This window comes from Aphis gossypii, chromosome 1 (assembly GCF_020184175.1).
Source record: "Aphis gossypii isolate Hap1 chromosome 1, ASM2018417v2, whole genome shotgun sequence".
Classification (NCBI taxonomy): Eukaryota; Metazoa; Arthropoda; class Insecta; order Hemiptera; family Aphididae; genus Aphis; species Aphis gossypii.
Genome location: NC_065530.1, coordinates 87177293 through 87321471, shown reverse-complemented (window position 1 = coordinate 87321471; position 144179 = coordinate 87177293). Strand labels below are relative to the sequence as shown.

Genomic DNA, 144179 nt, shown 5'->3' with positions numbered 1-144179 from the left:
CTAGGCACCTAACTATAATTAACTTTAAATGATAATAGGTAAATTTATTCTATAGTATTAAAGCTAATAACACAAAATGTGTTCTTTTACCATGATGTACACTAGTAAGACAAAAACAACATAATATGCGGATTGCGGGTACAACGTCCTCTTAGATAAGACGTTTTGTCATGGAGACTGGAGAGTTATTTGTTATAGGACGTTTGATCCTCGGCATTTAGGCATACTTCGATAATCTAAATATGATTTAATGTTTAAATGACAATACTATAAAATACACAAATACATAATGTTGTAAAAATGAATAAATTGTATATTTATTTTTAGGTCTACTGAATTAATATGTTTTTAAATAGGTAGTATAAAATGTCATTATCGTCATTATATTTAAATCCTCACAATATAAAATAAAAGTAGGTAACGGAAAAACTGGAATTTTGATGCTAAACCAGTTATCGATAAAATCGATTTTTTCGTGCAGTTGAAACTCAAAAACTAATCATTGTAAATAATACTTGAAATTTTCAACAAATGTTTGTATTAGTGTTGTCTATATACAGTTAATTTTTCAAAATATTTTGATAAATCTTAAAAATTTAATATAAGGTTTCTTATAAGTTGTTCTAATTGTAATTAAAAAAAAAAATCAAAAATCGTTAGTCACAATTTTTTTTACAAGCGTTTAATGTTCAATTTTTTACAATATACCTATAATGTATCCAAATCGCAAAAATTCGCAAGTAACTTTGTAGTTGAAAATTCATAAACATTTTTGTATTCATATCTAAGGTTGAAAAATTTGACTTAGTTTCCATGAGTTTTCTTTCAAATTTAGAGCCACACGCTCTATATGTTTCTTAATAATTATAGTTATTCAATAATAAAAAAAAAATGTATGGAAGTCGATCCTCAAAGGTGAAGTATATTTTTACTAGATAGCGACCAAAAAAAAATTTGGCCACCCCAGGTATATATTATCTGAGTACTTATAATAAATAGATACTATATTAAATCTTATATGTATTTTAAATAAATATTTAAAAACCATTTCTAATACATTCTTAAATTAGAATTTTAATCAATTCAATATGAAAGAAAAAACAAGTGGGCGCATGCTTGGTGAATTAAACTGTATTTCTACATATTAACTAATATTAATTTTTAAACAGTAATGCTAAAAAAAATTCTTTTATTTTTTACCATTTTTGTAACATTGAATAAGTTATTCAAGAATTATTGAAAAATTTATAAAAATATATTATTTTTTCAGAATATATAGATTTTTCGTTAGATCCAACTGAATGTCCAAATAGGTGTGGCAGATCATATAAAGGCAAATTTCGAAAATCTAGTCTCAGGAGGCATCTTATTTATGAATGTGGAGTTGATCCTCAATTTGAGTGTCCTGTATGTCAAAAACGATTTACTGATAAGGGCAGTATGAAAAGACATGCATTAAACATTCACTTTATTAATATAAATTAATATTAAATCTATATTTTAGTACAAACAGATCTTTTCAACAAATATATGTATGTTTACATTTTTAGATACCTAGGTAATGCATTTTTTAGCCTTATAATTGTACTGTTGCGTTTGAAAAATGTATACTTAATTAATATACACTTTTTATAAAATGTAATTATTTATAATATGATAATTTCCCTGATAATTTTTTATTAAATTGTTCCTTATTCTATATTGATTTAATTTTTAATATATAATTTAAATCTGATTAGTTTCAAAATCATTACATAGATAGATTTTTTATAATTTTTCAATTGTTAAAATTAATTTTTTTTTTGTTAAATTTTAAGTTTTACTTTTCTAAAATTCTAAATGTTTGTATTGTAATATTTTTCAAAAATGGTACAGCTTACAGTATTATACAATTTTTTTAGTGTTTAGACCTAAATAATAAGATAAAATACTGATAAATTGATTGGATTAAATGAACTAAACTGGTATTTTATTCTTTTATAGAATGAAATAAAAGAGAGACTTATATAAATTCAGATATTCACCGGAAATGCCAAGCAAATTCTGATAAACCTATAATCTTATAGTATTTTAGAATTGTATTTGCCTGCTATATTCTGTAATATTATGTCAGTATTCAGTAATAATATATATCACAGTATTTACAAAAATATTTATTTTATTATTTTTGTAACAATTTTCATAATTTGTGTTACAAATAAATGTATATGTATGTGTTTGCTTAAAATTAAAAATATATCCATTGTTTGTTTATTGCATCTAATTTTTCAATTATAATTTCAGAACCTAATATGTTACCGGATCCTTTATACTGTCAGAACAATTGTGGTCGATATTATACTGGGAAAAAACGTAAATCAAGTTTAAAGAGACATATAACATATGAATGTGGTATTGATCCTCAGTTCAAATGTATATATTGTCCAAGACGTTTTACAGTAAAAACAAACATGAAAAGACATGTTCTTTTAATTCATAAAATCATTGAATATGTTTAAGTATTTGATACAATGGAAACATTTAATATAAAAATATTTAAAATTCATATATTATATTGAAATTTAAAAATATGAATATAAATTAATTTTATAACTTGATACTTTGGAAATGAATGATAATGTTTAGACTTATAAAGTCGTAGATTCAAAATTATATTTTAATTTAGAAAGAACCTTACATACAATTTATGATGACAATATAATACAGTATAATATTAATTATAAAATATATATTTCTTAAATTTTAAGTTTGTCATTAATGTACTATGACTAATCAATTGTTATTTTTCAACATTTCATAATTTTTTTATTTACTTAGATTAACTGATTATATTTTAATTGTTAAATAGTACATAGATTTCCACTTTTTGATGCTAAAATATACAAGTTATCTTAAACTAGGGAATTTAAAAAAGTCAAAGATATTAAGTAGAACATTATTTTTATTATTCTTGAAAAATGTTTATTTTATCTTAAACTGTAATTATTATTTTAAAAAATTAAAATATATATAGTTATAATGAGCTAAAAGCAGTATTAATACATGTATACTAAATCATATGGAACTCTTATACTTTTTTATATAAATTTTGTATTATATTAATCTGCGATATATTATAAAATACAAGATTTAAATAAAACATTGAATTCATTAATTTTACTTTATTGAATATTTTAAATCTCTAATATACTGTTAAAAAAGAGTAAGAAATATTTTGAGATTGTTATATTGTTAGATTTTATAATTTTTTAATAAGTATAAGTGGCCCATGTTATTTATTTATTTGCTAATAATAAACTTAATTATACAGTGCCATAGAAATGTAACTTAAAATACTATTTAAAGATAAGATGAAACAATTTAACCAATATTTATTATTACATTTATCAGTGTTTTCTTTGATCCTACAATTACTTAAAGTAATTTATTAAAAAATGAATTGTTTTAATAAATTCTTATAGTTATATATTTATCCTTAATAACTTGGATTTAGATTTAAAAACAAATTAAAATGTATTATGGAAAGAATTGTTACATATAACTTGACTTTATTTTCTATTTTAGATGAATAAAATAAAATTTTGCATTTTTTTTCTTATAAATGCTTTTTTGTTGCTCTATTCACATTTGAAGTGCTTTTTATTTTTTTTATTGTCTCAAAATCTTAACTCTATTTATACATATACCGTGGCGTAGCTATTCTAGGGCAAAGTGGGGCAGTAGAACTTAGGGATCTTGTCGTCTTGAGGACCATTGTCTAATTTTAAAATGTATACCCCATATACGCGGTATATATATTTTTGTACATTATTATTTCAACGAAAGTATTATTAGGACTCACTCAGATTTATATAAAGTCCATCTTAATTTCCCCAAACATTTTATACCTACCATTTTTTAATAATCATTAGACTATTTTTAATAATTCCGTCCATGTATTTCATTACGATTGTCGTTAATCACTTCAACCGCCGTTATTGTAAATAATTATTTTTTGAACAAATGTGATCAGTTTCAACTTAAATATTCTAATGTGATAGGAACACATTTTTCGCTTCAGTTTCTTAATGTTTATCAAACATTTTTAATGTTTATGTTTTTACATAAACTGTATTTTATTAACTACAATTATACATGGAAAATAGAAATCATAACCAAATTTGGAGTGATTGAATGTAATATTACAGAAGTGTATACTGCAATGTTATTACTTCAAATCATTCCTGCATCTTCTGAAAGAGCTGAAAGATCCTTAAGTTAACTTAAAATAACTAAAAACTTATCTAAGAAATTATATAGGACAAGATCGACTCTAACATTTATCATTCATTGCAATTGAAAATAATATTTCTTTAAAATTAGACCAACAGTTTTGTATTTATTAATTATCTCATTATTTTTATTCATGGCTACAAGTTACAATATGTATAATATTTTAAATTTTTAAATTATATCGACTATGTGATCTAAATTAATATCTACCCTGTGGCCCTTCACCATCTAGGTACGCCACTGTATATAGCATTATTTTTTTTTTTTTTTTTGTATTTAGTCTAGATTTAAATATGATTTATGTAAATATTTATTAATATACAGACTAATAATTTAATCACTAACCTATTCTTTGCAGATTCGTATGCTGGTCTAAGATTTATATGCCCAAATGAATGTGGTAAATCATACAAGAATAAATACACTCTTAACCGGCATATATTTTATGAATGTGGTGGTAAAAAAACATTTTATTGTAACCTGTGCAGTAAAAAATTTTCACAGAACACTAATCTGAAGTCACACTTAGCATTAATACATCAAGTTATATCTTAACTGTTATTTAAAAAATGTATTTTTTTTTAAATATAGTTGAATACAAAACACTATAATTTATCTATATACTATAAAAATCATTGTATTTAAGAATATGTTAGCATACTGTAAACTGTTTGTGTTCCTATTGAACATGCGCACCAAAAACAAAATGCATTTGCATAAATATTTTTTTTTTCATCTTAGAGTTAAATTACCCATTTTAAATTAGGCAAAGAGAATAATAAAACATACATTTGTACAAATATTACCTATCTTAAAACAATTTAATATACATTAAAATGTACAAATAATTGTTTAATTTTTAATGTTAAATAAAAAGTTGAATAATAATAAAATATTAAACTGTTATGTCAAACCTTCAAAACATAAAAAAAAATATTATCATTTACCTGTATTATTTGAAATAGGTGAGTTGAATCTGAAATAACTCAAAAACTATGAAAAATAAAATTTAACTAAAATAAAAGCTATAGTAATTAGTTGGTTTTTGTTGTTTCATACAGAAGTTGCACTTATTGAACTCATAATTAATTGATTTATTTATCTACTGTACTAAAATAAATTGGTTTCAGTTTTCTCATACATTATTACAGAATTAAAAAAAAAATGTCTATTAAGTTTACTATACCTAATTAATAGGGTTCCTTATTATGTATAATAAGATGAATTATCTTTGTATAATTATTTATTAGATAGTTTTTTTGAATTTTGCTTCTGATTTTAAAATACTTAATACTATGTACAATTTACTCGACAAACTTTTATATCTCTTAACTGTTCATTGAGTTGTTGATAGATATGTGGACTGTGTTTTTATTTTTTTCAATACATACCTGTATGAATAATTATAATATACGAGTTCGTAAATCTCACCAAATGGTCAAGAGTTATGGTATTGCAAATGTTCATTTTAATTAATAATAATAATAAAAAAATAAAATATATACAATTTCATAAATATTATAATGAAACACATAACGAATATTTATAAATGCATAGTAGTAGTGCATTATTAGTTTCATTTTATATCTTTTTATATTTACATACATATATATTAAATTCTTGGCCTATAACTTATCGACTCACATAAATGGACTAAAATGCTTGGGTTCCAAATTGGTTCAAATAAGTGACATCTGTACTTGCAAATAATATTCATATTTCTAAGAAACTCATGATGATACGATATACTTTATGTAATAAACAAAATGGCAAAATCTTATCAACTCATATGTATAACGTGTATTATATACATTTTATAAATATTATACCTACATACTATTATTAATTTAATAAAATTCAAAATATGGTTTTTTTTTTTAATATACCATAATACATAAATAATATTATGTATTTGTTAATAATTATTATTTTTAAGTAGTTCCTACCTGCTAAGAAATTGATAATACTGTTTATATCTATTAATATTATAATTGCTTATTGCTTAAAATTTTTATCTTTAAGTTTAATTAATAACTTATAGAATAGTTTTTAGTAATTTTTACTTACAATAAAGGTTCAATAAAAACAAAACCTTTTCATTGAATTTTAACGAAAGTAAAATTATTATTACATTTAAACCTATTTACATTATATATATATATATATATATATAATGGACAGTTATGGGACTATCAAAATTTTTTATTAAAGATAAGCTTAGTATTTTTTCTGTCAAACGCACATATGTAACTATATAAAAATTAATTGTATTTTTATAAAAAAAAGCTGATAATAAATATTACCCAAAGGTACACATATAAACATACATCATACATAATTATAAATGTACAGAATTAAAGTTATTTTGTTCTTTGTTCTTTTGGCTGACATTTATAGTATATTTTGTATATCTGTCCACACCTCCTAATCTATCCGTATCTGTTATAGACAGGTTAAAAGACATTAGAATATCTATCTTTTTTCAGGACTTAATTATTTTGTCCATTGAAATAAGTGAATGTTAAATTAGGTTTTACTCTATGAGAATAATTTATCAAGTAGGTTTTGCTTAAATAATTTCTAATAATGCAAATACAACTGTAAATAATTTATGAAATTATGAAATTGTATATTAGTAAAAACTGTTCATAACATTGAAAATCCATCTATTATGTTATAAATATATAACTTAAGTTTAATTCAAATTTTGATTTCAGGGTATGATTATGATCAACCAAAGAAAACTCGTTACTTTTGTCCTAATAATTGTGGTAAAAGTTATAAATTTTCTAACACTTTAAACCGACATGTAAAATACGAATGTGGCGATTTGCGTAAATTCAATTGTCCATGCTGTACAAAAGCTTTTAAACAGAAATCAGCTATGCAAGGACACGCAGCTACCATTCATAAATGTCTTATTAAATAAATAAATATTTAAGTATACATAAACTTAACTAAATATTATCAATGCATTTGCTATACTGTAATCATTTTTTTTTTTTGTATATTTCTAAAATATAATCATAAGATTTTGATCAGATTAAACTGTAATATATTAATTTATATAAGCCGCAAATGATTAAGAATAATTTCATTGTATCACAATATTATAAAAAAATATATTATGTTATAAACTTATAATTGAGTTGTAAACTGATTGATCTTAAATCAATTAATGAATAGGTACACATTTACTAATCTATGTATGTAAAATGTATAACTACTAATTTGTGCTTTGTAAAAAACCCTGTTTCCATATTTTTCAAAAATTATTTTCAAAATTACTCTTAAAATGAATAAATTACTTATATTTTGAATCGATATTATGAATAATATTACTTAAAGTTAGTTAGTTTTTGTGATTGAATAATTTGTTATAAAAAATGGATTTAATTTTAAGTTAGGAATTATTATTTATTTTTTAATATTCTATCTAAATATGTAATATTTAATCTAAATTAATAAAAATTTAAAGGGTTAATTGATTGAATTTATTGTTTTATAAGAGTTATAATTACTGTGTATTATTTTTTTAATGTTATTTTAATTGTCAAGAAAAAATGTAACTGCTAGTTATTAAATAAGTATTTTAATCAAAGTACTTCAAATCTATCTCAAGTTATTATAATAAATTTATTTTACTATGCTTTGATTTATTTAGTTTTTATATTCTATGTATCTTATTCTTAAATATATATATATTATAGCATACTGTACCCTATTAGTAGTGACTATTTATAAAATAATAAAATAAAGCGCTGTAAAAGTATTAACGAAATTCTTTTTTTTTAGGAGTAAGATTTTATTATTGTCCTTCCATATCATGCAACCGTGCTTATAAATTTAAGAGGAGCTTAAATAAACATCTAAAATTTGAGTGTGGAGGACAAAAACAATTTCAATGTCATTTATGTTACAAACATTTTGCACAAAAAGCCACTATGAAAACTCATTTAGCTATAATCCATAAAGTTATTGGATGAAATTCAATTATTTAATTATTAATTGTATAGAAACAAAAATATTTTATTAATTTATTTTATGTAAATATTTATAATAATTGTATATATCGGTTTAATACAGATACTATTGTTTTTATATCTATAGTTGTGAATAAAAATGTGTAATATTATAAGAATGAATAATAATAAAATAGGAACATTTAATTTCTGGCCACATCCATTGATTGGAACTGAGTTATTATTTGTCATTAATGGCTCTTAAATGGGTGACCACTAGAGTATAGAATTTTTAACAAAGAAGATATACAAACAAAAATACACAAAAATATGAGTTCCACACATCTATAATACCATAACGAAAAAATTGCATAGCTAATGGCTATAGTTTCTGAACTATGTAAAAAAAAATAATAATTTGTCTTCTTAATTAAAATTGAGAAAACCACTAACAAATATTATACAGAATGATAGAAACTTATGTTATGCTTGTATAATAAAATCTATTATTTATAATCAATGTTTTTATTATTTTTTGATATTTGTATGTATGTAAATAGTATTTAACATAACATATACACATAACAAATGAACAATGATTTTATATTATCACACACGCTTTGTATTTATAAAACTTACTTGTTAATAATTATAACATACACTTTATAATTATATTTTATTAAATAATACTTAAAAATAGTTAATATCCAAATCAAATAACTATAATTTTTATATTGTTAACATATAATTAAATTAAAACTAATATCATTAATTGTATAATATAATAATATTATGAAAGTAATACATTCAGATTAAAACTGTTGACAATATGTTTATGTTTATTACATTCACAGACTATTTACTTATTTTTTTTTAATGATTTCTGCAAATAAAATCAATATGTGAAAATAAATCATTATTTATCCAATTGTTTATAATAAATGAACAAATTATAAAATAATTAAGGGACTGTCACACCATAATTTATTTTCTCCTTAGTTTAGTTTAGGTCAAAGGCACCTATTATATATTTTATAAAGAAGAACATTTTCTGTGCATTGATAGCATAGATTATTAATTATGGTTAAATATAATCAAAATTATTTTTAATTAAAACATGCTTATATTTATAAAAAAATAAATATTAAAAATCTATCCAGCCAATGCACTATTTCAGGAAATATTTTTCTCTATGAAATATATAATAGGTGCCTTTACCCTAAACTAAACTAGTGAGTCATCATCTTGAAAATATGAAATATCTTTGTTCCTATATTATGTGGGAGATGAACAGAGAAAATAAATATTGGTATGGTGGCCCCTGAAGTCCAAATTATATATAATAATAATTTATATGTGAGTTATTTATGTAATTAAATATATTATATGTTATTACTTATTTTCAGTATTCTGCTTTTATAACTATATAGTATGTATATTGTATATTAATCAGTTTATATGCATAGATAAAGTCTAATTTGTTTATAAAACTAATATTTATTAATTATCAAGTAATAAAATAACATAATAATATGATTTTTTTTTTTTTTTCAGAAACTATTCAATATTATAATTGTCCCACTGTATCATGCAATCGTATATATAAATTAAAGACAAGCTTAAATAATCATCTAAAATTTGAGTGTGGAGGACAAAGACGATTTCAATGTCATTTATGTTATAAAAATTTTGCACAAAAAGTCACTTTGAAAAATCATTTAGCTATAATTCATAAAGTTATTGGATGAAATTCAATTATTTTATTATCTTATGTCTAGAAACAAAAATGTTTTTAATGTTTCCAACATTGCAATTATATTTTAATCTTATTTTTTCCTGTTATGTAAATTGTATAAACTATATACTATTACTTGGTTTAAGTTTTAAGTATTATATTATTGTTAAGAATAGGTAGTGTTATAGAACATAATGAAACAACATCTACCTACTTTAGAATACAGACAAATAATTTGATTTTTTTATATTTAAATTTTAAATTTATTTTACAAAGAATATAAAAATTATAAGATAATTCCGAATTTGTCTTATTCTGCCAGGCAAGGGGAATAGAAAAATAGTTAAGGCATATCTTGCCGTCCATATTTTTATTTATTTTTTATATTTAAGTTATCTTTATTAATTCTTTAATTATAATAGCCTTGAACTGCGGTTATATTTTGATGTTAACAATTACATATGCACATTATGTAAGTGTTATAATTTTTTTTTTTATGTATTTCATGTGAATTTAAATGTTTAATATTATAAAAATAATTAATAAAATAATTTGCTTTTATCTCTATATATACATGTATCCCTGTATTATAAAATCTATTATTTCTTTTTAATTTTAGATTTCTATATGTAATTATATTTTGTTTAACATAACATAAATATTTGAATGAAATATAATTTTATATTATTATGCTCGCTTGTTATTTATAACTACCTAATATTAAAATATTTAAGTAAACAAATATATCTATTTTTACTAATTCTGAAATATTTTTTAGGATCTAAATCAAAAAAAAAAAATTGCAATTACACATGTCCTAATAAATCATGTAACAAAATCTACAAGTCCAAAGGTAGTTACTTCAATCATGTGAATTATGAATGTGGTGGTCGCAAACAATTTGAATGTTGGCTATGCAATAAGAAGTTTAGCCAAAAGGGTAATTTAAAAAGTCATCTTATTATAATTCATAGTTATTTGTGTGATACAATTTAATTGAGAATTTTACAATCTATCATATTTTTACTATATTTATAATTTTATATAATCATAACTACCTATAAATACATTAATAACCACAAAACATCTAACCAATTTATTTTACCTTAATTTTTCAAATGTATGTATTATTTTCAATAAATAAACAATAACTTATGTGTACAATTTGCTTGTGTTATGTTTATTCTCATTAATATTCCTTACTGTGTTTCATTAAGTATCAATTTTTCTTGGATAATATTACATGTATTTATAATTTATTAAATTATTAAAAATATCATATATTTACTCTTTGTTACCTAAATATTTACAAATTACAGAATACAGTTCATTTTAATATCATCATATTGACTCTATTCTTTTATTACATTTTTTAGATTCTAATTGGAATCATGAAATCATTGTAGAATAGTGTTATTCTTGTTAGTGTATGTATTTTGTAATGATAGTAATAATTATATATTTATATGGTGTTAAATAGAAAAAAGTCTATTAGAAATTATATTCAACTATTTAATGTTAAATATTCGATGAAATACACAACATTATTAGTAGGTAGTGGCTTATCTAGGATTCATTTTACGGGGGTGTTTTTGTTTTGACATTTTTATAGAGTCATGGTAGGTTGAAGCGGAACCTCCATACCCCCTGTAATACATTAAAAACCATATGTTGATATAAATAATTATGTTAATGAAAATTATTATTATAAGAAGTATATGTAAATTGTTGATAGGGGTGTTCTTACACCCACATAAGCCCCCTAAATACTCTACTCTTAGTAGGTATAAGATTATATTAGCTAATGAGTATAAGATTCTGTTATAGTGTTTTCTATTATTTTTATTATTCTTATTTCAATTTATTTATGTAATCCTAATAGTTATCTATATTTTTATCCCTAATATTTTTAATTTATTTAAAGGTGGCTCATATATAATGTATCAATAATTATTTTATGCCTGTTATTTTTAAAAGGTAACCTATTTTTATTTTTTATCAGCACGTTATGTACACAGAATAGATATAATTTAAACATATGTTTATATACATACAACATATTTACATATCTATGTAGGTATAATTTCCTTTTTATCATAATATCATATTAATAATTATAATATTAGCTTTCCAATGCCTTATGAACACGGTCAGCTCACTATTATTATTCAGTATAATTTTATTCTTATGTGTAAATTTTTAATCAATTGTTTAACATTTAGATCTCCTATCTGAATACAGAAGGCAATCAAATCTATCCATTTCATATAAGTTTACATGTCCAAATTGTTGCCGAAGATATTCACACAAGCCCAGATTAGTGCATCATTTGAAACATGAATGTGGTTACAAGAGATTTATATGTAATATTTGCTATCGAACATTTGGAAGAAAAGACCACTTGAAAAATCATGTAATATGTGTTCACAAAATGATTGCAAATACATGAAAAATAATTTTGGACTTAAGTTAAATAATGCAAGATAATTTATTAAATATATTTTTTTATTTAATTATACAACTATAGTAGGTCTTGTCCCAAAACTGTTCACCAACCGACCTAGATTTTACCATAAAAAAACTTTATAGTTAATACCTATACTTAAAATTTTGTTTTTTAAAACACCAATTATGTTCACTTTTTAAAAAACGCCTATACTGTTTGTATATTAGATATATATTTAACAATGTAAACTTATTTAGCAAAAATAATTTGAGCTATAGACTAAAGAATGTATTTATGTGTTAAAATATTTGTTATATCTAGACATGTAATATAATGTATTCAATTAACAATATTTATGAAAAATATATTTTTAATCAATACTTATTTAAAAAAATATATATCAAATATACCAAGAAACCCATATACTTATAAGTGGATTATATAATATGCACATATTATAGGCTTGCCATTCGTCCCAGTTAATAGAAGCCAGGCGAAAATCACTTTAATACCTATTGTATTATTTAATAACGAAACATAGAATAATATTAAGAATAATATAATATAAAAATAATATAGCTGTATTGGAAAAAATCCATTTGATAGAAAAATATCAAAATTAGCTTATGACTAATAAATGTAAATGAAATATATGTAGTTTATGTAAAAAAAAATGTATAATATGATGTCTCAGTTTGGTGATTTTAAAATCTGGCAACCCTAACATATTATACTGTAATATGTATATTGTACACAAAATATTTTATGTAAAAATATGTTATTAAAGACAATTTAAGTAAAGAAGGTCAACATATTGGTATCCTAATATACTAACATTTATAAATATTAAATAAATCTTAATATTTAAATAATACCCATATCATCTTCTGGTGAGATAATAGTATGTATTCATTTGTTTAATATTGGAATCATTGCATTTTCATTTACAATAAATGATAGTTTTAGTTAACATTTTTATTACATTTATATATATTTTTTTTATTAAAAAATTGTAGAATCTTAAATTTATATGCTTTCTTTTCTTTGGCTCATATTTATTATTAAATATCTGTACTTAATGTTTGTGATACTTGGCAAATCTGATTTGTATTTGTTGTTTATACTGTTTAGTATTTATCATTAAACTTTACATGTGAATTTTGGATAGGTACCTACCTAGGTAGAATTTTAATAACATATCATCTACATTTTTATTAGATTTAATGTTTCCACCAAACTCCTATGTTAATCTTTAACATTTTAACACATTCACACAATAAGAAGGCATTTTTAAATTAAAATATAATGCATATTTAATGAATGAAATTCGGTTAAATTAGTTTATGTAAATTTATTATGTTATGTATATCTGCAGAGAACTAGATACTACATGAAATAATGTTGTGTTGTTTTTGTGGTCTATTTATGTATTTTTAAACAACTTGAACTAAGGTATGCTGTATGATCTTACTATCTTAGTTATGTATTTTAAGGAAGAATATACAAAGTATGATTTTATGAAAAGATGTATACATAAATACATTCAATGATAATAATTCAGAAAAAAATAACTGGTGCGTGTTGCAAGTACGCGCGTATGAAGTGAAACTACTTTAATATTTTACTAAGGGTACGAGAAAAAAAATAGTGACGTGACTAACAGGTTGGAATAACAATTCTGGTTCATTACAGCTGACGACATGTTGAAATCAAGGCTTATTGCTGGTAGACTTTTTTCGATATATTGATAGAATTCTCTGGGATACACCACGTGAAGGCCATATATCTAGTATCCCATACATTTATAAGAATGTATGTTTATTTTTTGAAAATAATTATGATATATGACAATCTGTATCATTTATATATAAATATTATTACCGAGATTCGAAACATAATCGTTTAATAGCGATATGTGGGGTGTACATCCTTAAGACTTTTTTTCTAGAAAATAATAATAATAATAATAATTTTGTTTCTAACAATAACAATAACAAACGTGTCGGTCACGGGACTAAATATTTTTGTCATACCCTCAGTAAAGAAGTTTCACTTCAAAAATATATTTTTACAGTTCATCTTACTCAAAATATATGCGAGTCCTAAGAGGACGTTTCACTATATGACAAATCGTCTTCAGCTTATAAACGTGCAACATAGAAAATCAAAAATTTGTTTTCAGCAGAACCAATTTTATAATGTTAGCTAGATGCTAGAATAAATTTACCTATTTTCAATTTTAAAAATAAAAACATTATCTCTGTTTGCATATTAATTTTTTATGGCATTTCAATTTTTAATCGAGTTATTCGGATATTAAATATTAAAATTTAATATGTTCATGAGTTCATGGCTCTCTAACAAATTAAAAAATAACCAGTTAAACCTTGTAACTTCAATGATAATAAGACCATTTATCCTAATATTAAAGCTTTAACAACAGGCACGTAGCTAGGATTAGATAATTAGGGTGGCCTAATTATGGCCAACATTTTAGCTAAAATTTCTAAACCCTCCCCCCAGCACGAATAGAATTATGTTAATATTGTTAATAATATAATTATAGATTCTAAATATAACACTTAGTATAATGTGTAGGATTCTAAATTTTAATAAACAAACAAATTAGATCATATTCATCTGTATATTATATTATAAACCTTATCTATAATATATATGAGTTACCTATAAATATATTCATCAAATTTATGTTAAAATAAATACAATTTAAAAAATAATCTATACTATAATAATTTTACGATTATTATGATTTATGATAAACAGCAAATTTATCTACTACTTCTTCCAAGTCCAAAGATTTTGCTATCATTGTAATGAAAAATATGCATAGCATTATTTGTTAAATAGTTGATTATAGTAGGAAATCGGCGATCGGTTTTATATTTATAAAATATAGATTATAAATAGATATCTACTATAATATTATTATGCATAATAAATTTTCGTGGCACCCACACTAATCAATGATGCCGTGGTGGGAAATACCAAATTATTATTGAAATAGGAAAACAAGTTCATGCTAGTATGCGACTTTATAATAATTAATTTAGATGCATTGTATCCTATGACGAGTATCTGTGAACGATTTCTATTCCGAGTCCTGATAATCTTACCATGCTGTTCAAAAATCGAATTGTTTCTTATGCTATAAATTAAAGGCTGTTATGTTCATATTTGTAATCATTGTGAGAACATAGCGTAATTATGTAATAATAAGTAAAAACAAATATAATAGAAATTATAAAATATGTTACAATTTTTTCCACTTAATTATTTAAGCCTTTGGTATTTCAGCAATATAATGGGGTGGTCATCAGGGTGGCCTGTAAATATTTTGGGTGGCCGAGCCACCCCAGGTCACCCCTTAGCTACGTGCCTGTCTATTGTCTAACAATAAAAAATGACTTTCTTGTACTTTTATAAAAGATATCTACGCAGTTATGACGTCTTTTTAAAATAGAATTTAAATCATGAAACAAATATCATAAGTTCTGCTTACCCTGAACTAAATTTGGTAATGATGTATTTTTATTATTATAATTCATTAGAGTGTTTCAAAAGTCTTCACCCGATTACGAACTGATAATATTGTTCGGCAACGGTTTATCGCAGGTTAATGACCAATGTATTAATGGAAAGGTTAGATAATCAAGTTTATTTTAAGTTAGGCAACTGTTAATTTTAACTTTCCAACGTCTTGTTTTTACTAAGATATTGTGAATTCTTCCTATCAATTAAACAAAATAAAATGAGTAATTACAAGAATACATTTACTGGTCGGGCCTTATAGAACTACCTCTGACACGACCTTAAAATAAATAATATATATGTAATAATTTAGCCATGTTTCATAAGCTAGAAATAAATTATAATAGTTCATTTTAGGTTATTGAAAATATTTATGAAATTAAAAATAATGCATTACTATAACTTTACTTATGTTATAAAATATAATAATACTATCTACAACTCATAAATGTTAATAATAATTATTGTATACATTTTATTTGGTAAACATTTTATAATTTTTTTTTTTTATGTAATGGTGTAGGAGGTATGTATAAGTATATACCTTACGTTCTAACCAGTGGCGGATTTACGCATAGGCAACTTAGGCACGTGCCTAGGGCTCAACATTTTTCGAGGGCGCTGCAATTTTTCAGTACATTTCTACTTTTATTTGTATAATAAAATATATTAAAATAAAACTAAAATAAAGAATATTGAACAAATTGTATGTGTTTACAGAGTATTTACATTATAAATTATAATAATTAATAGAAGTTATTGGAATAATAATATTGCGAACATATTATATGTAATATAAATATAAAAAAATATTTCAAATATAAAAATAGAATTATAGAAATGTTTTGATAAAAGAAATTAATAAGATTAATAATAGAAAAAATCAAGACGTAAAATGACGTACCTATTTATTATTACATCAGTCATTATACTATTATTTATTGATTCATTATTATATATCTATTTTAATTTGTATGTGTACATTGTACTTATATACAACATAAATATTTGTATTTTCATTTGATTCTTTATTAAAATTATTAAACAAAAAAAAAAATTAAGGTTGAGTTTTTGAGTATGGATATGTTAATGTGTATTTTTTTGTCGATTACTGGGGCAACAGTGTTATAATGCCTTGGGGAGGAAAAATGGTAAGTCTGTCCCTGATTCTAACTACCTATATATCTTTTTGACGGAAATCGTGTCCAAATTATAGATTTCAAAATATACGTTTGGATCAGTAATAACAACCTCTCTATTGTAAATAATGCTGTATATTATATTATTATATTTTGTCTTACAAAATAGGTTACCAGAAATAAGATCGCGATTTTTTCAAAAAAAATACTATACCTAGGACCTATACTATATAGGTATTCGACCATGTTATTATTTTTTTCTCCAACCTTGAAACCCTTTTTTTCGAATTCTTACTTTTACTAGCCACCCTAGTAATAGTGTGAATCGTATATAAAAACGATGCGTCCTTTTATTTTACAAATTAAATTTAAATACAATTCATATTTTATATTTATACATTTACAAATGTATGATACATTACTACAATACATTATGCTAGTTACTAGTACAGTTTGCTATGCCAATAAATTATTTGTATTTAAACATTAATAAATGTTTTTTTTTTTTCAGATCAACAAAAAACAAAATTTTCTTGCCCAAATGATTGTGGAAGATCATATAAAAATAAATCCTCGATTGGTCGACATCTTAAATTTGAGTGTGGAGTACAACCACAATTTATATGTTATATTTGCCACAAAAGATTTGCTGATAAACAATCAATGAAAAGACATGTATACCTGGTTCATAGACAGTTATCGTATGATAAAATATAGTAACATATCTACTGGCTAAAACAGCGTCTTATGTTTTTGTATTGTATAAAATATACTTAAATACTACATATAACTTTTGTATAAGAATTAATGCTATTTTAATAATATTAATAAAAATGTATGTTATTATCAATTATTAAAAACCTTTGTACAATTATACACCTATGACCTCAGCTTTTCACAGTCAGTACGCTTTTAGTGCTTGAATAGATGAAGATGAGGGACAAAGATCTTCTAATTTTTTTTTTTTTATGTTTTAATGTGTTAATTTTAATGTGTTTTAATTATATTTCAATCAAATATAATTACGCTTTGTACTTTAATATATTCTACAAACTTAATATTTTAACCATTAGTTTTTTTGTAATAGGTTTTACATATAATGTAATACTCATGTTATTCACCATTCAGTATACCTTACAAATTATTTTATTTATTTTTTATTCTATAATATCGTAGAATATAGATACAAACATAATTTCTCACAAAAAGTTCATAGTAGTCATATTTATAGTTATTTATCAAGCGTATTTATGAATTAATTATTCAAAGTTTTTGTTTATTCTGAAGAAAAATTAAAATCATACTATAATAAAAATGTGTAGATCCATTGTAGAAACCTTTTATAAGTTGCGTGTATACTTAAATATTTTTATGAGATTCTGATTGTTTTTATCAGAATTCCATTTAAGAATAAAATAAAATAAAAACGTTAGGTAGGTACTAGAATGTCGAAAATAACAATTTAATCAGTTATTCTTAAAATTCACTTCATCTTCATGGTAAGACGTAAGAATACATATTCTTCATACTTACTCTAAATCCTATAGTAATGCATGACCTTCATTTTGTAATTAGTTTATTTATAAAAAATAATGTTTTATAAATATTATTAATTTTATGGCGCATACTTATACATGATATTATATTAATAAATTATTATCATTTTAAAAATAAGTTGCACGACTTGCACTATAGAATATATAGATTTATTAGTATTCTCATCATCGCCTTTTGAACAGTAAAAAGTTTCTATCTTTAACTTCAATATATCATTTTTAGTATCCATGCAGTTGATACATTAAAACCTGAGGAGGTACATAAATGCTTACAAATACTTGCAAATTTTTTTCTATAACCTAATGTTATTGTAATTAACAACAAATAAGTAATAACTGTATAGATATATCATATATAAAATATTTTTCAAGTAAATATAGACATTGATATTTACCATTTCAAAAAACCCAATTACAGATTTTTATCCTCTTCTTTCCGAGTTCTTCTTCCTTACGTTGCAAAAATTAAAAAGAACAATTGAGCATTTGAGCGTAATTCCGCAAATAATTTATAATATCATTTGAAGTTTAAATATTAATGAAATCGGCAGCATCGGGTACTCACATATAAAATATAACGATTTCTTATTAAATCATTTTATTATTTTATTACCATTTACCTATATACTTAATTCGAAAATTATTTATTACGAAAACTTTTTTATTTTCTATAAACATTGCAGTGTAATTTTTAAAGTATTTAGATTACATTATTATAACTATTTATACCATAAACTTTTCTACCTAGGTACACCATTTAAAAGTGCACCGGTAAAGTAAATAACATCTATACATAATATTATTATAATGCTACCATTATTTTGCAAAACTGCAATTTGTTTTTAGCAAAAATTAGTTCAACCTACCGTTAAATCCTAATTAAAAAATTATATACTAATAGGCAATAGCAATATAATTATAATATAGGTAATATTGTCTCCGTTCTGATAGCCTCCACATATCGTATTTTGTACACAACGATTTCTCATTAATTAATATATTCATATAATTCAAATTAACTCATAAATAATATTTTATTTTGTTTTGTTTCTATTGGTGATAAGTTCTGAATTGACAGATTATATTTTATTTTAATGATTAAATTTAGAAATATACACAAAGAAATTATTTATGTTTAGTATTTTATTGTATAGGTAATAAAAACAAATATATATATATATAAGGCCGTAGCCATTTTCCTCCAATAAATAAAATATTTAAATCGTCATTCGTTATCTGAATGTTAAATTAAAAATAAAAGAACAAATTAAATATTTAAAGTATAATTATAATATAATAAAAAAGTCACGTCGATAAAAATGCATCAATCAATAAATAAAATAATAATAATACCTAAATCAGTTAATAATAAGGGATTGGTGATAAATGATAATGTAACTAGACTATATGAAAAATATAAAATATAGCAAAAAGAGAATAAATATAATAAAAATGTATGCACGTCGATAAAAATGCATCAATCAATAAATAAAATAATAAATTAGTTGATGTGATCCTAGCCATAGGTACTCTATTTTTATAATGCGGAACGCAAAACTACAACATTGATTAAAACATTGGAGGAAAATAGACATAATTTTAGTCAAAAATAATGTGGAGGAAAGTGCAGGGAATCAACCCTTTTTTTGGAGGAAAATGGTCCCGCCCATATATTTGATAGGTGTACGGTGTACCTATTCGAAAGATTATAATATATAGTAATTGCAGATAACAAATATATATTAAATAGTTAAAATAAAATTATAAAATTTCAAATTAAAGAAAAATTATTCATAAGTTATGTATTACCAGTTATCAACTATAACTCAACTTTAACCTGATTGCTTTACTCAGTAAAGTTATTCGCTCAGTTTTGATTTTTTAGAAATCAGTTCACTATACTTTATTACAGTACGTTATATGATGTTCTACTTCTGTCTCCCTATTTGTTTACTATACCAATATCATTTTAATAAAAAATTTTCTCAATGTCCATAAAAGGCAAAAAATAATATAAATACCTACCAAATAGTTTTATTTTCGATGATTTAATAAATTGATAATAAATATATCATAGAATGTACCTATGTAGATTTAGTTTTGAAAAATATTAACATTAAATTTCTTGATTGACAAAACAATTTTTACTATCTGTTAATATATTGTTCAATTAAATTATCGGTTTTCATATTAATTATTGCTTATATGTTATCATATTATATTATAATAGTATTTATTTAATATTTTTTTTTCAGGCAAAGTGGAATCGAGATATTTTTGCCCTCACAACTGCGGAAGATCTTATAAAAATAAATGCTCAGTAAATCAACATCTTAAATTTGAATGTGGAGTAGAACCACAATTTATATGTAACATATGTCACAAAAGATTTGCATATAATAAAACAAAGAAGAAACATTTAATTTTAGTACACAATATTTTCGATTAATTTATTAACTAATTAATTACATTTTTTATTATTAAAGATAACAATTAAATTTAAAAAAAAATGCTCAATACATTGGTCTTCGTATAGATCGTATATAGATTATTTTCCTGAAAATAATTAATTCCTATGAATATTAATTACCTATCTAAACAAATATTAAAATATAATATTAGGATTTAAGAAAATGTTTACAGAGTTACTTTTTTAATGTTGCACGATACCAATCTGTTACTTAAAATACTTAATTAAACTCAAACGACAATCTTAAATCTTAATTTTTGACTAATTACTAATTAGTCGGAAACTTAACTTAAGTGTATAAGATGTTTGTTCTAGCTTTAGCTTATGAGGTTAATAAATTATTGCTGGAAACATTTAATAAAAATAGTATAAGAAATTTAGCAATAAAGATTAAAGTTTATCCCACACTCCCACACGGATCATGTTAGGTTAGGCCTAACCTAACAGCATGTTTTTTTTTTTGCTTAGTCCAAATGGAATTTAAGTGAGTTATGTCGTCGATTTATATTGTTGTAATGAAAATGGTACTATTTTTATTTTGCATGTTTTTGCATATTATATTGAGCTTAATGCATAATTAAACTAATCAAAGTTTATAACTTAGTTTTTTGGTCAAACATAAATTTTATTTTTATAAATTCAAGCCTATGGTAAATATATACTATGTACGTTCCCTAATCTAAATGATCTATTCGAACAATTAAAAAATATGTGGTCGTGGCCGTAGCACATAATAAACATATTTCTACTATTGAATGAGAACTATACATTTTATTACTAAAATAAATAATTTAATTTTTAATCTCAATTATACGTATTATATGACAATCAGATAATCACTGATGTATTTCAATAAATAAATATATTTTTTTGTGTACTTATATTTAAAAAATTAAAATGCATATTATTTATTATTTGTATAGATTTTTATTAGATTATAGCATGCACTATGCCGTCTATGCATGATTAATGACATAATTGATCAAAGCTTTTCCAATTTTCCAGTTATTATTTTAGATTCTGAACGAAATGATAAATGTGTTGATTTTACAATGATGTGTGTGTGTGTTTTTTTTTGGTCTGTGTACAGCATAACTTGTCGAAATCATGATTCAAATAAAAACCTGCAGGCTACGGCCTACGTCCCTGCAGTAAGGTACGCACAAATTGTTTTTACATGGTTTCATCCCTTTCCAGTTTATTTTCTCTTCAAACTCTGATGTTAATAAAATATAAATTTATAACATACGATTAATTTCTAATATTATATAACCTACGAAGTACGTACCTATACATGATAATATATACATACATATTATACATATATATTATATACCTACATGTATTATGTAGGTTTACTCTCAATAGAATAATATTATATTCTTATTATGAAGTGAATATTAAATTTATATTTGAAATGTTACCTATAATAGATAAAATCAGTGAAGTACTTACAAATTTAAATATATAATGTTGTAGGTACCTATATGGCTATATAACTACATTTTACGTTTTTATAAAGCAAAAAAACCATGTGATTATGAAGAACACCCCTTTACGTGCATATTTATGTAATTATGTTTCTGCATGCATAAAATATATTTTGTAAATTGATAGGTATACAAACTAATATGTATGTAGGTATTAATAATATTAAAGTAGTGTATAAATATAATATGATTTAATGAAAATAACCAGTTACTTTGGTCTGTTTAAAATCCTAACATTTAATAGGTAAAATATAATTTTTCAATGGTAGAGAGAATAATAGATAGTACCTTCGTAAATAGTATACATCGTGAATATAATTTAAGTATGTAACATGATTGTATTGTTCTTAATTATATTTTTCAAAAATATATATTTTTATTTTATTCTATTTACTACGAGTATATTAAAATATTTAATTTTACACTAATTTATTTTTCTTAAAGATGATAATATATGAGTATTAAAACAGAATAATCTGTTCAGTCCTATATTTATCTCTATACGACTATACTTATTCTAAACCATATTTATTCTATTATTATATTTTTAAGTACTGCTTCCTCAGCACAAGCTTTAGTTTCTTACTGGTGGTTCTGTAATATTGTACACATAGGTAAAAGACATTTTGATGTTAAAAATTTTTGATATTACAATAATGAATAAACTTATTATTATTATATTAATTATACAGGTAACTCAAACTTAACAAATCATCTACAGTGATGACGCTTAATTTCAATAACCTAGGTACACTTATAATAGATTAGAAATACATGAAGGCAACTTTTGTAGGTTTTTAATATTATTATTACATATATTTAGTACCTAAATAAAATAAAATAATAAAAAAAGCCCGAGTGCAGTAACCGGGTATGAGTGCAGTAACTGGTTTAAGTGAGAAGTCAGGAAGGTGGGATACATAAGGTTATTTTTTTATCTGTATAAAATCGTGAAAATCGAAAAATGACCACTCTAAAATACCAGAATAAGAAAAAAGAAAAGGAAATAAATATCATTGTAAAACCAATATATTCCTTGCTTCACTTAGAATCTAAAACAATATAATATATTAATAATATTAGTAGGTAACAAAAAAATGTTGTGCCAACCAGAATTAATTTCCATGTTGAATCTGTCTATTTTATTATCAGTTATTTACAGGTAAGTCTTCACACCTTCCTTAATTCTTATTATAATGCATTCTTACCTATTTTTTAAACTTGTCAATTTATATTTTATACCTATAGGTATATAGGTATAATGTATAATATACAAGTACAATTATTATACTTATAAAATAAAATAATTATATTTGTGATGCACATTGTGCTTACTTTGTAATCCTTACATTATTAATAAACTATTTTCATTTTAAAAGTAAGAACCTAGTATTAAATTACACATTTTCAGACAAAATGGAATCAAGACTTTTATGTCCCAACAACTGTGGGAGATCATACAAAAATAAATGCTCTATTGACCGACATCTTAAATTTTAATGTAGAGTACAACCAAAATGTATATGTTATATTTGCCACTGAAGATTACTGATAAACAATCAATGAAAAAACAGTTACATTTGCGAAAACGTTTAGTTTTAATTCATAAAATGTTTGATTTTAACTAGTGTTCAAATACATTTACACAATAGGTACTTTCAACGACATCTGTTGAAATAATTAAGAACCACAATAAAAGCAATTAATTATTCGAAGTAATGGTCACTAGGTGGCTCCACTAGGTATAGTAATGGTACATAGATAATTATTATAGATAGGTACGTTATACTGATATCTGGAAGCCTGGAATGACTGCAATGTCTACGGCGACCATTGAATTAGCTCCCAATATTAGGTTAGGTACCTAATCAAGAAATTAATTGGCTCCCAATATAATTTTCAACAAGTTGTTCTCAAAATATAAAAGTTCAAAAGTACACGACTTTTATTAAAATAATTTAAAATACAAATAATCCATCAAAATTGTTAACAAAAATAAAAAGAGTGGTCAAGTGATGCTCTGCTGTATAATAGGTCACTATTATTGATGTATTAAATTTGAATTCAATGATGGGTATCACTGTACACGAAAAACGATTTAGAACGGAGATGATTTATTAGCCTAAAATATAATTTCTAGTGGTTAAAAAGGTAAAAAGGTGGTTTGTATTTTAATGACCTGAAAATTAAAGTTCTTTTATAACTATTGTAAGCCTAACTTATAGAAAAATCTTGTATTGAAATATTGAATTTGTAACTATTAGCTACTTATAGAAAAATTTTTATAGATTTTAACTACAAAATAATTTGTAAATATTCATGATTTTGATGAATTTTTGTCAATATTTGAACTTCAAAGTCAAAAGCTAATAAAAATAAAAAAATTTTTTATTAATATGATATTATTATAACTTAACATAAAAAATCCTAACCTTATGTAAATGAATTAAGTAATAATATAATATTAAGATTCATTGCGATATTTATAGAGAATGTGAACAATATAGGTAGTATTTCGACGATGTAACTCTAATGACACCTAAAATACTAATAGACAATAGTACTAATACAAAATAAATGAATCACCTAATTAATAAGTTAATAGTGTAACTTGCAATCTTTACATCCTATTATACTAAATCGGTGTTTTTCTTTTTTCCTTAAATCTTTTATCAATAAAAAAAACTCTATTATAGGTAGGTATTGTCATGATAAAATAGATAGGTATGATCACATCGGTACGTGTTCTCGTCTGATCCAGCGCATCACGCCTACTTCTGTTCTCGTGAACAAATTTCAATAATCTGGTAATATGAACGACCAATGAGATGCAGAAAACTAAGAAATAAGATGGGGTCAGGTGAAGGGAATGCGTATCAGTAAATATGTGATCATACCTATTACCTATCTATTTTGTCATGTGTATTGTAATATTTTTTGTTAGTGATAATCGAACAGAATCTGCCTTTAGTAGGTATAGAATGCCAAATAACCAAATTGTGAATAATTATTTTACTTGTCTATAAACTACTTAAATGATGCGTCCACATCCCTAATTATCTTGTAATTATAGTAAGAAAGTAAAATATAATTAGGTAGGTACGTAACTAAATAAATCAATTCTTTAAATTTATTTTCAGTTCTTTATAAAGATAAAATAATATACAATTATTCAGTGTCATGGACCATCGTCCATGGACTTCAATCACGTAGTGACTCGTTCTTTCTTTTTACAATACAAATTATCTCTACATTATAGCTATATATTATGTAATAAATATGTAAAATACGGGTTGTAAATATTTTATATTTTCAATAAAATTAATCTATAAAACATGGTAAAATTAATTAATGTTTTAACCATAATATTGTCATTTATTAAGTAGATATTTACCTACCTAATTCTTTAAACTTTTAACTGGCCTTAATCCGTATCGATAATCTTAGATATATTGTTAACAAACCGTTAAAATCATCAAAAATAATTAATGTAAAAATACGCACCGCTTCACTTCACCGATTACTATCTAGGAATGTCTCATCACTTAACGTACGTTTTTTTTCAAAAACATAATAATTATGATAGCCGTTAGCTATCGTACCAAATGTATAAAATATTATCTAACTGTGACAAAGGCCATTTAATACAATATGTAGCTAGTAAGTGTAGGTACTATAAGTCATAAGATATAATTAAACACCTACCAAATTGATAGCTTTTCGTCTCTTTATAATAATCAAATTGAAGTCCACAGTAGCATACTCGATTCGTTGGCCCTCGTAATATTATACAGTGTGCTCACTGCAGATCACGCTAAGAGGTTCCATTAAATATTTCAGTACCGACAGTACGATGACCTTGTATTAAAATGGAGTTTTCACTTAATGAAAGATAGTACTTAAATACATATTTATTTATTATTTTCAAATTTTTAACGCTTTTTTAAGATTTTTGCATGCGCAATACAAATTACATTTTGTTAAATGGAAACACTACTTTTTCCTACATGTTCGGATAGATTATTTTTTTTTAACGTTTTTTGTATAAAAAGTTTTTTTCTATTTACAAAACTGACAAAGTAAGAGAATTCAACATTTAAGCTTGTGCTTAATTTGTGTGTAACGAAATCTTCACTTATAACTACTGAAAATAAAAAAAATAGTGCCAAAGTTATACTGAATTTACCTTATCTGTTTATAAGTAATAATTTAATAATAGCGTACGTCGTCCTGATGTACATCTCGAGTATGTGATATAATTTTTGTTTAGTTAACTGCTATAATACGATTACAATTTTAACTATTTTTATAGTAGAATTGTATTTATTTTTCAATAGGTAGTTCTAGAGAGCCTATATAATATATATAGGTTACCTAACCTATCTAGGTAGTTCTAATAACGATAAGATTATCAGATATAGGTTAGGTTATGATTAATTATTATAATTAATATATACAATACTATTTTTAATTATTGGGTATAGTTATATCATATTTTGCGTTTACGGATGTATCGTGTATCTATGTTTTAGTATTTATGTATGTATAAAAAAATGTGTTGTATAAGACTAACCACTATAGTCATTTGCTACATAAACCAATAAATATTTCAATTATTTTAAATATATTATTTACTTTCCATTATAATTTTTACCATTAGAAAGATAGTAGGAATCTAGCTACGTAACTACATTTATTATTTCATTTTTAGATGCTGGTTGAAACTTGCAAGCAACCTATGTTACATGTTACATTAATTAACTGTTACCCTTGTGGCTTGTACGAATGTATATTTTTAATATAGTTATTGAAAATTTCCCCATTATTATAAAAACACTTAATATTTCTTCACTGGTGGTTTTTTCTATGTTGTTTTATACTTACTAGGTACCTACTATAAATTATTATATTACACAAACTATCGTGAAAGTATAATGCGAGATACCCTCTCAATGTAAACAAATTTTGGAGTACCTACAATATAATATACATTATACATATACGAGTACCTATACGACATTTTTACCTACAAATATATGTGTTTCAATAGCTAGTAATATACAATTACAACTTACATATTTATTGATAAGGTTATTTAGGTACGTGTTTAAAGAAAAAACGAATTAACCTACAATAAATTAGTAATATGTAAAAATGATTTAACAAAAACTACTGACTGCAGTAGTAGGGGAGACCGGGGCTAGCTGATACACTTTATACAGTTTTTTTCCACGAACAGAATTTCCATTTTAAATACACAAATTTTTTTGTATCCCTTCAGTAATGTGTAAGCTATGAAACCGTACCATTATATCGTCTAAATATTTAACCCTTTTTTATACAAAATTTAAAATTTAAAATAAAATTTTTGTGTCAACTATCCCCGATTCCAGGGTTGTTGACACAGGTATTGGGACAAAAAACTTAACAAACTAATTAATATATTATGATAAATATTAAATATTTTTGATTGATAATATAATTAAAAATATTAGAAACTATAATAAACTATTATCAGATTGTTAGAACAAAATTATTTGGTTCCTCTATTCAATATTTCAATACATGACATTAATTAACAAGATTTTACATTTTTACATTTAAACCTCTACTGAAACAACTCACTGTGAGATCGGGAATAAGTCCGAACTTCTTTATTATATAATATGACGATACAAACACGTTTTATAATATCAATTTATAATAAATTTTTCAACTGCAGTTATATGTTTATGTATGCATAAATAATTTATAATTCTTTTAACCATATTAATCATAAAAACATTTAAAAGAACCCATACTTATGTTGTCCCCGACTTATAAAAGTACGGTATACATTTATTTTTCATCAGAATCTATAAGTACTGTGTGATGTTAGTTTTTAGAGTAAATTGACCTATTGCCTATTATCGAAGTTAAAAGTAAGACTATATTAACTGTTTAACTGTTTAAGTGTTAAATTTTTAATTTTTTTATAAGATGAGGGTTATAACTTATTAGATATTAGAATGTAGGTACAATATTATAAATTAAAGATGTTCATATTTAACTTAAAAAATATATATATCTATAATTTCATTGAAAAAACTGACGTTTAAAAATGTCGTTTTATACGTTTAATAATCTTATATTTATCGATAATAGCCAATAGGTCAATTTACTGCTATAACAATACACAATAGATTCTGATGAACAAGTATTTGCAATGTTCTACGTTTGTAAGATGGACATCATATTACAATGCAAGAGTACAGTTACATAAAATATATTTTTAAATAAATTAAATAGAAAAAAAAATATAATACTAGTATGTACCTATTATAATAGTCAATAGGTACCTAACCTAACCTAACCTAGGTACTATAGAATTGTTCAAATCTTTTTGTGGGTTATCAAACAATAATTTAGCATTACGCTATACGTAGGTATAGTTTACCTTATTATTTATACTGATTTGTCACCAGTGTCACCGTTAATTTAACTTTCCAACATCTTGTTTATATGACTACCTATATATAATGATATTGCAAATTGTTTTTGTTAAAAATAAAATAAAATTAATATTTACAACATACAAGATAATAAAAATGTTGAGACTAAAAATGAAATCTACTATCTTTACACCCTATTTCTTAGTCCTTATAGGTATTCTTATACTAACCGGGGTACTTTTCGGTTATCCCGACTACCGGCCGATGCCGCGACTACCATTGGTCTAACCACCGTCTTCAAGTAATCGCGACTATCTAACCAAATAACTAATATTTAATAATTATTACCAACCGCTGAACCACTGTTAGTAATATGATGGGCATTGTTTTTAATCATGAGACCACGAATTAACCCATGCCTGTGACCTACCTTATAGGTGATGTTGCTGTTGCATAGCAAATCGAGGGATATTTAAATATTTTCATTTTGAATGTCCAAGCGAGCGCAGCGAGTGGCAATGCTGGCTCCTAATTCTCACTTTCTCAGATAGTTATTTCGTTAAATCCATGCGTGGTGTCAAAAGCATGATAATCTATTTATAAGTGTTTTAAATTGAATGGCTGAACATTTTTCTACTCAAGTTATTAAATTTTAATTTTATTTTTGGTTTTTGTATACCTACTAGTTTTAATAATTTTTAATTCATTTTTTAATTTATGTCGTATAAAGAAAGTAGTCACGATTATGTGATGATACCTAATAAAAGTTATAATATACATTATATTAATTATATAAATGACAAATTCATGTTGGTTGAGACTTTGAGGATATAGCGAGAATCGAAATAATGGAATTGAAACTTGTGGTAGGTAGTCGGAATAACCGATAAGTATCTTATAATGTATCCTTGTAACGTTGTAACCTTGTTTCGTAAATTTAAATACATATACAATTGTACAAATATACAATATATACCTACTTATTTAAAATAGAAGTATCAGTATGCTTAGTATACATTAGTGCTATGCTATAATTATGCTAATAAACTATTTTAATATTAAAAATAGTACCTATATATGATATTTTTTTCAGACCAAAACGATTTAAGATTTTATTGCTCTAACTACTGTGGAAGATCATACAAAGATAAACGCTCGCTTTGGCGACATCTTAAATTTAGATGTGGAATACAACCAAAATTTAATTGTTATATTTGTAACAAAAAATTTAATGATAATCAATCAATGAAGAGACATACTATATTAGTTCATAAATATTTGTTTTGATAAATATTTACTACAGGGCGCAGGCTACCATAAAGTTTAACATCTTTATATTGAATAATGCTTATTAGGTAGAGACCTACGTATTAAAAATATTTAAATGGAATAATTTTAATACTTATAAATTAATGTAATTACTAATTAACGATACCTATCAATAAAGTTTTATATTGTTGTCAATAATAATTAAAATTGTTTTACTTTTAATTACATAAATGCCTATAAAATTAATTATATTATTATATTAAAATATAATCAATACAATTATTATGCTTTTTTTAAAGATTGTGAAAAGTTGAATTGAAAATGTTATGGTAAGCGGTAACGCTCATAAAATCTTGACTACTACTAATTTTAAGTAGGTATATATTATATTTTAATACACTTATAATAATAATAATACTTATTGCTACAATAAATATACAATAGTTGATATTTTTTATAAATTTCCAATCAGATTCGTATGTAAGGGGGCTGAACCCTCCATTGTCTTTTAGATTCATAACCTAATCTAACAGAGTTATGAATGTATTGATTTTATAATAGATGTGTGTGTTTATTTTGTTTGTCTGTAACCTCCTGTGTACACCATAACTTGTTGAAATAAGATTTCAAGGGTAGTTTTTGGTGGAAAATTGAATATCCTTAGTGCATTATAGTCAATCAGTGGCGAATAAATATAGTGTCAATAGTCATAGAGGTCAAAAGTAAGAATTTTCCAACACACGAAAAAAAATAGTAGTTAATACAACCACATAAATGATTAACCCAACCTTAATTTCAGGTTAATATAATGACACAATAAATGTATAGTTGGGACTTGGGAGTACTGAATTGAATTAGTTGAATTTATATAGTTGGAATAACTATAAAGCAAGTTGGTTTAACTATAACTGTTCAACTATGTAATTCATTTTAGTATTTTTAACTTACATTGTTTGACTCAACTAAAATATTTATTACAATTACACTTACTAGAAACTATCCAAGTAACCAACTATTTACTATATTACTATACCAAATATTTTTCCGTGCAGTTTTCAAAAAATCGATATTTTTATATCAGCGTTATCTATATACACTGTTCAATTTTCAAAATATACTGGCTTTTTTTGAGCTATTCATACAGACAGCAACTGAAATTTTTGATTTTTCTAAGAATTTTTGTTTTTGATGTTTTGCTAAAAAAAATGTTAAATGACCGAAAAAATTTGAAAATTTAATACAAGGTTACATCTAGGTACCCATTATACTCATTATAGGACTTCAAAAATGTTTAACACAAATAATGAGGCAGGTGCTTCGCTAATTACATTTTATAATTAAGGTTTTTTTTATAAAATATAATTTATAGGTAAATAAAATAAAATAATTTTACAGTATATACTTACATGTTACTATACTATCGTGTTTTTTTAGAATCACGGAAGGTTCGCCTGCCGCCAAGAAAACCAGCCGATAGCGACGGACGTTTCATCCGCGACAATTATTTAGACGTTTGAACGTTTCGTCATGGAGAGTTATTTGCCATAGGACGTTTGATCCTCGACATATTTCGATAATTCAAATATAATTTAATGTTTAAATGACAATACTACGAAATATACAAATACATAATCAATAATCATACAATATATTAAGTCAACACATAATGTCGTAAAAATTAATAAATTATATATTTATTTTTACGTCAACTGACTTCATATCTTTCTTTTTTATTTATAGGTAGGTAGTATAAAATGTCTATATCGTCATTATATTTAAATTCTGTACCTACATTTTATAAATAATAAAGTGTAAACATAATATGCCTGATTACTGATGAGCTGAGATCTTATACCATGAAGTTAATTAAAAAAATTACGAAGCGAATATTAAATACTTGTTTAAAAAATAGTAAATTCATTATGTTTTATAATTACATTTTCATCTTATCATGTAGGTAGGTACCTAATAGAAAAGATACGAGTGGATAAATACTACTCTTACTCTTTCGTGTGTATACATCACTGTTCACTGTATAAAATAAATTAATTTTATTGTCAATCTTTTATCTTGATAGTAATGCTTAGAACATTATTTAGAAATTTTAGTTTTTATAATTCAGTATCCGTAGACCGTAAATGTAAAAGGTATATTTTAAAAACTAATAATATTAGTACGTAGGTATGACGTGTTAAAATTGGCATTTAACTAAATAAACTGTAATTACAAATAATTTATTTTTTGTTATCATAATAATACCTACTTAAAATGAATATAAAATATATTTTTCAAGCAAAAACAAATTTTAAATTTATCTTCTAATTTAATTAAAGAAACATCCTCTCTTACGCTCTCGTAAAATCCTCTCCACTGCTTAAAAAATACATGGTGTAAGAACTTATTCCAACACCATTAACAAAAAAAAAATGATAATAATATTCAAACATAAAAATTTAATTAAAAATTAAAAATGAGTGCTTCCGAAGGTTAGTATCTCTTTAAATCAATTTTTTTCCAGTTAATTATATATTATATTATGTTATCAAAATGCCGTATTGAAAATTTCCAACAAAAAAAAATGTTTTAAATCCGAGCTCTACAACTGGCTATTGCCTCAGCGCAGTCATAGTCCTGCCTACTCGATGGATAACTACCTATTAATTATTATAAGGAACTGAATGGTCGAGGTAGACGCGCGTTTTCTTTCGTTCTTTGCCGTTTCACAAATCGTTTATCGTATGGTTAGATGGATTATGAGTGTCAAGATATTAAAATATCTTTCATCGAGGTATTCACATTAAACTAAACGTTGCGAACAATGCGAACACCGAACGCTCTAAAAACGTAATAAGGTGCCTTGGGAAACCGTTGCCAACGTCGGGACAGACACCGTCGCTTACGCGCGCGCGCTCGCGCCCGACCCCAACATCCGTTCGGTCGCACGAATCCATTATGGCGTATTACGCACACACGACGGGCTGCCGCCGATTTCCGCGTGCATGGTGAAACAGCGAACCTGGCTCGCGTAAAGCCGTAAAGCAGCGAACCTGGTGTGGTCGAGATCGCGCGCGCGCTTGTGTGTCGAGTTCGGTGCTCGTTTTGTGTTTTTTCCACACATTTCCCTCTCCCGTCCTGTCCCCTCTTCAAACCATCACCGCGTTACGCACACGCACACGCACACAACACACGCGCTCGCGCGTATTTTCATCGTACGGGTTCCGAATCGGTTTAAGGTGTGCGTGTTGCGAGTGCGCGCGCGCCGCGCGTGTGTGTGTGTACGTGTGCGTGAGCTGGTGCCCGTGTGAGAGTAGTCCGCGTGCGTGCGCGTGTGTACGTGTTGTGTTGCCCAAACGGACGAAAATAATAATATCGCCGTGTAGATCTGCCGCTGTGGTGGTGTCGTAGTAGTCGAAAAAGAAACGCGTCCGTCTCGCCGTCCGCGCACCACACCGGGCGTTTTCGAAAACGGGTCCGGGCATCGCAACACCGACGATAACACCACCGACGTTTAATAACTAAACATTGATATTATTATTATTATTATTACTTTTATATATATTAATACTTTAATCGAGCCGACCAGCAGCAGTGCAGTGTATACACGTCGTGTGTGATAATAACAATATCATTGTGTGTTTGTGTGTGTGTATATATATATATATATATATACATATATATAATAATAATATATACCGTAGGATAATAATAATAGTGTTAATAATCACAATAATAATATTAAATTATCATCTTGTTTGTATATTATGCCGCCTCCGTCGTACGCGCAATAATTAAATATCCGATTTAATATAATTTTGTCGTCTTGATATTAGATTTTTTTGATAATATTCTTTGCTGTTCGTGAACAACGACCGCGACCGACCGACCGAGAACCGTTGTGTGTACGTCGCTATCGGCGCCGTCGTCGAATTTTTCCACTCGTCGCGATGCCGCGGATCCAGTAGAACGGCGCATCGGACGCACAGATCCACCGCAGTACAACAGTATCCGGCGTACCGAGTTTCGCGTTTTGGACAGATCGTCGTCACTCGTCACTCCCCGGCGCGGTGCACCCGTACCTATATCATTATCAGTATCACCGTCGTCATCGTCATCATCATCACTACCTCCGCCGACGACGTCCGATCCCGGCGCCCCGCCGCCCGTCCGTGAAAACGTGTGAAAGACCAAAGGCCGCGGCGCGCACCAACCGCCGCCACTACACGTCGTCATGTCCGTCAGCCAACAGTTTTGCCTGCGATGGAACAACCACCAAAGGACGCTGATTTCGGTGTTCGACAGTCTCCTAGAAAGCGGTACGCTCGTGGATTGCACGCTGGCCGCCGAGGGACGATATCTAAAAGCTCACAAAGTCGTCTTGTCCGCCTGCAGTCCGTACTTGGGGGTAAGTGTTGTACTTGCAATAATGGACAATAATAATGGCAACAACAATGGCCAGCCCCCCAGTGGTGTCTACATAATATAATGTTTTATATGCTAGGTATAGTTAATATTTAGGCTGCATATAAGATATGGACGTGTTATTATTATTGATTATATTCATCAATATAAAATAATGAGATTTTTGCGGCGTTTTCCCTCGATTTTTTCATGATATTTTAGTCTATGACGCTATGAAATAAAATTCCGTCTTTAATAGGTACTCTATTTTCTTATATTATTATAATAATATTTTATTGATTAGTAATCGCGACCAGGATCTTACGACGTTCGGGTTTTAATTATTTTGTGTATATATATTTATATATTTTTTTTTTAGGGCATTTCCGTTTTGTTTTGGCCTACTTACGCGCGTGTATTTGTAGTACGGTGTCTGCACATGATTTTCACCAGGCGGTATGAAAACCAGTTCCACACCCCTTCACTTTTTTTTTCATTCCTTTTTCCTGTCCCGTTATTCGCGCACACAATGCAATGACAAAGGAAATTTCTCTTTTTTTCTCTTCTTTCGCGTATAGATCGAATTCTCTACAATTGGCAAATATATTATTGCCAACGGACGACGATGATAATAATAATAATAATAATAATATTAACAAATTAATATACACGCACACATATAAACGTACACGCACGCATGTTTATATATAATATCCTTTATAATATTATTAATTTAAAATCTAATTAATCAAGTAGACATGCTTAAATAAAATTTTTCCAGTAGGTAGGTAGGATACTTATATTTTCATTATTATCCATTAATAATGGATAATATTATAATAATATATATGTATACATATTTTTTCCATTGACACCTTAGAATTCAATGTGAATAGACACATTTATCGATGGTTTAGTTTATAGATATTATGAAATATTATGTTTTTACTTTGAGTGGATATTATTGTAGAATTGATAGAAAGTCGGTAACTGAATACTCGCTTGAAATTTAATTTTACAAAATGTCAACTGTATTAAATGTTGTGTATAAATGTTCATTATGTATGTAACATTATTCACATTATACACATTTTCGATGCCTTAACATATTATGTAGGCAGCTAGGTAATAATTTAAAATGTATTATAAGCCTTGGTATAGTTCCTATGTATTAAGTAATATATGTAGTTTTAAAACTAAGTAATTATATCAGTTTAATTAACTTATTTTTCTATGCAAATGAGTTGATTTAACCTATTTGATACAGTTTAATTATTACATATTAACAATTATAAAATAATTAGGTACACAATTTTTTTAATGTAAATGTATACAATATCGTTTAATATGAAACATAGTTAATCAGATTAAAATAGTTAAATTACATTTTAGCATAAATTTTGGACAAGATGACCAGATAAAATGATTCAAAAATAAAAATTTATCATTATTGATCTTTCTTTTTTAAATTCTTCCATAAATTTCCTTTCTCCTTTTTTTTTAAACTTGCTTCCTAAAATATTTTTAGCAGAGCCCTACCTTTTAGACATACCTTTCTGATTTCACTTTCTTGAAAGCCCTCCACTATTTCTGCTTTCATATTCATACCAGTACATTCTCTTTGAATAGTTTTATTAAGCGCCTAGTTAAATTTTCCATATGAACCTTCTAATGTGGTAGTTTATCTATTATTTAAGTAAGATTTTACATTTTTACGAGTAGTAAGATTTAGTTAGAGGTTTTAAATTATTATAAACCATTAAATGGTTGGTACTTAGATTGTTTAAACTACCATAATATTGATACCTATAATATCAAAAATCAGTGCAACCATCATTTTTATAATTTATTAATATACCTACTTAATGTTTTATATATACAATATCTCGGTTTAAAAGAATTAAGTTGATATCAAAATAAATGATAAATTTAATATTAAAAGTAAAATATTTAAAATTGCAATCATATTATGGTGATTACCAGTAATTCATACGTCATTGATAATACCTACCTGTAACATAAAATGTAATTTAAAAAATAATATAATATTTAATTCAAACGATTAGTATCTAATCTTATGGATAAATAAATAAACATAACCTACCTTAAACTTAAGGTTAAAATAGTATTGATTTTAAAGAATGACATCAGATATTATGGCACCTAATCGGTAACATAACCTAAAATATAGTTATGGTACCTAGGTCTGATATTGCAGTAGCCACAATAATCTGGATGATTATCATGCAAAAAATAGAAATTAAAATAGTTGTACTAAGGCCAACCTTGAAATATTCAATAAATCGATCAACATTTAGAATTACACTTGACTGGTTAATTTAAGATATAGATAAATATATTTACTTTGTATTAATTAAATAAATACATATATATACAATAATTTAAGACAGATGCCTACATTGTAACAAATGTTATTCATTATCTAATTTGACTATATTGTTATTTTAATATATGTAGGTACTTAATTCTATATAAATACGCAAAGTGAAAGTTATTCCGAAATAATTAATGATGTACAATTTTTAGCATTAGAAATTTCTTAAACACTTAAACTACCTAACTAAAGAATAGTAATGAATTTTATTTTCTAATTTCTTTACCACCACAATAAATTGGAAAACTCTTCAAAATACTCTTTATTTCGGTCAGCGTAGTTCAGTCTAATATTAGGTACTTTATAAGTAGCCATTAGTAGTATTTATTATTATTATTATTAAAGAAATAATAACATAATATTATTATATTTATTAAACATTGTTTAGATAACACTTGTACCTATATTAAGATTATAATATTTTTGATTCAAAAGTATTATTTCTAAATTTTTATTTTTTTCTAACTTAATTGCATTTTCATTATTTGTTTAAAAACATTTTGAGCTATCTTATAGTACCTTTTTTTCTTGATTAACGACAGCAGAAGAAGAGGCTCTGTGTGAACTAAACTATTCATCTGTTGACATTGTTTATTGCTTATACTACCTATATGTTGTGATAAATTTATCCTAAATAATTTCGATGACTATCACTTGTTTGAATATTATATTTTCTGATGCATTTGGTTTCTTATTTTTGTTTTTTATAAAGAAACTAATTGATCAAATATACTTCATAATACATTTATGACAATAAATTCTATGAGCGTGATAAAAACTTCTATTTTCATTATTTTTATAATAAAATATTTTGATTTACTAAGATTTTTTAAATATATTATTATATATTTAAATTTAGAAGACTTTATAGATTAAACAAACCTGTACCTACATATTATAGACAAAAACTTGAATAATAAAAAATACCTATATTAAAATAAAAGTTAACATTATTCTTACATTTTTTTTAAGGTGTTATTAAGTCAACATCAAGAGAAACATCCAATCTTAATTTTGAAAGATATCAAGTTTCAAGAATTAAAGTCAATGTTAGATTATATGTACCGAGGTGAAGTTAATATTTCTCAAGAAGAACTTGGTACTTTTTTGAAAGCTGCTGAATCTCTTCAAATCAAAGGTTTGACAGAAAGTGCTGGTATTGGAGTTAGAGATAATACTGATTTTGAAGACCAAGTATCTAAACGTTTTGACCATAGAAAACAACCACCTTCTTTATCGTCAGTTAGTTCTAACTCACCTACCATTTGGAGCCAAAATGACACTGTACGTACATATTCAAGACCAAGAGAGGGTAGTTTATCTCCAACCAGCAAGAAGCGAAAATTACAACGAACAAATGGATCAGATGATCATCATCCTGATAATGGTGATGATAGTATGACTGAATCTGAACCTCAGGGGGTAGAAAAATCGCCTACTAATAATAATAACATCCCTTCTTCAGTCAATAAGGTTATCAAAGCAGAACCTTACCGTAAATCATGTTCACCAGACAAAGAAGTGTTAAAGACAACTGAAAATCAGATAATTAAACCAAAAGTAGAATCAATTTCTGGTGACCAACAAGAATGCTTAACAGAAATGTCATATGACGATAGTGTAGAAGATATGGCTTTAGAAGAGGAAGAAGAAGAATTTGACGAAAATGAATTATCACAGCCCGGAACTTCACAAGGGGACACCAATCACACCGGTAAATAACTAAAAATTAATATTATTTAAATAAACTAAAGCACATGTTAAAAATATTGAAGACTTTTCATTTAATTTGTATGGGTAGCTTCTATTAAAATGTATCCAAAGGATAAATTCAGATTATATTATTTTGTCTGAGGATGTACTTGTAGATATTTAAATAATAACCTTGAAAGTTTTATTTTATATTTTACTTATCTTTTGGTGTTTTTATTTTTATTTCAGCAGTGCCTCAAACAAATTCATGGCAATTAGATACAACTAATCAAGATAGCACCAGTACTGTTAATACACCAATGGACTGTAAAGGTAAGATTTGTATTTATATTATTTGTAAAAATAAGTATACCATAAATAAATAAATTTTAAATGGATAAAATGAAATAATTAATTTTAGAATTAAATGTGTATCCATTATGCATGAATAAGGGACAAAGAAAAAATTATTTTTATTATATGGATGAGGTACATGTAAATTTGTATTTTTTTCAAAAGTACCCATTAACAAAAAAAAAAAAAAATATTTTTTAATTTAATGACAAAACATTTTTCTGCATTATTAAAATATATTGATTTTAAATTAAATATAATAAACACTAAACACCTACTTTAAAAAAAAAGTATTAATAATACATTTTAATAGTTATATTATTAAGTTAAAATATTTTTTCAAATCAAAATTTTAATAAATTAAAATTACTTTTCTCATATAAAATATACCTACATTAATTTAAATATTTTCTTAGTAAATTTACTTAATATTAAATACATTTTTGTTTAGTTTTTATATACCCATATTGAAGTAATATTTCATAATCAAACTATACTTTTATGTATTTTTGAGAATTTTACATTATACTTTCCAAGTTGGTTAACAAAAATTTTTCTACTAATACATTGTACTACAATTTGCATGATTTTTTGAGTACCTATGGTTTATTTTATTTGCATGCATCAAAGCTTGGTTTTGAGGTTGCTTTTTTGTATTGAAATGTATATATTTGCTTCAATTTATTTATTATTTCTTAGATCATTGTATTTTAGCGAAAAATGAAATAACAGGTAAACATAAGTAAGTTTTTTTTTTATAATAATTATATTATATCTTGCGCTCTTCACCATTATATGATAAATGAAGGTTATCTAGCGCGATTATGTATATTACATTAAAATCTGACAATTTATTTTAATAACGATGTGAAGATTTCCTCTGAGAATTTGACCAGATTACTAGCATTTCTTATCTTATACACTATTTAAATATAGACAAGATTATGATTTAAATTGTATTACAAACAGATCTACTATGTGTGATTAAAGTCCAACTAAATATTAACGACCGATGGATAATAGGAAATAATATCTACTAATGTGTTTTATTTGTTTTATTATTATATAAGATTTAATTTTAGTCACGTGGACTACAAGTTATAAGATATAATATATTATAAATTGTATTGTAAAATGTTACTGTGAGTTATAATGTGAACTTAAAAATTCAATAAAAAAACAATATTATTAACTAAATAGCTTTTAATGTATTGGAGCATTTTTTTTATTCACAACAAACAAACTTATGGCATAATGGAATAATCTTATTCTTTGTAAATTCTATCTAGTTAAAATACAAAAAAAGTCATAGGAATCAATATATAATAATTCAAGATAAAAATTTATTTAATAGAATTCTTTGTTTTTGTTTGTTTTTTTTTTAATGAGCGACTTCATTTTTTCTGACACCACTTGCTATACAGGATATAATAAAACACTTCTTATCTTTGGCCTTTCTTAGATATCTTATTACAGGTTTATCATTGACCATTTGACTAGCACAAAGTTTGTTTCTTATGAACAGTATAAATGTTAAGTAGTAAAATATATTTTACTGCTATTTATTTCTTGTAGTTTTAATATATATATATATATATATGCAGACATCTATGATGAATTATCAATTTTAATATTTGGAAAGATAATAATATAACACATGTTCAATGTAATTAATTATTAATTTTACTTATTTTTTTATTTGATAAATTTTTCTTGTTTTTCCAAAAGATTAAAAATGTCTATTATGTAAACATATTATATGTAGGTTGTTTTCGTTAAATCTAGATAGTTAACAAAAATAATTTTTATTATTCCATTTAATATTTAAATAGTTTCTTAAAAAAAAACTATCAACCAGAATATTTAAATAAATATCAATTAGTATTATTTATATTTAATATATTACTATGAGTTATTAGTTTATTGGTTTATCAAAAGCCTATAGACTACGCCAAACTCTGTTGTGCTTTGGCTCAATTGATTCAATTCTTCAGCTGGAATGTTTGCTACTTGATCTTCAATATTTCTTTTAAGCTCGTTTAGTTTTTAAGATTTACAGACTTGTATTTTCTTTTTTGAGGATTTTTTATGGATTTCTGCTTTTCGATTAAAGAATTTTTTAAATAAACACTTTATTATATACCAAATATTTTTTATATGTTTAATAATAATTTATAAAGAAAAAGAAAAAGTATTTGAACAAAAAGCAATTGGCTAATGATTATTTTTACCTCACTGCAAAACTTGAACTAATTAATATAAAACATTGAATAAATTTATGACATGAATGAACTAGTAATAGTAATTGAAAAATTAGAAAAATGTTTTATCTAAAGAATAATATTAAAAGACTTGCTAATTGTATTATTTTTTTTTTTTAATTATAATAAAAATATTTTTATTAAATTTAGTTTTTCTTGGTATGAGACATTATTTGGCATAACATATTGTAAACTTTATTATTTATTATTATGTTATCTTTACTATTATTAAAATGTATTAATGATTAATATTTAATTTCTTTCATTATACATACAAAGATGATATTATGATTAATAACAACCAAATGATATATTTTTCCTAAACTACATACATAATTCAAAATAATTAAATAAAATTAATATTTCTTTTTTAAATGTTTAATTCATTTTAGAGGGTGTAATAGTAAAAAAAAATAATAATTCACTTATTGTGATATTATTATTGAAAAAAGGTAGTATCATAACAATTATAAAAGATAACATCATCTGTCTTTTTTTCTGAAAATGTCTAGTTATTTATAAACAATAATAAGAACATCTCTTCAAAAATAAATAAACCTAAAAAAGCTTCTTACTAAAAAATAAATTGTTATAATAGATTATAATATTTTAATCTAGTAAAAACATTATACTAATGTGCCATCTAGAGTATTTATTTATTTTTACTTATTGATAGTGGATATTTGTATGTAGGTATATTTCTTTTCAACCTGTTACAAGCAAAACTATTTTTAGTAAGTGTACTTAAATTAGATGGGTTGATGGTATGTTGTAGAACAATAGAATGGATTAGCAATAGGCTAGATCCAAGATTGGATCTTCCCAATACTTTGGTGTTGGAGCTGACTATGCAACATGGGCCACTTGATATATAATTAATTTTAAAGCTTACATTATTAATGTTATTTATTTATACAAATACCTGAATAGTTCAAATCTGATATTATTAATTAACAATATTATTGTGATCAATTCAATCATATAAATGAGGTAATATAATATAAAAACTAACTTTTATTATGTTATTTTCGTTTTGTATTACAATTTACAAATATAAATATTCATGTCTTAAATTTGGATGTAATAGCATTGATTTATTATCCTTTCACGAATTATGATATTTTCTGTATGAGTTAAAAGTTAAGCAATTTAAAGATACATACACATCTGTAGTCTGTCTTATGAAAGAAAGGTACTATTTCACACAAGTAGACTGAGTTTAGTACTGTACCGGTATCAAATCAAATATGTTGGAAGTACTAGGCATGGTTTGATATTACAAGTGCAAGAATATCCGGTTTTTTTCAACATTCTGTCCTTTATTTCATGACTATAGGTTTAAATTATATAAAAAAAAATATATTTGTATTATTTATTTATTTTTAAAGTTCTAAATCACGGTTAACAATATTTAAATTTTGTTAAGAAAAAGCTTCAACTTATCAAGTCTAAAAATTGATTTAACATTTTTATACTATTTCATGATCGAGTATTTTATAAATATTTAATTAACTTATTACTTATTTATGGAATTAATTTTATTTAATATATATATTACTTTTATAACTTAATTTATTTTAATTAAATTACATTTTGATAAGATTAAATTATTTATTTTAAAGATATTAGATATTGTCAAAACAAATTATACAATTTTATAAAGGAAAATATGAAATATACTATTATTAAAATATTCATTATCAGTTTGCAATTATTATAAAATTGTGTCTCATATAGGTATTATAGATAGTATTATAAATATAATAGTTTTAAATGGAGATAAATGTATAAAATATCCTAATTACGGAAGTATAATAATACAAAAGCATAAAATGTTGATACAATTTTGAGAAACGACTAAAGACTTACTGGTAAATTCAACTCTGGATTCCCTCTCTGATGATAAAGTTGAAGAGTTTGCTGGAAACTCTATTTCACATTTCCCATAATCATTTCTAAGTTTTGTAACTGGGCATATTGCTCTGAGCTTAGAAAATTTCAAATATTATCTTTTAACCAAACCAAAAGTTATTTTTGACTTATTAATAAATAAAGTTCAGGTTAATATTAAATTATACTTAAATTGTTAATAAACAAATTAAATATATATATATATATATATATATATATATTATATATTTGGTACTCATTAACTAAACTAAACTCCAAACTACTTTATTCTATATTAACTTAACTTAAAAAATTGTAAAATTGCCCATTCTTGCTATTTGTTTATATCTTATGTTATATAATTATTTCGGTGGTTTGTATTTTAATATATAGGCTTTGTTTATTAATTTTATTCTATTTTTTTTTCTTATTTGATAAAGGGAGCAAGCACTAATTTCCTTAATGATATGTGAAAAAAATTATAGGTATTTAAATGTTAATGTATACATAGTAATTTTAAAATATCATCACAGTAATCATTAGCATGTTACTTCTTAAGAATAAATACACTAAATAAACCAAAAAAACTTATAATAAATGTTCATTTTTTCTTAAACCTCTGTTAAGAAATATATTTTGTATTACCTACGCTATTATTGATTTGTATGAAGTCATTCATTTTGTATTATTCATTTATATGTGTAAAAAAAAAATTCAGAAATACTGTATATATCCTAAATTATTTTCCTAACTAATAATGGGCATGGATGTACTAACTGGGTCCGGTTAGATTACAAACCAATTTTTTTTTTATTATTATTATGATTATTATTATTCTGGAAACTCTATGTGGTATGTGTGTTGTGTGTGCTTTCCTTAGCAATAAGCTGTACAAGGTGCGGCCGTCATTACAAATTGAAGAGCTCATTGTTGAACCATCAGCGCTGGGAGTGCGGTAAAGAGCCGCAATTCAAATGCTACATGTGCTCGTATAAAGCAAAACAGAAAGCTCACTTGTTGACGCACATGAAGTACAGGCATAAAACTGATAACATCAAAACTGAATATTTTTACTAGCATTATATTATATAAAAAAAATTTATATTTTCTGTATTCAGTAAAAAATGCTCCAATATTTTTTTTTTTTTTTTTTTGATGGGAGTAGGATATAAACTATATTAATATTTATCATCATTTCTGTGTTTATTAAAATAGACTGAATTTTCAACAAATAGCAATAAACATAAATGTACAAATTCAAGAAAAGTCTCATGTATATATTATATAAATGTTAAGTTAACATTTTGTGGAATAGACAATAGTCTATTGAATAGGCAATGTAAATTAAAAATTTATAATTATATTTTATTCCTTCTATGTTTTATAATTAAAGGGCTGTGTTGTAATTTTATTTATACAATAGTTATGTTAATTATTTTTTATCTTAATTCTAACAATATGTATATTTACTTTAAATAGTACATTAAACATAAAATAGTTGAAATAATTTTAAAATTAAAAAAAAAAAAATTTTACTTAATTATTGTTAATTATTTGTATGTTTTGAATGTCAATTTGCTAAGTCTTATGGTACTTTTTGATTAAATGTTATTACTTTCTTTTTAATTGTCCGTTTATTAAACAAAAATAGTATTATTCTGCTATACCTAATAATTGATTGCAATTTGAAGGAAAATTTGTAATTATTAGCCATTACTTATTAGTTTTATTACATATAACCTACATTTATTTCTAATGTTCTGTATTTGTCTGTACATGTTACTAAACCATAAAAGGTTAAAATACCATAACATTGTAATTAACAATTCAAAAAGTTATTGTAGGACCACAAGAGAAAGCCTATTCATACCTTATGAATTTCAATTAGATTTAAGACTTTCATTGGAAAATATCCACTCTTGATAGATACTAAATATTACCATCAAGCATTTTCAATATCATATTATTTCTATTATGATTTCCTGTGTTTTAACTAATTGTTAGGTAAAAAAAAAAAGAAAATGTTCTATTTTCTTTAATTATCTACATATTTGGTAATTAGCATATTATTAACATATATAATTGTTATTTAAACTCACTTCAACAATTTTCAACCTGTTGAATAATAATTTTGTACATAATACTCTTTTACAAAGTGTAACTAAGATAAACCTTATCTTAAACAAACATCATTAACACTTATCCTCATGAGTGTTGAGTGTGTACGTTTCACTATGTTCATTTAGTTAAATTATTTTTTATTTAAAACTACAATAAGATCCAAAATGTCATCTTTTGAAATATTTTTAGATCTACGTAAATTAACATTTTATGTATTCATTGTTTTTATATTGGTCTATCACTATTTCATCGTGAAATTTGTGTCCGAAGTATGATAGTGCGTAAGTCATGAAAAATAATATATAATAACTAATATTAATGTTGCTGCGCTTGGATTGGTTTAACATATCTTCTATACTGTCTTCTATTATACTTTCATATATGCATATATATATTTTATTTATATGTACATAATAATTGTTATATATAAATGTATTAATATATATATATATGCATACATTATATTATAATTATTAATATTTAATGAATGTTCTATTAGGCTATTGGCTTTTTAAAAAATAAATATCATTGCTGTTAGAATGTTTAACGCCACGCCAAAATACTCATATATTAACACATACAAGTAATTAGCATCATGTTAAAACAAATTAATTGTTTTATATGTAAGTTAATGTTTCTGGTGTCAGTTAATTTATAAACTATTAGGTACGTAATTTTAACTCTTGCAAATATAAGAATTACTTGGACTTTTTATACTGTTATTCTATTGACTACACCAAATTGGTTAAGAAATATAAAAATTTTTACTACATTGAATTTGATTGAAAATATAACTATCTAAATGTATTTAAATAAATAAAAACATAAAAAAATTTCCATTTTCCATGTATTTCAATCAAGAAGGGACATGTCATAAAAAAAAAATTAAAGTCATCGGAAGTTATTTTTCCCTCCTTTTGATTTATTGTCTAAATTTTTCTGTCATGTTTGTTATTCGGATCCTTTACAGAAATAATAAAAAGATGGCAGGATGGAGGTGAAAACTGGGATGGATATCCTCCTACTCAACGTTCTCTTGTGCCGCTTTTCAATTCATTTGGCCCAAATGGCCCAATGTCTGCCATAAATTTCAAATTCACTAACTACTACAACAACTGTAAGTTTGATCCAACTTCACCTAATGACACGCTACAAATCAGTAATGCAAGTTCTCCAAGCACAAGTGGTGGAGTAGAATGCCCACGTTGTGGAAGACATTACAAACTAAAAAGCTCATTACGTAATCATCAAAAATGGGAATGTGGCAAAGACCCTCAATTCCAATGTCCATTTTGCAATTACCGAGCTAAACAAAAGATGCATGTTGCTCGGCATATTGAACGTATGCATAGAGAAAAATGCTCAGAAGAATTTCAAAATATAACTGGACAAACAACGACAGCTGCCACAACGGCAGCAGCTGTAGGAGATATTAACTCATAAGTACAAACTTTATAATCAAACTAAAGTGCCGTAATGTTCACATATTGACTGGTCATATTGTTCAAGTCCGTGTAAATGAAAATGGTTTTTTATACATGCAAATATCAAAATATATGTTTTTTAATATTTTTTCTAGACCTTAGTATTAAGTGTTAAACGTGCCAATGAAGTATACAATTGTTTACATTGTGTACAAAAATTATTTATTGTATCGTAGTAAATTAAGTTAAGAGTTAGACGTATAACATCTGGCGATTTTAATTAGTCCAATTGACTTCAATAAGTAATAATTACTATTTACATTTCACTTTTGATTTACACTAGATATCTCATTCCCAAATAATCTTTTTACTACTTCCTGATTTTATGTATAGAGTACATACAAACAGTTATATTTATGTATAATATGTGCCTTTGTTTTTAAATATAAATACACAATGTGTGTGTTCCGTATAATATATATAAGTATATATATATATTATATATTTAATTTTATATTTTGAAAAATTAAAAATACTTATTTCCACTTTAGCCCATTATGGGAATATCATTTTTAAATTATTTAATAATAGTACTCCAACTGTGATATGATTCATTTTGTTTGTTGGCCTAGTCGATTTGTATGTTAGCTTGTTGGATTGTTAAAATCGCCATTAATTATGCTATTTATTTGAAATAAGTCATGTTTTGCAACGAATCGTTATTATTTACATAATTATATGTTATCCTAATTAGTGTCCTCGACCAATCTCCACCAATGTATTAAAAACATTCTATATGATAATGCTTACCGTAATATGTATATTAGTGTTAATATATACTTTTATAATATTAGTTGGACATAATTATGCCAAAAAATGAAACTGAAAACAATTTATAATCAAAAAATTTTGTATTGCCCAATCAAATTATTTTTAAACCAACTTTAAAGTCTGATTTTAAAAATTTTTAAAAAATGTTAAAAATATATTTTTGTATTGATCAATGTTGATTGCCAGTCGGCAGAAACCATGTGATAATCGTGCCTTTTTGTCTGTACTGTTTTATTTGCATTTATTTTGTTTGTTTTACAAAAACATTTTTATTTTAATTTAAGATGCTTAAAAAATCTATTTATTTATATAATCTTCTATTTTCCCCACCAAAAAGTGCCATTTAAAAAAAAAAAATTCTTCTTGTAGATTATTTAATATTTATTTTCAACTTCCATTTACTTGTTTTGCCATATTATATTAAAAATATTTTTTTTTATTCTAATGGAAATATTTTTATTACAAACTTGTATAAAACTATTGTTAGTGTATAAATGGATTATTATATATTTATTGTGTTAATACTACAAATTTAAAATCTTAGTCGATGCACATAAAATCAAATATTCGTAATGTGTCATACTAATTTGTTAATAAGTATTATTTATTAAGTTAAGCACTTCGTTTTTTTTTTTATTTAGTTATTAATTGAATTTATATTTATTTCATTATTATCCTCATTAGATTATATAATTTCATTTTGTTTCGTATTATTAATTCTTTTATTGTTTCCCATTAAGCCCCATATATTATCATGTATTACTTCATTAATTATCACATGAGTATTTATGTTTACATCCATTGCTTTTTATTGTATTATTTTTATTAAAACAAAAAAAAACATGAAATTTTTTAACGAATTTATAAGTTTTTTTTTTAGCGTTGATATTAATATTGTGTATATATATATGTATCTATATATATATTTAAGCTACCTTTCTTCGCCCTTATGAACATATATAATGGTGTATCATTCATTGTTGCTTGCTCTTGCTACGGGGTGTTTCAAAAGTTTGGTTTTGTCATGTCCAAAGGGCGATATGTTTATTATCATATTTTTGTAAGTGTCAATGTACTAACTTGGGAACCAATTTATATAAATTTAAATTTCATTTTTGCTTTGGATTATATACATAATATAAACATATGAACATGCGCTTAGTTACCTGTAAGTACTGCCATCAAGTAAGTATTAATTTTGTTTTATTACCCGTGAAATTAATGAAAAACTATTTATTTAATTATGTATACTCAAACATACATAACATATAATAGCATAAGACTATGGGTTGTTCGCGCATGCTTTTGTGGTTGCTCATAATTAAATTTTTTATATATATTCATTCGAGTTGTGCCTGCACTCTGGGTCACATTGGACTAACTAATCAAGGGGTATAATATATATATTTTTTTTTAATTGTCCTTGTACGTACGCGTATTTGCGTATGTTTATTATAGTTTTTGGATTTTCGATTAGACGAAAAACGATTTTTCGTATTAATCATTCCTCCCGTTATGCGAAATTTTTTTTCCTAATTAGATTAAAATTACAGCACGTTTTTAAAGTTAAACGGCATCGGTGTGAAGCACAGCTCGATCTATATTGTAGGCGTAATTGCAATTTATTATTTCCTACAGACTTCATGTTTGCCATCACCGGCACCACTCTCGATAACTCGACGACTGTGCGTTACGAATGTCCGAAATGTAGCCGAACGTACAAATGGAGAAGCTCGCTTAAGAGTCATCTACAAAATGAATGCGGCAAAGAACCCCGATGCTTGTGTCCTCATTGTCCATACAGGTGCAAGGTTCGGTCCAATCTGTTAAAGCACGTACGCAATTATCACAAACCTCCGACGTCTGTAGTACAAAACTCGGTGTTTGAAGACCCGAAAGTTACACACCCATAATAGAAGAATGCTCAATTATTATTATTATATTACTATGATAAATATAAATATATATTTTTTTATCGTTTACGATCTTTTAGTGCCAAATTTTACTATTATATTTTAAGTTTGTCTGATACTAAGATAATTTGATATTTTGTATGTATAATGTTTATTTTTGTTATAGTCAACAAATATTACAAATTATCTACTTAATGAATAATCTATATTTTTTGGGACTGAACTTAATGATTACGTGTCGACAGATCTTACTTTTTTTATTGCGTGTTATTATGATTTTTAGACTATAGAATTTTAGTGTTTTTTTTTTTTTAAATCTAAAACTGGGTTGTACAAACTATTTGACCATATTATATTATATTGGAGTCTTACTTAAGCTTTATACTCATTTATGTTTTGATACTTAAGCATTGTTCAAAATATATATTGTATTCAAATAATATGCTACGCACCTATTTAATAACAGGTATAATATCTATAAAATTGTATTCTTTATAGAATACTCTATCCTTTATTTGCTCCATAAATATTAAAAACACAAAATTATAAGGTAAGTATTAGTGTTACTAGATGTTTTGTTTTAGATATTTTTGTGTTTTACTGTTTTACTAGATGAGAAGTTTTTGTGTTCATTTTTAGTTGCGTTTTATTTATGATTATTATTATTTTTTCGTATACTTTTATTTTAGTCTAACCATCCGTAGTAAGTACGATTTTATTCCGACTGAATTATCCCGAGATTCAATACTCCAGCACGTAAGTAATATACCGTATTATGACTACATACTTTAGTCTTCAGTGAAGATTTTAATTGTTAAAATTGAAATCGAAAATAATAAGTAATAGTATTTTATTCAAGCATGTTATGAAAATATAAAATTATAAAAATCAAATAAAGTATATTATACTCTTGTTAGATAAGGTACCTAATAATCGCCATTTATATGTTTTAAAGTGGTTATTAATTTTAGTTCTATTACTAATAAAATGATACCGTGATGTGATTATAGAGCATAGACAACTATTATTAATGGTAAATTTATATTAAATGTTTCTGTATTTAGTCGTATTTACATTACTAAAACGTCTAAAATTATAAATGCCAATATAATCAAATTATTTCTTAGGTTTTATTCTTATCGAAGCTCTAGAAAAAAATTAATTTATTCTCTTACATTTTTAAGAACTTATAGAATGTATACCTCTATACATACTTGGTTGTTTCACAAATGGACAACTTATCAAATTTGTGTTCAGCAGTTCCAATTTTATGTGGTTAGCTTTAATAATAGAAAGTCATAACACTATTTGTGTTCTTTCTATGGATTTTAACGTTATTTTATTTTTTAAGCTAGTAAAATATTAAAATTTTACATTTTATCTAACATAAGTATCAATATACAAAATTATAGCTGCTAAACATAATAGGGTACGCGTTAGTAAGATGGAAACAACATATTATGCAAATAGTAAATACGATGTCATATTAGAGTTTTACAAAAAAAATTTAAATTTTTGATTTGAATGGTTAAAATTAACTGACTCGAGAACTTTTTACCCACCACTCACTAATTATATTAATTATAACCTCAAAAAACAACATAATATTTAGAAGGCATATAATTTATTTATTAAATGTGAGCCTACTTAGCCTCTTCTAATGATCAAACCTCTTCATATAATTGTACCTATCTATACCTATTAATATAATAGACAGTAAAACAAAGTTATAAGTTGATAGTTAAAACTATAAAAACTTAAAACTATTTTAATATATAATTATAAAACCAAAAATTAGTGTAGGTAGTAGGTAAATATACATAGTATCTGAAGTAGATTGAATATCTATTTATGTTAAAATATAAATATATTTAAATCCTGTATGATTTTCATTAAATAATAATACTACAATTCATAAACTTATTTTATTCTAAAAAATTGAACCTTGTGGATAAATTTAGTTTAGATTTATCTAAAGACAATACAACCAATCTGACGAAAAAATAATGATGTATATAAGGCAAAATAAATAATTACTCATCATCAATTTATTTATATTTACATAGTTTGAACTCAATGAAATATGGACTCGATAATTCATTAATTATATTTATTTAGTATCCTATCGATGTTTATTAAAAATAATTAATTTAATAAGTTGTTTTTTGCGATACTTTCAGATGTAAAATATTTATATTCGTGTGATACAATGACAGCATAGTGCATAGGTACTAAAAAAATAAAATCTAATAAATTTATTTTGTTTCTGGTGAATAATGCAAAATTGCAGTATGTATCTATATTTAAATACATTATTAAAAATAAGTTCAATTTACTATCTTTGAATAATGATATTAATTAAATTATTTCATATATTTATATATCATTTCAAATCAGAGTCCAATGTTGATTTATAAATTTAATTTCATATGATATCTCTTATACTTACAGTTTAAAGACATTTTACTTAACACACAATACACATCTACTAATGATATATCTACCTACTAGTCTACAGTCTACCTAAAATAATTTTAACTTAAATAGAAATATTTAATAATTACCTACTTAAAATTTTCTATCATAGGTAGACCATCTACTTATCATTATAATCCACCGTAAATGTATATAGAATTAAAACAAATGTTTCAATTAAATTAGATTAATGTTTAGAAATTTGATGTCATACATGCAGATAGTAAACAGGCAGAAAAATTTAAATATAGTTTACTTAATATTAGAATATTTCACTCAAGTGTTCGTCTTTGTCGAATATTTAACTTGTGAGTATTATTTGCCATATTGCTTCCGAAAAATTGTCCATGTTTGAATGACTGGGTTGGATGCATGAATAAAACAATGTTTTCGTATTCGAAAATCATGTTTTATTAGGCGCCGGAAACGGCAAAGCTCCATTTCTGGAATATTATTGGTGTAGGTACTTGCGAAAAGTTGTAATCCATTTTTTTTTCATAAAAAATTTAAAATCTAACTCCAATCCACAGAAGTTGCAGTTATGATGCTCATTTTTTCGTTGTCTTGATTAAATATTTATGCCGTATATATTAATAAATTGTTTATAAATAACTATGTACTTAAAATGCCTATATCATAATCATGTATGTCCTCGATATTATGATGTGTGAGATTTACCTGGTATTATTATTTACCATTATACCAATGGTTTCAGATCCGGACCTTCTGGCCGAGAAGTTTGAGTGCAAGCTCTGTGGCAAAGTGTATCAATGGAAGCAGAGCTTGAAAAGACACATTCGGGAGGACCGTTGTGACAAGGGTCCGCAACACGCGTGTCCCCGCTGCGGGATGAGCTTCAAGCACACAAGCCGTCTGAACAAACACGTCATACTATGTCCGCATATCGTATTCGACGACAGTCCGTCGTCCTCGGCGTCCACGTCTGCGGCCACGTCCACCGTTCAACGCATACTCAAACTGCCACCGCCGTGTCCGGACGCCTTGCCCATTACCGCCGTCACCACATCCACCACCCCGACGTCGTCACCGTCCCAGACGATATTGGTGTTGCACTTGAAAAACCAGAGTTTGGCCCAAAATTGGAATTCTAAAATCCAGAAACTAGGAAACTAAAAATTAAAACATATTTCATGTTTAAAGTTATTCATTCATGTGTGCGCGCGTGTGTGTGTGACCCAAATTTGTGTATTTAATTCGAGAGGGTTTTTTTGACCTTTTAATCATATATTAGTATTATTATTATATTAGGTATATTATTGATCACTCTGGTTATTATAATATTGAAAGTCTTACTTACATCTTTAAAGTCCCATTTATTATTATGAATAATATGATATATGAAGAGCGAACTCGCTTAAAGATAAAAAAACTATTTATATCATACACAGCATAATTATTACATAATTCAATTTTATTATTATATATCATATGTATTATTTTACTAGTCAAATATGGAACAACGCAATCTAGTCTATTTTTTGTTTTTCGTGCAATTTATATTCGTGCAAATCATATTTTATTTTTTATTATTCGTAGTGTGTGTGTGTTTAACGAATATCGGTTTTTATTTTTTATTTTATTTAGTTTTATTTTATAGGTACTCGGGTTATTGTACCGCGGAATGTTTCTATACATCGAATACATTAGTCATTAGTTAGTAAGGTTGAATGTAAGACTAAAGTTCTCTCCTATCAACAAAATAATATACGGTAAAGAGCGATATCTTTCTATTTATATCAATATTTTTATTATATTTGTCTAATTTGAAATGTGTCTAGTCAAAAATAGTTGTTTATTTTAATTTTACATTAATATTATTCGTGTACATAATATGATATTTTTTTTTTCAAAAAATACAAAAAAACATTTGCCAAACGTATATAAACCTATTTTATTGATAGTTGAAACTTTTAACTATTACAATAGGTATAGTCGACAGTTGAACAATATTGTATTAGACATAATTTAAGTGCGGTGAAACACAATTGCGTCCATCCTACCTTTTTACATGTGAAAAACGCAACACTATTACACTCTGGTTAATTTGTACGATTGAGTCCGTTTTTATCTTTTTACTAGTGAAAATATACCACGATTGCTCTTGAGCCTATAATATAGGCATTGCAGCCCTTCTAACAATTTTCCAATACAAAATATACTATTTAAAAATCGTTATATTTATTATAGGCTCGAGTGCAATCGTGGTGTCTTTTTACAGGTAAAACGGGCTCAATCGTACTAATTACTAGAGCACAATCGTTTTGTGTTTTTTGTATGTAAAAAAGTAGCACCTCAATCGTGTTATAGCCATTAAGTGACGATATTTTGTTGAAAGGTTCGTACAGCACAATATTAAATATAGTGGGTTCGATTAAATGCTTTCAATTGCATTTTATGTTACCAAACATGCCGATTGAAATTGGATCACAATATTTTTATTGGATCTAATAGGTATATACCAAAATCCGATACGAATTTACTTTTTAAGATAATTGTCACATAATTGTAAATTGTATTTTAATTTTTGTTTTTCTATTCTAATTTTCAAAAACGCACAAAACACAAATATATACTGTGGAAAAAAATAATTTTAAGTTTATAAACAATACTTTGTGGCCGTGTGTAAATATACGATCAATATACGTAATTTAACAACGATCCTTAAAAATGTTTTGATAAAAGAAGTCTTAGGTTATTTGGGTATTGCAAATAAAATTGTTCGTGTATATCATCGTGATATACTGTAATTTAACCTATAGGTACCTATTACCGCGTGTTCTTAAGTACCTAGATAATATGATATGATTTAGCAGTAAGAAACCTATATAGCCTATAATATCGTTATATTTCCAACTAATTCGAGACAAAAATGTTCGACGTCGATCATAAATCAAAATTCATAATATATACTCAAAACTTGACTCAATATTCTTTAAATAGTAATGTATGCTTGATTTCAAAAATCAAAACATTGTGAGTGTGACAAATATTTAGATATTATATGCATACCACAATTCAGTACCTAACGCTTTTCGGATCGATTGTCGGAAGTGGGACCACCCACCTGTATTGGGCAAATACCTTCCGCGCGCGTTGGTAAAAAATAAAATGAATCGTTTACTTTTGGGCCATCTAATTCACTTATAAATCTGTTAATCTGTTTTAACGCCTCGATTTTCGCCACTGATTTTGTTACAAGTCTTGACACGAACAAACGCATTTCCAAACTTAATCATGCACTTGTCACATCGACTAGTCGTCATTTTTGATTTTGATGGCAAATAAAATACCCTCTCATATTTTTCACATTTCTTTTTTTACTATTAAAAACAACCACAACATAATACTACACAGTAATAAAATTAATACTTAATAGTTTTATACGTATATGTGACACTGGCACACAACTGTTGTAATGAAAAATTTGTATGTAAAGGATATTTTTTTGTTTTTACAACTAACCCATATTGTGGATAAAGTATAGTCATTTATTTATATTTGTATTATTATTATTATTATTTTTTTTTTAATTTTAATTATTATTTAGTGCAATGAAATTGAGTTCCTTGATTAGTCATGACCTTTATATAGAAATCTTAAAAAAAATACTACTTATATAATTATGTAAGTGTAATACCTCTACTTAACGTGGTGGTCTATGAATCTAGTCAGGTACGAGCACAAAAAATATTAATATTACTACTCGTGTATTATTACAATGTATATGATGTGTATTTATAAAAATTATATATGAATGATTAACAAGTTTCCTTGTTCATTTTGTTTTCTAGTCCATTTTGTCGCTTAATAATAATTGTCATCGATACCTTTATAATATCAATTAAATTATAAAAATATTATTATATCATATGCAATATATTTTTGGTGTGCTGTTCATGTTCCGTTGGACATGTCAATATTATTATTATATTTATATTATGTCCATGTGTACATATATATTCCTTAATTATTAATTTTATACAATCGTATAATGCGCATAATATATGTATATGTATGTGTGTGTGTGTGTGTGTGTGTGTGTAAAAACCAAACTACATAATACATATATTATATACCTACCTACGTGTAATATATGTAATTATATTTAAGTTCGCATGTTCCACCTAATTTAATTTTGCGTCAATATTGGTCAGTATTGATTTTAAACGCAGGTATACTTACCGCTTATACTAAAAATATAACTATCAATATTATTAATATTTAATATTAATGATATTATGTTTTGAAAAGTGAAATCGATGGTTACGAATTATTCTGTATGCCGAGCTGGTTTATATTTTAAAAAATATACAGATTAAAGAAACGATTGAATGTTCATCTACGGCAAAAAAAAATGTGTAACATGTATTCACTACCTATTATAATAATTATGTGTCGGTAGTAGCGGTACCTATCTGATCTGATGAATTAGAATTATATATTTAGTTTTGGTTCGCGAATTGTATCATCACGACGTTCAGCCAACCTTTTACATTTATACCTTATCTTGCATATTATAACCTAATCATTTAATACTTATATAGTACCTATTAAATCATTCACTTACCTATATTATATGACACTACCGGGACAAGTGATGGACACAAAACTAAACCGGTATAAATACAAACATGAAATACATTTTCAGCCGTTTTGGTTTTTGAAAATATATTTTTTTAATTTTATTTCCATTCAAAAAACATTTTTTTTTAGTTATAGTTATAAGTTTTTTACTTTTTTGAATAACTGCATGTTTTCATACATTTTTAATTTCATATTCTAAAGCAAAGTATTTTTCCGAAGTATTTCAATAGGTACATTAAAATCGAAATTCAGACAATTATATTAGCATTATTATACTATTATAATATTATGGTACCTATTATACATATTTAAGTTTAGGTGAGCGGAGTAGCAGTTTAATATTTTAAGGAGCATCTCCACTCCATTCTGCTCATCGAAACTTTAATACTTTTAACTCATAAACTACTCGTCCGGATTTCGATTTTTTTGTATAAAAATACTCCTAAAAATGTTGTGCTTCAGAATATGAAATTAAAAATGTACATTTTTATTTAAAAAAGCAAATAAAAAAATATTAAAGGTTAATTTTTTTTAAAAATGTTATATTTCATTAGAAAATTGAGTAGGTAAGACAATTTTTTAAACGTTAATAAATTTTGAAACCGCGAGTGTTGGATAAATTAATCACCCATGAAAAAAATAATATTAAATCTTATAATTAAACTACTCTTCAACGGAGCAAATAATACGCCACAGAAAGTTACGGAAAACGCTGTAGGTAGCAGTTTTAAATCGAACCGGGTTTGTTCTGTCTCTTATACCTTTATATTTTAATACTAACGCTTCTTTTCGATTATAATCATTATTACAATGAAATATTTATATTACTTCGACGGACTCTACATCTATACACTGAACTAAATCATGTTTACCTAACGCTAATCGGTACTGTGTTTTGTTTCAGGGCGTTTGCAACACATTTGGATTGCCAAATGTCCGTATTGCCGAATGATTATCTGTACAGAGTTAGAAAACCATTTGGGTTCTTGTGGTGTATTCGGCACGCTTAAGACGTACGTGAAGGGCAGGAGAACACAACCCTAAATTACGTCTGACACTACAATCTTCTATGTACATTGAAATCTCCCCTAACGGACGTCTCCAAATAGCCGACATCCTTTTTTTTTAGAAATAAACTTCAAACTGAACTCTTTGATTTGTGGACAGCGACCGACGAGTGTCCGATATTTAAATGTTTTACTGTATGATAGCAATCAACATAATATACAGTTGTTTTCTTAATATCTACCTATATAATAATAGACTTGCTGCAGGGTTGAGGGTTGCATTAAAATGTACGAATGTATATTCTAAGTATTATTCTAGGTATCTAGGTATTTGTCTGTTGTTTGATTTTACTGCTATGCGATGATGTCATTGAGTAGGTAGAAAGGTACCAATATTATATTATATAATATAATGTCGTTATCCGCTACAATATTTTTTGTGACATATGGGTATCTGTCCTACATATACCTATTTATTTATTTATTTTTAATGGATATAATATGTTGTTTGTAACAATTATTATAATATTATATTCATTAAATTATAAATTAAATATTACATTACATATAACTCTGTATAATAATTGGTGCAGTATATGGTGTCACAGTTGCAGTACTTGAATAATTTCGCAGCGGTTTGCTGCAGCTAACTGGTGCAGGTGGGTAATATTATATATTATATAATATAATATATATATATATATATTATTATTATTATTACGTTGTCTTGTGTATTTTGTCGCTTTTTTTTAACAATACCGTTGTAGGTATACATATTATTGTTCGGTGTTATTTAAATTATTATATTGCTGTTGTTGAGACCATATAATGACACATTTGCTTGATCCTTGATTTCTGTTTTCTGGTTAGTTTAAGTCACCATCACTATATTTTATAACTACCTACCTATCTTTTTTTCTTATACATTATTTTCTCCACTCTTCACCTTTAGTCTGTACCGCATAAATATAGATGTATAATATTATGAAATACTATAAAATAGTGGCCAACTGGTGTGGTACGCATATTATATTTTCATTTTGGTCTATTTTTTTAGATGACAAGTGTTGGTCGTGCAAGACATGCAGTAAATGGTACAAGCACAGAGATTCCTTGCGTCGGCACATCAGAGACGAGTGCGGAAAGATGCCGCGCCACCAGTGCCACATTTGTCAGGCGTACTTTTACCACAGGCACAACTTAAAGACCCATTCTATGAGCAAACATCACATTTTGATTTAAAAGCGTTTAGTGATTACCTATATTATAATTTATATTATTATGCTCATTACTCAAACTTATATATGATATGTATTACATTTATTATAAATATTATATGTACTTACAATAATACCTACTTTAAGTGCTTACTACTCCAAGTACCTACTCATATATAATATTATTTTCAAACCGTGTAATAAACTTACCATTTACGTATTATATTAATATTAATTATCTATGCCTGCTTGATACATCAGGTATGGTGAAACTGATGCAGCTTACGCCCTGCAGCAATGTATTTTTTATATAATATCGCATTCCCTCATAATTTCCTATATATTTATAGGTATATCTATTCCAATTATTATACTATAAATAGTTCCCCACTTCCACAGTAAACGTAACTCTTTATAACATACCTATTGTCAAATGGTACCTATTCTATAAAAATTTAAAAATGTACTAATATAATATTATACATCGTAATATACGCAGGGGCGGAATTCAGTCGTGTTTGTGATGGAGGGGGATGGATTTTTTGTAAATTTTCTTATTACTCACCAAAAAATGTTGCTATCTAGATATTATTGTTACACGTAGGTATATACCTATTAGAGACTATAGTCCATATTCTATAATAATATAGGTAATTTATCATAATATTATTATATTTTGTTATCTCTATTGTTGCTTTATTTATTTACGTGACTATAGTGTGCAGTCGCCGCTATTATTATATTAAGAAAATAGTTAGCGTTGCATGTGAGCTGCTGCGAACACACACATATACACACACACTTACATATTAATAGATCCAAACTGCGCGGTCCTGGTGCTAATTTGTATATTTTCGTTTTTTTCTTTTTTTTATTGTTTTTTGTCTTCCCGCCGTCCGTCTTCAGGTGACCCATTCACTGACCACGGAATCACACTGTCCCTGCATCCGACTACCAGAATCCAGCACCACCTGCCCGCCAATCACCAGCGCCCGATGTACGCCTGCGCCCGGTGCGGTAACTCATACGCTCGACTCCACAGCCTCAGCCGGCACGTCCGATTCGAGTGCGGCGTCGATCCGAAGTTCGAGTGTCCCATATGCCACAAAAAGTCCAAGCACAAACACAACCTGTTGTTGCACATGAAAACCCACCTCAAATAATACAATTCATGAAAAAACTATTCACCTGTGTCATACCTTCCATCATATTATCCCAACCCAGCACCATACTTATATAGGTACTCATAAATCATAATATATATATACGATATACCGTCGTCTGCGGTAGTACATATTACGTATGTACTAACGTCATGCAAAGGTTTTATATTATTGTCTCTAGTCAATGTTATATAAAATAATATATCATGTACCTATGTAATCGTAACTTACTGTAAGAACTTAAATATACCTTTATATTATATTTGTTAGTGCATTAATTGTGTTTACTTTAATGTTAACTTTTGGTTACTTGGTTACCTTTTAATAAGTACTGTTTATTAACTTTTGTAACTAGATTTTTATTTTACACAAAATCAATATTTGTGGTTTTATTTTTTATTTTTATAATAATTTTATATATTATTTGTCATCTAATTATTTAATTATCATATTCTTAAAAAACTGCAACATACTTGGTTAAAACTGTGATACAATAATGTTAAGCTTTATATCTTATATGAATATGTTTCATGTTTGTAATATGGGGTTTATATATTATGTACTGTATAGTGTATACATTATACTATTATCAAATTTCTAATGTTAGAAAAGTTTAGTTCCTCATTCTTTTGAGAATATAAATTTGTTTCATATTCATTAAAAATTTTTTTCCTATTTCTCTATAAAAATTTAATTAGTCCTAGAAATCAGTTCCTTCTCAACTTTATGCTGCTATTATAATATTGCTTTTAACCACACCATATATTACAACATCTATTATAATAAAAATATAATATAGTAATGTTGACAACCATTGTTGCAATCATCTAGGCATATCGGATGATTTGGATGAAAAACTGTTCATGAATCTCAGGTTGGATGAAATGTATACATGCCCAGACTGTTTGGATATGTTTGGAGATAGACTCACCCTTGTGCACCACAGAAAAGAGGTATGCGGTCTAGACCTCATGCATGAATGCATTAAATGTCATCGTCGATTCAAATACAACCACAATCTCAAAGCTCATAGTGCTACATGTTTGAAACAGAAAAAACATACACCAGAAAAACCTACATGATACAAGAGATCTTTAATTTTACAGTTGTATATTATTAAATAATCACATACATTTTTTTACAGATTTAATTTTTTTTCAAATTGTTTAACATGTAAAGCCAAAAAAAAAAAAATACTAATATTACATTATCATGTATTGCAATAAGTATCAAAACAAAATGTGATCCTACGAGAATGTTGTAAATTATAAATCTGGTCGTACTTTAAATCCAGGGCCATAGGGTTCTTCTTTCAATGATGTTAATCCATCCATTGGCTCTGATGCATATCGACTAGATCTATATAAAATATGTAATATGATTAATAAGTGCTTTGATAAAAAGAGAGATTAAGATATTTACCTGGGTCCTGGAGTAGGAATTTTTCCATTTTTCAGGTCATCAATTATAGATTCAACATCTTTTGTTGTTAAATCTTCCTGCAAATTCATACATATAAATTACTAATTAAATACTGCACCATTAATATAGGTATAGATAAAACATTTATATAAAGAATAATACTTAAAATTGTCTTTAAAAACAAATAAAATATTATTTTATTATTTAGTTATTGATTTATGCAATATTTAAAAACGTTTGAAATTGAAAAATAATTATTTACATTTTTATAATGTAGGTAAGACATCACAATACAGTAGTATACAGATTAACTTACATAATAATCATCGTTGACTTGCATCATAGGAGCATTAACACAAGCACCCAAACATTCAACTTCAGACAATGTCCATTGGCCATCTTTGCTAGTTTCTCCAACACCAATATTTAATTTTTTCTTTAAACATGACATAACGTCATCTGAACCTCGTAACCAGCAAGGAGTTGTTGTGCATACTTGTAAGTGATACTTGCCAGTTGGCTTTCGCATAAACATAGTGTAAAAAGTGGCGACTTCATAAACCCTCATTTTAGGTAAGTCTAATACATCAGCTACCTTGTGCATAGCTGATATAGGTAACCAACCATGTTGTCTTTGAGCTAAATCCAACAGTGGAATCATGGCTGCTCGCTTATGACCTTCTGGGTATATTGCTAAAATGGCTTCAATTCTCTATGAAACACATTAAACAAATAAATTAGATCCACATGAAAAATGAATATATGTATTGAGTATATAGAACGAAAATGATAGATAAACGTGATTACCTTTTTATTTTCATCGCTGAACTCAAATTTGATATCCAAATTATCTTCTTTTGTATCCCTATGCTGAAAATATGAAAACATTGGTAATTAAATATATTTAACTATATTAGTATCAGTATTGAATAATATCAGTGGCAGATACAGGGGGGTAATAGGGTAAATACTAAATACCCCCCTTGAGCTTATTGTATAAAAATTTATTACATTGTGACTTGTGAGAAATACTAGTTATATTCACTTGTAAGAGTTTGTTAAAAACATATTTATTAAAATAACCATTATAATTAGGCATGTGGTTATAGGTACAATATTCAACAGTAGGTAAGTAATATGTTTTAAGGAGTTAAATGTGGGCAATTTCAACAGAAATTAATAATAAATTAATGACTTTTAAGTGAGTATATTTCAAGCAAAATTTAATTCTAAGGTTCAATATATTATCTTTAAATATTATGAAACCATAGTTTACGTTTACAAAATAATATACTTTAGTATTTCCAACATTATGAAATGGCCTCTACGGTCGTAGATATAAAACAGAAGTTGTATAATTCAATACATTAAACAGACAGATATAGTAGTAATACGAAGAAATTCTAAAAGACTGCATTTTAAAATATACAACAAATGATAAACTTTAAGTTATAACTGTTATAAGAATTGCATTAAATTATCATACTTATAATACCTAATTTTAATCAAAATATTGTTCACGTGGACATTACAAAAGTGAAAAATGAGTGTGCCATAACTATTTATACTAGTATTAGAAAACAACTATTTTGGATCTTCTGTTTAGTACAGATCTTTACGTCTAAATGCCATTACTTATTAGTAATAGAAATAAGAAGCAGTTACCGACCAACTTTTAAGCACCTTAACAGTTTCATAAAAACCAGGTGTGCAGTGTGCACCGCACACGGACCACAAGCCTCATACTATTTTGCAGGGCCTCAAATAGAGATTATAATACGGCCACATAGGTACCCTAGATTTTCGTCTCCACACACGCCTCGAGTAATCTAGTTATGGCATTGCACCTTAATGATTAGATAAACAATAATATAAAATTCTACTCACATTGAACATTGTGTCATGTTTGACGACCGCAGACGTCTGGAATGTTCTTGAATTTGACAACTACAAATAAACAAATACAAGAACAATTAACAAAAGGTTAAATGTTGCTAACGAAATAAATAAATGTAAATAAATAGGTACTTACGAGACATTTTACAATTCTGTTCAAGGATAACATTTTTGGTGAATTAACAAATAAATCAGTTTTAATGATCGGAAAATTTTTTCTGAATGATAGTCGATAGAGCCAATAGAGGTAATCAAGTAAAGGACTATGGTACTATACAGTATACACTAATATCATTGAACGACAAAAAAAAAAAAAAAATGTCTTATCAAATACAATTTGTTTCCTTTTCATCTCAGCTGTTTATTTTGGTTTGATAAAAGATTACCGTTATCGTGAATCGTGATTAGTGTAATGTAAAAAACTAAAAACAATTATTAGTAGCCCACAGAAAACAGAACTACCAAGTTCGTGCTAAGTAACTAAGTAGGTAGTTGTTTTTTAATTTTTGTAATTTAATTCTTTTGATTTTTTTCTGAATTAAGTTTATTTTCAAATTATTATTTTTTGTACCATGTAGACAGTATAAAATAATTAACATTTAATTAACATTTTTGACGATCGCATAGAATTATGGATTCCAGTGGAAAATTAGAAAAGGTAGGTACCTAGTTAAAGTTAAAAAATTTACATAATAATAACAAAATAAATTATAATAAATACATACTTTAATCATAATTTAATAGTGAAACAGCATATTATATCCTTTGAGCCATTCCATTATATTGAATTGTCTGAGGAAACTTTAAAATATATATATGCATAGACTATAAACTACCTATTAGTAATTTTATAACTTTTGGAATGTATTAAATTATAAATATAGATATTAAAAAAAAAAATTAACTGGCACAATATAGTATTCATTTATTATGCTTCTGTTTTATGTTTATACCTATAATTTTACTTGAAAATTCAGAAATCATTAAATAGATTTTCAATTTGTTATTAGGAGCGTCAGAATTTAGATGCATTAAAAGAACAGGTACAACGTAATAATCAACTATCAGAAAAAATGGTTGATATCCTTACGTCTTTTGAAAGCAGACTTGGTAGACTCCAACAAACTATACTGCCAATTTATAATGAAATGGAAAATCTACAGTTAAAAAAGACTAGTATGATCAGAGTTTAGTAATTTCTTGTGAAATTATTTAATAATTTCTAAACATTTGTTTTTATTTTAGACATTGAAAAAACAATGTTCGCATTGGATAGAGTGATAATGTTTCATGATGTTTGTCCAAGAGTTGAATCAATTATTTTAGGAAGACCGAATGGGTCAGATGGTTTGAACGAGTTCTTGGATGCCATGGAAAAACTACGTGAGGCACAAAACTATTTTGAAAAAAATAATCCTCAAAGTGTTGAACTAGAAAATGTGGTATGTAGTATGTTAAATTCTTTATTTTATTTATTTTTAAAATTTGTTTTATTTGATTTATTTTAGTCATCACTGTTTAAGACTGGAGGTGATAGTATTCAGAGAGAGTTTAAAGAGATACTTTTAAAACATAGTAGACATGTTCAACCAGCAATTTTAGTTGACATTTCCACAAATGATGATGGTTGGTAAATTTGCTTCTAATAAATTATTTAAATTCAATTATTTATTTAATTTATAATTCCATAGAGTTGATAACTGATGATTCATCTTCTGTGAGTTCTATTAGTCATTTCTCTGAAGTTGTATCCTCAGATCTAATTCGTTTAGCAGATTGGTTAATTAGTCAATCCCGTGATGAATACATGAATGTTTATGCTAGAGTACGAGCTAACACTCTCACTAAATCCATGACTACTCTAAAGGAATACCAGAAAACTGGAGTGCTGGTAGCACTAACATGGCCATTGGGCAGACTATGGGTTCACCTTCAGTAGTATGTTTCAAACTAATCATTTTTAAATATGATTATTTATTAATGAATGAAAATATTTTTTCTATTCTAGAAATCCAAATTTCCTCACAGATCTGAAATTACTGTCACTAGAAAGACTTCTAAACGTATCCAGCATGTGTAAGTTAAAATGTGTACAAAATTTTTTTTAGGTTGATTAGTTTTATTGTTTTAGATTTGAGAAAAAAGCTAATCGCATGTTTTTGAAAGCATCTCAAACATTAGGACAGTCAACTGGTTTGAATTTAGGGACTAGAAGACCTACACTTATAGGTAATAATCAATTATTAAGTTACGATTTTGTTTAATAATGTTAATATTGATATTAAATGAAATCTTTTCAGAAAACCGCGAAGATATTGTTGATGAACAAGAAATGGAAAATTATCTTATTTCGGTAATTGCTCTGCAGAAACTCATGCAAGCAGAACTATCGCTGATGGTTGGCATAATACCAATCAAACATCATCATCAAGTATTCCAAATCATTATTCAAGAGAGTCTTGCTAATATTGTTCACGAAGGAGAGGTATTGATATTATATTTTATATTTTACTATTAGCATATTAGAAAGCAGTCTTACTAATATACTGTACTGTTGTAACAATATTGTACAAAGATTTTATTTTCTTCCAAATATTAAATTTAAATTATTAATAATGTTCATAAAATGATAATACTATGTATTAATTGCAGAGTATAGCTACTAGAGCAAAAAGGTGTATTCATAGAAAAGAATTTGCCAATTTGTTTGTCATGTTTCCAATTTTAAAACATTTGGCTGCCATGAAATCTGAATTTGAACGTACAATGGAAGGCTGTGATCCCACCATTAGAGGTCAATATTCAATTATACTCAATACACTTCACTCCACAGTTAGTAATCTTTTTTCCTTTATTTATCTTATTTTATAATGAGTTACAATAATATTATTTTTCCTAATTAGGGAGTTAGAACTCTAGAAGAAATAGTTGAAAGTGTGAGGACTGATAATTCTATGGGGTTGCCGCGAGATGGTACAGTTTATCAATTAACTAGCGATGTACTTGTGTTGATGGAACAACTTCTTGACTATATAGACAGCGTGGGTCCTCTTTTAGCTCAAGTACCATTATATAATAATATGGTATCACATCATATCACTCCACCAGAAAAATACAAGTATCTTTTAGGGCTTTATATCAGTAAGTAAATATAAGCGATGTATTTAAGAAATCTTTAGTTTTTAAAACTGTTACATTTTTCAGAAAAAGTATTATCTCAGTTAAACCTGATGCTTGTAAATCGTAGTGACTCCTACAGCGAACCAGGTGTTAAATATTTGTTTCGTTTGAATAACTGTCACTATGTAGTTAAATCATTACAAAGGTCAGCTCTATTGGACATAGTTTCTTTGACTGAACCTGAATGTGAAAATACCTACGATGAGATGATTGCATCACATAAAAAGTCTTATCAACAATGGTAATTATATTTATTAATTTATACTTATATTTAAAATTTTTTTATTTAATTAATAATTGTATTCTCAATTTCAGTTGGAATAGAATATTAGGATTCATAGTTAATGTAGATGATGTTCAAGTCATAAATGGCAAACTCAAAGATAAAGATCGTAATATAATCAAAGAGAGATTTTCTGTAAGTTCTTCGGTCTTTCCTTAAAATTTGTGTATTGCTTTCACTTAGAAATCTTATTAATTTTAATAAATTATCAACATCAAATAAAAACTAGTACAAACAGTATTAGATTTGTTTTTCTTCACTTTGTTTTGTTTATATTATATATTAATTTTTGTATAAATTAAAAAAACAAAAATGTTACATGAGTTTTATGAAATAAAATTTTTAAGAACATTGTGGTATTTTTCACCCTATAAAACAATTATTATTAATATTAAATTTATATTGTTCAATGTTCTCTTAATTTCTTATGATTTGTTTAGGGTTTTAACAAAGAAATTGAAGAAATATTAAAGCTTCAAAGAGGTTACACAATACCTGATGTTGAATTACGAGAAGGATTAAAACGTGATAACAAGGAATTTGTTTTACCCAAATACAGTGCATTCTATGACAAGTAATATATTTTTATTCAAATATTATGTGCAATTATATTTAACTTTAAAATGTATTAAAAAAAATGTTGATTGAAACAATACAGTTATTGAGTTATTACTCAAATTAAACAAAATTCATTGAGTAACTAATTAATATAAAAACATATTTTTATAGATTTTCACAGTCGTCATTTACCAAAAACCCAGAAAAATATGTCAAGTACACTCCAGCTCAAGTATCTGCTATGCTTGATCGATTTTTTGATGTTGCTGCTTAAACATCAATGTCTATTATAGTATTATTTTAAATACTTGTTCTTTATCATGTTCTAATCATTCTATACTATTATTTTTGTTATTTATTTATTGAGACATATTCATTACAAAATTAATAACTGAATTATTTAATCATTATCTTTTTTATTCAACTGTAATATCAAGTAATAATTAGTATTAACCATATATTTATTTAAATAGCTTGAACAATTTTATTTATTTAGAAATATTTAATAGCAGACTGATCAAATTATCAAAATGTTAATTTACAGCAATACTTTCCAAAGGATTAATTTATTATATATTTTATATATTAATGAAAATGATGTATCTTTATCCTTATTAAATTGTAATTGTTATTTATATAATTAAAATTTATATTTTTTTATAATAATTAAAAAAAAAAATACAAATCGTTATTTATAGATATCTAATGTGAACTACATTTCTATTAAAAATATATTTAACCAAGATCCCAGTTTTACATTTTAATTATACATAAACCTTAGACATATTATGTACAAATCTTATAGAAGTGTATAATCTACAGTTTGAACATGGAGCTACATTTTAAAGCATTGAAAAATAAACTTACATTACTTTAAACTACTATTTATTTATTTTCTTATTTTTTTTTTTTAAAATGAAAATATCTCTTAAACATAGAAAAATTAATATCAAAATCAAATTTTTTGCCACTTAACAGTTACTGTGTGATTAATTCCAGCTCCTGAATTATTTTTTCTTTATAATTTTATAATTTACTATAAATGTTTAATTCACAGAATATACTTTTTAATAGAATATTTCAATACAAATTTATAACAGCATCAACAAAAATAGAAGTAATTTCTAATAGTTAACTTTCAAGTAATTTTATGAAATGTATAGAATTAACTCAAAGTATAATGAATTTATTACATCCATAGACCACAGTAGAAAATGAAAATAATGTAATAGAATAAGAAAAAATGTAATACCTACTTCAGGTTTCAGATTTATTTCATTTCATTTCACAGACAATTAAAATTATAAAAAAAAATTTTGAAATGATGATGTCTCCAAAAAGCAAAGCCTGTAAATGGGGACACAAGGTTCTATATTTAATGTATACCATGCAAATTATAACTAGAGCCTAGAACCTGTTCAAGTATATGAATATACAATTAAATGTGCAAAAAGAACTAAAAAAAAAAATTATTATAAAAATTTAACTTTAGACACTAATATGTATTAAAATTATTGATGTTGATGCCTAATTAAATATACATTCCAATCTCTTTTTTTCAAATATTGTATTACATATACTTAATCTAAAAATATTTTTAACTTATTGGATATCATAAGGTATAATAAATATAGTTATATAATCAAACACTGTAATAAAATTAAGTAAGTACTAAATATATTAAAAGAAAAATATTTATTAAATCATATAGTATAATTATAAATTAATATTAATCATTAATATCATATAGCAGTATTCCTAAAGCAATCAGAGATAGAAATTTAAATTTGACTATGTTCAAGTTTATAATAAGATTCGAACTAGATATGAAAATCCCAAACCAAATTGTATGTGTAATGTTGTAAATGTTTTATAGAATCAAAATGACCTGCACCAACATGATCACAAAAAGCGAAACACATTAAAACAATAAAATTAACATAGAATAAAATGGATTTACTAGCACATCTGGTGTAGATACTAATTTAATACAACCATGAATGTGCTGTTTTATGAACACAAGTGAAGGATAAGTAACCATCATTATTATTCTAATTATTATGATTTGCAGTTGAAAACAGTTCAGGCTTCACGTATTGTATAAAAATATAATTATCTTCAACTCACAGTTGTAAAGTTAGATGTTAAATTACATTCTATTATCATATAAAAATAAAAATATTAACAATTTAAAAATGAGGATCTGATAACATTAATATAAAATTTGTATAATACATAATAATGTGTTTAAATTTAATATTAATTATACAATTATTTTCTTTTGAAATTATTTATTAATTTTACAAAAAAAAATAATGCAATAATAACTGAACATAGATATTTTAGAACAATAAAGGTAACTATACCAGCATAAAAGTACACAATTCCTTAAATAACATAAATTTGTTAACCCTGGATAATTACTATATTTGAACACATTAAATTGTACTTGATAACGTATAGTTTATTCTGGTTTTTTACCAACACCGTCAGCTATATCATAAACAGCAGTTGCAACTTCAACAGCGAGTTTATCTGCGTTGATTTGAGTGTCTGCTTCAGCATAAATTCTCACCACATCTTCTGTACCAGAAGGCCTACAATGTAAAAATTAAAACACAATATGTATTACATGTATTGCAAATGTCTCCCAGAAGTTTAATAGTTGGTTACTATTTAATACTATTCCCCCCCCCCCCCAACAAACCATAAATGTTAATTAAAAATTTTTTTTATCTATTTGTATTAAACAAGGTTGTTCAATACAATTTTCAATTTTAGAACATATATCTATTAAATACTACAACTTTTACCTGACAAACGATCTTCCCATAGAATACTTCAACACAATAGAATCTATTTTTTCTTGAAGGCCTAATGGTTTCAAACAAATTCTCTCAGCGTCACCAGTCTCAAATGTATTTCTGTCCTGATAATATACATATTATACAATTATTAATTGTTAAACAAATTAATTCATATGGATTACCTTAACAGTAACTTGTTTCAGACGATTTGGCAAATCAGAATATGTTTTATACCAATCACTTATGCTCCACCCTCGTTCACAAAGAACAGATTCGACAATTAACATGTCGGAATAAGCATCACCTACGGTCTCATTAGTCATATCCATGATGCAAATCAATTTCTTCAGTGCCAGTGACTTTGCCCTTAAAATAATAACAAACAATTCAATATTTTAAATCTGATAATGCAAACAAAAAATGTAGGTTTCTTAAATCTAAGTCAAAATATAAATCTGTATATGTCGAATATTTTTTATTCTTAGGTAAAACATCTTATGTTAGAATAAATATAATATGATTTTAAGTAAAATATATTGGGCGACATACTCATCTACTTCAATAGAACATTGGTTTCGAATAAGTTCACGTATAGCATCTTTAAACAATATAGTGCCATGACCATTTGCTTCAAAATAAATACCAACATCGTAATCGTTGGCTTTATGATGAAGATATTTCACCCCAGTTGGAACACATGCAACAGGTACTTTCTGTAATACATAAACAATAGGTAAGTATTCTATAGTATGTTAACTGTTTACATATAATTAATGATAAATTGCTAGACACGGTATAAATAATTAAGTATAAGAATATTATTATTTTTTAATGTCATTACCTACATATTAATTATGATAACTATAAAATACATTTTTAATGAAACATTAGGGTAAATACATACCAATTTATCAGTTACATATTTTGTAGAATTTCCATTTGAATAAGCAGTTTGCACTAACCCTACGTTGACATCAAGACCAGATGCAATGAATAAATCTTTTATATAACCAGCCACTATGATAAAATGAAATTAACAAATAACAAAATAAATTGAATAAGATTTTAATTAAGTTTTAATGTAATACCAAGTGTAGCAATTCGATCACCATCTAATAAATAAAATTTGTTGTTTTCATCAACAAAAGAATAAACTATCCTATCTGCGTCTCCGTCCACAGATACATATTTAGAGTGTGGTTTAATAGTCATTCCGGTAGGAGGGCATTGGTTTGATTTCACAAAGTCTGCACCACACTTTAATAAAAATAAGGGAAAATTATATATTTTGTTTTACTCAAAATAAAAAGTATAATCATACTTTGTAATTTAGTTTTTCTGTATTCATTATGTCATCATTATGCATATTAATCACCAATGTTTCTTCTAAATGTATGATTGCATCTTTCATTTTTAAAGCACCAACTCCATTAGCACCATCGAATTCTATTACAGGACTATAATTTTTCAAATCTAAACACTAAGGCACATATATAATAATAATAAAATAATATTAAAACAGCAAATATATTTCTATTAATTAAGTAAGTATGTAATTTACTTGCCATTTTACGCAAAGTTTTAAAACTGTTTGTCAATTTGGTATAATAAGAATGTTCACTTGGCTGGCCGTATAGGCCATTAGTGTTATAACATCTCACAAAAAAGTGTAACATTGGTGTTGTTATTATACCAAAATCCTCAACATTACTATTAAAAGCGTTAACACCACAAAGTACAGCATCCAATAATCTTTTACCAGAATTTCTAAAAAGATATTAAACATAATAATTAAAAAAAAAAAAAATGAGAAGGTAAACAAGAATATTAAAGGAAGCAACTTACCTGGTATCACGACCAATATACACACGAGGTATATACTTTTTGTCAATATTATTTTCATAAGCAATATTTATGAGCATGGCACATACATCCTGATTGTTAGGGGCATTTGCTAATTTGGTGGCATACACTTCCCATGAGCTGTCCAACATTTCCCCAAGAGGGTCAATGAGTTTAATGCCGTTATCATCTTGAGGATTGTGTGACGCTGTTATCATTAGCCCGACTGCTGCCGATTTCAAATGTATTGAGCGCAGAGCGACCAGTAAGCCCATTCGATGCAGGACATGGTCCAAGTGTTCAGAACTGGAAACAGTTAATAATTAGTTCTCATTAAAAGGTACGTTAAATAACCATTACTCACTTATAACGAATACCCGATGTGCCATACTGAAACACTTTGATTCCTGGATTTGGATAAGACTCTATATTTGATTCAAGTTCTACAATATTCTCGATCCACTCGTCCATGTTGACCCAGTAAAGCTTGATAAATCAATAAAATCAAAAAAAAAATTGTATAGACGTTCGACAATATTATTGCAGTAAGAATAAAGCTTTGAAAAGATACCTCTGTACAGACTACAGATTGCTAACTATCTTATAGTGTAGATCCAATACTGATGACGTGTTACTTTCATTCGACTCATTTCAATGTTGCGTCCACGATAAAAATTCGATCAACCACGGACTCAGGACTGGGTGAATTTCATTACATAATAATTGTACCTATTATTAAATGTTATACATATTTGAAGTTGAACATTTCTCTATTTTCATTTCATTTTAGTTCGTATACTGATAACCGTACAATCTTGTGTGTACTGTGTAAATATAAAACACGTGTTGCGGGCCATCTGATATCATCAGTGCAGCGTGATAATGAGTAAGTAGGTGTATATATTCTGTTGCACTTGTCACTCGGATAGATTCAATAAATATATTATTATTTATTATCGTTCACAGTTTTACGTTTAGAATGTTTATATAATTAGATATATTAGTAGTTAGTGCATATATGGTATAGCTACAGATAAATAAATAAAATAAAATTTATAATTTTAACTAAAATTAACTGACTTCAAAAATAAAATAATTAAATCAATAATCAAATTTTCTGATGAATCTATCTTGTGATGGTTATTGCCCATCACGTAGGTACACTAAGTTCCTTTTGCACATTTAAGAAATAATTGTGATTTATAAGACTTAAACTTCGTGGATTTCTACAGAAGATCATACAAAATTTTAAATTAAGGTTACTTTAAAATAATTATATAGCACTTTATTCATTAGTGAAGCCAGTGAAGGGCATTCTTAAGTATAAGTCCGTCTTATGCATATTCCATGGGATCCAACGATTTCATGCAATCACCAAATGATTGAGTGGATTTTAAAAAAATCCTTACATTTTCTTGCTTTTCTTCTTATGAACACACGAAAATTGATTCTATAGATCTTATATTTCTAAGGATATTTTATAGTATACTTACATAATGTATATGTACGACTGTACGAGTAATACTTAGGTTGAACTTATTTTTGACATAAATAAATAAAAATCGTATATACCTATTATGTAGTAATTACAAATAATATTAATTGAGATTTGATATAGCCATATAGGTATCATTATTATTATAAAACTACTTAACTACCTATTAAAACTTATACGTCTATTGCTTCGTTTAGAATCAAACAAATAATAGGTACAAGTAAATCGTAAATATATTCATAATTTATTCGTAATTAAACTAAATTGTTTACATAATATTAAGTACATAATATTAAATAAAAGTTAAAACATTATACCCAAAATATGATCGTTTTATATAGTATATATATATATTACCAATTAAAACTACGCCTTTAATTGTTATGCATTTTAGATTGAACTAATTCAATACAGTGATCTACTGATCTATATATTTTTCTGCGCCATACATTTCGATTTAAAAGTTGTAACATGTTTAATTCGACTAAGGTCAAAATAGTTAGAGAGGGCATATTAATATGGTTTTGTGTAACAGCCAATAGTCAAGACATTTCAAAGGAACTATACAGCAATACTATACTAAAGCTAAATCGTATGGTAAGTATTCTGGATTGTATAAAGTTATTATAGGTATATATAAATTGTATTTTTATTTTTTTTATCATATTCATATAGACGAATATGATTAATTGTCATTTAGCTATTTTTTTCACTTCATTGTTTATAGTTTATATTCATTTAATAAAAAAATTAAAGTAATAAAATACAGTAGTAATTTGTCAAAAAGTTAATTACTACACCATACATAATGGTAAAGGAAGAATTTTCTTTTAAACGGACGTTTATTACACATACTCGAAGGCAAATTTTACACAGATTAACAAGGTCTATACCAAATTTGAGAGTTTTACCCAGAGGATGGCATAAAAAAATATTTATCAAAGTAAGTCCTGAATTAGTACAAAGAAGTGTAAGTACTTTCTATTAACTAAACGTACACTTAAAATTTACAAACGTATAGATATATTTAACTACTATACCTATAAATAATATTATTGTATTCAATAATAAATTTAAAGTTTTATATCACTCAATAAAATGATAAAAATCTAGTTTTTATATTGATTGGAATAGATTTTTTGTTAATAAATAATAATTAATTAAGATGAAAAAATGATTCGAATATATAAATGAAGAAAACTGCGTCAAACGTTTTTTTTCCTAAAATATATTAATTATTAACTCACTCAGAAATAACTAAATTGATTTATGCTTTTTTATGGTTTTACTTTTTATTCATTGTACTTACAACTTTTTAATTTGAAATTACAAATTCCTTATTTTGTTTAGCTTATAATAGTTATTTATCTTATATAGTTATATAAGCAATTAAAAATATTTTTGAAGTTATTCATTAAATAAATTTAAGAATTTGTATTATATTTACCGTTTCAGGCAACTAATAAATTGAGAAAAGTGCATATGATTTGGAAAAATAAAAGATACAAAATCTCACAAGATTTAAAACGCAAAAAACAAATAGAACTAAAAATGCTCGCTGAGTATCTTTTTAAAGGTAGTTAATAAAATGTATTCTGTTATTTCAGTAATCAAACGCATATTCTTATAAATATTAAATAATAATTTCAGACAAAAAATGCAGCTATGAATGTAATACACGTAGTTTATTTTTGAACGAACGGTTGAATTCATTAGAAAAGTATTTGAAAATGACATTTATGCGAACTTTAAATGAAAAATACGTTGTAAGAATTACATCCAATTATTTATTTAACTTGATAATGAGCATTAGCGATTAATCTAAATATTATGTACTTATAGGCGCAAAATAAAAAGTAAAAATTTACAATTTTGTATTCACAGATATCGTTGAATACCAACCTATTTAATATTAACCTATTTGAGACGGTTGGATTATTTATAGTTGGAAATGAGTGCTAGACGATCTAAATACTTAATTGCGCCTGTACCTTTATACTTGCACGTTTGCAAATGTTTATAAATTATTTTGATAATTTCTGTAGTATGGTGTCAAAGTGGTAAAATTCGACCGAAAAGGATACAAACGAAGAACTAGACTGTTGATATTGACCAACAAATCTTTTTGTTTAAACAAAATTCTTAAAAATAAATTAAGACCTAAAGAAAAGATACCTTTGGATTTTATAAAAAAGTTAGAAGTAACCTCAGGAATGGATAACTTTCTACTCATCAAAATTTCACCACAATATAAACACAATAAGGTATATAGTATACATATATATATATATTATAATAGTAGTCTTACTATACCAATGTATCAGTATCAATACTTATACATTTTTATTTTTTATTATATATTAACGCTTCTATACTAGTACTAATAACCTAGTGCATGTTTGTGATTTGCATAATATATTAATATTATAATAAGTTTATAAATATGTATATTGTATGTATAGATTATTATTAAAAATTATAATTAATGATAGACTTAACCAAAGTTGTTTGACAGTATGGGAGGGAGGGGTGCTCCTTTAAATAATTACCAAATTTCTATAAAAAATATTATGAATTATTATTTTAATGTTATTTATAAATTTGATTATGTTAAGAGAACAACAATAATATATATATATGTATTGTATACATTATTGGAGTGAGCGGTTATGATTGTGTAAATTTATTTCTTTCTTGAAATGTAAGTGTTGCTAAAACAATATAAGCTCCGTGTTTACAATAATTCAACTAAATCTTTGTTTATGGGACTACCTATGCGGCTATGCATTTTAGCATTTACCTATATTTATTACTATTATCTATGCAAATTATTTCCTTTACAGGGTGATATAATTCTTGAAGTGCCATATTTGATAGAATTTGTGACCAAATTCATTAACATCTCGGGAAACTATAAGTTATTAAATATAAACAAACTAGGTGTCAATAAAAAGTAAGTATATTTTAATTCTAATAAAAAGCATAAAAGCCTAATTATTTTTTGTAATCCAACTTAACTGTTTACACTTATTGTTATTCTATAATATTGTTAATTGTCAAGTACATATACCTTATAAAGACTTTAGTCAGTGGCGGATACAAGGGGGGCGATGGAGCGATCGGCTCCCTCCTTGGGCTGTATTTTTTAATTTTTATATTTTAAATTATAATATTGAGCTGGAACTCACTGAAAGCCGATATTTAATTTATGTACCTCCTCCCCCCCCTTGGGTGACTTCTGGATCCGCTACTTACTTTATTGGTTTAGTAAATATTGGAGTACCGAATACCTAATCATAAATATAATATTTTTATGGTATTACAGGTTATTGCACGACATAAAAGGTTCTAAAAGTGGCGTTATAGAGTTAAAAGAACACAATTCCACGCCCAGTATTACTAAAGATAAATACAAAAATTTGATTGTTTGTGGATAAAAATGTTAACACATTGGACATTAGTAAAATTTACATTAAAATCATTGAATACTGTATCATTTGTATCCTACTATCATTTCATATTTGTTATATTTACATATTGTTCTAATTACAATATTTACATGTAGATAATAGAATTAACATACAAGATACAACAATATTATTTACAATCAATTTAATATTGTACATAAAATATATTTATTTTTACATAATAATATTAATATGACGTTATAGTGTTACACACTTAAATAAATTATAGGTTATTAATTTTTGTTTTTTATTTCTACGATTTATGTATTTTGTTAAATAGGTACGAAGGAGCTGAGGCCTCTAAAATATCAGAATTGAAACCTTTGCGTTTTGTATACTCTCTACACTTCTGCTAAATCTAAATCCAACTCTGCTCAAAAACATATTATAGACTATAAACTAATATTGTATACCTATTAGACATTTTACATTAATTATACTTTGCCACATAAGGTACATCTTAATTCTTAAGACTCATAAAACGTAGATATAAGCGGCGACGCGACATTGTGGAGCTGAAGATATAAATTATATACCTATTATTACATAAAAAATGAAATGAAATAAAATAAAATTTATTCTGTGATATTACCTAATCAGTTGACCTAACTGGATTTTAAATTTTCACCACGATTTAAAATATAACAATATATACTTAAAGGTATATCTTAAATCGTGATTTTCACTGGAATAGTGGAATGCAAAATATATCATATCGGCCCGAACGTCATGGTACTGATAACAAGTAAACATAAGCAATGTTATCAAAACATTATAAACTATTATCAAAATAAACTATTAAGTTATTGTGTGCTGCAGGTCGTGATAAATGCAATGAATGCGATATGCGATATCATTATTCATTACTCAGTACCACGATTTAAGATAGAATCTTAAAGATATCTTAAACCGTGCTCAGTACTCAGCAGTCAGCAGTCAGTACTCAACAGTCAGCGCAGCAGTCGCCACTCCGCTCGCTAGTCGGCAGTTCAGACTTCAGGCGTTCAGCTACATGGTTCATAGCCCGTTCACAACTACCTATACGACTATAATACACGGTTTAAAACTTAAATCATAAATTGAATTAGGTATTATAATATGAATTTATCGTAAATCATGTTACAAAATTGAAAACGCAGGCACCTCGGACTTCAGAAGGATTTAAAATTATCTTGTGGCGATGGACGCCGACGAACCCAGCTATGAATTTTCAACGTTAAAGTGTCAATGGTCGTTAACCGACTCTCCCACCGTGAAGGTACACCTGAAAGTGGCGTTTTGCGATGGGGCGGCTGACGATGAGACACGGGTGGCGATGCAGGTAACTGCTATTGTGAACACGTCGTTCGATGATTATGTAGTGTACACGGGATTCGTGATCGGCGAAAAGGCAGCTAATCAGAGCCTACATTCGGGGGTCCAACACGACTTAGATAAATCGACAGCTACTCGCGTCTGGTTACGGGACGCCCGAGCCGCATTAGTTTGTAGTAGCAACAATTCAACAGCGGAATACGAATACCATTTACGACGGGAAGACGATAACGACCGACTGCTTACGTTAGCGTGGAAGATTAAACTCCGCCCGTTTGGCTTGGCGACACTAGGCGTGGTTCAGATGAAAGAGGTGACGCCCTCGATGTCAGTGGCGTGCACTTCGTTCATCACGCCGCTGATTCGTTTACTGTCTGCTGAACGGAAGCATCGGGAATTATCCGATTTGGCGGCCTCGAACCGCGAGCGATGCCAGTTGGAAGACAACCGTCGACTGCTGAACGAGATGCAGTCGATGGTTGACGGCCGACGGTTAGATGACCAGCGGCTAATGGCTCGGTTTGTGGAAGTGTTGAACTCGAAGAAACGGCGGATAGCCGATTTGCGACAGGAGTTGGCTGAGCTGAAAATTGAGTCGAATGTGCCACAGTCAGTGGTCGTTACCGTCGAACGAGATAAATTGATAGGTCAACGACGACGGGGACGTGGTACATGTCGTGGTCGACCTAGATTGATTAAAAAGATTAAACAGTCCAGAAGTAGTGGTGTGGACATAAAATGGTGTTCTTCCTCGTCCGAAGATGAGAACACCACTTTACGACATATCAGTGACAATAGCCAGTTGCCTGAGTCTATAGAAATGGGTGGATTAAATAGTATCAATATTTCTGATAATGTAGTTTCAGATGCTAAGGAGCCCCTGATGTCCACTTCAGTATCAGCGTCTCCTACGGTACCAGTTTTTCCTATTGTACCAGCATCTATTTTAGCTGAAAACATACCAATCGATCCCAGGTACTTAGCTGATACTCTAATAGATTCACCTAACAGTTCGCCAACATGGTTGCAACAACCATTAACAGTTTCACTATCGCCTCAGCTACAGCCATCAATAAATCAACACTGTGAACACGAACTACCAAAAAAAAAGTCTGTGCTCGATGACCTATGGTCTGGTATTTTATAACTAGTAATGTTGTATTTAAACAAACAACCACATTACCATACCTATTTTTTTTTACTTGTATTTTTTTTAACATTTTCATTTTTGTAATATTATATTATACCTACCTATTTTTTAGATATAGGTAACTGGTACAGATATTATTCTATTACAATATATAAAAAATTTATAAATGATTAAACATTAATGTACTTTTAACAAAATAATGATATTTTTGAAATATAATAGTATAGTTGAATTATTCACGGGAAAAGCGTAACAATTACCCTATATAATTATTTTTATAATTTGATTAGTATGTTGCGTTTATGATTCATTTTTGTGTAAGTAAATTAGTTTATGTTTTAATCATTGTTACTGTTAAACAACTTAAATGTTTATTTTACTATTAATTTTGAACAATTTTTGATATTGTTTTTAAGATGTTAAATAAATTATTTAAAATATATTTTGTAAATGTTATAGTTACACTAAAAAAACAACTTTTTTATGAACATTTAAATTAATACCAAATATATTATCATGTCTATTAAGTTATATTGTATAATATAGTATATTATAAAATTGTAGTACAGGTACCTATACCTACTAGCTACTACATTTATACATTTATACCACAGTTAATTATTATAATATATTTATATTGGCTGTGATACCTTAATTTTGTGTTACATTCTTAATTGTATTGTTGAACTTATTTATTTTAGAACTTGTAATTGGTATTGTCCATTTAAAATACAATAAACACATAAATATGATAATTTTCAGATATTTATTCACATTCATTATGTTACACACATTGACAGGTTTCTTACATGGCATTTAGTACAGCTGAATTAAAAATTCTACATGAAAATATGTTCAATAACATTCTTGACAGTAAGAGATGGCTATCTCACAAACATAAACTTGCATATCAACAAGGAAACATGGGGTTCTTCTGTATAATTCAATAAAAATTATAACCTATTGAAGTACCTATTACTTTTAACATATTTAACATTTTAAATTCCTTGATAATATTATGTAATGCAAAAAATCCTATACTGCTAGTTTATATACAATATAAACATTTATTTACTGTGGAATTTAAGACTACTATTTGAATTACTTTTGTAAATAAGAAGTTCAAAAACATATTTGAGTAATTCAAATTTTCAAATAAGTTACATCAAATGTCTATAAATTGTTTACTAAGCTCCTTTAAAATCTTAGTTTGTGTATAGAATAAATATACAATATATAACTATAGTTTTATGTTATTATAGGTACCATATACTGTCCACTATTCAGATTGACAATAATTAATGCTTTGGGATGAAAACTCAACTTATATACTATTTGCTAGAGGTGAAAATTAATTATTTTATAATATATGTTATATATAACATTAAAACCATCCACAAAAATATGTACCTAGGTATGTTAATTCTTATTCATTTCTTGTATATATTATATATGTACACATATAAATAGATTATATTTATGTAATAGGTGTATTATACTATAGGTAGTTATTATGGCCACTAAAAAAAGAGCTAATGTAAGTCTCTACACAAAATCTATCAGGTCAAAAATACAATATAAGTAGGTATGTAAGTTCTTACTAGGGGAATACATTTTTGTATAAATATTCATAATTTTAAAACAATAAATAACATTTATAGGTAGTAAGACTAGTAAGTACTGTATCATCAATTTGATAACTTATAATATATTAAATATTTATAAAAAATATAATATCATTTTTTTTACATATGTACTTTTTTTCACCGTGTAGGAATAATACTATAACTATTATTATATGTAACCTAGGTAGGTACCTGTATACTTTACGTCTTTACATACCTTAATTACATATTTTATTTTAGATTCTGAACGAATTACTGAATGTATTGATTTTACAATGATGTGTGTTTTTTTTGTGGTGTACAGCATAACTTGTCATAATAATGGTTCAATTTAAAACTTCAGGGATGGTTTCCGATGGCAAAGTGAATATCCTCGGTGCATTATAGAGAATAAAAGTAAAAATTGTCCAACAATTTTACAGTTATCAAAAAAAGTGACGGAAAACGGTAATTTTTACGCAAAACCAGTTTTTGACAAATTCAATTTATTTTTATATTTACAAGTACATTTGTGGTTGAAAATTCATAAAAATTGTTGTATTTATATCTCAGGTTAAAAAAATTAACACTTAGTTTTCCATAAGTTTTTTTTCAAATAGCTATAAAGAAAACTCGAAGCGTCATTACTCATTATAGGAAAAAATGTTATCGTTATGAGGTCTAGATTTTAAATTTTTACGTAATCGCGTTACGATTTATCCTTAAATAATTTTCAATTTTTGTTATTAGGTATTCATTTTTAAATTTCACCAATTATTTAAATTGGCATTTTCTTTACATGATTTAATTTTCAAATTATTTCGCTTATTTTAAGTGTTTTTATAGGTATTTGAAATATTCGTTTTTATTTGGTTTTTTTAGATTCTGAACGGAGTGATGAATGTATTGATTTTACAATGATGTATGTTTTTTTTTTTTTTGTTATTTTATATATTTTATAATTTTTATTTTATTCCAAGACAAATGCAATTCAAATATCATCATATAAATAGGTATAGTATATATTATAAGATAGGTACTTAAATACTTTTGTAAAAAAACAATCGAATGTTATTAAGATTTACGATGATAAGTCTTCTTTACTCTTCTTCACTCTGGATATGTGCTCGCCTGACAGAAAAGGTATGGCCAATCGTTGATGTATAAATTTCTAGAATGTATATTATAGAGCATCTACCCAGTCAATAAATAATATTATTATGTGAAAAATTTGTAAAAATCAAACGACCACGTATATGTCGTTATTCGCCATAAATTATGATAAATTTATAAATTATTATTAAATATATGTGTATAATATTATTTTCTAGTAGCCAGTGGTTGTCAGAGGTTTTCAAAATATTCATGTTTGTTGTCGGCAGGTACCAATTCGAAAACGCCGTCGTCGTAGCCCTGTATCCCGTGATGTCGAAGTGTGCTTTTGAAATGTTTACACAATTCGTTGTACTTCTGCGTTACAATCACCAGGTCGTTCCATATCTGTTCGATCAATCGGTTTTTCTTATCCAGTAAAGCCTGAAAAGTAATACCTAATGCATTATTCAACAATTATGAGTTCTAATAACTAATCGTTTTGTATATATTCTTATGATATAATTAAAAATGTACACAAACGTTGTTCTGAATGCAAATTAACCATTTAGAAAAGATAACATAACAATGGAACCTATGAGTTATGATAGTTTGTAAATTACAATTTACAATAAATTGAGAAATCTTGTTTATTGTTTCAGTACGTTTTGACAACTATGGAACGCGTGAAACTCTATTTTATTTCAATATACAGAGCTTTAGAGTTAAGAATAATATACATTAATAGGTAGGTACCTAAATATTATACAACATTCTTTTTAAGTTGGTATTGCTTGAAGTGTGTACAAATATCTGCCTTAGCGAGAGAGGTTAGTAAGTGTACACTAATATCATGTCTATAATATTATAGCGTAAACTCACTGCAGAAATTAGGTTCATTGAAGGACTATTAATATTTAATCTTTTGTACTAGGTAGCGAATCTGTTTAAGAGTACCTACCTCAGTGTTCAATTTAAACCACTGCTCTTTTGTACACCTACTACTAGCACGCCACTGCCAATGCTAGTCACTACTAAATATTATCTATTTAGTAAATGAGCTATTAAGATAATTATTGCCAGTAGTATGAACTTAAATTTTTGTTTTTGTTTATATTATTATGATTATTTAAATGTTGTTAAGTTTACTTATATATTTGTATAGTTTACAATATATTTGACAATGTTAATTTAGTCGTATACCATATGAAGGCTTACTTTGGTTGTTTAATTAATTATACATAGTAAAAAAAAGGTCTAGCTCGTATAATATATTATATTATGCATATATACCTAGATAGTAGATACGTAGCTAATTAATCAAACTTTTTTGTATAACGCTTAAATAATCTTATGAGTTATGACCTTATATTTTATGATTATGACATAATGTCTTATTATACCAGCAAAACAAAATGTGAATTTTAAGTATCAGAATTCAGTATTCACAGTCATTAAATTTTTCGACTATATTATGATTGTAGTAAAATATCAACTGTTAGCATTAGTATTTTTTTTTCCAAAGGAAACATTATTTTTAAAATCTATCAATCTATAAACCAATTTGTATTAGTTGTTTTTTAAATGTTTAATCTATAATTGCACTTTTCTTTTTTTTTTTTATTAGGTATAAAGGCTTCAACAACATTGTCATTGCCTACATTAGTATATTTGTATTTACATTACTTATTGAATATAATGTACGGTTGTTTGCTTAGTTTAATTAAAGTGACTAATTTTTTTTTTTTTTTGGAGTTTTTTACATGTTATTTTAACTTAATTTATTTAAAATGATATTTAAATTGTATTTTATTGGTATATTGAGTATACACTTTTCTTTTTGTTAAGATAAAACCTATCTGATAAAATATATCATTATTTTTAAAATGTATATTATTATGTAGGTAATATTATTTAGTAATACATAATATTAATTATTGTACGTACCTATATTTAGTATTAAGTTTTATACACTCAGGGTAGATTTTGTCCTGTGAGAGTACTTTTTAGATCAATTTATTATTAGTTACTTATTACCATTGTCCTAGACACAACATAATTTGGTATGTACAGACGGCCAGACGCGTTTACCTCTGTTTTTGCATTCATCGCCATCGCAATTGAAGTGTCCGCCGACGTAGCTCCTGTTAAACGCGCTATTTGCGCCTCTTTTTCTTCGACTGTTTCTCCCGATCGTTTCAACCTTCGTTCGATCGCCAATAACTTTTTCCCGTGCTCCATCTGTAGATTCATTAATTTGTTTGAATATTCATCCTTCACATTATCTAAATCAGCTTGCATCTAAACGTTGTCAAATATTATGTAATTATAAATGTAGGTCCTAAATAGCTGATATTAGTACATATATCGCGAACTCAGCAATCTACTTACTTTCTCCGAAATCATTTTCAGTTCATCGTAATCTACTTGGAGGTCCTTATACTTATCATTTGAATGTTTTAACCGTTTAGTAAGAACCTGCAGCAATAATATGACATGGACAAAAATTAATTGTTGCTCCATAACTAAAATAATACTTTTTCAAGCATTAAAAATAATGGTATACCATGGCTTAAATATTTGATATTTAAAATATTAACACATTTTTAGTATGTCATAGATGAGTATATAATAATGATCAATTAATCATTACTTATAATAGTATAACTAAAGCGACTATAGCTTAAAAATAGAGTTCTGAAGAATAGTAATCATGTAAACATTTGAACATAATAATATATCTATTATATAATTTTTTAGTATAACACATTAACTATGTTACATATGATATATTATTAGGTATATATACTATATTATAGGTACATGCAACCTCCTATTAATTATATTAATCAGTACTTATTATTATGTGTATCAAAGCAAATCCCTACTCAAATAAAATCTTTACCAAGAGTAAGTACTTATTAAATAAATATAATTTTTGTTTTATACTTTTGAAATTAAACACAATAAAAATTATTAAAAAAAATATATATATATATTTACATTATGAATCTGTGTAATTGCATTAGAATTTTTTATAGATAATATAAATATGAACGAAAAGATTTGCTGTTTTCAATAGAAAATGTTGGAGAATACTATGATTCTGTCATGTAATATTTTATACATGTAGATAGGTATACTTATTTTTCTTCCACTCCTCATTATGCTTAATTAATATAATTCCCAAAAAATTAGGATTGAAACTATGACGAGTGTTTTCTATACATAAAAAGTATACAATATTTCAGAACTCAATTCGTATTAAAGTATATTAAAAATGTAAAAAATGCAATTAACTGTTTTTTTGAAAACAGTCTTCTTTGAAATGTATTATAGCTAAGAGTAGGTAAACCAATTCGTTGTTCAACTCACACACACATACACATATTAGTATAGAAATATAGAATAACAATGCATTGAGAATATTTTTTCTTTAATTTAATAATAAAACGGGTAATGTACTAATATCATTAATTATAATTTATAATAAGCATTTAAAACCAATGATAAAATACACATATTTTAATTTGGTTTTAGTCATATCATATTATACAGAGTAGATATTCGTAAACTGTAGACAATACATATACTATTAAATCTTTATTTACAGTGGCACTATACTGGCGGTTTATTTTGCTAATGTAAATTCTTAGTCAACAAAATTACTTATTGCGCATAAGATTGTGTAGTTTTTAATTATTTTAAAAAATAGATATCTATAATACTGTTGTCCAAATATTTATTACATTTTACTATAGAATAATTAATAACTATACAATAAAGATAAAGTAATCAAATAATATAAAATATTGTAATAAAGCACTTTTGTAAGATTACTGTACTTATTATAATATGCATAATGCAATATTGCAATTTAATAATATATATGATTATTATAGTTATGTTTAATATTTAGAAAACGTGTAGGTATACTTTTATGTTTAGTATTTCGATTTTAGATAATACTATAATAAAAGACACTGCAGTTAACACCACTATAAACTTACCATTAATCGTTGTTTGTCTTTTAAATAATTAGACATTTTTTGCGTCAATTCTTCAACAGTAGTTTGTGCTTCTTTCAATGGTCCTTTTAACGATTCATTTTCTTTCGCCACTTCTTTCAGATCCATTTCTGCTCTTTGCTGGTCTTCTTTCAATTCCAATAACTTTTCCTGCAAGTTCAAAGTCATAAATACTTGTTGTATTTTTGATATAATATGAATTATAATAAATTATATTATATATAGGTGTATGAATCTATCGAACCTTCAAACTGCCGATTAACGTCAAATTATTAACAGTTATATCATTGTAATGTTCTTTTAAGTTGTTGAATGCGTTGTTATGGTCTTCTATAATTTCCGCTATGCGCTTGTTTTTTCTAGCCTCAGTCTCAGCCACTTCCACTTTGTTCTTTAAATCCATTCGATTTCTCAAATCTTCCATACGTTTCTGATACTTGCCTTCAATCACTTGACAATCAGATATAAATCTGTCTTTTAGTTCACGCATAACTCTGGCATGCTCCTAATATACACATTATTTATACATCAATTTTTTGAAATATTTTAAGTAGAATGATAGTAAAGTATATGGTTAACATATTATTATTATTCTATACCAATCGAATGTTATTTATTTCCTCTATATGCCGTAAATTTATCTCGACAATTTCTTGTTTGAGAGCGTCATTTTCTTTTGTTAATTCTTCTTCTTCGTTTAAATGTTTGTCATTGGCAATTTTCAACGAAACCATATTTTCAGCCTATTTAACTATAATCTTAGTATATATTATTAAAATGAAATAAGATAAAATAAAAACAACTCACTTGTACTTCTGATAAATGCACATGCTGTTCGTACATTAAAAGTTTCAACTTTTGTTTGTAAACTTTGATTTCGTCCTGATGCTTTTCCTCTATATCTTCAATTTCCCTGTCTTTGTTTCTATTTCAAGTAAAATATAAATGATTATTTAAGTTTTTTTTTATGGTTATCACTTATCATTATTATTATAGGTAACTATATATTACTATTTATAACTTAAAAATGTTTTACTTGCCTCAATGATGCTCTATTTTCTTCCAACTCGTGTCTCGTGATTTCCCAAAACGTTAATACTTTATCTCTTTCAAGTTGAAAAAAGTTTCTTTCTTCTCTTTCGCGTTCCAACTCTTTTTTCATTCTAGCTGCAAACCCTTCAAGTTGTTCTCTGGACATTTCAGCCATAGAAACGCCATCTACGATTCCGGCACTCGTACGTCCGCCTTTACTTCCTTTTGATTTCTTTTTTGGTGCCTTAAAATTAATATGTTAAAAATAAACATAGTTAAATAAGAATAAAGTAATTTTTATAAGAAAATGACTATATACTTACCATTTTTTTAAAAAAAAAAAAAAGTTTATTAAATATGTATTATTTTAGAAAACGAACCAACTGGATCCGTATACAAATCCTGTATATATTTAAATATTGTTCATACATAGACACCGTTCAAGAATAGGCCCCTTGGCTACTATAAGATTATAATATGTTTTATCGTTAGATCTTTGTAATACGTAACTACGACAACAATGGACAGCAGTAAATACGCTGTACGTATAAGTTCTTTATAGTTAGTTAACATTTAAAATAATGTAATACATATAAAAGAAAGTATACTTTAATAGTAATCAACGCAGAGCCAAACATATTTGAGTTATCAAATTGAAATTTTGAGGATAGATTAATATTATAATTTCACCGTGCACTAAGAAAGGATTTTTCAAAATTTTGATTTTGAAGGGTTGAAATCGGTAAAAATAAGTTTTTTTTTATTTATAAACTGTTGCTATCTACTGGTTTTAATAAAAATTAATTGTAATAATAAAGTGACGAATGTGTCAACACATAATTCAGTTATTGTTATAACAACTATTAAAAACCACGAAATGGCACATCTATTGTATTTTATCTACCGTAGTAAAAAAAAAAAATTATATAACTTTGAAACTTAAGGGTTAGAAATGATAAACTTCCATACACAACTCGCAGGGTTCGCAATCCATCACAGGTGGATTGCTTACCTGATACTATAGTTAAACTATACTGCAGCTCGCAATAATCATAAGAGTCTCACGGCAACGCCAAGCTTAATGGCTATAATATTATAACCTGACTAACTCACTGACTGATAAACGTAGAGCCTGAATAATGATAGGTGTGCAATAAGAAAGCATTTTACAAAATTTGCATTGTAAAGTGGTACTTGCATAAGTTTTTTGTGATTCAAAATAGTCAATGAAAATTTCTAAGTTTTGAACATCGTTAAACCGAATATTAAATAACAATTAACTAGACAAAGTTTGAATCATATTATAGAATTGGAATTTTTAACGGAAAACGAAGTACACGGGGTTAGTATATATAGGTATATAAATAAACTATAATTTTTAAATAATAACAGTTTATTCATTTAGTAATTATTGTTACAAGTACATAAAATTAATACTTGTCTTATACTACTACTTGTAAAAAAAAAGAAATATTAAAAATCAACAAACATTTTAAAAAACATCATAAATAACATTAACTTAAGTTAAAACAATAATTAATACTAATAAGTAGGGCTCGGATTTATATGTAAATACATATTTTTAGTGTGACTTGATAAATTAATTTAGGTAAGTGATAAATTCATTTCAAGAGATTTCCAATGAAATGAACTATAGTTTATTTTACATATTTTTACATATTTTGCCATAAGTACATATTTTTACATATTTCTCAATAATTCCATTTTTTCCTACATATTTCGACAATTTGTTCATTTACAATTAATAATTATTAATTATATAGGAACGATTGTATTTTTAAATATAGAAAATTTCCCATGTTTCTAAAAGTACAAAATTTAAAATATAGTAACAAAATAATACCAATTATTAAACTTAATCTACGGTCGATAAATGTTCGATATTTATGACCTCGATAAACGATAGATAACGATTTATTAACACGTGTTTTTCGATTAAAGTACTGACAGCTTGTTAGTATGTACATAACCATGCCGAAAGTACGATCATCTAATACATCCAAAGCTGCAAAATATGTTCTGAATTTCCGGACGAACATTTACAAAGTGACGGTAAAATTTTATACTGTTCTGCTTGTGAAAAATCCATAGCGACTGAACAGCGGTTTCAGGTAGTACAACATTTAAAAACTAATAAGCACAATGTAAATAAAAATAAAAAAACAAAATTTAAACAAAATTTTTTTCATCTACATCTTTCGCAATTTCTAATACATTCAATAGCGATTTATGTCAAGCTTTTATTAAGGCTGATATTCCGCTAGCAAAACTTCAAAATTCTTATTTAAAATCATTCTTGGAAAAATATACAGCACACTTAGTTCCTGATGAAAGCACATTAAGAAAAAATTATATTCAACCAATCTACAATGAAACTCTTACGTCTATTAGAAATTCAATCGGCGATGGACCCATATGGGTATCGATTGATGAAACAATCGATGTAGATGGTAGATTTATTGCAAATATCATTATTGGCAAATTAGATGACAATAAATCTAAACCTTTTTTGTTAAATTGTGAACAATTAGATAAATGTAACCACCAAACTATTGCACAATTTTTTAATAATTCTATGAATATACTATGGCCTGATGTAGTTTTGCATGATAATGTATTATTATTTGTATCTGATGCCGCGCCTTACATGGTAAAAGCCGGTAAAGCATTAAATGCTTTTTTCCCCAAAATGATCCACATAACGTGTTTAGCACACGCATTTCACCGTATAGCAGAAACCATCCGATCAAAATTTATAAAAGTAGACGAATTAATATCTACAGTTAAAAAGATATTTTTAAAAGCGCCTAGCCGTATCGAAACATTTAAAAATATGTACCCGGATTTAAGCCTCCCTCCACAACCAATTGTAACTAGATGGGGGACTTGGTTAAATGCAGCTAATTATTATTGCCAAAACTTTAAAGAAATCAAAAATATTGTTGACAAACTCGATCCGACTACTTCAATGTTTATAGAAAAAGCTGAAATTCTTTTAAAAAATAATGATTTGAAAAATGAATTAGTGTACATTTCTGTTAATTATTTTTTTTTGGTGGATGTCATTACAAAATTAGAAACTCGTGACTTAACTTTAGTTGACAGTTTGAATATTGTAGAGGAAACAGTAAAAAAACTTGAAAAAGTACAAGGAAAAATTGGCGAAATTATAAATACCAAAATAAAAAATATTCTACAAAAAAATTCTGGTTTTGCACAAATTAAAGCTATCAAAAATATTCTTACTGGTTGTTCTTCTGAAGTTTCATTGGATGTAGAACTTACTCCTTCAGACATAGCCAAAATGCAATACTGCCCAATAACATCAGTGGAAGTCGAAAGATCATTTAGTCGGTATAAGGCAATTTTACGACCAAATCGAAGATCTTTTGAATTCGAAAATTTAAAAATGCATGTAATTATAAATTGTAATTGTGATTAATAATTGTATACCTTTTTTTAATAATTCTGCTATTTAAATATAATTTGTTTCATTAGAAACTCATATTGATGTATTATATAATTAAATATTAATAAAAAAATCATATAAGTAAAATACATATTTTTAGTTTTTTAGCACATATTTATGTACATATTTTGGTAACATTAATACATATTTTGGTTTCATAAATACATATAAATCCGAGCCCTACTAATAAGTTATATGTCATGCGAGTTTCATATAAGTGTTTTGTATATTTTCACTGTAATATTATAACATTGACGTTAATTAAGTATTATTAAGCTCATAAACAGATAGGTAACCAGATAGAAATTTTTCTATTCTCATCCTTTGAACAAAATCCAATAGTAACATCTAAAAATTAAAAAAATAAATTCATGTTCTAGGTTTTTATTCAACAATAATTTAATTATAATTTACTTTTTTTTCTTCTGTATTCACATTCAGACACTCAGCGAGTACAATATATGTAAACGAGTTCAAAGAATTCGGAGCCACTTTTTTCAAAAGCGAGATTCTCTGGAGACCTAGGTCATACGGAATGTGGAGATATATGTGTCTAGCACCTGTCCAGTCCTTCCAGGATTCAATCATTACCTAAACATGCAAAACAATCATAATACACTTTAAAAAATCACCGTATATAACACAACATATTATAAAAAAACGTTTCCAATTTTAATCAATAAAATGTTTCTATATATAGCACAGTAAGATAGAGGACATCATTCCAATTTTTGTTAAAACTGTAGTTTTAGAGAATGTGTTAAATTAAGGGTAGGCCGATTTTTCTCCTTCTTAGATCCTATAAATAATGTTTCATATCGCTATGCTCAAGTTTAATTCATTTTAACATTTCCAAATAGTGTACTGTGTATACAATACTTAAAAATAGTTTTTTTTTTTTTTATATAACTGTTTTATAAATACGTATAATGCATTAATGATGACATAATTGCATATTTAACCAAAAAGTGTTGGAGAAAAAGCCCCCCTACTTTCAATTAGCACCTTTGTCATGAAATAAAAATATATTGAATCTAATTTTTATACTTATAACGATACAATGAAACCGCATGCTGTATCTTTAAAATGTTATTGTAAAACGTTTATGATATTTAAAGGCCATGAACCTATTTAAAAAAAAAAAATAATACTATTTTAATGACTTGTGTAATGTATATTGGATGACTGTAATAATCCAGACGCCTTTTGTATAGAATTTGGCATTGATTTTCAAACAAATCATATAAGTAATTTAAGCGTTAGTGCATGTAAAAACGCGCATGATGGATGTTCACAATTAAAAAGTGTTTCGATAGTTATTGTCCAGTTTTTATACATATTTCATCATTACAACATTCACAACGACTATCTACCTATAACCTACCTACTATTAAATACAATCTATGCATTGCAATATTTACCTCCACTAGACTGGTGTCGAGAAGTTTGAATCCGGATACTATGTAAGAGATGCTTGTTGACGTCGTTACGAATGGTCCGTTTCCATCTTCACACTCGATACTTTTGATTTCTCGATAAACACCTTCAATAAATATATAATTATAAATGTTATATTAATTACTAGCGAATTTAATTCGCCGAAAAGCGCGTCCATCGAAAGAATGTCGCAGTGAGGTTTATACTTTTAATAATATATACTTTGTGTGAAATTCGTTTATGTAAAAACATCTCTTCTAAGATAAGATTATGGTCGTTTGGTACTTATTCTATGTAATAAAAATAAATATATGCAAGCTGTATAATTGACTTGCTTCAAAATATTTACTTTTTTATCGTACAAACGATACAAAGAATAAAAATGACAAAACCGTGAGAATGTGTGAATATAGGTATTGAATACGTTTTTTTACATCGGAGATCTAAAGATATATTAATAGCGGTTAAGTTAAAATAAACTATACATACTCAACAATACGCTAGTCAAAATCGACTGTTTATATATACATATAAACATTAAATTCAATTGACGATACAAAATTAACCAAAGTCCAAAAAGTAATTTTTGCCTTAACACGATCATATAATATATTATGTTATAAGGTTGTACATAAAAATGTATAATAATATAATATACATTAATGTAAAAACAAATAAAATTTAAGTTTTGTTATTTTTTTTAATTAAATTTCTAGTAGAAAGTTTTTTGTAGTTTTATTTAATAAAATATTTGATGTTTGTTTTAAATGTTATCTTGAATTTTTTGTGAATTGTGAAAAATCAATTCAGAAATGAAACGAATTTCTGTTTTTTTTTTTTTATTATTAGAAATTTTTGCTTATTATCTTTTATCTGTATATTACTCGCATTAATTTTACAGTTAAATATTTTAATTTAGTTATCGGTAGAGTTTGATACTTAAATGTTAATTTTAATTAGTTATTTTCTTAATAGTTTATTAAAACTTTATTTGAAATATTGTACTAGTTGAATTTAATTTTAATATAAACATCATAAATATCTTAAATAAAATAGGTATATATTTACTATTTAGTACCTACACTATCGTGGCACTTTAATACAACTTATTTAATGTCATAAACAAAGTATAATGAAATTATATCATACACTTATAATGCATTGATAAACCAGTTTAATAAAGAAGTGATTAAACTACTAGAAATATATAAGTAGGTACTAACATCGTTTATGTTAATCGATTATTGGCCAGGTAACTACCCAAAAATGAATATTTTATTATAATAACAAATCACTTTAACCAATTTGATGTGGTTAATTTAGTTTCTAACATTTATACTTATTTTCGTTAATTATATTTAATTATCTTATATTATAATAAATATACCTAGGTACCTAACATAATTTATATAATTGTCTCATCTTAAATATTACTGGTGTCTGGTATACATTTTTATATCAACTATTTACCTTGATGTAATTTGAAATGCTCGTTTACTTCGTTCTGATCTTGGAGTACCGACATCAACGAATTTCGATCCTCAGTAAAGTGAATGATGGGATAGACGACTGAAAATAGAATAAAATGTTTATAAAACTTTTATATCGAAAATATATTATGTTTTTTTTTATATATTTATATATTACATTACTACAATAGTATACAATATACTAACCATTTTTTTCCTTGCATTTCAACGTAGTTCCTTTCGTCAAATTGTCTTTTAATACTTTAGATACGTCTTGTAGACGTTTTTCCGTAACTTGGGAACCATCTCTGGCTGTAGCCGTAATGAATGAAAATAGAGTTAATGGTCTTCGGAAGTTTTGATTTTTTGATTCTATAACAATATAAACAAAATACTATTAAAATAATAAATACAGATTTCTTCATATTATAAGAAACTAATGATTATAAATTAATAATGGATATGTACATTTATTATTAGAAATAGTCAGTATTTTAAAGGCAGTATTTTTTATCTAATGAATCTTCTATTGTTTATCACTTAATTGATTGAATAATATACATTTAAAAGTTTAAAGTACTTTCCAGTATACATTGCAAAGGTATAATATTGTGATCTTTTGTTTTTTTTTTTACTTCTACTTTATTTAAGTTATTCCCGATTTAAATTAATAATTATGTTATTACAATATTATACTATGTATTGACAAACATATCAATATAACCTGCAGCATCGGTAATAAACTAATATTAAATTCGTATACTTTTTTTTACATATATTCCCAACTGCAGTATATAGGATAAATTAATTGAACTAATAAAAATTAATCACTTATTGACATGAAATTGGTTCTGTTTTGGTTATTGTCTTAATAGTGCGTGGTAACAAATAATTTACTGTACCAATAAAGTTAATTAATTTTGTGAAACTCCTTTTAATTTTTATTGATAAATTTATTTATAGTGACCCAATTAGTATTTATTATATATTTATTGAATCAATAAACGTTGTGCAACACATTTGAAGTATATTTACTTATTCAGTACCTACTCTAGTTATTTAATTTATTATTTATAATTTTTCAATTTTATTTTATAAATTATATTGGATAATATTTTTGATAACCAAGTGGTAATACACAGGACTGTGTTCATACCATTATTGCATTATACCATCTAGGTATCTACCTAATATGTAAAAATGTCGTTAGAATTATATTATAATTATGTTATATATTATTTTTTTAATATTTTACTAGTTTATTACTATCATAATAATTTGTCAGTTGCCATAAATAGATTAAATGTTGCAATTTATGTAAACTGTTCTCAATATAAAAATTAACTAAAAACAATATAATTTATTTGCAAAAAAGAAAAAGAAAATAAAGTCGTATAACTCATCGCAGAAATAAAATCTCAATGATTTAAATTGAACTATAAGAAGTTGAATTATTAGAATAATAGAAACATTAGAATTTTGATTTTGATTTTTAATGTACTTTTATTTATAATTTTTACAATTGTATTATTATGATAATGATAAGGTTTCATAATGTTATAAGTTATTACGTATACATTAAAAAAAACTTAAAAATTACTTGTTTATAATTATTAGTTTTAAAATTGTATGCTAATGATAGATTGATAGGTATCATTTCAAGATTTTATAATAGTGCAATTTTCTCTCGCGCCCATTTTATTATATACCTACCAAATATTTAGTATATTATATTTATTTTTATACGATTCATAATTCTTGATTTTAATACTTGACATTTAAAAACAATATGATTACTCAATATTCCTGATACGAGCATATATCATATTTGTACAAATAATTTTGAATAGGTACATTATCTAAATTATTATGTTTACTTACAAGTTAAAACTATATAAATTTAGATATTTTAATAAAGCACTTAGTACCTAGTAAGTATATAGTATATCATAGACTAAACTGAGTTCTATTTTAAATCATTTTCGACTATGTCGATTGATTTGATTATTATACTAGCATTCTGTGCCGAAATACTAAACAATCGATATTTGAGAATTTAACTTTATTTTGATTTAAACAAATTTAACTCAAAGTCTATAATTAAAATAAACAAAGTCAGCTAGAAATGATTACTTGTTACTTGTTTTTTGTGACATAGACGTAAGTTATCTTCCAGCAGTATACCTAAATCGCTGTTATATGAATTATTTATTATAATATACTAGATACTAGCAGATATAACTTAAAATAAATTATAACTGTTATTGATATCTTGATAGTCACCTATACGTCCTTTCGTTCAAACTTGCGTATGCTGTTTAGATATAATATGTACACTTAAAATGTTCATAAATATTAAATATATTGAATTTTTTTTCTTATACGCGCACTACATTCGGTTTTATCGTAGCAATGAGTAAATAGTATAATTGTATTATATATATTATACAGCGTAATCGAAACATAAATATATATACGTATGTATATTCGAATAGCAAACGTCGCGAGTAAATAATAGAAAGTCTAATGATGCGAATTGTAAGCCGCGAATCCGGATTATTTGAATTCCGATTTTAAACGCGCATTCACCGGTAAAATAAATACCGTCGATTATTTTCTATTACGTTTCACTGAAAAAAAAAAAAAATAAAAAAAATATAACACACTGACGGTAATTAGGGTAGGTGCTCGTCCGACCACAGTAAGTTGCGTGTCGGCCAGCAGATCACGAACAGCCCGTAAATACACGAACCAGTCAAATATTAAAATAGGTATGCCGTATTTTACGTGTCTATGATGGGGTCTTTATTGCCAACGGAACTCCGCAGAGTCTATAGTATATTATTTATTATATACACATTACATATTGACTTGAAACTATATGCGTATTGCCTTAAAACACACGGCCTTCGACTTGACCTCTCTGCAGATGTGAATATTTAACACGCTTTATTGGTACCTAAAATATAATATAGCCATATAGTGTTTTCCGATACCACCGTCATAGTATATTTTGTCAGCTACCCCGTGTTTTAATAATAACCCTCTGTAAAATATAATGTATTGCATACCTAACTATGCATAATATATTATATACGAGCATGTTGTGAAATTACGATTCAGATTCACCGTTTATCGGTTTAATATTGAAAAGTTATACACGTGACTGCATGCCATAGATCAATGCAGTTTATGTATTGTTATTATACGGTATTGTAAATAATATAAATTACATAAATATTAAATATATTATATCATATTAAATATTTATCCCCGATTTTATATTACTATACTAACATATATAAATCATTGTGGTATAGAAATGAATAATGATACACCTACGCCGTGGTTTTAAATTAGATTACCTATATACTCGTACGTATACAGTGTCTATGTATTTATAATATAAACCTATATGAGTAGTTGTATATTAGTAAGTTGTATACTTGTAGGACATAGGTTATTATTAGGGCTCGGATTTATATGTATTTATGAAACCAAAATATGTATTAATGTTACCAAAATATGTACATAAATATGTGCTAAAAAACTAAAAATATGTATTTTACTTATATGATTTTTTTATTAATATTTAATTATATAATACATCAATATGAGTTTCTAATGAAACAAATTATATTTAAATAGCAGAATTATTAAAAAAAGGTATACAATTATTAATCACAATTACAATTTATAATTACATGCATTTTTAAATTTTCGAATTCAAAAGATCTTCGATTTGGTCGTAAAATTGCCTTATACCGACTAAATGATCTTTCGACTTCCACTGATGTTATTGGGCAGTATTGCATTTTGGCTATGTCTGAAGGAGTAAGTTCTACATCCAATGAAACTTCAGAAGAACAACCAGTAAGAATATTTTTGATAGCTTTAATTTGTGCAAAACCAGAATTTTTTTGTAGAATATTTTTTATTTTGGTATTTATAATTTCGCCAATTTTTCCTTGTACTTTTTCAAGTTTTTTTACTGTTTCCTCTACAATATTCAAACTGTCAACTAAAGTTAAGTCACGAGTTTCTAATTTTGTAATGACATCCACCAAAAAAAAATAATTAACAGAAATGTACACTAATTCATTTTTCAAATCATTATTTTTTAAAAGAATTTCAGCTTTTTCTATAAACATTGAAGTAGTCGGATCGAGTTTGTCAACAATATTTTTGATTTCTTTAAAGTTTTGGCAATAATAATTAGCTGCATTTAACCAAGTCCCCCATCTAGTTACAATTGGTTGTGGAGGGAGGCTTAAATCCGGGTACATATTTTTAAATGTTTCGATACGGCTAGGCGCTTTTAAAAATATCTTTTTAACTGTAGATATTAATTCGTCTACTTTTATAAATTTTGATCGGATGGTTTCTGCTATACGGTGAAATGCGTGTGCTAAACACGTTATGTGGATCATTTTGGGGAAAAAAGCATTTAATGCTTTACCGGCTTTTACCATGTAAGGCGCGGCATCAGATACAAATAATAATACATTATCATGCAAAACTACATCAGGCCATAGTATATTCATAGAATTATTAAAAAATTGTGCAATAGTTTGGTGGTTACATTTATCTAATTGTTCACAATTTAACAAAAAGGTTTAGATTTATTGTCATCTAATTTGCCAATAATGATATTTGCAATAAATCTACCATCTACATCGATTGTTTCATCAATCGATACCCATATGGGTCCATCGCCGATTGAATTTCTAATAGACGTAAGAGTTTCATTGTAGATTGGTTGAATATAATTTTTTCTTAATGTGCTTTCATCAGGAACTAAGTGTGCTGTATATTTTTCCAAGAATGATTTTAAATAAGAATTTTGAAGTTTTGCTAGCGGAATATCAGCCTTAATAAAAGCTTGACATAAATCGCTATTGAATGTATTAGAAATTGCGAAAGATGTAGATGAAAAAAAATTTTGTTTAAATTTTGTTTTTTTATTTTTATTTACATTGTGCTTATTAGTTTTTAAATGTTGTACTACCTGAAACCGCTGTTCAGTCGCTATGGATTTTTCACAAGCAGAACAGTATAAAATTTTACCGTCACTTTGTAAATGTTCGTCCGGAAATTCAGAAACATATTTTGCAGCTTTGGATGTATTAGATGATCGTACTTTCGGCATGGTTATGTACATACTAACAAGCTGTCAGTACTTTAATCGAAAAACACGTGTTAATAAATCGTTATCTATCGTTTATCGAGGTCATAAATATCGAACATTTATCGACCGTAGATTAAGTTTAATAATTGGTATTATTTTGTTACTATATTTTAAATTTTGTACTTTTAGAAACATGGGAAATTTTCTATATTTAAAAATACAATCGTTCCTATATAATTAATAATTATTAATTGTAAATGAACAAATTGTCGAAATATGTAGGAAAAAATGGAATTATTGAGAAATATGTAAAAATATGTACTTATGGCAAAATATGTAAAAATATGTAAAATAAACTATAGTTCATTTCATTGGAAATCTCTTGAAATGAATTTATCACTTACCTAAATTAATTTATCAAGTCACACTAAAAATATGTATTTACATATAAATCCGAGCCCTAGTTATTATTGTACAACACTATACGATAATTGTGGATAATAGCTATATGGTGTTATTAAAATATATCAAAAGCGTTAACATTTACGAAAGATAATATATGATTTGAAGTTTGAACTTATCAACTTAAATAATTTAAAATGTAACATTATATTATATTATACATATTATTATTAACGATCTAATGCAGCTACATACAACAAAGTAAAATATCATAATATAAATTATGTCATTACTCATTACCAACAAATATAACAAATAATAATTTTAATGTTTAACTGCTTAGAATAATTGATGTAATAACTTATATAGATACCAATTTGAAACACTATTATATTAATAAATAATAAATACAGTTGAAATCACTATTACCTTGAATCTGGTTAAAATGAAATATTGGTTAATATTCTCAGAAATCTCCCTATGACTTACGTATATTTATTTACTGTAAATATAGTTCTATTGAAAAATCGGATATATTGATTAATGAACACATTTTTAACAGGATTTATAATTTATATATATTTAGAGGCAGTGCATTTTACGATCAGATACAGTCAGATAATAATAATAAATTATAATATTATATAGGAATTTGAATAATAAAGGTAAGTACCTATATTGAAAAATAAATAGATAAATAGCATTTTCAACTGTAACTATTACCCATAGTATATTATAATTACAGTATGTACAATTTTAAACCTAAAATCATTCATTTTAATGTGAATATAATTTTATATAGTCTATACCAGAGGTAGCTAATTTTTATGGACTTCTTGACTTCTGAGTTTTTTTAGTTTGCCACAATCGACCAATAAAAAAAAAGTTATTAATAATTAAAAATAAATATAAAAAAATTAGATAAAATTACAAAAAGGGGTCACGATCGACTATTGTTGGCCACCCCTGGTCTATATAATAAGTATAAACGTTAAGTTAAGCTATGTTTTTTTTTTTATTGAAATACCCGTATTTATTAATTGTATATGAATAAAACAATTATCGAGTGATCTCTCAAATTTAAATTTAACCGATTTTTATACTGAAAAAAATTTAAGATATATTATAATTGACGAATTATTGGATAAAGTATACTGCAGTATAGGAATAATCGATTTATTTAATTATATTAGGTATTTGTATAATTTATATATAGATAGAAAGGTATAAGGTAATCTTATATTATAATGATGTTAACAATAATGGTTAAAGTTTTTATATTGTTTAAGCATAAAGCATTCATAAGCTATCATCTATAAAATGATAACAAACATCAGTTAGATGTACCTAGATGAAATTTGTATGTTATTTTAAAATATGTAGTTTTTTTGTTTAATGTATTTGACGATTAACGAGCATCGAAAGTCGAAACATATATAATATAATGTATAGTACACACTTGATGTACAAAACTATAACAAGCTATACTTTTTTAATAATATTGTTTATTGTGTTCGAGCAATCATGCGTGTTTCAATAAAGAAAGAGATAAAATAAATCGTTTGTTTTATGGAGAGTTTTAAGAAGATTGTTTTTATTTTTGAAGGTAAACGCGTTATTTAATTTTTTTAGTTTCTTAAGCTTTAGGCATATTGTAAATTTTTCATAATATTAATATATTAAATATATGTAGGTATTATTATAAAATATATTACCATACTCACTGGAGATAATGTTTAGTTTGAAAGTAGAATGAGATCCGTTCTCCATTTATCATACAGCACACACCACGCGTTTCCGCCGGTTGCGCCGTAGTTTCAATATTGTGCACTATTTAATAATATCTTGTACGATTAACTTTTGCAGCTTCGACAAGCAAGCATCAAACGCAGTTGTGAAACAAAAAAATAAACGATCTCTAAAAGCTCAGTAAGATATTATATTTTATTGTATTTATAATGAACGTATAAGCTGTGGTGTTAAAGATCATCGTCGGTCCCGATAAAAACATCCATGACGGGATAACAATACGTTATTGGCACGTAACTGTGTATACAAATAATAATATTATTACCGTCAGGTAATATTTACACGCTGTAGTTCTTCGCCGGCGATCGAACGGCGAAGGAATGATTTTCGTCGGATACGCGCGGGCCGAGTACCGCCGCGTGGTACCCGCCCACATCTATCAGGTGCGCCGCTCAATGAAACGACTGTTGTTATTATTATTATCATTGAGGTGGGAATCCGTTTGTGGCCGAAAATCCGCAGACCAAAGTAATCGATAGGATTCGGCACTGACGACGAACCGCCGTCGCATAATCTCTCGATCGATTGTTTATAATATTTATTATCCGCGTTGTAATACGTCCGTTGGGACGTCGAGTACACAAATCTATCGATTATCTGCGGTTTATAGGTACTATATACACTTCTATTAAGATAATATTATTATAATACTATAACAGTGTGCAGAATCTATGTTTTATTGTTCTTACTTTTTTCTTATCCGCTTTTGGACAATCTTTATACCTAATATACATAATATGAAATGTGTAATAAAGATATATATGTCATTAGTATTGTCACCTCGCAGCATTACAATCGGTTCTTATATAGATTTAAAACCGATGCATCAATATTAAAGTATAATTTAAATAATATTCTACATAGGAAGAAGCATAAAATTAAGCTATAAATCGGTTATACTCTGTGGTATACATATGTACCTAATATGTATATTGTATATATTATAGTTCTACACTGTAGTATTAATATGTTATGGTATATTGGTATTTAATATCTATAATTATTATATAATCCATGACACGATCACTTCTATATAAGGTAATACAGTGTAAAAAATATACATATTACTTAAGTTTTTAGATTTTAACATGAAACAATAATGAAACAGTTCTGTTTTAACCTGTAATTTTAGTCACAAGACACAAATCATCTATATACGAGTATAGACGGGAACTTAAACGGTATTCCAGCCACTAAACCATTGATCATAAGGTACACTGTTTCAGTATGCTGTATCATACAGTCTGTATGTCATAGTTGTTTTAATATAAATATTTTATCATATGTTTATAATTATAACGAAAAACCGTTCGGCCGCGGCGGTAAATACGAGTTAAATAAATAAATAAAATCTCGCGTGAATGCATTATGTTGACTCGTCAGAATATAATATTTACGAGTGTGTACGAATGATGAAGCACATTATATATTATTGTATTGTACGTAGTATACGTTTGAACGTTTTATAAAACAAATCGTATCTAACTATATGTTTTTACCGCTTCTTTTCGGCGCACGCCTACGTCGACACGTGCGATAGTATATTTTCTCGCAGTGTTACTGAGAGTTCACAAAGAGAGTGTTTATGCTTAACTATATATGAATATAAGTATTTAGTATATATTTGTATATTGGTACAACAGCCGTATACTGAAATACGTACAACGAACGACAATGGAGAATTATTAAAACGAAATGCACGGACAGAACAAATAAACGTAAATACTAACAATCATGGTGTTTCAGATTTTCTTATCACCGTCGAATTAGAATAATGAAGTTTATGAAATACGTAAAATATTTCCTCGAAGACTTTTAGCGCTTAATATAAAGAGACAATATTATTCTATTGATATGTAAGTATGTAACAACTTAATTGCATAGTCGCGGATATTGATATTCTAATATAGTAGTATAGAACTATTACATTAATACATATATATGATATACTACATAGATAGTTACCTACTCGGCTACCCACTCGATGTACGCGTTCAATAATCGTGATCCGATCCTATAATACTGTAGTATGAAATCCTTTGTAGAGCCGTTCGCCGGCAGCGGAAAACGAGTTTCGGTATTTTTTTTTTTTTTTATGTTTATAGTTATAAAACAACCCAACTTTATTATACCGAAGTTTAAACGCACACTCGAGACGATTGTACCCACACGTTGCAGAAGCTAGCCGCTGCTGTGCAATTATATTATGTATACCTATGTATAATATTATAATTTATAATTATACATTTATACATATATTGGCGTATTTATTATACCATTTTGCTAACCAGTGTCATATTGGCAATCATTTAATATAGTGAATGGCGCCTGAGGGAATATTCAGGGTTTCAAAAACCTTGATTATTTTTTTGGGTGTATTGAACTACAGCCCTCAGATTTCTTTTCCAAATGCAGTAAAAGTAAGTTTGAATTAAAACACTATTGTCCGCTGATAAAGTGAGCAAAGTGAGTACTTAAATTCAGGAAGCAGGTTAGATTTTTAACTAAAATATAATTTTGGTTTAGAAAATAAAAACAATTAAATTATTATCATCAATGAATTATTTTACACGTTATATAAGTGTATTAATATATTATGCCCCTGACTGAATATTTGGATATTATATACATGATATTATTATGATAACTATAACTGTAGACTATAACTGTGTAGTATTTTGTAATTATAGATTTCAAAAAAATTCTTTGAAAAATAATTAGTCATTATTATGTATGCGTCTATACGACCATACAGTATGTCTAGAAAGTTTGAAAACCATGAATTTGTTTGGGATATTTTTTATTATATTACATTATCATGTGCATACAAAAATTGTACAGAATATATGTAGTAATAAAATTCTAAGAATTAAGATTACACTAGGCCTTCAAAAGTCCCATGTTTATATGATCATCACGTAAAATTTAGGATTTCATGACTATACTTTTTAGACATACTATATTATGATGTAAGTATATATAATTATAAAAATACAATATTATAATATAGTTGTATTACAATTTACAATATCGTGATATTTTTAAATTATTCATAAATTAGACCTTGTTAAATTATGTTTACAATATTATTATTATATTGATAATTTATAAATGACCACAAGGAAAGTATGAATCATTTTTAAGTTTTAACACTATTTTACTTTATTATTACAATAACCAATGAACCAACCATTTTATATAATCTAGAAATTACTTTGATAAAATATTATATATACTATATGATGCCTATATTATAGTTTTGAAATAATTTTAGTAAATACAGATATCGAAGAATATACGCTGGCAAGCTGTACTGTAATATGTAATTATGATGGAGGTATTATATAGGGATTGATCTTCTATGATAAAGTAAATTTATAGTTATTATAAAAAAATAAAAATAAAAATAAAAAATAGTAAAAAAAACTAACATTTTACCAACGTCCAACGACGAATACGTTTTGTTTATGTTTATTATTTTATAATAATTATTAATTATATCTTTGAGATCTTTATAATCTTTAAGTTGTTACAATAATTTTTTTAACATTCTTTTTAGGTACAAAAAAAAAGAAAATGTGTTTATTATAAGACTTATATTATCAACAAAATAAGCTAACAAAACATAATTAAAACAATTTAATTTTAAAAAAAGTTTGATTATTATTTTAATTTTTAAATCTCAATTATTATGAATTCTATATAGTTAAATTCTTTAATAAAGTGTCGCAATATAGGGTGGCTGCTTTTTTCACGCGTATCCAAATATTAGTGATATTACTATATTAGTCATGAATCATAATGTACCTGTAGTTTCATGTTTATTTTAGATTAAATCACATTTGCTAACTAACTTTGTGATTTCTTCGTGAACCGATATTATATTTATGCGGAGAAACGGAGTAGGTTTAAAACCATATGCAAATAATTATTAGACAGGACATGTTTCACCTTACTAATCCTTACAATAACTTTTACTTTTTAGGAACCTATAACATCCAGACTTTACTGGATAAAAGAATACCATCTTCACAAGAAACCTCTCTTACGGGAGTGAATTCCATGCACATAGGTAATTAGGTAAATGTATATAATATTATATCATGTTATATGTATACGTACGTATCAGATAATCATTAATCTTGGGAAGAGCATTGATAATGTATTTCAATTTAAAAATAAAACAAAATGTTACATGCATGATTGATTGCAGTTGTGATAAAAAAAAATATAATATATATAGGTACAGTCTAAACAAAATGTACATAATGTATAATTATTATAATTATTATATCGTGAGGTCTTATTGCAACAATATATTATATTAATACCTATGATGCCATATCAAGAAATGTATCAGCGAACCTTATAGCACAATTGCAATCGAAGCTTATATTATAGCGACGACAATAATATTCAGTACATAATATGATGCGTGAGTGTTGCTGTGCGTGAATATTAAAAACTGGTAATCTTGCCGACCGCCCAAAAGGGCGAAGTCGCGATGTGTTTATTATAATTATTGATAATGATTTCCGATTAGATTCGCATTGAAATACGTTCTAGGGATTTAAAATAAAAAACTATATCTTATACTCACACATTTTTTTTTACATCGATAATAATTATAATATAAGGCGTAATATGTAATGTACGTAATAATACAAGCGTGCTATTGTTTCTAGATGTGTATATGAGAGCGTACACAAACGTTTAGAAAACACGATTCTGCGTTCACACTATACAAACAGACACGCTGACATGTGTTAAGTAAATTCTATATAGGTGGGCCCAGCCACTTGTAAAATATATCGGCCGACTCGTAAAGTCGTAACACATAGAATAATAATATGCGGTTCGACTCGGTGTATTGAAATTCTATAATATAATAATATATACTTACAAGTTACAAGTTACGATGGTATACATAACGTTGTGAAATTGCGACGTATCCCCTAAGTCATGCAATGTATTACATTATATGAAGTCTCAGTGCTGATATTTTACAATACCAAATGATCATTCGAATATTATTATAGACGAATGCACTCCGATTTCTATCGATCACTGCTATGAGTTCTACATAATATTTACAAGGTGACTAAAGACACGAAGTCCATAAAATGTTGAATTTATGAGTTTTAACTATTCATGTAAACTATAATTAAATTAGTCAATAAAATATAGATTTTTTATGCATATTTGCATATATTTAATATTTCTATTTGATTATGTATATTTATAACTATACTTTTTTAGGTCATTGAAACAAAATAAATACCTATAATGAAAATGTACTTACCTATACGGTAGTTATGACTTATGAGATTTCTCTAAGGGCTTAAAAATACGTTGTAGGTACTTGTCTAGAGTCTATACATTGAAAACTGAATACGTAATCGTTTCAGGGGTTTGAAAAAACGGTTAAATTTACTATTTATTGCGTTATTAAAATAAATATAAATGTTTATAGTTTCCGGCTATAGTATAAAAAAAAATCGTGTACGTGAAACCCTCCCCCATCCAAAGTATATAAATATACTGTTTGGTCAATAGCTACCAACATTATAAATTCAATTCGTACCTATTATATAATATAGTTATAAATTGTATAATATATGTGCATTATGCTGGTGATACCTATATTGAATACAAATCTTTGGACGAACGATTTTCGGTACAAGTTCAATCGGCATGTGTGTCAGTGTCGAAGTCTGAGCGTGTGTGTAATTTTCCTCTTTACATAGTACGTACACGTGATGTATACATCGTTTACGGTGTATTCACTGCAGTAATATTTTTTGAATAAACGTTTTGGACTTATCCCTCCCGAAATTAAATGGACAAACCGCAGTGGCGCATACAAATTACAACAAACGTACATCGACTGGAATACAAAATTCAATAGCTGTAGTTGTAGTATATGTTTAGTACTTAGTAACTACACAGTATAATATTATAAATATATTTCCGATATTCATGTATTATGATCGAGGTGTATAGTGTATACCTTCGCTATAAGTAAACATTCAAATAATATCTTATCGTCGTATTGTTATAGCCCAAACACTATAATTATATACATTAATAATGTATGTATAAACAAGTAATTCCGTCGTTTTTAATGTATTCTTTTTTTTCATGTTCATTACAAATCGTTTGTATACCTAGGTACATTGTTTTATTTCGTTTGTCGTACATCACTTACATAATATTAACTGGTATTATTTATATAGTTGTACCTATCCGATTTTATGGTTGGTCGATCTATAACAAAATATTATATTTGAGATTCAACCAATAGGTTGACGTCTAAAGGTGATAACCTTCTCAATAATATATCGCCAATGCGTATGTATAATATGTAAACATGCGATAATACGCACACGGGTATTTTTTGCTTATTTATTTTGCTTATGTTGTACAATGTAGGACAGATATTATATTTTGTGTATGCTATCAATATCGTAAGGCTTCGGATTAACCCGTGTTTGTAGTAGGCCTAATTTTTGTTTTAAAAAAATCTTTATAATCAGCATAGTTTTTATCAAACTTTGCGTAAAATTTGTCATAACTAGTTAAAATAGCACAAAATAATTATATGGGTATTTCCATGTTTCGTAAGTTGACGACAGGGTTAATTTAATGGGTTATTGCTGTTATTATTTATTATAGGGTAATTATTTTCCATGAAAATTATAATATTAGAACTAAGGTGGAAAGTATCTTTTTTATGGTATGAGACTACACTTCTGCAGTACATTTATATATACGTACTAGCTGACCCCGTGCACTTCGTTGCCCGTTAAAAATGCAAATTCTATATAATATGATTCGAATTTTGATTAATTTGTTATTTACTATTTGGTTTAACGGTGTTCAAAACTTAGACATTTTCATTAACTGTTTTGATTTTCAAAAATCTTGTGAAAGCACCACTTTAATATGCGAATTTTGTAAAATGCTTTCTTATTACACACTAAATTTGTGATACGATTTTACGAATGTACCGTGTAAATTGGAAACATCGATCTATCATTGTTCAGGCTGTACGGTTATCAGTCAGTGAGTTACTCAAGTCATAATATTATAGTCATTCTGCTTACCGTTGCCGTTTGACTCTCTTATGATTATGAGAGCAGTATATTATCATGTAGGCAATCCACACGTGGTGGATTGCGGACCCCGCGAGATGTGTATAAGAAGTTTATAATTTCTAATACTTAAGTTTCAAAGTCATATCATTTTTTTTTTTTACTACAGTGGCTAAAATACAATAATGTGCCATCTCGTGGTTTTTGTATTGTTGCCTGTTGGTAAAACAATAAAACTTAGTATAACTTGTTATGTTAGTCTATTGCTGTGAATTTGAAATTTACTGTGGACATTGACTTATTTCGCTAATTCTTTTTTTGTTGATATGGTTTTAACAAAATATAACAACAGATCTGTAACTATTATATTCAATCATAATCAATAGGGACATTATATAGTTTATTTTCTTGCTGAACTGTAGTGACAGTTATACATTGTCTTATACATTTTTGTCTCCATTTATATATATATATAGCTGATCCCGTGCACTTCGTTGCTCGTTAAATATACTAACTCAAACTTTGTTCAATTCGTTATTTAATATTCGGTGGATAATGTTCTAGCTTTATCTTAAGTTTTCTGTTGCCCGGAATAAAAATTCTGATTCGCAGCAATATATTATCAGGTAGGCAATCTACCTGCGGTAGATCGCGGACCTAGTGGTATTTGTATGTAAGTGTATGATTTAACTCTAATAAAGTATCAAAGTTATACTAAGTTTGACATAATACGGTAGATTAATTTAATCAATTAATACATAATCCTAACCTAGGTTTTGATTCTCAAAAATCTTGAATAACCCGGCTTTGCCCTTGTACATTTTTTTGTGTTACCTACTATAACTTTTATTTTATCAGTTTTTATAATTATTACAGACTGGTTTTAGATGTTATGTTGATCCTTGGTTGCCTATGTATTGTAATATTGTAATTTGTCGGCAAAAAATACTTAACATTATGGTGTTATAAAAACCAAAAAAAAATATATTTATATTTAAATATTTTATTCATCTCAATAACTCTTTATAAACAGTATTTTAAGTACTGCCTTTTGGGGCTAAAATAACCAAACTACTGGCAGAGCTTACTCTAGAATATGTGATATAGAACTGATATAGAACTAAAACATTCTTCTCTCAAGTCAATCCCTGTCATGCTCAATGATTGTCCTTGAGACTTATTAATAGTTATAACAAAGCAAACTTTGAGTGGGAATTGTATTCTTTTTAATTCAAAGGGATAATCAGTTGGAATTTTTTAATTCTCGGGATTAAAACTATATCTCCTCTAGCGCTCCCAGTGATAACTATAGCGTTTATTACATTTTTGTCCAGAGCTTTAACTTGCAATCTTGGTTACTTTCTGATCCAAATTTTTCATACAGTTCATCATTGAGGTACACCTCAATAAATACCAACAATAATTATCCTGCTGCCACCAGCTAACATTCGACAACCATATTAATTAGTTTTTATTAATTTGTAAGAATTTAAACAATTTTAGATAAGAATTAAAAATAACCGTACATAAACTGGGGTGCGCATATGAAGACGCATTAATAATAAATATTCGAAAATAATAAGTAAAACACCTTGTCCTCGTGTATGCGTAAATGCGTAGGGTATTTTTAATTATGCGAGCAGTATATTATCATATTGTGAACTATAAAAAAATTCACTCAACAAATTTCAAATTTTCAAACTAAAATAACTATAGAAACCATAGATTATATTGATTGTACATCGAGCTGATGTTTAGATGTCTACGTCTACCATGGAGTAAATAAAGACAATGGTATCGATTTCAAATCCCAGACATCAATGAATAGATTTTGCACTTTTTCTACTTATTCGGTTGACTTATTAAAAATTTTCTTTCGTAAAAACCTTCTCCAGACAATAACAAATACTACTAAAAAATAATTAGCGAAATCGGTTCAGCTGTTCTCAATTAATAAAAATAGGGACATTAATATAGTTTATTTTCTTGCTGAACTGTAGTGACAGTTATACATTGTCTTATACATTTTTGTCTCCATTTATATAATATATATATATATATATATAGATTTTTAATTTCTTTTTTACTATGACAACGATTTTAGTTTGTATGTCTATTTGCTTGCATTATTAAAAACAACCTTGCTATAACATTTTAAATAAATTATTTATTTTATTTAAATGGTTGCCATTGACTACCAAAAATAATTTAGTTTACTATTATTTATTTTATTTAAATGGTTGCCATTGACTACCAAAAATAATTTAGTTTACTATTTGCTGGACAGATGGCGCTGTATGTGAAAAACGATTTCCCCACTTTTCTGTTGAATTTTTCCTGAATTTTCCAGAATTTTCTTTGCTATAAACCTCACGGAGCCCAAGACCTTTCCAACGAATGCAAAACCGTGGAAATCGGTTCGTGCGTTCTGGAGTTATAGCGTCAGGGAGGAAAACCGGACTTATTTTTATATAATAGATTAAGTACCTCATTTGAAAATATTAGAGACACAAGTTTCTATATCTTGTGTTTGTGTAACAATAATATATAGATTATAGCTGCTCTGAAAATACATATTATAATATTATATAGGTATTATATTTGTACAGTACCTACTTACCTATATAGTGTAGATTTTTCACTTTTCACTTTTTCAGACATTTTTCTAGTGAATAAATATCGACGTTAGTTGTCTCACCATCGTTATTTTAACGGAGCTACCAAACTATACATAATATATTGCATAAACATTTTACGTAAACATTACAATAAAGGTAATATAGGTAACCGCGGTACTTAACCATACGATTGAAGTCCCAACGTTCTTCGAATGTAATTTATTTTAATTCATTCTGGATCGTTTGTTGAATTGCGTCGTGTTCAATGTCGTCGTACACTCGTACTTCTAATACATAATACTATTTTACACAACAACAAATACACCGACTTGCAGTGGCACTTCAGTGCAGTGTGCGTGCTTTGGAACCGTAAATATATTTTAATGTTTTGAGTATAATAAAATATACCTACAAAAAAAATATCTATACCTACTAACAATATTTTATTATAATAAGTACTGAAGTTCAATTTTATCTTATCGTTAAATGTTACTTGTTACAGACTACAAGTATATATAGTAAACATTCCGTAACAGATACTCCAATGCAACTTGTAGAAAATAAGAGGACATCACACTATCACAGTATCACATCATATAATATATGAATCTATCAACTCCCAGTCTTTAGAAATATGAGTATTATTTAAGACTTCTGTAAACAAAATAATTTTAAAATTTTTCATAATAATTATAAGAAATATGTTAAAGTAATAAAACTACTAAGAAACAAGAATCTTTGAATATGTCCAAAACCAATAAGCTTGTAACAGCGAGTTGGACAAAATATTATTGATAAAATACTGGCTTTTGTTATATTTGTTATATTTAGCATACTCTTTTATAGTTTAAAACTAAAATTAGGTATCTACAAAAACCTATATAAATATTATTTAACAGATTTATAAATATGTATAATAAATATATTATATTCAAATTAATAAATAAATACAATCATATATTTAGGTTATATATTATTATTTATATTTATTGCACTTAATAAGTTTAACATATTATAACATAACTATAAAATATAAATACATAATATATTCATGTGATTAGGTTGAGTATAAATAATAATTAATATAATTATCATTCATCGATTACTATTGAAAGGAAAATATAGTTTTGACACATTTATAGGAAATGCTATTATATTTGCAAGTCGATAACCATTTTAATGACTTATTTTCATTAGAGATTATTGGCGTTGCACTGATGCATATATTTTATATCATACTCATACAGCTGCATGGTAGTTAATAATGAATCTTAATTTTTTTTATCACTATATAGTTTTCAATTATATTTCAGACCATTGTGCATTGTAAGCAAACCTTACAGCTTAGCAAGGTGTATCTCATCATGGATAACTGAGATTGCAATATCGATTTCAAGTGATGCTTCGTACGAAATTTTTGGCGTGAAATTTGAAAACTATAAGGAAAAACAATCAACGTCATTGTCCGTGGTCCAGCGATGTGTGGTTTACAATAGCCATTTACATTGTATGGTGGCGTGTCTTTGAGTAGTAAGTACGTTCAATAACACATCATACATGTATCAATAAGTTACCTACCAACTACACATAATGCTCATGAATTGTAAATATTTGTAAACTATTGGTAAACTGTGAAAAAGACTCAAGAGGTCAACAGTCAAAGTATAATAAATTAAAACTAAATACTCTTATTATTATATATTAAAAACTTCTGAACATCAAAATATATAATATAAAAATTCAAAATATTAATTCATAACGAATTATAATATACCTAATTATTTTTTTTATATTTTTTGAACTGTTTGATACTTAATAAATAATTATATAGGTACATCGAGTGACTGGTAGTTGAAATCAACAATAAATTGTACACCAAAGCAGTACACATTTGCTCAATTTTTTTTCGGTTTTTGTACGGAATTTTTTCTTCAGACTTTTTTCCACCGACTTTTTTTGTAACGTCGAAAAGAAAGTAACTTGGATTGCAAAGGTCAGTTTTAGCGTATTGTTTTGAATCGATTTCTGGTATTATATCACGTGTATTTCATTAAGACACATGTGTTTTATTGCAATAAACGTCGCTCATGCGCCAACATATCACATCATGTAAAAAGTTCAATACTATAAAAATTCTGAGAGCCACACCTCGCAGTCTATGATGGGCCACATTTCAATCGTCATTTATTGTTAATATTACATGACGCTCCCTACAGCTGATTACACTGAGGTCTGAAGCTATAATTTATCATACTTACCGTACAACGTAATGCTTTGTTAAATTAACGGAAATATGAACATAAAATGTTGTTCGTGCAGAATGTTAGAAAAAATTACTTTACGGAAATTTCACTTCATTTTGGAAACCATGCTCTATAATATATTGACATTACAAATGTGTTCAGAATTTTAGTCACTGGATAATTGTGTACTACACATCTTACGATTATCACGTGAGTACACTGCAGTACACATTATAATATGTAAAATGTTTTTTGTACTAACACAAATATATTTATTATATATAGAGCATTTAATCATTTAATATGATCAACGTATAAGGTAGTAATGATCACATACATTTTTTTCATTTTCCTGTAAAAATGGATTTAGAATTCACTTGGTTTATTTTGGTATAATTGCAATAGGTATACCGTACACTACCATCGTACAAAATAAGTAACAGATTCTTGGAATTATGAATTGATGCAAATTACTAATTAGTTTTTCAAAATTTTACCAATTTTGAATAAATTTGATAAATGCAGTGTCAATTGCATGTATCTATATTAGATTTTAAGCGGAACAATTAATGTATTGATTTTACAATAATCTGTGCTTTGTTTGTAAAAAAAATAATTAGCTATATACAATTAAATTGGCTACCTTTTTCCTGCACTATTACAGTAAAATATTTGTATAGGTAATACTAATATAATTTTTAATTTTTTATAAATTATTATTATATTAAATTTAAAACTAATATAATAATTTATGTTAATCGTTAATTAACGATGATTAACTATATCGTCAATGAATTTTGGTTTTCAATAAACGCTGCCGCGGCTATTTTTGCATTTGTAAATTATATCGATCACTGATATCATGAATAAAAAAAAGATATAATACAGTATGCACCTATAATAGGGTTACAGAGTGTTCGTTCATAATTTATTTTATTTTTATTAAACGTAAATTAAACACACAGGATCTCTACAGACAGTACATACATTAATTATATTGTGTAGGTAAGTGCTTACATCGTAATTATACTATACCTATGTAGTGAACCGTGCTGAATAAAATATTTTGTATAAATATAATAGTATATAATGAGAAAGAGACGATTGAAATAGTTGAATTGGAAAAAAAATATACAAACAATTTTCACATCGAGTTGCGGATGTGCATAGAGGTATGTAAAATGCGAGACAAACCATACGATTTGGTTATACGTTCGTCTGATAGTGAAATCTAAATCGTAAATTCTAACGTACATCGCTATAATAAGTACATAATATATTATTACATACCTACGAGACAATTAATTTCGATCAATACCTAATCGGATTTTCAAATCAATTTGCGACCACAGTGCTTTTTGCAGAACTACACTTTCTTTTCGTACCCCATTTATTCACTTTATAATATATATTAAAGAATAAAAGGTAAGTATACGTTCGTTTATTTATTTTTATGCGTACAGTAGTTCAAATAAATGAAATAATACATTTCAAAACCAATAAGTTGTTTTTAAAATTATAAAATATAATATACCTATGTCATTATAATTATTCACAAACAGACAACGGTTTTTGTGCATTATATCTATTACAGATTAATTATTATTACACTTAAATAATTAAATATTATGATGATAATAATTACATGTCGAAAGTAATTGTAAGTATTATTGGAATCATCAGTTATAATCATGAGATATTCGGTTACTTAAATATTGGTGATAATATACACCTAAATAATATTATATAGGTACCTATAGTGGCTATACTTACTATAATCAATTCCAAAGTGAATACGCCCGTGTTTAGATTTTATCTAAGTTATAAAAATATTTTTTATTAATTTTATTATACTTGCGAATACAATTTAGTAGATTAGTTTTAGGTTACTATTAGGTACCTATATAAAACCAACTATTAGCTGTACTACCCGACTTAGCAGAGTTAAAAATAATTAATTTCTTTATTGTTTTCCGTTTTGTTTTAGTTGAAATAGATACATAATACAAACACTGATTACAATAAATATAATTTTATGATTTTGTACTTCTTAATTTTGGGCATATTTTTTAAATTAAAAACTGAAGACAGATCCAACGCATGGTTAAAAGATGAAGTAAACCCTGCAATATCGTGAAGATGGGTATTTGTCATAACATAATAATTTTTTCACCTTAAAAAATTCTTTAAAATTAAGAAAGTAATTTTTGTAATTGCTAATAAACCTATAATTATAACAGGTAATGATTTAAGAATAGCTAAATCTGGCTTTGTTTCTGAATACTTATCTATCGGTTATTGATATTACGGGATTAGGTATATTTTATTAATTATAATTAATAAACTGTATAATAATATATTTTATTGATGAGTCAGTATGTATTAGCATTGATTATATAATATACTGTCGACGCGTTCTCTCGCTGGACAGGGTATAGTAAAATATTACTATATACTAATATACTATATTACTTTATATTTATATACCTATATAAATACATTATAATCAATGGTATTAGGTTATTTGTATTATTTATTATTTTTGATCCATGACATGACGTATAAAATTCTTATTAATTTTATTATATTATGTTATTTTATTTTTGAGTAATGTATTATTTTTTTTTTTTTTGTTATAGGTCAGCTACTTTGAAATAAATAATATATGGAATATCGACATAATTTATTGAGTATGAAGTGAACTAAAGTAACAGAAATATTAAAATGGACGAAAATGTATTGCATGTCGCATATTACATTTTTGTACACTTATTTTCAATAACACTTATTTTCCTAAAACTATTTAGTTTTTATTTTTAACTATTTTTTTACTTTTAGGAAATAAAAGAACTTAAATTACATATCATATTATCATGAAAGTAGTTAAAATTTTTTCTTAAAAGCACTACCGACATCCGATTTGTTATCTCCGTCTTACCAGTGCGAACATAGCAAATCTACTCTCAGTAATTCACATTTAACTAGGTTCCTTATGAGTTAATCTTATTGTAGTTAAAAAAAATCAAAAATCGTTAGTTACAATTTTTTTTATAAACATTTTTAGTTTAAATTTTTACGAAACATGTCAAAATCACGAAAATTTGCAAGTAATTTTGTAGTTGAAAAATCATAATAGTTTTTGTGTTTATATCTAAGATTAAAAAATTTATCACTAAGTTTTTCATAAGTATTATGATAACGTATCACGATAACGATTTATAATCAAACGATTTTAAATATTTGTTATTATTCAAAAAGTATAAGTCTTAGATTCTTGATAATTTCACCATTTATTTAGATTGGCATTTTTTTGCATAATATAATTTTCAAAATATTTCACTTATTTCAATGCTATTTATAGGCATTTGAAATATTCGTTTGTGTTAATTTTTTTTAATAAATATCGATAAAAAAGTTTTAGCTGAGTCAAATACTTGATAATTTAATACAAAATTCCGCATAAGTTAGTCTTATAGTGATTCAAAAACTATAAAAATACATAGTCACAATTGTTTTTTATCAGCGTTTGAAGTTAACTACCAAATAAATGAATTTTAAAAAAAGCAAAACATTAATTAACGTTATAAAAAACAAAAATTACTAACAAACCCAAGATTTTTCCCAAGAGTCTTTCTTATAAGATACGTATATAAAATCGACGAGTCGAAAGAGGCTTAAGTGTATTATAAAATATCCGGTGTTACCTCCATTGTATCCTAACTTGCGGCGAAAGTATCAAAATATGTAATTAATGTTTTTAATTGTTATTAAACAAAATAGGTACCCATCGAAATTTACTTCTATGATTATCAAAATCATCTCTAGTCTACCAGTGGCGTCATTTCAATTTTTTTTTAATACGCATGTCATATAGAGCAGGCCACTTAAGTGCAAGCCACTATCAATTATTCAGGCCAATAATTTATAAAATGGGCAAAATGACTACAATATTGGATTTTAAGTACCTACGCAAATGTATACCCTACATGGTCCAAATGACGCCACTGGTCTCTACTATTTGTATGGTTTTGAACAGTAACAAATAAAAATAGTATATTATACATTTAAATACAACTTACTCTTATATTCAATCGAATCTTGGAAATTGTTATGATCGATCGAAATTTTGTCTTATATAGGTATAAGATTCCAAATGACATACTTGTCATAACGACATAACTATAAGAACAATAGAGTATAAAATCGTTTTGTAATTTTACTGTAATTCAAATACAAATAATCGTGGATATTTCAATATTTGAAATTGGTTTACTGTTTATAATAGTATTTTCTATATTACAAAGTATAATTTAAAAATATTTTGTATCTATTAGAGATGTTTATAGAAATTTTTTATTTAATTTTTGTCGATAAGTAAAAAACTTTTAACATTTAATTTAAAGTTCTTTGTAAGCTGTTTTTATACTGAATTAAAAAAAAAAAATGACTGTAAATATTATAAAATAATTTTTTATGACCATTAATAAATTATTTTGCAGTTATATAATATGGGGTACTTAAACAAAAAATAACAATTTTGCTTATTTTGATGTAATTCAAAAATATTGAATATAATGAAAGACACTTATGTATATTAAAATGTCATCACTCATCATATTCAGATATTCTTACTTTACCTACTCAATAATATTTTCAAACTATTAAGAATAATTTTAAACTATCATCTTTTTATAAAGAAATACCGTGTTACTAATAGTAAAATAAATTATCATTAGCATTACAAATAATAATATATAAAATATACTCAACTTAGAATCTTTTATTGTATGCAATGAATTATCATAGAATTTCAATTTTACACATCATTACAGTAATTTACTTGACCGCTTTTTAAAAATAATTTTATAACAAAAGTACAGTTTGATTAAATGAAATAAACAACAATATTACAATAATAATAAAAATAATTAAAACTAAAGCTGAATGATTTACTAAATACTATATTGCTATACTATTATCACTATGGAATACAAATATCTTGAAATAATATTATTAAATTCAGCTTGTAAGTCATTATCATTATTTAATTATGATTAATACTTAATACAAGTTACAAATGCAGTATACAGCACAATTTAATAAAATTATATTATAATATAATACATAAAAAACTAAAAAAATATAAATATATATAATTGCAATAACAATTTAATAGAATTGGTATAAGTGGTATTCTTAATATTTCCAACATATAATTTTAGTCTTTTTATTCAAAAATTTAAAATATTAATATATTATTCCATTACACTTCAACCAATAACTTCAATTAACTAATAACAAAAATAACACTTATATGTATGTTAAATTATTTATTTAACAATAGTAAACATATTAATTTAGTTTATAAATAATAATAATAAATTTAATCTGAAAAATAAATTATTTAAGTTTTCATAATATTTAATTGTCTATCATATATAATAAATAAATAATCTACATTAACTAATATTTAATATTACATTAATAAATTATAAATGGAAAAGATATAAAATAAACAATCACAAAATACTTCAAAATTATTAATAAAAAGGACAACACACCAATATATGATATCCTTACCTTACAAACATACAACATACAACATTTTTTATCTACAAAATCTACTTTACTTTGTACTAGTTCGTAGTTTTTAATGTCAGAGTGAATTAACCTATCATAAAATTTCAAAGTATGATAATTATCTAAGTAATTTTGAATGTTTGTATTGATATTTTATGAAGTAAGTTATAAATATTTTAAAATTGAACTTTTTGAAAATTATCTTAACTTGCTTCAAAATAAAGATTGTGAAGGTAAAATTGTATATGTAGTACATTAGTAAGACAAAACTAACAAACCTAATAAGTAATAACACATGCGAGTATGGCATTTCTTGATACATAAAGATTATACTATGTTAGACTATCGGACATTCCATATTCTTATCTTAATGTTTAAGATTGAAAGATTGGTGGAATGATATATGTTATTAAACAGTTAGTTTGTTAAACAGAATAATTTGAGGAAATTAATGAAATTAAAAAAAAAATTATAATAAAATATGTTAATATTTTAAAATTAAAATTAAATCCAATTAATAATTAGCCTTGACAAACTGGAAGTATCTAAATGTCATCACTTCAACAATACAATTTTGATTATAAAGTATCTACTTGATTTAAAGGTTTCTACATTATTAGTATTGACATTTTTTTTTTTTGTATTTTTAAATTTACTAAGATTTCATAAAAAAAAATAAAAATAAATACTATCAAAAACTAAGAACCTAGTTTTTATTTAGGATAATCCAGGGCTGGTTATAGGTGTAGGCCATGTAGGCACAAGCTTACGGTGGCGAAATTTATATTTATATAGAGGCAGCATATAAGAAAAAATAATAAAACAAGAGGCGACAATTTTGATCTTTGCCTACATATAAAAATTTGCTTGCACCGGCCCTGGGATAATATATTATTACTTTTTTTAATTTGTGCATTCTACAGAATATATTTTAACATTAAATAATTTTAGCTCTTTTATTTATTAATATTACCATTTAATAGCTCTAGTTGTAGAAGCTTAAGTTATAACTTCAATTTAAAGTTTAAAAAAAAACTAAGTCCCTTTCAATAATGAACCATTTTGTTGATATCAACATGTTTTATAACATTAATATAAATGGAATGTATTTACATGATAGATTATGTGAATTTATTCATACCATTTAAGTTTTTATTTTTACTTAATCTAAAATTCTTATATTTAATAACAAATAGTTATCATATGCTATTATTCAAATGGTTTTCCCTTTATTAAGATTTATCCTTGATTATTGAATTATTGATTTTTTTTTTTTAATTATTAATAATAAATATCAAATATATACATATATATATATTAAATACATATAACAAAATTGAATTTAAAACAACTAAGATGTCAAAAAATATTATTTTTTTGTTTTTCTTTACACTATTTTTTTTATTTTAAATTAATATAAATTTGTATAATATATTATAGTATTGATGTTATAAAACAAAATAAATGTTAGTTAGTTTTTTTTTTAAACAGTTCTGATATTTAGTAGTTTATTATGCAGTCTGTATTATTTAGTTAAGTAGTTAGTAGAAGTAAGTAATTTAACTAGTTAAGTATATTATCAATAAAGACACAATTTAGAGGGGAGAGGCTTGAATGTGCTTCTAATCCCTATTTTCAAGAGAAAATTACAGTATTTTAAATGCATATACTATTTTATATTGACTATTGGGTTTGAATATTAAAAAGTTAAAATTGTTTTCACTATTTAGTATTTAATTAAATATTATTTTCATTATAAGTCATCATCATTTAATACTATTTTTATTCTAGAAGTTAATGGAAATACTGATGACGAACATAAACTTGAACCACTATAATCATCAGTATTTAAAGAAAATACCATAGCTCCTCCTAAACCTAAAGAAGCAGCAAATTCTGCTTTGTATGCTAAACTATTTTCATTATCAAAAGATATCCAATCATTTTTATGATACGAATATGGGGTACGTGTATCATGGTCAAAAATAGTTGTTGCGTTTTGATGAGATTTAAACTCACACATTTCTGAAAATGTTATAAAACCGTCCTTGCCAATACCAGGACCAGAAGTTGGTGAATTAAAACCATTATTAGCTTCATTTATTAATCTAAAAGAAAAGAATAGTATATTAATGGTTATAAATTATTCAAGGTATATAAACTTACTTAAAAGAGTGACCATATGTCGGCATGCCAAGCAAAATTTTTTCCTTAGGCATACCTTTTGAGATCCAATATTGTATAGAAGAATTAATATTTAAATCCTGGAAGTATCCAGTATCATTTCGTGAAGAAAACAAAGGTGAATTTGGCCCAGTTAATGGGAAGTACCATTGGTATGAATGATAATCATAAGCCATAACATTAATAAAGTCAACAAACCTTGAAAAAAAAAAAACATCATTAAATTAAATTGTTTATAATATTAGTAAAATAGGCATTATTTACCTTGCTAAAGAATAAATTTCATAAGAATTATCAATTATATTTAATGGAGCAGCAACAGCAGCAGTTAAAAGAGAGTCTGGTAGACGATAACGTAAAGTTTGCAATAACTTAGCAAATCCATATTTTTCTTGTAAATTTAACAATGGCCATGATGGAAATTCCCAGTCTATATCAATACCATCCAAGTAAAAATCATTGATTACTGATACTACATTACTGACAAATCTAGAAAAAAAATATTTAAATGTATTAATTATTAAGTTGCTAATTGTAGTGTTGAACTTTTTTTTCATAGTATATCTTGATTACCTATTTGATATAACATACGATAAATTTAAATTTTAAATACATTTATTTAAAAGAGAAACAATTTTTTTTATACAATACATACGTGTCTAAGTTATCTTTATTTGAAACAACACCAGGAAAACCTTCATTTGAATGTGAACCATTTGAGAAATGGACTATAGATAGTAATACTTTTAATTTCGGATTTTTTTCACGTAATTTTACCACTTGTCTTAAAATCTGAAGTTATAAAATTTTGATTATAACATTATCATTAGCAGACTTATGTTAGGTATATTTATTAAATACAATACAATAAAAATATTAACTATTTTATGGATTTTAAACTACCTTCCAATAACAGTCTACATAATAATATAATATTAGGATGCATCACAATTATTATTGTTTATTTGAATTCAAGTTAATCTTCATTTATTCAAAAATCACATCTTTACAACTCATTAGTTGTGTATAGCTATTTGTTATTAAAATATAAACAAAACTGTTTTTTTTTTTTTTATTGAACAAGTTATATTGTTTAAGCTTTAAAGAAGCTTAGTCATAAGTTAGTAATGCAGACAATACTATAGTAAAATATAAATTTATATGTATTGAAAAAAATGTTTATTCATGAGATTGTTGATTAAATCAAGCAAAAGCAATTCTGAATCGATACTCGTAATACCTAATGATATAGAACATCTTACCTCCATATCAAATGAGCTCTTGAAGTAAACACTATTATTTTGAACTTGTGCAAATGCTACAATTAAATGAGTACATAAAGTAGCGTTAATTTGAGCAGGATGAAGACTTTTAGTTGTATTATCAATTGGTATAGAATAATAACAGGCCAAATGATATGTTTTTTCAATTCGTTTGTTGAGATTGATTTTATCCTTAGCAGTCCAGTATGTTTTATAGTTTGATTTTGCAGCAATAGCAAATGAATGAGCTCGATAAGCAGCAACATACGAACCTGAAACAGGTTCAATAATTTTACCATGAAAAAAACTATAGAAAATTAAATACTTAATATAAAAAACACTTTTTTATTTTTATTTATTTATTAATTGTAAATGAGATTAAATTACTTCTTATAAATAAAATTATAGATTATAAAGCATTCTTATAATTGGTAATAAAATTTACTTGTATATTTCTGGGGACCAAAAAGAACAAAATCCATAGGTGTATTTTGATCATTGGAGTCTTCAAATGTCATCCAGGATACATAGAACATCAGAAATACTACAAAAACCACAAGAACAGCCAACCCAATTAATACCATTGAGTGTATGATCGGTTGAACATATTTCCTACAAAATTAATTTAAGAAAATATATAAGTAAATACTGTAGCATTTCATTGATCAAAAACATTACTTTTTTCCATTTAACAGTTCATACTGCGGTTCGGAATGTCCAAGAGCCATTTTTCACACAAAAACTAAATAGGAACTAGGAACAGCACCACCTAAATGTTCACTGAAATAACAAAGAAAAATATAGATTAGTTGAGAGTAAGCATTAATTATTGTCAAAGTAAAATAAAACATAAGAAACATTTGGACGAGTAAAATACATTATTATTTTTCCTTGGCGGAGACTTTCTCATCCACCACTCCAACTAGTTGAATGTTAGGAGTGTTAGAAGTATTTATTAGATTATAAAATTTGTATTATTATTACAATATTGTAAGAAATTCAATCATAATATTATTACGATTGACGACAAACGATTCGACGAATTTTAATTACGAGTTACGACGGTCGTACACTTGATATTCAAGTTTCATGTACATTATACAATATACATTTTGATATTATGATAAATGTTAAAAGTATTTATTTAGTATATTTTACAAACTATTACGATATAATCAATGTTGTTAAAATTATGAATTGATAATACATCTTACGAGATCTTATGAGTTTGCCCACAGATTCATAGATAAATTCATAAATAAACTATATCTGTGAATCACGACAGTACCACCAGTACCACACTACTTGATTAGTTGTTAGTTGATAATGACTGGACAAGGAGTATTGATATCAATACACACCTTGTACTAGTTGTACTGGATGTATTCATTCCTGTGAGCAATATTGCACACGGCATACTTACACTTTGTTCCACGATCACAGAATTGATCCTATGATGTTCATGGGAAAAGATGGTAAACCTTTGATTTGTTGTATACATAGACCCAATACCTATTTATGTCTATGATTGTAAATACTAAATAATATTATTATGATTTATGAAATATTATGATCCCATCCAATATTATGAATTAAGATATTAATACTTAAAAAAAGGATTAGCTAATAATTAAGTTTTTCTTAAATTAGTGACCAATAGGCACAACTAGAGAGCCTATAAAATATATGTATAATATATATATGGGTCTCTAGGCACAACATGACATATTGACATGCACCATGGACTAAAATAATAGGTGTTCATACTTCATATGTCGTATATTATATTAATAATTTAGATAGATAGTTATTGTCGCTAACGGCGCCAGCAGTTGTACTAATACCTATGAATAAGTCTGTGGCATAAACCAACATCACAAATCTTATGATATTAATTTAATAATATTATGATCAAAGAAGCAAATAATATATTAATATACACTTTTGTGGCTCATGTCTTCGTTATTCACGATAGTCCAAGACCGCGTTATGATAGAAATGCTGCACACACTGATAATATAATCAAAAAATAAATGATAAGCATGATTGTAAGTTAAAAAATTGATAACAGCAAAGATTTGATTGAAACGGTTTGTTCGTTGACCGCTCTCAGTTTCAAGCATTTACATTCGACACTAAAGACATTACAATTTATAAATGTACGCTTATACGTCATTTGCATGATTTATAACTATCGGTAATAGTGCTTTCATACATACATACAAAACATTGAATACCTAACAAGTTATTATTTTAGAATGTTATCCATATTATAGTTAAACATATCATAAAGAATATTGAAAATCTCAGAAAATAGAACAATTTTTTTGTAGTTTGAAGTTCTTTTTTGCTTTATTAACATGTACGGAAACGGTATGAAACAATTGGAAGAGCGGCATGTACCTACTAAAGTCTTGAAAATGGAATGGTCAAACAAAATGGATCTATTGGCCATAGCCAAGGAACATGGTAAACAACAATGCACATTAATAATTTAATTTAATTAATATTTATTTTATTTTAACTTTATTAATTAAAGTTATATATGTATTTTTTAGGTGAGGTGTCTTTACATCGTCTCACTTGGCAACGAGTCTGGTCCTTGGCTGCCCCAAAAGATAAAACTTTAGTGACTGCATTGGCTTGGAGACCCGATGGAAAACAGCTAGCAATAGCATATGATTCATGTTAGTTGTATTTGCATATTAAATATTTTACAGATTTGTTTATGTGTATTTGTTTTAGGTGATTTATTATTAGTGGATGTGGAAAATAAAGACATTGCTTTTAGCAAAACTACAGAGAGTAAAGTCACTTCTTTAGTGTGGGTACAGCATGAAAAACCTCAGAAAAAAGACACCATTGATTCTGTACTGATTAAGGTTATTATTTATAAGAATTTTGTTGCTAACTAGTATCATGGCTTGAAAAATTATGCATTTATAGATAAATAATATTATTTATTATTTATACATATAATTTTAAACAAAATATTTTATACATATGATAAAATATAATATGTCTTCAGCTTTGTACTTATTCAAATTATAAGGGTATATATAAATGATATGTATAATTTTATTGATGTTACATATTATACAGCATAGGGATAAGTATTTAGAGTGTACACACTTTCACTAAGCTAATAATTCATATTATTGAAGTTCTCTCTAAAATAGAAAATAGAAATATATCTTATAGTCATTTCAATAATTTATTTTTTAAACATGTAATTAAATAAATAAATCAACTGTTGAATTTTAAGTAAACATCTCTTGATACGCAAAATACAATTTTATATTTTAAATACAGTATAAAATGAATTTATTCCATATGATTTTCAAATATATGTTTTGACAACGAGTAAATAAATGCATAATGCCTGATCTATTGTCTAATTGTATTTATTTTCATGTGAATATTAATTTTTGTACGTAATTTGATTTAGATGAATGGTCTTGATTATCTACCAAAACTTCAAAGCTTGGTCCTTCGTGATACACCTGAAGAGGAGAACAAGATACCTAAAGTCCAAGACACATTGAATTTATTGTTGGTCGGCATGGCCAATTGTGAAGTACAAATATTAGCACTAGGCATATTTTTGTGCGGATCCATTAAATTGGCTGAGATATTTAAAAAAGAAGGCACTGTGTTAAACATACACATGCCAGTAGATTTTAGTTATCTATATGTGGCTATTCAATATTATTACGGCAGTATTGAAATAGTGACAATTAAATTACAAGATTGCGACACATGCTGGGATGATGTTTATGATTTGGCGTTCAAACACGATCAGTTGTTGTCTTCATTAGATTATTTAGATCAAACAATGAAAAATATACTGGAAACGTGGGAACATGTGTCGTTGATGGAAATGGAACTGAAACTGAGCTCTTATTGTCCAGAAGATCCTGAAATGGTATCGACTGATCTATTGGAACTTCTGATCTATGGCATATTAACAGAGCGCATGGACCAGTTCCTGAAAAGAGATTTGACCGACAAGGGTATTAAAAAAATCGGCCTGTCGATTGAGTCGAGCCACACCAACGTTCAGAAACTGGTGGTGAATCAGCTGTCCGAAGTAACCAACCAGATTCTGTTCCAGCTGGTAGAGATATCCGGAATGTCGCTAAAAAAGTACGAGTGCCTCGGACTGACAGAGCACAGCGTGGAGAAAGCTCTACGGTCGGTGAACGGGTTCTTGATGAAGTGCAACGAAGTACAGATCGTCATCGAAGAGTCGCTAACCCGGTACAAGTTGTTCTTCAAATGGCTGTACGGCATGATGATCAAGCTGAACGACGAGAATTCGGCTAGCGACCCGTCGTTGTCGGACACGTCGCAACACGAGCTCAACATGTTGGCCGAGTACATAAACGGACTGGGAGAGACCGGTTCGAAGGCTAAAGACTATAAATTGGACCGGGTAGGTCAGTATTTCCTGGACGGTGACTTGGAGTGCCCCTACGACGCGCGCAGTCAGTGGTGGTCACTGCTCCAAGACAACCCGTGCTTAGAGGAGAACGAATTGATCTTGGCAGCACCCCGGGGCCATTCGCTGACTCGACAGTTTGCCGTGCTCAAGGCTGACCTCATGGACATATTCGCGCAGCGCAAGACGTTCTTCGACAAGACGTTCGTGTTTCACGAAAACGTGGCGTTGGAATTGCCGTCGGGGTTGTCGCACGGCCGCACCCGTGTCAGCATGGTGGACCTGCCCAATCACAAGCTGCTGGTGTGCTGCGTTCGAGAACTCGGCGCTCACGACTTTGGGTTTTACGAACTGATGGCGTACAGCGACACGCTAGAGGTGACACATCGCAGCACCACCGTGTTTTACTCGTGCGACGGCGTCAAGCAGAACGTGCACGACGTGCAGTTCTACTCGCACGACTACGTGTCCGTGTTGACGGAAACGCTTGACGAGGCGACCAACCGGTTCTCGCTGTTCATACAGCTGTCCACAAACAGCGTGCGTAGTCACTGTTCGACGGACGGGTTGACCACGTGTCGGATAGGTCAACCGAGTGGCGACAGTGACGGCGAGGGAAGCTGTCACACGCTGAACGATTACACGTGCCGAGTGGTGGAGAACATGGCGGCTTCGAGTTTCGCGGTCAGCGGCACCAGGAAAGTGGCCGTATTGTTGTCGCACAGCCGGCACAAGGTCCGGCTGTTCGAAATGGAGGTGGACGACGAAGAGGACGAGGATGAGGACAGTGCCATGGACATCACGCGGGACTCCAACTTGACTGACGAGACCGCGTGACCCCTTCCTCCCAACCAATAAAACACCCACATCCGCCTACTCTCATTACCCACAATACTTGAGACACTTAAGTATCGAGTTGTTGCTGTTGTTGTCGTTACAAGAATAATTATTTTATTTACGTTAATGATGACGATGTTAGGCCGCGACCAAAGTATAACATTCTTATACATTATGTGCAATGTATACCTATTTGTATATTATGTTGACAAGATGTGCACTCCGGAAAATAACGCGTACAATATAATATTGTATTTTGCATACTTCCAAATCGCGATATATATTATATTATAGTCCTACGTTCTTCCTCATAAGGTTGTGATACACTTAAACTAAGTTACTAAGTATATAATATTTTTGTATTATTTTTTGTTCATATATTTTTTTTATACAGTTACATTATTCGTATTTTTTTTTTTTATATATTTACATTCACTATATAAAAACGGAGCAAAATGAAGAAAAATTAATCGAAACAGTCGTTCTCCGACAAGGAACTGCATTTTTCATACCGACGAACTGTGTTATTGCATCCGCTATTACGCCTTCGTCTCTCCGTTATTTTTTATTTGGGCCGCTTCTTTTTCCAGCGTCGGGTTATCTATGCCGTGTTGAAACATGTTTTCTTTCATTATGTTGGTTTTTCTGTACATCTGTCTGTCCATCGATACGTCTTCGTCCGAATAGTCTTCTGAAATCAATCGCAACACGTTATATGAGGTTATATTATGATAAGTTACTTTTTCATTGCCGGACCAGCCGGTAAAAAGTATTATGTATAACGAATCAATTAGTTTATTACCTCTGAAGTGTAACGTTCTGTTACTATTTTTGTATGCTGTTAGGTAAAACAGGTACAATAATAGCAATAGCAATACTAATACGCTCAAGACAGCTGCCACACGTATGCTGTTGACCTGCACATATAAAAATCGATCAATAAGCAATTGTTACTGTATGTGTTTTTGTTCTCAAATCTAGTAGATTTGATTACGTGTTTAAAGTTTACAAAATATGCTGTATGAAATAGTAAAAAAAAAAAATTCAAAAATGAACTATAAGTATAGTTAATTTTATAGATATTTAAATTAAAAATTCGTATCAGAATATTAGATATTTTAGATAGATACCTATATCTAATATATCTACATTTTTTTTAACATAATAATCAATTATAGTTCAATTTCTAGAGTGATCAGCATTATAATATCATCTTTATTGTTTTAGCATAATATTAAAGTATCTATATAATAACACCAGTAATAGTTATAAAATATCTTCAATTTTCAGGTCATATAATATAACACTATAATAGCAAAGGTCAAAATCAAAATTAAAGAACAGAATATACACACTATCATAATATCTGTATGCAAACATTAAATTTTAATAAGTTGTTTTGAAAACAGTGAAACTGCGATCTACAAAACTACAAGACCAAAGATAAGTAGTTTACCTAATTAATTTGTTTGTTTGTCCTACCATCTTCACTGGCATTTTAATTCTTTCATCGTTACTTAATTCGCATTAAGTACTTATACTGCAAAACGTTACACTTGCTGACAGTACACTATACACATTTATTGTGCATACCATAAATCAATGCACGATGTAATTTAAAATACATTACTTATTATTATTGGCGCAATAAATATCTCGAATTTTTTGGGAGATCAAAGGCTTATTTACCAATAATATCTTTTAAAAGTTATATAATATTTAGTACTAAGTACTACATTTGAATTAAAAACTTCCCCCAGTCCCCTCTTTACTTGCGTCGATATTTATTATCCTCTGCTGTAGAAATCAGATGTATGGTACTCCTAAGTATAGTCAAAGATATAATACCTATACTATGAAAATATTAAAATGGGTAACCGTTTTTTTTTGTTAACTTCGACGAAATTTAAATTTTATAAATTTTCGTACAATATCTTTTACGCAATATAGTAGTAAAAAATACGTTACCGTTAATCAATCATCATAAATCATGAAATCGTAACGTATTAATATAATATAATATTATGTATAATTTTTAATGTAATACCTGTACAATAATAGTTTAATCTTTGATAAACGCCAGCTGTTAGTGATAAACATACTTTCAGGCAAAAAAATAAAATACTACAGTGTTAAGAATAGGTATATTATACTATGTATCTACTATACAGGGTGTATCTTATGTCGTTGTACGCGGGGTTTTTTAACGATTATGGATCGACAACTTGGAATTTTAAAAAAAAGAAAAAATACGTGTTTCTTTATTTTAAACGGCCAATTTTTTTATAACAATTTTAAAATTTTTAAACAAGCAGTTGTACCAACATCAAAATCAACATTTTTTTTTCAAATGGTAACAAATATATTTTTTAATCGATACTTATAGAGCTTTTTTTAAAAAAAAAATTGATGTTAAAATCATACATTTTGGTTCACTGATTTATTTACTACGGGCACCCTAAGCTATTAAATAAATTGTATTTCTAGAGCTATAAATAATTTTTTTAAATTTTTCTTTTAATGCAATATTCTACACCTTTTTATAAACTTAAATCAAAGATCTTATCAGACACATAAAACTTGGGAAATACATTATCTAATGAACTAAATAAAAATTTTTAAACATTTTTTGGTTTATTTTAAAATAAAAAAAAAATTAAAATGACTATAAAATTTAAATTAAATGTTCAAATTGCATACCATTTACTTCTTGACAGTAGTATAATCGGTCTTGGAATTCCTGACGAATATTTTTAAAATTGGCAGGTGTTAATTTATGGCATTCATCAAAAATTCTTGTTTTTAACATTTCAATGTTGTCGTTTGGAGTTTTATAGACTACTGTTTTTAAATGTCCCCAAAGAAAAAAATCAATTGGTGTTAAATCTGGTGATCTTGGGGGCCATTCAATAGGTCCACGACGTCCAATCCACTTCCTGGATATTCGCGATCCAAGTACTCTCTGACTGGAATTGTATAATGAGCTGGTGCACCATCTTGTTGAAAAAATACATTTTCTTCATCTAACTCTGTATGATTATCATTGTCCTCTATTGCCCGAACAACTAATGGCTGAATGACATTCTGAAGCATAGCAAGGTACTTTTCCCCAGTTAAATTACCTTCAAAAAATATTGGCCCGATAACATGGTCACCAAAAATACCAGCCCAGACATTTATTTTTTGGGGCCATTGTGTATGTCCATGTCTCAAGACATGTGGATTACTATCGGACCAATAACGGCAGTTTTGTGTATTAACTTCCCCAGAAAGGGAAAATGACGATTCGTCGCTAAATACGATGTGCTTTATTAAATCTGCATTAGCATTTATTTTTTCCAAAATAGTCTCACAAAATTCTAAGCGTCTGTCTTCGTCACCTTCTCCTAATTCCTGAACAATACTCATTTTGAATGGTTTATACTTATGGTTTTTTAATATACGCCAAACACTTTGCCTTGAAATTCCCAAATTTTCCGATAAGGTTTTTAATGACTGCGTAGGGTCATTAGCAACCATACCTAAAACCGTTATTTTCGTATTTTCGTTTTGAACTACTTCTGCGATTCGTCCTGGTTTTTTTTTATCATTAACACTTCCAGTTTCTCGAAACTTGTCAACAAGATGTTTGACATATGATTTTTGAACATTATTTTCTATTTGAAAAAAATAAATTTATTAATTTTAAAACTATTACTATTACATACATTTTTGTAGACGAATTAATTACGTATTTTAAATAATTAAATGTGTCTAATTTTTACCTGGATGTAAAACATTAAATTGTCTAGCAGTTTCGGCAAGACATTTGGTAGAACCATACAAAAAAATTATTTCCACACGCTCCTCAATCGAATGCATTATAACTCGCACAATAAAGTGTTTATTGAACTAAACTTCTCTATAAAAACGTCTTGATCGAGTAAAAACTTAAACTGATTTGTAATAAATATATTTGTACATTTGCAAATAATAAAAATAAAGTTAGATATAACTAGAATCTTTAAATAATCATGATTTTAAATAAACAACTTGCATAATTATTTACATAAATAGTTAATTTATCAATTTTAGGTATCTGTATCATGTGTTAATTAAAGACTTCCAATGTTATTATAATAATAACCGAATATTATTATAATACTTATCTGCCTAATTAAGTATCCAAACTTAGATTATTTTAAATAAACAAAATAACTATCTAGAAAAAATCTAAATTAATCGAGTTATGAGGATCATACAATAATAGCAAGTATGTATGTACTCACTTATTTTATAATTGTATGTTAAAATATGTTCAACAGTTTTGTAGGCAATCATCCCAGAAAAATACTTCTACTTCTATTTTGTTTTTACACGTGTATGATAAGATTTTTGATTAAGTTTATAAAAAAGTGTAGAATTTTATTAAAAGAAAGTTTAAAAAAAAATTATTCATACCTCTAGAAATACAATCCATTTAAATCAATTTATTAAAGTTTAGGATGCCCGTAATAAATAAACCAGTGAACCAAAATGTATGATTTTAACATCAATTTTTTTTTTAAAAAAAGCTCTATAAGTATCGATCAAAAAATATATTTGTTACCATTTGAAAAAAAAATGTTGATTTTGATGTTGGTACAACTGCTTGCTTAAAAATTTTAAAATTGTTATAAAAAAATTGGTCGTTTAAAATAAAGAAACACGTATTTTTTCTTTTTTTTAAAATTCCAAGTTGTCGATCCATAATCGTTAAAAAACCCCGCGTACAACGACATAAGATACACCCTGTATAGTATGCAATGCTGTATAGCAGCGTTATTAAGATAATAATTTTCATTATTATATTATAATAATATTGGTATAGTGATGTTTGAGTAATTACCGTGTAATCGTTTTCCCAGAGGTCCTTCCAGTCCTTTTTTATTTCCAGCTGTACTGACCTCGCCGATAGCGATATGTTTCCTAGATGTTTACAGACGCACGTGTAGATTCCGCTTTCTTGAGGTGTTACTTGCTGAAAATGCGAAACACAACCGTTATCTCGTTTCTCCGTTGTGAATAAATTAACGTATTTTTATAATAAACCGATAAATGTTAATGTATAAGATAATATTTTTTTGGGAAAGAAATCTTAATGGTAGATCGTATATTGGTTTAGAATGTGCTGGATAAATTATATTATCACCTAATTAAAATCAATGACATATCTGTTGTTTTTCCAATAGGGCGCGAGAGAGGTCGATTACATTTTTAATTCTATTTTGAACACAAAGGGTATTCCCCTCTCCACGTATCACGTTAATATTGACTTGTTTTTTTTTTTTGTACCTTATGGTAATATTTATTTTTTATTGTTATAGTTACAATTATTATATAAATACACATAAAAAATCCAAGGACCGCTATGGGTGTAATCCATTTATTACCTCTCTCTAAAATACATTCTAAAATAGGCTATATTATAAAACCACGCTGTAGTATTATTAGGGTAATTTCGTTAATCGTAAATAAATATAAAAATTTTGCCTTTTATAACGATTAATAAGTAGGTATGTATTGATATTTTCGCTGTAATTATATATATATATTCTATAGACAGCTCTGATCGCACCTAATTCGTTGATATGTGTCGGTCAAGGTAAATGTAGAATAATTTAATAACATTTTTTGGTAGGTATATGCTAGATTTGCTTCAAAAATGCATTGAATTGTTTAGAAATTTGAAAACACCTAGTGCGTTAAAATAAATGTTTAAGAATACATTTAGAAGATATTGCAAAGAAGCGTCTTTTAAGTGTTTAAGAACGCTTTAATGTATAAAATAATTTATCAATCTATCGATAAATAAAAACATAAATTCCTTATGTATTTTAAGTATCAAAGGACTGGTATGCGTTAGATTTTTACGTTTTACTACATTTTGTATTGAGTTATTAAATTAATTTTAAATTGTATACCTAAAATAAAAATAGTTAAAATAGATGATTAAAAATATGCGTTATCAAGAAACTACCGTTATTAATCCGGACCTTTATTTTATAGTTTTAAAAACCGGAACAGGAAATAAAAATATAATAAAGTTTCCAGTCTCTGGACTCACAAATAGTATATCACAGTCATATTATACTCAATATTTATACCTATATGGTCTTCGAGACTATGGAAATAACAAAAACTACTGCATTAAATTCCTCCAGCCAAGTCGAATACTATTACTATAATACTATAAGTCTATAACATTCCATTTTGGTACGTCCGAAAATCATATGCTGAAAACTTCTCAGTCAAATTAAAGGTATCGTACAAATTACATAATATAATATAATACATTTACGAGCACAATGTGGAATTACTTTGTTTAAAAAATAAATATGAAACTTGTGCAAGAAAAAAGTTAGATTTACAAAAACCATTTCATTGCTAACTTTTGAATAATCTAATTAAAAATGAATTGAGTTTTAATCATTAATATATTTTAATGAGGGAGGAGATACGAGTGTATGACCCCTCATACTTTTATTTCTTTCTGAAGTGGGCACGATCGAAAATGTATGAATAATTATAATAAATATACGTAATTTTATTTCCGTGTGCAATACACGTATACCTACTTGCAGTTATGATATTATATATTAATATATTATAATATGAAGTTTGTAAGAGCTAACAAGTTGAAACCACTTATTTAACATGAAACGAAAAAATGTCTCAAATCTTTAGTAACAGTAACATATTTTTAATTCTTCACAGATAATTGAAAAATATTCAAATTAAATGAATTTAAGGAAAAAATAAAAATTATACCTAATAAAAGCTCCGATAATGTATCATTAAAATAATAAGTGAAAATACTTAAATTTACTTTTTCCATTTTACCCGTGAGTATACACACTATCCACACTGATATAAGCATATAACAATATAGTATATAAGGACTATATTATTAAATAACACTAGTACTACGGACCTTGATGTAAAGCGTGCCGGTGAGGACTTCATATTTGAACTTGTCGCTGTTGGGCGCGGTCCCAGGCCCAATGATCTGATCGGGTTTCATCCACCAGAACTGGAACCTGTGGTGTTCGTCATTGCTGGGACACTGGAGCACGGCCGTCTCGCCTGGTGATACTTCAATGATGGTGTGTTGGAACGGTAGCAAATCTTTCTGGTTTTCACCGCTGTCGCCGTTGTTCGTAACTCCGGCTCCGACAGACGCTGGCCTGCCAGCGCAACGGCCGACGATTAAAGCAGCAACCGCGAAAAACGTGCGCAGACATGCCACGGCTCTGGACACTAGCATTGCGCTATCACCGCCGATCTGTCTGTAAGTAAGTAGATTATAAGGTACCTTATACTACCGATAGCTTATCGCAGTCGGACTTATAAGCGACGACGGCGGCGTGGACCTGCGGAAAAACGCGGTTAATACGTTGCGCAAATTATAATTAATATAGGTATATACACCGAGATTGTATATATATATGAACACAAATATAAAAATTATGATATACCTAAATATTATTAATATATTTTAAAATATATGTAGTGCATAGGTATTTTATGGACGAACCACGAAATTCTCCGATTTATGATCGTAGCTATCGTTAGTTTGTGTAACAATCCATAGATTTCTGGCACTTCGCGGTTTTCCTACGACTACCTATAATTTTAAAACTATATTTAACGCACGGTCCACGCGAAATTCGAACCGTGGTCGTAGTAGTACGCGCGCCACTGAAACCGAAACGTTACTGCAGCTCTTTGGTCCGAGAGAGCCAGATAGGCAACAGACGCCGCTGCATCAGCGTCACAATAATAGCCAATAGGCGTGTGCGACGCGCGACGGCTATGTTCGAAAATAACTCGTAATTTTTTATTTTTTTTTTTTTGTTTTTTGTTCTATACGCGCGCACAGCAGTAGCTGAATAGTAATCGCGAAACACAACAATATTATTATTATTTTTATGTACGATGACGGTTATAGCGGCGACGTGTAGAGGTATAGGATACGTTTATAGACTTGGGTTGACACCCGGCCAATTACGACGTTTTGTTTTGACACTACACGGCGGCGGCGGCGGCGATGGAAAACGAATCCGAAAAAACGTATCGCCGGGCGGTCCTATAGCTATATAATATTATTATTTATTATTATCTATGGGCGCTGTATCTTTCGTCGCGAACAGAGACGTATTGTAGGACGTGATGTCGTATTATGTCTGTGATGACTTTACCTGCCCGCCTGCCCGCCTGCAACAGCTGTATAATGTGGTATTACTGTAGCTGTATTGGACGGTAATGTCTATCATTACTGGTTCATTAGCTATTTGGGATAACGCAACCTTGTGTCGTTATGATCATTGAAATCGAAAATCAATTTAAAAAGTGTATACATCATAATAATATTATTATAAATACTATACATACAAATATACAAATATGCTTGTGAAGGGTGGGTATATGTCGAGGGGAAAAGAGATTTTTTCGATTTTCTTATTGATATATAAAGCAATATTATTTTATTACTTTTTTTTCTCAGTTTCGACGCATTTTAAAATATAAACGAAAAATTTTAATTATATGTTTTATTACTATTGCCCTTGTGTCGCACACTAATGCAATTTTATTCGTCTTTGTTTGACACGTCTATGCCTAAATGATAGACCGGGTCAAAGTCGTATAGATACTAACATATAATAATATTATTATTTCCACGAGTTGGGTAGTGATATTTTTATCAATGTGTTATTTATTATAGACATTAATACGGAAAACCGCCAAAACTTGTCGAAGTTTATAATATATAATACCTAAGTGTGTATTGTATTATGTAGATACATAAATAACTTACGAAATCATGACTGATTTGACTATAGTGTTCAATATGCAGTTACATCAGTGTATACTATAATGCAATAAATATTATATAGTAATACCCACTGATCGATGGTATTGATGTTATTATATAAATTATTGACCGATTAAAATGTAATATTGTAGTATAGGTAATATTATATTGACTAATATTTTAAGTACTTACACGCAGGTTATACATACTTATTATGTGTTATAAGTTATTTATTTATATTTTAATATAGGTAATGCAAAACTTTTAAATTCCAGACACTCGATCGCTGAAATTTTGTCTGCCATTTAGTCCGTTAGAAGAGGTTTCACTGTATATTACGTATATAGGGAGTTGTGGAGCCACCCATTTGCAATCAGAGTAGGTATTTTGTATTTTCACATGTTTTAGCTAACACTGATGACGATGATTTCGACGTTTTAAATTTTTTTCTCATTAAAAATCTTAATTCTTATATGCAATATATTTATATTATGCACTTATCAAAATAGTTGTAATAATAATTATTTGTTTATTTTATTCAATTTTCAGAATATAGTTAATATTTATATACTTAGAGTTTAGACACATCGGCTTCAACATTATTTTGAACATAATATATATTTATAAACTATAATGATAGAATGTAGTTTTATAATGTTAAACGTTTTAGGAATAATAGTTATAACATTGAATATTGATTATAAATAATAAATATTCAATTGTTATGATAATTAAGAGTTAAAATTTTCAACTGATAGCTGCTAAGCAACATAATAATATAATATATTAGACAATTATTTAAATACACTGTGATAAGTGATAGTAAATTACACTATTATAATATTATGTAAATTTAATAAGTTCAAAAGATAAAAAAATGTCACTTAAATCCTATAGTATAGTTGATTTATTCTCAATAAGTTTTATTGAAACTCGAAATAATGCAAAATTAGATATTTATTTAAAATTACGGGTAATAAGTTTGTCATACGTAAATTAATAATGTATATCATTAAAAAAGATAGGTAAGTGCATTCTACAAAATTCAATACTCGACACTCGTTAATATATTTTTCTATCTATAAATGTTGCATGTTAAAAACCTAAGTAGTTTCAATTGATAACAATGTTGGCGTACTAACAACTAGTAAAAATACATATAAAAATTTCATAGTAGGTATATTTATTATTGAATAAATAAAAAAAAAAAAAATTATGAAACATAATAAAATTCATAATTTGTATAAAAACTTGTATTAATATAAACTTGTATTAATATTTCACAGTTGATTTTTAATATTTAGTGATATAAATTTCGTCAAAATATTAAACATTAATAAATTGGTGTATATAACCTAACTTAACCTAACCTGTCCGGAGTGTCTGTGATCTTTATATTATACGATGTTTATAAATATTGTCACTCCACATTCGGTAGTATTTAAATATTTGTCTTTTATATATTATATAATAAATTATATTATACATAGTATAATTATATATACATTAAAAAATAAATACAGGACTATAACCTAAGAATGACGACATTTAATTCAAATAGCTGAAACATTAGAAATTTATATACTTATTGGTAATGTGAAATTTTAAACTAGTAGGTCTAACCTACACATCACTGCGTACTGTGGGGGGTTAGTATAATAGTATAGCTTTTTCATAATTAGAATTACTGGCTACTGCGTGAGTGATATGTGGTTTTGAAGGTTTAGAAATGATTTCTATAGAATAATTGAACACATGGCGTGATTTGATAAAATAGATAAGCTACTGTATTTGATAATATCTACTTCAGTAATTATTTTTTATATTAAATTTTATATATTTTGAAATCCATAACTATATATTTGTTATCTTAATAAATAAAATATCTATACAGGCGTAGGTTATTTATATTAGGTATTTGAGAATTTCGGTAAAGTATAAGCCACTAAAAACTATTTCTGTTAAAATTTTTTATTTTTTTCTTTAGGATGGGGAAGGATTTATAGTTTTTATTTTATTTATGTAATTGTTCAGTAAAGAAGCAAAATAGATGTCACAGTAAAATAAATATTTTTTAAATGTTTCTAAAAGACTATTATAGTGTTAAACAAAATTTAAATATTCACGTATATTTATGTATTTCTTTAATTATGGCATAGGTTAAACAAAGATAACAAATATTCTACAATCTACAAATATAATATTATAATATACTCTATAGCAAACTGTGATTTTAAACAATTAAGGCTCTTTAGAAATCAGAAATATATAATTATTTGTTAATTATTAATTACACTTATTTTTTTATATGGCTATTATACACAAAGTTCTTTGTACATTATTTTTTATAAAGAACAACTTAATAGGTACATAATTTAAATTTATATCAATATCACAAAACAATTTTAATTTGACATATTTATATAATAAATAATAATTAGTCGAGATAAATTTCATATTTTAAATTCCGTTCGAAGCAAAGAATATTATAAATTGATTTCAAAAAATTCACAATTTATTATGTTTATTTGACATTGCCGAAATTTAATCAACATTAAGGGAGGTTTCTGTTTTAAAATTAAATTATTTTGATACTTATTAGATATTAATTAAATTTATTATTTTCTTAAAAAGTTAAATATGTTCAAGAAAACTGAAAGATATTGTTTTTTTTTTAAATATAAAAATATACAATATCTAGTAGACAAAATTACACGAATTTCATATATAAATATGCAACAATAGCTTTATTATCAAACTTATAAAAGACATAATACAAAGGCTATAATTAATTTAATTCTATTAAGATATCGTTAAGATTTATATTCGTCTTTATGTGTTTATGTACATCAAAAATTTATCCAAAATTAAGAAAACAGTAAGTTGTTATTGAATGTCATGAAAAAAGTGCTTTAATCAATTATTCATACCGGTATATAATTAAGAAAGAAAACATCGAATACCTTAGTATTATATTATAGGCCTATAACTAAAATGTGATCTTCAAGTTACTTAATAACGTTATAATAGTTAAATTATAAAAACCAATCTACTTCTTAGTTTTTTCTAGTAGAAAAACATTTTTTGAATATAGATTCTATAATTTAGAATAAAATAATTTATTTTGCACTACTACGAGGTGGGTTGCATATTTCATTAAGTAATACATTTTCAATAGCATATTATAAAAATATTACAAAAAAAACATAAAAAAACAACGTTTGAGATATTGACATCACTATATTATTATGTGGGTGAGATGTTTTCTTGATAAAGAGTTTTAAAAGAAACCATTAAAATTAATTTTTTGACAACAAATAATAATATAATAATTTATTGGTATAAGTAATCTATCTAATATCTATTAATAATAGATGTAGAGTGTAGGTACACAATTTATATTACTATACATTGTCCACATTAGACTATTTTTTGGCGCTCTCGCGGGTGTCTATAATTAAAATGATATCGTTGGTGTCTCAGTTTCACGCCATATGACGTATAATTCGATTTTATTTGACTAGGAATTGACATATAAATCGATGAAATTGAACTATACGCGGAAAACTTACACAGCTTAATAATATAAAAGTTGCTCTTATTTTTCATACCTAAACGTTTTACGAATTCTGTATAAAAATAATAATCACTTTGTATATTATATACACATATAGATATAAATATTAAATATAGTATCGACCTTAAGTTAGATTTTTTTTATTATTCACAACCACCAGCAGAGTATTCAGTTTCAAGTACATTTATTGTTTTTCTTGTACCTGCGGGTGTTCAGACGTAAATATACTGTATCACTATAAATATATACCTAATAGATATTGTATAGAATGTGTAATATAACATGTATATATATTGCATAGATGAATAGATAATTTTAAATCTTTGGACTTGAAATTCAAAAATCCAAAATTCAAAAAAAAAAATTGATTTTTTTAATCCATTTTCAAAAGATAATTTCTCACTCTGCTAATTATATATTTATCCCAGTTGAATACTCAGTAGTGTTATAATAATTATAATAATATGTTTATGTTATATGTAAATTCAATAACTATAATAATAGTTATATCTCTAGCAAAAATTATTCCTGGTGTTGGATACAATACTCCACAGAAATACTCTTAATGTTGATATAACTATGAAAAATGTAATATAACATTAAGGTACAGGTATTATCTGTACAAATGTGTAGAGTAGCTGCTGAGTAGCTACATTATACATAATATAGACGTTAATATATTATATTATGTATATATTTACCATGTACCTATATTTTTTATGATATACCTCAACAAAGTGTTTTTTTTTAATTTAACATATTACATTTCAGTAAATCTTTCAGTCTTAATTCCTAAGTAAATTTCAACATAAATAAATCTTAACGATTCACGTAGTAATTTATCAGTCTTTTACAATGACATCATATACAATTTTAATTATACGTAAAATATTGAACAAACAGTTAATTATATAGTGATTATTTAAATTTAAAACTATAAAATAAATAGCTCTATAGTAAATTTCACGTCTTATCCCTTCGATTTTTAACCTGTTATCCAAACGTTTTTGTAAAATTATTCTTCTGATCTAATACATATATAGTAAAAATGTGAGAGCATAACGATTAAGATAACAATTATTGGATTTTTCTCTGAAAAGATGGTATTATGTGATATTACAAATAAGTCATAGGCCATAGCTATTACACTATGTGTATTAAATATATTTAAAAATCAAAAATATTAACAAAGATAATAATGAATGTTTTAAATATTTTATATTACATTGCAAAAAATTTTTCTGCTCTTATATGTTTATAATATTTCTATGTATAATATATACGTACGATGTGAGTACGATCTTAGCTCCTGACACCGCCGTGCATAAATGTCTATACCTAGGAATATGAGAAGTCAGAGTTCCGGATCATTGTCACTATACGATGATAATCACGACCCGTTCCGGATTACTAAGTGACAGTAAGCCGTCGATCGTCCAACTGTTATAAACGGTCGAACGTCTCGTTACGAAATGTGTAGCAATCTTAATACATATCACATTGTACATAATAAATATATATACAGTGTGAGTGTCCAAGTATGCTCACTCTCATTTTTTCTATTAATAATTAGTTAATTAAAATTTTAATTTTTGAAACTTTTTAATAGATACCAAACTTTAAGACCTTATTATTTAAAAAATATTTAAATTTTTTTTAATACTTATTGAATGGTATTTACTATTTTGTTACAATAGAAACTTCTATATTTCAAATGAGAACCACCATTTATTACTGTAAATTATTAAATTATTCAGTGGATAATTTTTTGGAATATTTTGATGTACTTAACTAAAAATTTTAATAAGTAGTTTCTCAGTTATTAAAATGTTTACCTATACAATATATATATACTAATAAGGATAATAGTTCTTATAAATGGGTTTACAAAAATATAAAATGCATGTAACATTAGTTATAGTATTTATTATATTGGAACTATTTTACAAACTATAATTGTGGGTAAGAGATAGATTAATTGATGAAATTTTCAAAAAAATTATCCATTAAATAATTTATAATAGAGTTTTCATTTAAAAACAGAGTTGGTAACTCAGCGAGACACTGTCTAAGTAGTACTATAAATTTTAAGAACTTGAAAGTATGGTGTTTAAATATATTTAAAAATTCCAAGAATCAGATTTTGAGTAATTATACTATAAAAGAAAAGGGGGTTTAGGTAACATGATAGGTGAATCACACTGTATATATATAACATGTATTATAAAATAATATTGTTGTGATACAATTAATTGCTGATCCGTACATATATTATAATTCATTTTTGTCTTGTTATCGTTATATGTTTATTATAATGTATTATTATTATAATAATGCTTAATTCGATCACTGACAAATGACAATTAAATTATTTAGCAAAGCATATTGGAGTGTATATTATTATATTAAATTTGATTCGTAATTGATAGCATCTCACGTATTGTAAAATTAAATATATAAATTATATGTGTTAACTTAGGTAATATTTTATTGTTAAATATGTCATGCACAAATAATATTAGCATGTACAATATAATATTAATAGATATTATGTTTATTAAAATAATTTTATTATGCCCTGTTTGTCTGATAGGTCTTGTTGCCTACTTCTAAAACTACAATTTTGTGGGGACACAGATTTATCTATACTATAATGATTAACATGTATAGGCGGTTTAATGTACTTGTACTGTATTTTATATACCTATATATGTCCGTTCATCGACAAATTATTGTTTTTCTACTGGCTACTATAGTACTGTAGTACTATAAATAAAAACAAAATCTCATTACGAAATAAAGGTATATTTATGATGATGTTGCAATTGTCAGTAATATGAAATATATTGTTTTAGAAATGTTACGTTCCTTACATGCATCAAAAAAAAAAAAAAAAAATCAAAATACACACATAATGAGTAATATTATAATGAAATCTTACTTAACGTACACCTCTTCAAATGACAAAATGATGAAATGCTGGCAAAAAGAGAGAAATTCTAGTGTTTTTTTTAACTATCCACCCTTTCTATTATGAACATTAATATTTATCCCCGATACCTTGATAACGGACTATTGTTCATTCTTTTAAGTTCAAACTCAAATTTATACATAACTATATTATGTATCTCCATACTTCATGATATATCCACATCGTCGCCAGTCACGACAACGAGACACGCGATTACATGTCAAGGCACGGATTTTGATCGAGTATATTATCCATGTATACCTCTATACATATCATCGTTTACGATAACATTAATTGTGCATATTTATAATTGTGTATTATGTACGTTCAATTATGTGTGTACCTATTTGTAATATGTATAATATTTATTATTGATTTTATTTATACATAAAAACAGAATGTTTTCATTAAACAGAAGAAACGTATTTGAGTTGACTAAAAAAATACTAAGGCCTATCTACAATGGATACTTTTGATAGTTACATAGGTATTTACGTGACTATTCTATATAGGTAGTATTTTACTTTATAACGCTTGACAAACCAGCAACATCACTATCAAATTAAATGTTCATTATTTTAGCTATGGAAGTAAGTACCTAGGTACTTTACTAATTACTAATTAGTATAGTACCTATACTTACAACTTTTATCTGAGAGGTGTTTTTGTTTTGTGTTTTATTTATTGACCACTTTTAAATAGTTAAAATAAGGAATATTTATACCTATTTAATAGTAATAGATTACCCATTTATTTGTTACTTATTATTATTTCGTATGGCGTTTAGAGTTGTTGTTGCTCATGGTTGCTGTGAGGTTCTAAGAACAGTACAGCAGCCGGTGGTGGTAATTCTTTAGCCGTCTAGGACGTTGCCCGGGGTACACTACATAGAAGCGAATTACTTCTGTACCTCTTTTGTTGTTAATTTTATAAAATAAAATCTACCTTCAGCTTTGTATAAGAACTTTTTGGATAATTTGTAATGCACGATAAACTGATAACATATAGCTGTATACAGAAATTATATAGTAGTATTAATTAAATAATAGTCAAACATAAGATTTTATTGATATTCTTAGAGTTTAAAAATTATTGGTTGGGGGTAATAAACATTCTTAACGTAGTACGATTTTACTCCAAAACATACTATACACAGAATATGATATAAGGTATTATTTATTTAAATGCGTGTATCGGTATTAGATGGCGTTCAGACTAAAATATTGTTTTGTGGTCTCGTCTATAATCACTGCAGTCTTTTATAAACACTTAGAAAAAAAAATAAATGTTAGACTATTATTATAAAATGTATAATAATGTAAAATATAATGTAGTACATAGAGACAAAGATAAAGTATAATTTCTTTTTTATCGATATAGCAATAATTGATAATGACAAAAATTCAAAACTAAGTACCTATTCTATTTACAACAGTTGGCTACAAAATAATACATATACAATGTTTAATATGATTGTCGATTGATTGAAGAATATAATAATCTTATACACGTATACATATTCTGAATTCTCTATACCCAATAATGAATGGCGGAAGGAGAGGATGAAAA

General features: G+C 26.5%; 14 protein-coding genes, 1 long non-coding RNA gene and 1 pseudogene across 34 annotated transcripts; 8 read left to right on the top strand and 8 right to left on the bottom strand.

Annotated features, from left to right (window-relative positions):
- The window catches only part of LOC114123585 (uncharacterized), a 6381-nt pseudogene extending 127 nt beyond the window's left edge, over positions 1-6254 (top strand).
- Positions 6255-32529: 26275 nt separating this feature from the next.
- LOC114119523 (longitudinals lacking protein, isoforms A/B/D/L-like) lies at positions 32530-61215 on the top strand. Of its 11 annotated transcripts, none has more exons than XM_050205448.1 (4): positions 32530-34721; positions 38085-38826; positions 39057-39137; positions 58743-61215. In XM_050205448.1, the coding sequence occupies exons 1-4, from the start codon at positions 34548-34550 to the stop codon at positions 58925-58927; spliced, it is 1182 nt and encodes a 393-aa protein (XP_050061405.1). In that variant the 5' UTR covers positions 32530-34547; the 3' UTR covers positions 58928-61215. The 11 variants fall into 11 exon arrangements, with proteins under 11 accessions (XP_050061405.1, XP_027837407.1, XP_050061410.1 ...); XM_027981606.2 differs by having other exon boundaries at positions 39054-39137; XM_050205453.1 differs by lacking the exon at positions 58743-61215 and adding an exon at positions 57583-57826 and having other exon boundaries at positions 39054-39137.
- Positions 61159-63688, bottom strand: LOC114123111 (probable NADH dehydrogenase [ubiquinone] flavoprotein 2, mitochondrial). The gene is made up of 6 exons (XM_027986006.2): positions 63520-63688; positions 63375-63434; positions 62295-62357; positions 61804-62199; positions 61488-61564; positions 61159-61424 (listed from the first exon to the last, which is right to left on the bottom strand). The coding sequence occupies exons 1-6, from the start codon at positions 63550-63552 to the stop codon at positions 61331-61333; spliced, it is 723 nt and encodes a 240-aa protein (XP_027841807.2). The 5' UTR covers positions 63553-63688; the 3' UTR covers positions 61159-61330.
- Positions 63689-63753: 65 nt separating this feature from the next.
- On the top strand, positions 63754-68154 carry LOC114119303 (exocyst complex component 7). The gene is given in 16 exon segments (XM_027980847.2): positions 63754-63867; positions 63962-64041; positions 64394-64559; positions 64629-64825; positions 64892-65009; positions 65075-65266; positions 65269-65321; positions 65392-65459; positions 65515-65612; positions 65684-65868; positions 66036-66215; positions 66287-66524; positions 66588-66804; positions 66879-66981; positions 67287-67420; positions 67576-68154. Coding segments are annotated over 15 exon segments (2079 nt in total). The 5' UTR covers positions 63754-63867; positions 63962-64014; the 3' UTR covers positions 67679-68154.
- Positions 68155-68758: 604 nt separating this feature from the next.
- On the bottom strand, positions 68759-72772 carry LOC114119440 (phosphoacetylglucosamine mutase). The gene is made up of 11 exons (XM_027981028.2): positions 72625-72772; positions 72418-72539; positions 72057-72359; positions 71777-71978; positions 71533-71691; positions 71300-71468; positions 71116-71228; positions 70761-70924; positions 70394-70577; positions 70218-70333; positions 68759-70001 (listed from the first exon to the last, which is right to left on the bottom strand). The coding sequence occupies exons 2-11, from the start codon at positions 72522-72524 to the stop codon at positions 69869-69871; spliced, it is 1650 nt and encodes a 549-aa protein (XP_027836829.2). The 5' UTR covers positions 72525-72539; positions 72625-72772; the 3' UTR covers positions 68759-69868.
- A 42-nt stretch (positions 72773-72814) lies between these two features.
- On the top strand, positions 72815-77611 carry LOC114122967 (unconventional myosin IC-like). Of its 2 annotated transcripts, XM_050205494.1 has the most exons (8): positions 72815-72939; positions 73943-74145; positions 74276-74491; positions 75004-75124; positions 75199-75314; positions 75594-75812; positions 76392-76501; positions 76874-77611. In XM_050205494.1, the coding sequence occupies exons 3-8, from the start codon at positions 74357-74359 to the stop codon at positions 76983-76985; spliced, it is 813 nt and encodes a 270-aa protein (XP_050061451.1). In that variant the 5' UTR covers positions 72815-72939; positions 73943-74145; positions 74276-74356; the 3' UTR covers positions 76986-77611. The 2 variants fall into 2 exon arrangements, with proteins under 2 accessions (XP_050061451.1, XP_050061442.1); XM_050205485.1 differs by having other exon boundaries at positions 73943-74491.
- Positions 77612-77753: 142 nt separating this feature from the next.
- On the top strand, positions 77754-80234 carry LOC114122708 (uncharacterized). The gene has a single exon (XM_027985486.2). The coding sequence runs from the start codon at positions 78196-78198 to the stop codon at positions 79474-79476; it is 1281 nt and encodes a 426-aa protein (XP_027841287.2). The 5' UTR covers positions 77754-78195; the 3' UTR covers positions 79477-80234.
- Positions 80235-82089: 1855 nt separating this feature from the next.
- LOC114132453 (dynein regulatory complex subunit 4-like) lies at positions 82090-87799 on the bottom strand. Its single transcript, XM_027997917.2, has 8 exons — positions 87244-87799; positions 87011-87128; positions 86803-86946; positions 86448-86708; positions 86186-86353; positions 84567-84653; positions 84267-84476; positions 82090-82619 (listed from the first exon to the last, which is right to left on the bottom strand). Exons 1-8 carry the CDS (start codon positions 87408-87410, stop codon positions 82428-82430), a joined length of 1347 nt encoding a protein of 448 aa, XP_027853718.2. The 5' UTR covers positions 87411-87799; the 3' UTR covers positions 82090-82427.
- A 1482-nt stretch (positions 87800-89281) lies between these two features.
- LOC126551598 (uncharacterized) lies at positions 89282-90905 on the top strand. Its single transcript, XM_050205477.1, has one exon. The coding sequence runs from the start codon at positions 89832-89834 to the stop codon at positions 90696-90698; it is 867 nt and encodes a 288-aa protein (XP_050061434.1). The 5' UTR covers positions 89282-89831; the 3' UTR covers positions 90699-90905.
- A 20-nt stretch (positions 90906-90925) lies between these two features.
- Positions 90926-101356, bottom strand: LOC114123188 (uncharacterized). Of its 2 annotated transcripts, none has more exons than XM_027986119.2 (6): positions 100877-101356; positions 93839-94003; positions 93633-93731; positions 92147-92268; positions 91140-91316; positions 90926-91073 (listed from the first exon to the last, which is right to left on the bottom strand). In XM_027986119.2, exons 1-6 carry the CDS (start codon positions 100929-100931, stop codon positions 90987-90989), a joined length of 705 nt encoding a protein of 234 aa, XP_027841920.2. In that variant the 5' UTR covers positions 100932-101356; the 3' UTR covers positions 90926-90986. The 2 variants fall into 2 exon arrangements, with proteins under 2 accessions (XP_027841920.2, XP_027841995.2); XM_027986194.2 differs by having other exon boundaries at positions 100886-101354.
- On the bottom strand, positions 97309-98175 carry LOC126551596 (uncharacterized). Its single transcript, XM_050205470.1, has one exon. The coding sequence runs from the start codon at positions 98173-98175 to the stop codon at positions 97309-97311; it is 867 nt and encodes a 288-aa protein (XP_050061427.1).
- Positions 101357-102139: 783 nt separating the features above from the next.
- Positions 102140-115994, top strand: LOC126549214 (uncharacterized). The gene is made up of 4 exons (XR_007603357.1): positions 102140-102826; positions 104956-105042; positions 111996-112212; positions 115565-115994. It is a non-coding gene; the product is annotated as an uncharacterized LOC126549214 (long non-coding RNA).
- A 1691-nt stretch (positions 115995-117685) lies between these two features.
- On the bottom strand, positions 117686-123304 carry LOC114132659 (chitinase-3-like protein 2). 2 transcript variants are annotated; one of them, XM_027998180.2, is made up of 8 exons: positions 123166-123304; positions 122630-122731; positions 122397-122563; positions 121952-122223; positions 121345-121481; positions 120954-121178; positions 120672-120887; positions 117686-120613 (listed from the first exon to the last, which is right to left on the bottom strand). In XM_027998180.2, the coding sequence occupies exons 2-8, from the start codon at positions 122677-122679 to the stop codon at positions 120259-120261; spliced, it is 1422 nt and encodes a 473-aa protein (XP_027853981.2). In that variant the 5' UTR covers positions 122680-122731; positions 123166-123304; the 3' UTR covers positions 117686-120258. The 2 variants fall into 2 exon arrangements, with proteins under 2 accessions (XP_027853981.2, XP_027853974.2); XM_027998173.2 differs by lacking the exon at positions 123166-123304 and adding an exon at positions 122829-123147.
- Positions 123305-123952: 648 nt separating this feature from the next.
- LOC114131708 (anaphase-promoting complex subunit 4) lies at positions 123953-127626 on the top strand. The gene is made up of 5 exons (XM_027997104.2): positions 123953-124148; positions 124228-124420; positions 124510-124638; positions 124697-124833; positions 125400-127626. Exons 2-5 carry the CDS (start codon positions 124312-124314, stop codon positions 127227-127229), a joined length of 2205 nt encoding a protein of 734 aa, XP_027852905.2. The 5' UTR covers positions 123953-124148; positions 124228-124311; the 3' UTR covers positions 127230-127626.
- Positions 127579-141094, bottom strand: LOC114132434 (uncharacterized). 7 transcript variants are annotated; one of them, XM_050198711.1, is made up of 5 exons: positions 140927-141094; positions 134182-134536; positions 132097-132228; positions 128032-128146; positions 127579-127920 (listed from the first exon to the last, which is right to left on the bottom strand). In XM_050198711.1, the coding sequence occupies exons 2-5, from the start codon at positions 134512-134514 to the stop codon at positions 127769-127771; spliced, it is 732 nt and encodes a 243-aa protein (XP_050054668.1). In that variant the 5' UTR covers positions 134515-134536; positions 140927-141094; the 3' UTR covers positions 127579-127768. The 7 variants fall into 7 exon arrangements, with proteins under 7 accessions (XP_050054668.1, XP_050054667.1, XP_050054670.1 ...); XM_050198710.1 differs by having other exon boundaries at positions 134182-134620; positions 140927-141092; XM_050198713.1 differs by lacking the exon at positions 140927-141094 and adding an exon at positions 134726-135153 and having other exon boundaries at positions 127579-127917; positions 134182-134620.
- On the bottom strand, positions 129936-131811 carry LOC126549463 (uncharacterized). The gene is made up of 2 exons (XM_050198706.1): positions 130994-131811; positions 129936-130885 (listed from the first exon to the last, which is right to left on the bottom strand). The coding sequence occupies exons 1-2, from the start codon at positions 131088-131090 to the stop codon at positions 130110-130112; spliced, it is 873 nt and encodes a 290-aa protein (XP_050054663.1). The 5' UTR covers positions 131091-131811; the 3' UTR covers positions 129936-130109.
- Positions 141095-144179: the final 3085 nt, after the last annotated feature.

Coding starts and splice junctions, on each gene's coding strand:
- LOC114119440 (XM_027981028.2), bottom strand. CDS start 72,524: ATGGACGAGTGGATCGAGAATATTGTAGAACTTGAATCAAATATAGAG. Junction 70,334..70,393: donor TGAAACAAGTTACTGTTAAG/GTAATCCATATG, acceptor GTATATTATCAG/GACAGAAATACATTTGAGAC. Junction 70,002..70,217: donor ATGGGAAGATCGTTTGTCAG/GTAAAAGTTGTA, acceptor TTTACATTGTAG/GCCTTCTGGTACAGAAGATG.
- LOC114131708 (XM_027997104.2), top strand. CDS start 124,312: ATGTACGGAAACGGTATGAAACAATTGGAAGAGCGGCATGTACCTACT. Junction 124,421..124,509: donor GGCCATAGCCAAGGAACATG/GTAAACAACAAT, acceptor TGTATTTTTTAG/GTGAGGTGTCTTTACATCGT. Junction 124,639..124,696: donor AGCAATAGCATATGATTCAT/GTTAGTTGTATT, acceptor TATTTGTTTTAG/GTGATTTATTATTAGTGGAT.
- LOC114132434 (XM_050198711.1), bottom strand. CDS start 134,514: ATGCTAGTGTCCAGAGCCGTGGCATGTCTGCGCACGTTTTTCGCGGTT. Junction 128,147..132,096: donor TCTGGGAAAACGATTACACG/GTAATTACTCAA, acceptor TTATATGTGCAG/GTCAACAGCATACGTGTGGC. Junction 127,921..128,031: donor CAGAACGTTACACTTCAGAG/GTAATAAACTAA, acceptor GATTGATTTCAG/AAGACTATTCGGACGAAGAC.
- LOC114123188 (XM_027986119.2), bottom strand. CDS start 100,931: ATGGAGAACGGATCTCATTCTACTTTCAAACTAAACATTATCTCCAGT. Junction 91,317..92,146: donor TCGACACCAGTCTAGTGGAG/GTAAATATTGCA, acceptor TTGCATGTTTAG/GTAATGATTGAATCCTGGAA. Junction 91,074..91,139: donor TGAATACAGAAGAAAAAAAA/GTAAATTATAAT, acceptor TTTAATTTTTAG/ATGTTACTATTGGATTTTGT.
- LOC114123111 (XM_027986006.2), bottom strand. CDS start 63,552: ATGTTATCCTTGAACAGAATTGTAAAATGTCTC. Junction 61,565..61,803: donor AAGTCAACGATGATTATTAT/GTAAGTTAATCT, acceptor ATGAATTTGCAG/GAAGATTTAACAACAAAAGA. Junction 61,425..61,487: donor ATTCCTACTCCAGGACCCAG/GTAAATATCTTA, acceptor TATTTTATATAG/ATCTAGTCGATATGCATCAG.
- LOC114122967 (XM_050205494.1), top strand. CDS start 74,357: ATGGTAAAGGAAGAATTTTCTTTTAAACGGACGTTTATTACACATACT. Junction 74,492..75,003: donor ATAAAAAAATATTTATCAAA/GTAAGTCCTGAA, acceptor TTACCGTTTCAG/GCAACTAATAAATTGAGAAA. Junction 76,502..76,873: donor AAACTAGGTGTCAATAAAAA/GTAAGTATATTT, acceptor ATGGTATTACAG/GTTATTGCACGACATAAAAG.
- LOC126551596 (XM_050205470.1), bottom strand. CDS start 98,175: ATGAATATACTATGGCCTGATGTAGTTTTGCATGATAATGTATTATTA.
- LOC114132453 (XM_027997917.2), bottom strand. CDS start 87,410: ATGGCTGAAATGTCCAGAGAACAACTTGAAGGGTTTGCAGCTAGAATG. Junction 86,947..87,010: donor TGCATTTATCAGAAGTACAA/GTGAGTTGTTTT, acceptor ATAGTTAAATAG/GCTGAAAATATGGTTTCGTT. Junction 84,477..84,566: donor TGAAAATGATTTCGGAGAAA/GTAAGTAGATTG, acceptor GACAACGTTTAG/ATGCAAGCTGATTTAGATAA.
- LOC126549463 (XM_050198706.1), bottom strand. CDS start 131,090: ATGCATTCGATTGAGGAGCGTGTGGAAATAATTTTTTTGTATGGTTCT. Junction 130,886..130,993: donor ATTTAATGTTTTACATCCAG/GTAAAAATTAGA, acceptor TTTTTCAAATAG/AAAATAATGTTCAAAAATCA.
- LOC114132659 (XM_027998180.2), bottom strand. CDS start 122,679: ATGGCTCTTGGACATTCCGAACCGCAGTATGAACTGTTAAATGGAAAA. Junction 121,482..121,951: donor AGAGCTCATTTGATATGGAG/GTAAGATGTTCT, acceptor TTATAACTTCAG/ATTTTAAGACAAGTGGTAAA. Junction 120,614..120,671: donor ACATATGGTCACTCTTTTAA/GTAAGTTTATAT, acceptor CTTTTCTTTTAG/ATTAATAAATGAAGCTAATA.
- LOC126551598 (XM_050205477.1), top strand. CDS start 89,832: ATGAATATACTATGGCCTGATGTAGTTTTGCATGATAATGTATTATTA.
- LOC114119523 (XM_027981138.2), top strand. CDS start 34,548: ATGTCCGTCAGCCAACAGTTTTGCCTGCGATGGAACAACCACCAAAGG. Junction 38,827..39,053: donor AGGGGACACCAATCACACCG/GTAAATAACTAA, acceptor TTTTTATTTCAG/CAGTGCCTCAAACAAATTCA. Junction 39,138..46,400: donor TACACCAATGGACTGTAAAG/GTAAGATTTGTA, acceptor GATCCTTTACAG/AAATAATAAAAAGATGGCAG.
- LOC114122708 (XM_027985486.2), top strand. CDS start 78,196: ATGGACGCCGACGAACCCAGCTATGAATTTTCAACGTTAAAGTGTCAA.